Source organism: Mesocricetus auratus, unplaced genomic scaffold (genome assembly GCF_017639785.1).
Source record: "Mesocricetus auratus isolate SY011 unplaced genomic scaffold, BCM_Maur_2.0 Super-Scaffold_100015, whole genome shotgun sequence".
Lineage (NCBI taxonomy): Eukaryota > Metazoa > Chordata > Mammalia > Rodentia > Cricetidae > Mesocricetus > Mesocricetus auratus.
In genome coordinates this window covers 22,876,782-23,020,960 of record NW_024429198.1, presented here as the reverse complement: position 1 = coordinate 23,020,960, position 144,179 = coordinate 22,876,782, and positions in this window count along the sequence as shown.

Here is a 144,179-nt window from a genome sequence, read left to right as displayed (position 1 = left end):
TTGCCTAGCTATTGGCCATTCAGTACCTTAGGCAGTCAAGGTGAAATAAACACATCTTTACATATTTAAACAATTATTCTGCAACACAAACACAAGTCACCTTTCCACAGGTAAGCAAATATTCTATTCCACAACATACTCTATAATGTGTATGTGTATGAGAGAGACACACACACACAAACACACACAAACACACACACACACACACACACACACACAGAGAGAGACAGAGAGAGAGAAACAGAGAGAGAGACAGAGGGAGAGGTACTCAGAGGCAGAAGAAGAAAGAATAACAGAATCAGACGTGGAGATTGTCTTCTCCAAGGGCATTGTCATAATCACACCCTCAAGGATACCACCTCCATGCCTCAGTCACTTTCCAAATAGCATCATAACACCTTTTGGGAGATGACAATGTTGTTATATGTCTTCAGCATTTTTCTTTAAGTTTCCTCAATCCAACTAACTGTGATGTGAAATGATATAATTAAAATTGGGAAGTCTGTCCTTTAGAACTTTTTGAAGGACATCGAGATGCATCCCATCCCCTGCCACCACAAGCATTTTGGACTCATCGTAGTAGAGCAACTGTGCAGAGTGCAAATCACCGTTAAGCTGCACTGCAATATTCAAGCTTAACATTGATATACTTGGGGCACACACATAGACAATGAATTCATAGAATCTCACCTTAAAATCAATACACAACTTTGAAAAGTAGTTAGTTGAAATAAATTTTAATGCAGCATACCATAATTTTTCACCTCTATTCATCTTAATTATCAATGTTCTTTGGAGAAAGCAATATTTCCCTCAGCATTTCCATTTTACCTCACAAAATAACAAGAACTTTGTTATAATAGAAAGGACATATCTTTTTCCTTTTTATACTCTAGACAACAGCTCAACACACTGCATGAAAATTTCTAAGGCCACCCTTGAAATTCATTTGATTCATTTAGGTTCTGATTAAAATACAAAAGAAAAGGGAGCAAAATAAGGATGCAGTTTATACTCAGTAAGGAATTTTGGTGGGAATAAAGTCTATTGTTAGAAAAGATAAAGAATGACCTTGCCTAGGAAGCAAACAAATAAAAGAAAACTGCTCCGAGCTTGGTTCTTTTGTTATTAAGTGCCAAGCATTCTGTTTGATAAAATTGTTTTAAGAATTATTGGAGGCCCAGGATAACATTAACTTCTTCCAGAGGGGATTTTCATTTTCTTGTACCCCACATCTCTCAGTGCTTGCAAGCAGTGGTTTCCAAATCCAATTGCAGGCACTGAGATTTGAAGTGGGTTGTTCACCTTCATTTATGGGATTCTGTTTATTAGGGCTATGACTATATTTAGGTTGTTTAGGAAAGTCTTACATTTGATGAGCTCTATATTTTAACGTTTGTCCTCCTAAAGACTCTCAAAGATAATGGTTTGTTGTAACCAGTTTTGGAATTGAAATTATGTACCCCTAAGACCTCCTGGAGCTTCTTCTAATGATCTATGGCCTGGTGTGACTCAGAGCTACTAAAACTTACACCAAGTGTCCTTAGTCTTTGCTTTCTATCGCCGTTTACTGGAGACAAATGTTCCACATTTTCTATAATTGTAAATTATTGTCTGTTCTCAGGAAAGGATTCAAAAATGTTAAGAGTTTCAAAACTGAGTATGGAATACTCTCATCAAGCTTACTTAGTCCAACAAAGAAACTGACTCATGACTTTCCATTCTGTATTATTTACATGCAATACCTTATTAATGTCAAAAATTGTGTTCATTTTGGACTATAGGAGGAAGTCTGTCAGTGTGGAACCTTTCATAATAAATAAAATGAAAACAAAACCATTTATATGCTCAATCATTTAGAATTTGTGCAACACTATTATTTGAGTACTTTGTCCACTCTGAAGTGGCACTGGTAATTTGGATAATAGAAAGAATATCATGAACTTTCTTAATAGATGACTTAAAGTCTCTAAGAACTGAGAGTGTATGTTTTTATGAGCTGCTAATGACAGGAACATGTTCTGAGGCCAGTCAATTTTGTGCTGTGATAATCTTCCATTGATTGTATGTATGTAAACAAACACCTACTGCTAATCACACCATGATAGAACTTGAGGCTTGCAAGAGACACGATATACAACAGATGAGGCAACTTCTGCCAGGATATGTATAGTGTTCTTGTTTCAATTTATTTATTTATTTATTGTTTTGAGTTTTATTTTTCGTTTAAAATTACTATCCATTCATCCATTCATGAATACATACATACATATAATGTATGTTTTTTTTTGTTTTTTACGAAACAGGGTTTCTCTGTATTGTTTTGGAGGCTGTCGGTCCAGCCTGGCCTCGAACTCACAGAGATCCGCCTGCCTCACGAGTGCTGGGATTAAAGGCATGCGCCACCACCGCCCGGTATAATGTATCTTGATCAAATCAAATTCTTACTTTCTTCCTGCAGCTCCACTACATGTTCCCCAAATACATTTACTTCACAGCTTCATGTCCTCCATTTAGAGTTTTAATTCAATTAATTAAAATTATTTAAGCTGAATCTAGTCCATGGTGTCGTTAGGTATATGCATGTGGTAGCCTTGACTGAGGCATGGGGAAATTTCCATTTTTCATACCACAAAAGAAATGTTATCCACCCTCACCCCAGAAGCCACCACCCGAAGTAGTTCCATTGATGGGAACTTGGGTTCCCCTCCATCCTCAATATTGGAATCTTGGGATGGTCTTTTAAGTAAATATACCATGAGTTCAGGCATTCAACACCACTGTTATGTACAGATGACAACAATTTACAGCAATCTTCTTCACCATGTAATTCTTACATTTCTTCTTTTTCCCTCATATTGAAAGTAGATTATTTTCTCATATAACTTATTCTCATTAAAATTTCCCCCACTATTCCTTTCAGTTCCTCCCTGCTGCTCTTCCCATCTGGATTCACTCCCCATCTGCCAGTCTTTTTTTTTTTTTTTTTTTTTTTTTTTTTTTTTCTTTTTTAATCATTTTTTATTTTAATTTTAAATAGCTTGTTTCACATGTCAATCCCAGTTCCCTCTCCCTCCCCTCCTCCCGCACTCCCCTTCCACCCTCCCTCCCACCCTATTGCCAAATCCCTCCACATAGGGGATGTCTAGAGTCTATCATTTCACTCTTGGTAGGGTCAAGGCACTCCCCTAAGAGTCCAGGCTGAGAGAGCATCTCTCTTTGTGCCATAGGCACATGAAGACAGATTGTATACCAGGGATAGACACTGATCCACAGCTCAGAGCCCCATAGGTTGCCCAGGCCTTCTCACTGACACTCACATTTGGGGGTCCAGATCAGTCCCATTCTGGCCTCCCCACTGTCGGTCTGGGGTCCAAGAGCACTCCCCTGTTCAGATCAGCCGTCTCTGCTGGTTTTGCCAGCCCATTCCTTGCCAATTTGCTCATCACTCCTCTCTCTCTGTCACTGGGTTCCTTGGGTTCAGTTCAGTGCTTAGTTGTGTGTTTGCCTCTGCTTCCATCAGTCCCAGGATGAAGGCTCCCGGATAGTTATAGACATCAAGTTCATTATCAGGAATGGGCATTCGAGGTGGTCCTTCCACTATTGCTTAGCTTGCCAATTGATGTTATACCTTTAGATCACTCGAGGTCACTCTGGTGCCTGATCTGTCTTCGATCCTATGATTCCCTCTTCCCCCTATTTTACCCCCACCCCCTCAACTTCCTGTTCCCCCATGACCAACTCCCTTCCTCTTTACCCCCTCTACTCTTCCCAGGTCCCACTACCCCCCCTCGCCCTGTTCCCCATCCATTCAGAGGATCTTGTCTCCATCCTCTTCTCTTGGGTACTATGCATATATGCATATCTTTTAGGTTCTTTCCTGTTTCCCAGACTCTCTATCTGTGGAAGTGCAGACTGGCACTATCCTGATCCATATTTAAAATCCATATATGAGTGAGTACATACCATGTTTGTCTTTTTGCGACTGGGTTACCTCACTCAGGATGGTTTCTTCCAGTGCTATCCATTTCCCTGCGAATTTCAAGATTCCATTGTTTTTTTCTGCTGAGTAATACTCCATTGTGTAAATGTACCACATTTTCTCTATCCACTCTTCAGTTGAGGGGCATCTAGGTTGCTTCCAGGTTCTGGCTATTACAAACAATGCTGCTATGAACATAGTGGAGCAGATGCCCTTGTTGTATGAACCTGCCTCATTTGGATAAATGCCTAAGAGTGGAATTGCTGGGTCTAGTGGTAGATTAATTCCCATTTTCCTGAGGAATCTCCATACTGATTTCCAAAGAGGCTGTATGAGTCGGCATTCCCACCAGCAATGGAGGAGTGATCCTAGAAGAACTGCAAAAAGTCTAAATTTAACTGGCTTTTGTAACCAGGGCAATTGCTCTAAGGACACTTTAAACAGTGAGAGAAGTAAGTGGTTTTGTGCTGCATTCCCATATGAAATCTGCAAGAAGAAAGTGCCGTTTCCATTATAATAAATAAAAGGAAAGCAAAGCCTGAGCTTCACAGAATGCAACACTGGGGGACAAAATAAAATAACTAGGAACTGGGGTTGCAGCTCAGAACATATGATTTATGTGAGAGCCTAAAACAAATTATTTATGCTCTAACATTCAGCACATCAACAATAAGCAATCCTTTATCAGTTCATGACCAGTTTTTTTTGTTTGGAAATTTTCTCCAGTGATTTTATTATTGAAACAAATAGAGAAAATGCTGCTATGGACTCATGGTCGATGAAATGTAGTCAACGCAACATATTAGTGCAAATTCACCCTTTCCAAATCTTTCAAAAGCCACTTGAGACTCACAGTAGCTTCAACAATTTCTGTTTGTTCTCGGTCATTCCCTGAAATGTATGAAAATTCTTGGAGAAACTCTTTTTGGTGCACATATCAAAGAGGGAACTTTTTAATGATCTCTTAGCTGGAGGAAGGTAGAAAGACGGCTGCTTCTGACTTTCTGAAACCATAAAAAGGAAAGATTGGAGTATTTTACTTTTTTTTGAACTGTCACCACAAGTTCCCAAGGTAAGCAAAAGACATTACTTGACAAAAGAAATGAGGATTTTCAGAAGCTCTTTGCTAAGGTAAAGACATTATTCACTTTCTACTATGTGTTTATAAAAATATTATGGTACACATTGTTTATAGAAAAAACAAAATAGCAAGGGAAAAAGTTCCCAACATATAGTCATTCTGATTGCAATTCTCACAGAGTAAGAAAAACCTAAATCTTGGTATTTTGAAGGAGTGGTTCTGAACTTGGGTTGTGGTCTCCTTTAAAAATGAACATAGTATCGTAGGATAAACAAATCTGTGAAAAATCTAAGATTTAACTTGGGATTTCCTAAGGGGCTATGAAATTTTGATTGATTTTTCTTACTAAGTTTTTTATCCATTATTTTATTGTCACCGGTTCTTATCCTTGGTTGCAAAAATCATATGAGTAGAGAGGGCCTCACAAGTTCCACTTTTATTAAAAATTTACCTGGGCTTTAAATTGCTTGTGTGCTTCAAGGAGACATGTAGCAGTAACTAAAAGAAGGGGGTCTGGTACACTTTCTTCTGTAGGGCATTTAAGTATGTTGGTGCCTATGGTAGTCAAGGGAGACTTTCTAAAGTTCATATTATCACCTTTTATAAACAATTTACTTAACCCACCTGTTACATAGATTTGTCGTTGTTATTTTGTTTCAAGTAAAGAGTAACAAATAAGATAAATGAGAAAAGAGACAGTAATGAGTCAGCTTTCTCTTTAGTGTGTATGGAGTTTCCAGTACAACTCTTGATATTGCATATCTCCTTCCATATTTACATGGGTTCTAGGTTGAAGTTGGATTAGAGGGTTTACCCACTAAGTAATTTTATGGCCCTTATTTTACCATTTATTTATTATTAAATCAAGCTCATATGTTAATGAGATAATGTTACTAATTATTTTAATGTTTTTTATTTATTCCTTGTAGGTTTCACTTCATGTACCTCAATCCCATCCATCTCCCCATCCTTTCATATCTGTCCTCCACCCTCATAACCTCCCCCACAAAAAAATTCATAAAAACAAAATAAGTTGCTTTATTTTTCAGAGTTTTCTTTGCTATCCTGGGTTTTTTGAGTTGAGTATTGTTCTTTCAAGGTCTGTGAAGAATTTTTTGTTGGGACTTTGATGAGGATTGCATTGAATCTGTAGATTGTTTTTGGCAAGATTGCCATTTTTACTATGTTGAGCTTACCTATCCAAGAGCGTGGGAGATCTTTCCATTTTCTAGTTTCTCTTTTAATTTTTTTTCTTTAAAGACTCCAAGTTCTTACTATACAGGTCTTTCACTTGTTTACTTAGCATTGCCCCAACATATTTTACGTTGTTGTAAACGCTATTTTAAAGGCTGATTGAAGCAAAACAGGCACCCACAGCTAAACACTGATCCATACTTCTGGAATCTGGTTGCAGATAGAGGAGGAATGAGCAAAGCAGCCAAGACTGTGCTGGAGAATCCTGCAGAAACAGTTGACCTGACCTAGTGAGAGCATGGAGACCCTAGTCATAAATCTGGGGAGCCAACATTGGACAGAACCAAGCCCTTTGAACGTGAGTGCCAGCTAGGAGGCCAGGGCAGTGTATGGGACCTCTAACAGTGGATCCAGTGTTCATCCCTAGAGCACAAATGGACTTTGGGAGTCCATTCCCTATGGAGAGATACTATTGTAGCCCAGATACAATAAAGAGAGCCTAGGCTTTCATGATTCCCCATGGAGGGCCTCAAAAACCTGGGGGAGTCTGTGTTGGGTGGGTTGAGGGGGTGGGTAGGGAACATGGGAGAAAGGGAGGATGAGGGAATGGGATGATTGATATGTAAATAAGAGTGCTATTAACAGCTGCCCTTACTGGCAATGATATTTCATAATTATGGTGGCTATTATTAAAACACTAGTGTCAAACTGCAGTGTGTTAATAGCTTTGAACTTGAGTGCGTGATCTATAATCTTCTTTCCCTGAAGTTTCCATTTCATCCCAAATGTCTGCTTCATGCCCAAGAAGAAAAGGCCAGGCTTTCGTTTTGAATTTTAACCATGTATTGAGAGCACATGAAAGTGATTCTCCATCCCCTGTGTCCTACATGTCCATCTTGCATCATTTCAATCTCCAGCGTTGGTTAATACTGGAAGGAATCTGGAGTCACCCCCAGATGACAGCGAGCCTGCACATAAAGTGGAAGAACTGATGGTTGATAGTGGATACCTTGCTCTTTCATTGTTTCTGTATAGATTTCATCACCAAATCTTTACATCCTTTTCAACTTGTTACCCTGAAAAATAAATGTGAATAACTTTAAGTTACAAAAAAAGAGTGCTTTTAAAAGAAAAAAAGAAAAACAAAACAAAAATAAAAACCAAACAAAAACAAAAGCAGCCAGACTAACAGGCACACACACACAGTCTTGGCATGGAAGCTATAGTATGACACAGTCAGTCAAGCGGTAAACCCATTTATCTATATATCTTTACTTGCAAGTGTTCATTGCAATGTTTCATCGATCTGGTTCAAGGCCTCTGGTGTCTGCCACACCATAGATACTGGGCTTTCACCAGGACTTTTCTGGGATAGCCTGTCTTTGCCTTGTGTCATGGAGCTCCTACATCTTTGGATCTGCAGGTTCAGGCCCTTCACATGCTCCAGTACTACATAATGAGTTAGGTGTTGGTTGGTGTGGGCCAACTCATAGCCCTGGTTCTCAGCCTGGATGGTAACTGGGTTGGTCAGCTTACTAGCTTTCCCTCAGTGACACCAACAGGGAGAGCTCTCCAGTATTGCCCCAGGAGGGAGTAAGAATCAGGGCCACTTCTCCTGCTCTCAATTTGAGGGCCCGGTCACCTGCACACATGTAGCAGGGCCAGCTCTACTATTATGCCCAGGTGAGGTGTGTAGCCTGCTATCCTTCTCTCATGGCTGTGAGGCCAGCTCTCCCGCCTGCTGCTGGTGGCAAGGAGTGGGGAGACATCTTTCTCCTATGCCACTATGTGGGAGATGATGAATGTGGGGACAGCTCTCCTGCTCTTTTGCCCTCAGGGCTGGCTCATCTGTACCCCTTTCAGCAGGGTCAGTTCTACTGTATTTATCTGGGAGAGGTCCAAGTCCTGTTTTCACAAGTCCTGATATTAATGACGATCTGAGCAGGTCTCCTACTCTCATGATCTCAGCACCAGCTTTCCTAACCACCACAGGTGGTGGGGGGTGGGAAATAAGAGAGAATATCTTTCTCTCACCCACTCTACCATATGGCAAATGAGGGGTGTGGCCATATCTTTCATGCACTTGTGGGGCCAGAGCACCTGTGCCCCTGTCAATGGGGTCAACTCTGTTGTGTTGCCCAGATGAGGTGCAGAACTGCTCCCCCAAGTACTGCAGCCAGTGACTGACAGGGTCAACTCTTCCACTCTCATGGCCCCAGGACTGGATTTTTCTGCCCACAGAGAAGTGAGGGGGGATATCTCACCCTCACCGATGCCACCACATGATAGATAGATAGATAGATAGATAGATAGATAGATAGATAGATGATAGATAGATAGAGGGACCAGCTCTCCCACTCTCATGCCTTCAGGGCTAGCTCATCTAACCCCTGCCAATGGAGTCAGCTTCACTGTGCTGCCCAGGCAAGGTGCAGGTCTGCAATCCTAAGTGCTTGCATGTAATGGGGGGTGGCAATTGGCCAGTTCTCCCTAGTTCTGTAGTTATTGAGGGACGGGGCTAATGTTGTGTAGCCCTATCTTTACTGTCTTGGGAGGTAGCAGGAATCAGGGACATCAACACAGTCAAAGGCTGTGGCAGAGCCTTGCACTCAGACATTTCCCTTTGCAGCAGCCCAGGCCCAGATGACAGCATGATTTGTGTGACAGAGTAGGTTACTCTGATCTGTAGCACAGTCCCCGGGCACTAACATGGACCTACATGGCAGCCTAGATTCTGGTTGTCCCAGTGACTCTTATTGGCAACACGGGCCATGGATATAAACACAGACCCACAACTACAGTTTGACCATGGATCCAGACATGGTCCTTATTAGCAGCCCAGGCTGGAAAGTCACTATGGCCACAGTTGGCAGCGTAGGTCACATAGATTGGGGTGGACCCATTGATTGCATGGCCCTAGAACACTTATATGGCCTCAGGTGACAACCCTGATCCCAGACATCTGCACAGTCCTCAATGACAACAGGAGACTCAGATATCAACCTAGACCCTGTCTGTAGCTGGGTCATGGACCTAAATCCTGGACAGTGGCTGTTTATTTCTATATTAAGACAAATCTAGGTGAATACTTACAATATTTTTCAGACTTAATTGTTACTTTGCCATATCAAAACTATGTTACTACTTGAACGACAGAACCACAGTCCTTATGAATTGTTCAAAGCTATAATTTACCAATTTAGGAATCTATTTCGGTGATTAATCAGTATATCACATTGTGGATAATATGAAGTGTTATATTTTTCAATGAGTGCACTTGACATGCCTTCAGAAGCAATATGAAACAAACAAAATCTTGGCCCCAACTAGCACATATCTTGGTCTGCTAATTAACACAAAGATACCACCAGTAAGTCAGTTCTTCTGACTGCATAGAACTTATGTGTATAACAATAGAAAACATGCATTCTTTGACAAAGTAAGATCAAGTAATTTGAATGATTAAAATAATTCACCATTTTCATCATGAAATGAATTTAACAAGCATATAAAATACAACATTACAAAACATCGTTCATTTCAAGGACACCCGTGGGGAAAAGTAAACAGTAAAATTCATGAAATGAGTTTTCATTGCTTTGTATGATTAGTTTTCTTAAATCCACTACCTTCAAAAGTTTGAACCTTTCTGCTTAAAGTTGTTTTCTTGTAAATAGCATATAATGAGATATTTTAAATATCCACTCAGAATATCTGATTTTGAGTCGATAGATTTAAATGTTCCTTTACATTGTCTATGACTATTGTGAATTTATAGGTATATACCATTTTGTAAATGTTTATTCATGATATTTATATATTTGTTAGTTTTTTGGTTACTTCATTTCCTGCTTCTGAAAGGTTTTGAATGATTTAACTTTAGCTCCTTCCTTAGCATATTAGTTGCATTTTATTCATTTTTATTTTAGTAGTTGCTTCAGTGTTTCCAACATATATTTTTATTAAGTCATACCTGAATAGAGACTATGTTTCTGGGTATTGCTGTTAATTTTTATTAGAATTCTATGAATCGATCACCTTTTCTTTTTATATTATTTTTATTGAGAATTTTATTTATATAATGTTTTTGAACAAACCTGCCATTCATTTAGCCTGTTCATATAGTATGTTCATTCAATATTTTATCTTTAGTTTTATCACTTAAAACAAAAGATTTTTTGCAGATATATTTTAGTTTGCATGCATAAATGCTTTCTTGCATGTATGCATGTGTATCATGTTTTTACAGTGCTCTATGATAACAGAAGAAGGCATTAGATTCCCTGGAACTGGATTTACAATTGAAGTGAGCTACCCGGTGGGTGCTGTGGATTGATCTCAGGTCTTTGGCAACAGTAGCACATACACATGCTCTTAACCACTGAGTTTCATCCTTGCACCCAAATTATATTCTGATTAGGTATGAATAACAAAACTTTAGACTTTATTCTTTTATGTTTTTGTTGATTACTACTTTATATTAACTTTTGCTAATTATATACAATCTTTATATAAAATCTCCATTACTTTCAGTACATTTGACTTTCCTGAAAGTAAAATTTCACTAGACACTGTTAAAAACAGGAATGAATATTCATCTGATCTAGTAGAGACTTACCTTAGTTGAGGCAAAGTTAGGAGCTACCCGGATAGCTTTTGAAATATTTGATTAACCTCAGAATGGAGAGTAGTAAGGGTGTTTGACAGTGTGATTCTATCATTAATATTGGCTAATGGACACTTAGGAAAGTTAGGCTTCCATCTGCAGAGAGAGGGAAGTTTCAAACAAATTACATGCCCATGTCTCAGACAAAGCGTTACTGGATTACAGATTTATATCTTGAAATAGCAGAGAAAGAGTGCGTAAGAAGAAAGACACAAACATTGCCTTTGGGACTGTGCTCAAAGTACTTTCAGCTGTCCTCAGAAGTGTGTTTACTATTTAGTAAAATTAGGAACAACTAAGAACACCATTTTCCTTTTCCTTGAAACATTAAAACTTTTCTACCTGCCAGGTGTATTGGAGCTAACCTCTTACCTGTTTTGACAATCTGGTCAAGCACTTCTTCAATACTGAAACAAGATTCACTAGATATAGTTTCTATGTTAGTGAGATTTTTATTTGAATTTATTTTTGTTCATTTCCTACATCATTACTATATCTAAATTGTTATCCACCCTTTCCCCAACTCTACCCATGTCCTCTTACCATTTTCTAATTCATGACCTCTTCATTAAAAATTATTAGAATATATACACAAACACACACTCACAGAGAAAAGGGGCAGGGATTGAGTCCATTTAGTGTTCCTTGCATGCAAGTAGCTAAAGAACTGACCTCTTGCAATTTGTTACGTATCAAATGCCTCAGGTGTGTAGAAAATTGACTCTTCCTCTCTTAGCAATCATTTATTGTCCTTCATCTAGGAAAGGGGTATTGTAAAAATTCACTTATCCAGCTTGGTCTTATTTAGGCAAGTACATTGTTGAATTATCCTGATTACAATGACATTGTCATGCTTAGAACACACTATTATGCAGTCACTATCTAATGTCCTTACTCTTATAGTCTTTCTACTCCCTCCTTCATGATGTTCCCTGTAACTTACTAGAAGGAGTTCCTTTGTAGATGTTCTAATTAGGATTTGATATCCCATAGTCCATGTTGCTCCCTGTACCTTAGTGGAAGGGATGTTCTGTAGATGTTCTAATTAAGGCTGGACACCCCAAAGTCATGAAGCACAATCAGTTTTTCTCAATTAACATTTTAGAATTTTATTTCTTTTTTTAAACATGCTTGGTTTCTGAAATAAGACATTCTGGAAATTTCTGATTCATTCCACTATAAATATTATGATGCCACCTCTCATTTTTGGGGGGACGAATTCAGGAATTGTTGCTTTGTCTGTGGGTAAGTGTAGTTCCAAACTGACATGCTTGGGCACATGTTATCTTTATCTAGTGTTCTTTGAGCTTTCATAATACACAGTTTACCATTTGTCATTAGTTCTGGAAATGTCTCTATAATAATCCAAGTACTTTATTTTTGTGTGTCTGTGGATGCATATATACATCTGGAAGGCAGAGCTCCTCCTCCTCCTTCTTTGAATTATATTTACTGTTATAAGACCATCACTTTCTACTGGACAATTGATGGTTCATGAATTTGAGGGAGAAGTCCTGTGGCTAAATGCCTGTTCCTTTATTGACAATCTATCTATGAAGCAGAAGGTGGCAGTAAAAATGCAAACAAACAAACAAAAAACCAAACACACCACACAAACACACACACACACACACACATCCCAAAGTATGGTAGACATCAAAAGTTTATGTTTATCTGATATTTTGTGTTTTATGAGCTTTGTGGACTTCTTTATTTACTATAAAGAATCAGGCAACTAAGAGAACTGAAGAGTTTCAGAATTAAATTCATGCAACTTAATCCTGACCTATGTAGCAGTAAGACTGTCTAATTCTATAAGACTCATATTCTTTCAAAAGGAATTGATTCTCATATCCTATTTTACAATCAAGTACTCTGTGCTTAAAATTAAGTCTGTAGCTTAAATTATTCTCAGTTTACACATAGAATTAAAATTCTTGCAAATAAGTCATCACTAGAGTTGTTATCTAGTTTCTGTGAAAATATAACATTTCAGATAAAAGCATTCTGAACTGTTTTTGAAGGTAGAACTTCATATCCATTTTAATATATTCATAATAAAACTTATTGTTATAGCTCCAATATTTACTTTGTGACTGATAAAATCATTAACTATACACTGTGCTTCAAAAGCTCAGTTGCAAGATGAATGAATTCTAGTTTACTGACTCATCAACTAAAGCTAACAGTTAGTCAGGAGAAAAGGCTTCTAACAGCAAAATAAATCTGTTGTACAAAGGTCAGACACCTCTGATTGACTCTCCCTTTTTAACTCCTTTTCAAAACTTTTCACTACCTGCCCCAAACTAGGTAAGCAAATTTTATAGAATTAATCAGATATACCTTGGGGGTCTAAGGCATATAAAAATAATCATCATGTAGCATGAATAATAAAAGCCTAGAGACAGATATAGGGGTTTAAGCAGAAGACCAAAGAGCAAAGCATCTAAAACACCAGTGAACTGTTACTTCTACCAAGGCTGGAGCTATCCTGTCCTCAACATGACTTCAGAGTGAATGCCACATGAGACCCTATACTCTTGTCTCATATACCTCTCTAGTGATGGGATTAAAGGTGTGTACCACTACAGCCCAGCTTCTATGGCTAACTACTGTGGCTGCTGGGATTAAAGGTGTGTTCCACCACTGCCTGGTCTCTATGGCTGTGGCTAGTTTTGCATTCTGATCTTCAGGCAAGCTTTATTTGTTAGATCATAAATAATATATATCACTATATCATCACCTTAAAATTGGAAAGAGTATATCCAGATCTGCTGACATCCACGACAACTATTACATCCAAGCCTTCAAATTTTTGAACCTTTTAGAGATATATTAAGTCTATGAAGAGGAGTACTGTGTTGTATTTCAAATCATGGGTGAATCTCAAAAGAATTATGTTGAAAGGCAGCTCATATATAATTTGTTTATATTTTACAATTACATATGTACAAATAATAGGAAAAAGCAGTGTAGTAAGTATTGCCACCGGATCCCAAGATTTAAATGTTGATGATAAGTCACCAGAAATAGACTTTCTATATCATGGCTGTGGTGGTTCATTTACCATTATGTTTCTCCTTCTTCATTGAACAGTACAATGAAACAAATTAATTTTGTTGTTTGTATAACTAATAAGAGTAATCTGAACTTGGGAGAGTAAAAGCATAATCAGAATGTATTATACAAAATTTTTCTTTTAAATAAAGCAAAAACAAAAGATGAAAAATTGTCTAAAGAATACTTCAATGGTATGTAGCCTCAATAAAAAATGGCAATTGTCCAAAGGAGATTAATTCTGCTACAGTATTCAGAAATTTCCAACCATTCATGTATCATACAACATACACTAAAACTATCCTTACTTGCTTAAGATTCAGAGATACATTCACTCTATTCCAAAGAGATTACAATAATTTTTCATGCTGAAATATATAACATGAATAATTCTATATAGTATAAATATATTACTCATTCTAGTTGTAACATATTTCATGCTTTCAATGCTAGTCTTACAAGCTCTCCTAATCACACACATGAAACATGATTTAACAGAATATTTCTTCAAATCATGAAAGTCTTTTCATTAGTATCCACCATTTTCTAAAATGCAGCTACTGGGTGTTGGAAAATAGCTCAGCAGGTAGAATGGTAGCCATACAAGCATGAGGATGGGAGGGTGGATCCCTAGCGCTCATATAAAATCTAGGTGTGGTGGCATGTTCATATGATCCTGGCACAGGGCAGATGGACACAGGTAAATCCTATAGAATCCCAGTTGCAGTGAGAAACCCAGTGGAAAAATCTAAGGTGAAGAGAAATCAAGGACCTCTGGCCCCACAGTCCACATTTGCATGCACTACCACAGGGACATGTGCCTGCACTAACTACTCTGCACATAGACATAAGTGTGTACCGAGACTTAGACTACAAATAAGGGAAAAGAGGGAAAGTAGAGATCGCAGCTCTCATGACTCTTAACAACAGAATTTTACATATTTTCACTTTCCAAATTTAATAGCCATTCTGTGAACTTAAGTGTTTTCATCTAGTAAACTAAGGTTTCCTCAACTGAATGAAAATATCTACACAAGAACAAATATTAACATTATGTACTTCCCCCCTGTAAACCTGGAAGATTTTACATGAGACTCAAAATAAAATGTGTTTGTTGCCTTTTCTATGTCTACCCATATCATACTCAACTCCCTGGATAATTAAACAAAGAGAGAGGCAACAGGTGGATGGTTAATTTAAGTCAAGAAAAGCTGGCTAGCTACATGCCAAGCTAAGGCTGGAATTCATTTAGAATAAAACTCTTTGTGTGATCCATTGGGTGAAGTGTACTGTAGAATAGCACAGGCAAAACACCAATGCACAGTAAACTAATTAATTGATTAATTAATTAATGACTGAATGTAGAATGTCTGGCAATGCTGACAGGAGTTCTTGTAGCTAAATTCCACAGAAATTATGACCTGGAATAAGTCTCACAGGATCTTCAAGAAAGGAAAATAATATCAGTAAGTTTGACTTTACTGTTTAATAAATTTTTCTATCTGAAAAGTGTCAGAGTCTACAGTTCAAAACTTGCAATACATTGCCTGTCAGAAAAGGGCTGATAGCTCAGTCTGCGACTATAGTTATCTCCATAGGAAAGGCATTTTATTAACTCTGTGGGTGGTGCTGATATGTTTGTGACAAGAGCAAAGAAGGAAGCTTAATCATCTGCTAAAGTATATGTGTTGCATCTTCAAAATACCTAGTAGATGCACTCAGACTAGCCATAGGTCTGTCCATAATCTTAGGGATGAGTATTCTGCCTTTCTTGTTAGTTTTACTTGAACTTTCAGGTCTACACAGCAGGCTAATTGTGATGAGAAAGAATAGTACCTACCTTCTGCCACCTTCATAATAATGACATTGATTAAAAACAAAACATAAGTAATAAGCTAGTGAATAAATTACTCTAAACAAATGTTATTAAACCACATTATATTCAATGTTCCATATTTTATTTTAAATTAAACAAGTATTGGGATTTTTTAATTGGAGTTTAATTTTTGACAGGTTATAGTTATTTTTAAAGAATTAGGAAAATCATATAAACCTATGAGTATATAATTCATATTGTATTAATAGAAAATAAATTATGTACAGAAAACATTAGTCAATAAAATATACTAAATTATATATTTGAACAAAACTATATACAGAATCATTTGGAATTCACAAGTTACCTCCATGAAAATACTTACTATTAGAAGAACTGACTGCTTGATGTCATAAAACACTTGAAATAAATTTTATATCATTGAAAATATTGTTATAAAATAAAATTTAATATTCATTTAATTTCAAAAGTAAAGTATTAAATACAGTGTGAAATATCCTTTAGAGACATTGTGTCTGTACTGATAGTTTCAAAACATTGTTTCCTGGAAAACATAAAATTCGTATTAGTTTTGACTACAATTTTAATTGAAATCAATTTAAAGCCATCTAAAATCAAAGAGACATTACTTCCACATCACCAAGAAAATTTTAAATAGACTTTTGATTAATATATAGAGTATGTGACAAGGTACAAAGGATTTATATAGTAAAAACTAAAGCTTGTATTCATGTAACTTTCATTTTAATTGAATACTTATGTTTACTTGACTTTACTGTAGTGAGTAATGGGCTCCACAAAGACATTGTATCATGTGCTTCTTTAGGGGAGTCGCAACTAGGAAAGATGTGCCAGAGAACAGTGCCCAGAGGCTCTGTAAAGGTGTCTGAGGATATGGATTCACAGAAAAGTGACTCAGAGAACAAAGTATGGAAGGGGTGCTGCAGACCAGCCAGCTCTAGAAACCCTCATGACTTGGCACTGAAATGTTTCTGAGAAGTATGCGGTCAGTATGGGAATGTTAAGACAACTTAAGATTAGTATACCTTTAAGATTATACTTACGAATGAGTGTTGGATGCAGTTTTCTTCAGCACATGGTTTCCTGGTGCTTAATGCCTCACTGCGACTTGGCAGGGTGGGTATCCACCGCAATTTCTCTCTTACAAGTAGAGATGGATTCCAGAAGCAGCTTAATGCGACTGGAATGACTACCTCTGTAGCCTGCTTTCCCTATAGAGGCTCAAGGGAATCTTTCCATGAACACAGTCTTGGGGTGGCATCACACCTTTGGCTTTGTCCTCACAAGCCTCTGGGTGAAGGTGCCACTTCACTCCTGATCAGGACATCTCCAGGTCATTAATTTAATCACAGCAGTAAGGACTCCCTTGGGATTTAAGGTGGTATTTTCAGGTTCCTGGCCCTCAGACATGGTATCTGGTCCTATTATTCATCACGTGACATTTGTAAACAGTTTATATAAACACTATGCTAGATATAAAATCAGGCAGATTTAGGGTTTCAATGTGAAAACACCAACTTTGAATAACATAATTACTATTTTAAAGGAATGTTAAACCAAATGTAAAATAATATAGACACATCTAGGTTAAAAGTGTACGTATTTACATGCATAGGTATCTATGATGTGTGAGTTTGTACCAATATTTTAACCATGAAACTTGTATTTTATGCTTATTTAGTTTGACTTTCATATAGATATAATTAAACACTTGGATAATTTAATCCCTATATGAATAGTTTTGATTCTTCATGAATATATCTATTAAATATGTGCAATGTGGGGATAATATATCATTAAATTGTTGCTAAAGGTGGCTAGAACTCCAGCTCACAGTGGTGACAAGTGTATGTCTTAAAATGTAACAACACAAAAGTTTAACACGTAAGAGTTTGTCATTCTAGATTTAAATGCCATGCACTACTCACTACCTGTGAATTTGAACATCTATAATCAGAGGGTGATGGAGAAGAGTCAGCTCTTTCAAAGCTTGGCAATTTATGAATTTCCTAACTTCAATCTTCTTGCTCCAATCACTGTTGAAATAATTCTTGAGCTTTCTCTTGACCTCACCAAGGGATATCTGACTCAAGTCTCACTTGCCTTATGGTTTTCATATAAAAGGGTATTAGCGTAAAATACTAATAAACAACATAACTCTGGGTGGCCCCAACATGAAGGTGCTTGTTGGCATCAGAAACTGAGAAATAAGAATTTAAAACAAAAATGCATCAAACATTTTCATTTGACTAGTATTTTTGAAGGTTGATGAAAAGGAACTGATTTGAAATGATAATATTCAATTCTTGTTTTAAAATTCATGAAATTATGCAATGGCACACAGTGAGCAAAAAGATTAAAATGGTAATTTAGAGCAGTGTTGATCCAAAGGAAAAGAATGAATGAGAAAAATTCCATTCTTCTAGAGGACAATATAACTAAACTGATTTCCATGAAGACCCATAGCAAGAGGTGCTTAGTGGTGACTGCCCATAGCATACACAGAAAGATAACAGTGTAATTATTGAGTGCCTTCACCATTATCCTATCCATCTGTATAACAATCATGATGCAGATATATTTATTGGGTCATTTCTTTGGCTAAATACTAAAAAATATTTACAGAGGTGAATATTCTAGCTTTCCATGGTTGTGAGACAGTAGATAGAACAGAGTAAAGGTGCCAGTGCTTTCATTAGTTCATAGGTTATGACCACCTTTAAAGTGTCTCATTTGGTGCTCTATGAAATGCAAACTGGTGGTTTCCCCATTGTTTCCCATAAACTGAAGGGTATCCTCCGATTGCTCGCAGGCTCTTATTCCTGAATTTATTGACATTTTAAATTCAAATGTCAAAGCAAATAGTGATACAGCCACATGTTTCATAATGAATGGGACAGTTGAACTTTTGAAGGAAAGTTATGATCAGTGGATGAATTACACATAATAATGTGGAGGGTGATCTTCAGCATTCTCATTTTGTATAAAATAAGTAATTTTAAATAAAATCAATACTATTAACTATATTAATTTTTAACTTTAATTTAGGAAGCAACTTTTCTCTTACCCTCTGTCAGGTTTATTTTCTCTGAAATGAGGTGCAGGAATTCTCTGCAATTTGTTGACTGACAAGGTATAAACACACTAAGGCATCCAAGTACTTATAGAACAGAATATTAGACATGGTACATATTTATACCTAGGGCATTGTTTTCAGATTTTAATATGTACAGAAATATTCTAGAGATCCTGTCTGTGATGTGTAGCAGTTCCAAGATTCTGAATTTCCCCCTCACACAGATATGGCAGATCTTGATTATTACTGCATTTTAAATAGCCAGAGTATTGTAGCACAAACATAACTGCTTGGGGTAAAAATAATCAAGAGATGAATGCCTGTTGGTGGATACTTGTGTCTACAGGAGAAAACCAAGGATACATCTTGGAACTATTCTGGCTAATATAACTCATAAGACATTGGTGTGTCTTCTCTGGTTTTAGATATAATTTCTAAGGTTTTTTTTGTTTCTAATACTTCTTTTTTTATTTCCTCTTTGACCCAGGGATGGTGCAGTTGAGCATTATTCAATTTCCATGAGTTTGTAGGTTTTCTGCACTTTGTGTTGTTGTTGAATTCTAATTTTAAGGCATGGTGGTCTGATAAGATGCATGGAGTTATTCCAATTTTTTTGTAGCTGCTGAGGTTTGATATGTTGCCAAGTATGTGGTCGATTTTTGAGAAGGTTCCATGTGGTGGTGAGAAGAAGGTATATTCTTTTTTATGTGGATGAAATGTTCTATAGATATCTGTTAATCCCAGTTGGGTCATTACTTCTATTAGACCCTTTGCTTCTTTGTTGAGTTCCTGTCTGGTATTCTTGTCTAGTGGTGAGAGTGGTGTGTTGAAATCTCCCACTATAACTGTGTGGGGCTTTAGATGAGATTTAAGTTCTAATAATGTTTCTTTAACGAATGTGGATGCCTTTGTATTGGGGGCATAGATGTTCAGGATAGACACTTCGTCTTGGTGGGTTTCACCTGTGATGAGTATGTAATGACCTCCTTCATCTCTTTTGATTGATTTTATTTTAAAGTCTAGTTTGTTAGATATTAGGATTGCTACCCCTGCTTGTTTCTTGGGTCCATTTGATTGAAAAATTTTTTCCCAACCTTTAACTCTCAAGTAATGTCTGTCTTTGAGGGTGAGGTGTGTTTCTTGTATGCAGCAGAAGGAAGGGTTCTGTCTTCGAATCCATTCTGCTAGTCTGTGTCTTTTTATGGGTGAGTTAAGGCCATTAATATTGAGGGATATTAATGACCATTGATTGCTCATCCTTCTTCGATTTGCGATGGTTGTTGTTGGTGGAATTATGGGTGGAATTTCGCCCCTTTGTTCTTTTGGCTGTTGGTAGAGAGGGATTCTCTAATGCTTATGTTTTTCTGGTTGTAGTTAGCTTCCTTGGGTTGGAGTTTTCCTTCCAAAATTTTCTGTAGGGCTGGGTTAGTGGACACATATTGGTTGAATCTAGTTTTGTCATGGAATATCTTGTTTTCTCCGTCTATAGTGATTGAGAGCTTTGCCGGGTATAGTAGTCTGGGCTGGCATCCATGGTCTCTTAGTGTAGGTAGAATATCTATCCAGGACCTTCTGGCTTTCAGAGTTTCCATGGAGAAATCAGGTGTAATTCTGATAGGTCTGCCTTTATATGTTACTTGACCTTTTTCCTTAGCTGCTCTTAATATTCTTTCTTTATTCTGTATGTTTGGGGTCTTGATTATTATGTGGCGAGGGGATTTTTTTTTGTGGTCCACTCTATTTGGTGTTCTGTAGGCTTCTTTTACCTTCATTGGCATGGCATGTCAACAAGGCAACGTCCGGAGGCATCACTATCCCTGACCTCAAGCTCTATTATAGAGCTATAGTCCTGAAAACAGCTTGGTATTGGCACAAAAATAGACAGGCAGACCAATGGAATCGAATTGAAAATCCGGGTATTAACCCACACACGTACGAACATCTGATCTTCGACAAAGAAGCTAAAAATATACAATGGAATAAAGAAAGCACCTTCAACAAATGGTGCTGGCATAATTGGAGACTGGCATGTAGAAAAATGCGGATCGATCCATGTTTATCGCCATGCACAAAACTTAAGTCCAAATGGATCAAAGACCTCAACATAAATCCAGCCACACTGAACCTCTTAGAAGAGAAAGTGGGTGGTACCCTTGAAAGAATTGGTACAGGAGACAGCTTCCTGAACATAACACCAGTAGCACAGACAGTGAGATCAACAATTAATAAATGGGACCTACTGAAAATGAGAAGCTTCTGTAAGGCAAAGGACACAGTCAGCAAGACAAAAAGGCAGCCCACAGAATGGGAAAAAATATTCACTAATCCCACATCTGACAGAGGGTTGATCTCCAAAATTTACAAAGAACTCAAGAAGCAAGTCTCCAAAACAGCAAAGGACCCAATTAAGAAGTGGGCTGCAGAACTAAATAGAGAGTTTTCAATAGAGGAGTCTAAAATGGCTGAGAGGCACTTGAGAAAGTGCTCAACATCCTTAGCCATCCGGGAAATGCAAATCAAAGCAACTCTGAGATACCATCTCACTCCTGTCAGAATGGCTAAAATCAAAAACACCAATGACAATTTATGCTGGAGAGGATGTGGTGAAAGGGGGACACTCCTCCATTGCTGGTGGGAGTGCCAACTGGTTCAGCCACTTTGGAAAGCAGTATGGAGATTCCTCAGAAAAATGGGAATAAACCTACCACAAGACCCAGCAACTGCACTCTTAGGCATATATCCAAAAGATGCCCATTCATATAACAAAGATGTCTGTTCCACTATGTTCATAGCAGCTTTATTTGTAATAGCCAGAACTTGGAAGCAACCTAGATGTCCCTCACCCGAAGAATGGATAGAGAAAATGTGGTACATCTACACAATGGAGTACTATTCAGCAGAAAAAATAATGGAATCATGAGATTCGCAGGCAAATGGATGACACTAGAAGAAACCATCCTGAGTGAGGTAACCCAGTCACAAAAAGAGAAACATGGCATGTACTCTCTCATATATGGATTTTAGACATAGATCTGGGGAGTGCCAGCCTACAATCCTATTGCCAGAGAGTCTGGGAAACAGAAACTTCATTTACTGGCTGGTTAAGTACTGAGCTGAACTCAAGAAAGCCAGTATCAGAGAGGGAGGACTGATGATCAAAGGGATTAAGACTGGGCTGGTTGAACCCCCAGAAACAGCTGACCAGACAAAGGTTAACTCTTGAATCCCAGGCACCAGCCTGGGAATCCAGCATGGGACTGATCAAGACCCCCTGAATCTGGGTGTCAGTGAGGAGGCCTAGGTAATCTATTGAGCCTTGGACAGCAGATCAGTACCCATCCCAAGTATACACACGGTCTCTGGACTCCCATAGAACAATGTGAGGTGCACTCTCACCCTGAACTCTTGGGGAAGGGTCTAGGCCCTGCCCTATATGAAATGACAGACTATGGACACCCCCATGGAGGGCCTCACCCTCCCTGGGGGAATGAGGGGATAACGGGGGGGGGATGGGGGGTGGGCACAGGAGGAGGGGAGGGAAAGGGAGAGGGACCTCGTACTGACTTGTGAAGCAACCTTGTTTCTTATCTAAATTTAAAATGGAAAATAAAAAAATATTAATATAAAAAAAATAAAACAGAATAAATAATATTCAAAAGAAGACGACCTAGAACAGTTGTTAAAATATTACACAGTTGCATTGGTTTTAAATAAATTATTAGAAAATGTATACATTAGATATGCTATTCAAATTCTATGTGTCCTACTAACCACATCATTAAAATGTAGACTACTTTATTAATTTCAGAATGTTGTCTTAGTTATCTATATGTGCACAGAATTCACATTAATTTCTGGAAGGTATTAAGGCATTAGTAAATGCCAGTATGCCTGATAGGGAATGTTATTCTATATATATGCTTCTCTTAATGAATAAAACACAGATTGGCTGATTGGTCAGACACGAAGTGATGTAGCTGGGCAGAAGCTTGCCACTTGTTAACCACAGAGGTCTGAAGGTCTGTACAGACAAACAGAAAGTGACTAACTGGGCAAAATTAGGATATAAGCAGGGACAAACAGGAAATCCCTCTCTTTTCTGTGGAGATGCTTAGCAGTCACCATGTGAAGCCCAGGATGGTAAATTATACTGGATCCTTTTCTGGTAAGGCAAGATACTGTGGAAATGCTTAGATTAATAGAAATGGGTTAATAACTAAGACAGAACTAGCCAATAAGAAGCCAAACCAATGGCCAACAGTTTCATAATTAATATAGCATCTGTGTGTTTATTTGAGGGCTCAAGGGAAGTGGGACCCCACTGGGACAAAGCACCTTTCATAACATCTCCCAGTAGGGTGCATACAGTTATAGAATGCCACAAATCATGTTGCTTATAAAGAAACCTGTTTCTCACAGATATTCCAATTCCAAGAATAGTAATCAGTCAACTTGGTGTTAGCTGAAACCCTACTCTGCTTCCATGTTCAAGAGCACACTCTTCCTCTTTCTTGTTGTGGTGGGAAAGAGCTTAGAAACTCCTGGACATCTTTATCATTGCATCAATCTCATCAATGTGGGCACTGATTCTGACACTACCACCTTGTGGTTTAGAATTTCAACATATGAGTGAGGGCTATGAATATTCACACCATTATTACTGTCTACATTAATAATGCTAGCATTATTTTGTAATAGGCTATTCTTTTAATAAATTTAAGAGTACTAGAACATTATTATTATTATTGTTAGTATTATTATTATTTGTTTCTTTTATTTTTTATTTTATTTTAATTTTAAATAGCTTGTTTTACATGTCAATCCCAGTTCCCTCTCACTCCCCTCTTCCTGCACCCTCCCACCATCTCCCCCATCCTCCCACCCTATTGCCAATTCCTCCCGCATAGGGGATATCTAGAGTCTATAATTTTTAAAGATTTATTTATTTATTACATATACATTGTTCTGCCTACATACTAGAAGGGGGCACCAGATTGAATTGTAGATGGTTGTGAGCAACCATGTAGTTGCTGGGAATTGAACTCAGGACCTCTGGAAGAGCAGTCAGTGCTCTTAACCTCTGAGCCATCTCTCCAGCCTATTTGGATATTTTCAACACAGAGTTTCTTTGTGGCTTTGGAGGCTGTCCTGCAACTAGCTCTTGTAGACCAGGATGGTATCGAACTCACAGAGATTTGCCTGCCTCTGCCTCCTGAGTGCTGGGGCTAAAGGCTTGTGCAACCACCATCTGGCAAGAATATTATTTTTTAATTACATAAATTTTTCTTTGACAATTTCAATAATGAGTATAATTCATCTTTATTATTCTCTCTCCATCCTCTCCTATCATATCCTCCACCTTCTCATAGGTACTTTTACCTTGTTCATGTCTTTTTGCTTTGCTTTGTGACCTAGTGAATTTAATTTAGTCCGTCATTGTGAACATGACATTGGAACAATTAAATGAGGCATGGTGAACTCGCCACTATATTGACAACTGTATGTAACATCTCCTCCTTCCCTAAGATTCATAAGTAACTAATTTTCCAGCAGAATGAGGAAGGACCATGTCATGTATGACTGTCCTTTGAACCAAGCACCACCATTTTGAGACACTCAACTGCGATCCCTTGTAAAAGATTATCCCAGTTAGTTTTGACTGTGTACACCCCTCTTGGAGTAATGAATAGGATCACTAGATCCTTGATAGAGTAAACAGACACTCAATACCATCTGTTGTATCAAACTTTGCCTTAATTGTCCATGTCCTCAAAGAGGGGCAAAGTATATTGTAGTTGGTGTATTTTACTCTTTTCTTTTGTGAGGCCTACCACCCAACTCACAAATAAATCACATGGAGGCTTATTCTTTCTTATGAGTGCCTGACCTTAGCTTGGGTTACTTCATGCCAATTTTTCATAAATTATCCTAACTATCTTTGGTCTCTGGGATAGTACCTTTCTCTATTCTGTATTTCTTTTTTTCTTACTCCTTACTTCATGAATTACTGTGTAGTTGGGTGGCTAGTCCTCTCCTCTTGCTCCTCAATCTCCATTCTTTCTTTTTTCCCTCTATTTATTCACTCTGCCTGCCAGCCTTGCCTGTTATTTCTCCTGCCTTGCTAATGACTCTTCAGCTCTTTATTAGATCTATCAGGCAGGTTTTTTAGGCAGGCAAAATAACACAGCTTCACAGAGTTAAACAAATGCATCATAAAAGAATGAAACATATCTTTGCATCACTAAACAAATATTCCACAGCATAAAGGAATGTAATACATCTTAAAATAATATATATTTCACAACAATATAATGGCAGAGTGAACACTAAGTGATCAAAATATATTTACGAGGCCATAGCTACAAAGAAACACTCACCCATGCTAGTAAATACAACAACAAAACAAAAATCAAAAAGAAAACTTTCAAGTGGGGTTATTGGTGTACATCCACATGCCTATAAGTAAACACTAACCCATGTTCTGTAAAAAGACATAATAAACTTACTGGTTCTCCAGTATGAAGTTTGACAGAATTTGTCCTTGTGATCTTAGGAAAAGAGATAAATATTGTTTTACATTTGCTCCTGTGAAGGAATTTTTGCTGCAATCCCCAGAGGCATGTCTCTAATACATGCCTGACTGTTTACAGCTCAAGACTCAGGTTAAACATACATCATTTCTGACTGTCGATGGTGAACTCTCCTAAAGAACACATCATTAAGGGAAACTTTGACCACATAAGTCTAAGTAAATTAGACCTGATTCACAAACAGAGGCTTTCACTTTGACAGAATGCCAATATAATCTCAAAAATGGAGACTTCTGTGGCAGTGTATTGGTATTGATTGAAATATGGAAAACCAATTGAGATATGACAAAGTTAGTGACATGAGTGTGGAAAATTCATGGGTACAAATGGCAGGATAGTGGCAAAGGAGAATCCTTATGAGTAAAGAGCTTCTTCAAAGTGATACCTCTGCTACGGTGAGCTATCCATCACTCAAGCAAGACTGTCTTCTATTTCACAAGAAAAAGTACAACATCAAATTTTTCTAGGAATGTTATGAAGCAACAATTAATATGCTAGAACAAATATGTCTCTTACTAAGTGGTCAGGTAGGCATAAGCCATGCTAGTTTTTCTAGTATAGCAGCGGTATGTGAAAGTGATACAAATTCTCATGTCTAAATCTCCATGTTTTAATAACTAACACACTTGAAGTTCAAATGCCACTCCTAGGTAAGACATAAATGCCCTATGCTTTCAAGTTGCTTTTTATTTCTTCATTTTAATGCCACATTTATCTTTAGCTGCCTACTAGATGTTCTCAGAATATATGTTCATATGATGACAGTGCCTTTTTTTAGCATTTTCTCCAGTCAATCTCACTCAATTCAGATTAAATATTTCTCTTCAGTCATTAGACATAAATCTTTTAGTCTCACTCTATTGCTTAATGCCTCTTGCCAATATCAAATGTGCTTGTCACAGAATAAAGAGTCCCTCCAGCCAGTCTGGGGTACATGAGCTCCCCCTTGATTTAGTTATAGCTCATATATGGCTTAGTGTATATGATAAAAGTCTGATGCTATTTTAGCTCCAGGTATACATTATTAGAGTAATTATAAAAACAGTTGTAGAGTAAAATGTCCATCTCACACTTAACAATGAGCTAAGGTCACACTGGCAGAAAATGTATATGAGTAGTGTGGTGGGAATAGTCAATGATTAAAACATAGATATATTTGAGACAAATTCATGGATTTCAAGACGGTGCAGGTACCCAGACCCACTATGTCTTGAAGTCAGCCATGGTGTAAATAACTGTAAAAAGCCATGGAAAAAATTTTGCATGCCCAGATTCTAGCTTCCCTTCTGGAACTTCCTTCGACTCATCACCAATAACATGGAAAAAAATAAAAACTTTTCTTTCTGCAGTCAAACTGGTGGGGACTCTGTGACCTTGACATAGAATATGATTGTACATTGATGTCATCTATAAAACTTAAGGAAACAATTCAGAATAGATGATAATATCCATGATGAAATCCATTTATTGTAATATTAGCACACTGTCAAACAAGTGATCTGATGAGGGACAAGGGAAGGGAACGTTCTTTAGGAAAGGAAGAGGGAGTAAATGCAAAAAGAGGGAGGTGAGAAAAGTAAAAATAAATGTATCATAAAAAACAAGTCATACTATTAAATAGTTACCAAGGCTATAATATACATAAAAAGTTCTGTGTGTAAATATACAGTTTTAATGAACCTTTCTCATCTGGGCTGACTGTACTACTCTAAGAACCAAAGACCATCTAACAAAGATCCCAATATCAGACAAAGCAATCTTTCTTTTGAGTTGTTGCCCAGAGATGTCCAAGAGATTACAAAAACATACAGTCACTATTTCTACTTTGTGGAAGTTTTTTTTCCTTTTATCATTTTTTATTTTAATTTTAAATAGCTTATTTTACATGTCAATCCCAGATCCCTCTCCCTCCCCTCCTCCTGCACTCCCCTTCCCCCCCAGCCTCCCACCCTATTGCCAATTCCTTCCACATAGGGGATATCTAGAGTCTGTCATTTCACTCTGGGTAGGGTCCAGGCACTCCCATAAGTGGACATTAAGTTACCATGTATTTCAGACAGGGGCAAGAAACTTCTGACCAGACCATCCAAAAGGCACTATTCAAGCTCCCAAAGAAGAAGACAATCAACAGTCATACACAGCTATAAAGCATATGAACCACAACATTGTTCAGCATCATCGAAGTTCACCATGGCATGATAACCCTACAGGAACAGTAGTGGTGTGAATACCTTGCAGGTAACCAGCAGCTCCCTGGGTTTTCTTACAACCATCTCTTTATGACTGAGACCACACCTAGTACTTTATCCTAACTAGAGAATCAGTGCTTATGAATTCAAGGTTATGACACAATCAAATTTTTGATAGTTATTACAAATGTCCCCTGGGAAAACACATGGCTAGTTGAGGATTGCTAATGTAGTTATCCACATATCTCTGTATTTCCAACATAAATGTAAACAAATGCTTAGTAGCGCTTGTATTTATCACAGAACAGTTGTAACATATGCCTGTCAGTATGCTATTAAATTTTCTTTTCTTTTCTTAAAAAAAATCTGTTGTGTTTTGTATTTGTATTGGCTTGGGATAATGTTTGTTTGTTTATTGAGACATGGTTAATCTGTGTAACAGCGCCAGCTGTTCTGGAACTCCCTTTGTGGACCAGGCTGGCCTACAATTGACAGAAATTCACCTGCCTTTCTCTCCCAAGTACTGGAATTAAGGGTATGTACCACTATGCCCAGTTTCAATGTTCAGTAGTAAAAGCAAATATACATTTTGAAAACCATTTTTATTGATATTTTAGCAGTACATGCTGTACTTTTTCCTTGGACAATTTAACATTCAATGTTATATTAAAGCTTATCCTTCATATCAGAATGTTTAGGTGAAATCAGACATAAAATCATATTCATATTTTATAGTAAACTAATTTGGTTATGTGAAGATAAACGATTTTTAGAACTATTACATCTTTTCATCAAGTTTCCTTGTCATTAACTTTTGAGTTTGTGTAACATTGATCCTTTTATATGCAGTCCAGTAAGAAGTATTTGATTCCTACCTTACAAAGCGCACTCTAGACCAAGATAACACAACTTCCATTAATAAGTAAAGGGAGAATCATTTTCTGTAACAACAGCCTGATTATTTTTTTTCATGAAGCTCATAAACCAACTCTTAAAATTTGAGCAAAAATCAACATTTGGAATGTAAGGTGATTTTTATCTGTCTCAGGAAGGGCTGAAGAGAAACTTACTTGTTTTTCCCCCAAGTTTGCTTTTACTTTTATCTTTATTGAAACTTACTTTAATTTTTTTGCCTCCCAACTATCATCAGAATTACAAACTTGCTACTCTTGAGATCATTTGCAATATAAAGCATTAATCAATTCTATGTACATTCTGAGCTCCTTACTGAAGCCTAAAAATAAAAGTCTTATGCAGGAGAGACTAAGAAGAAATGTGCCATTGATATTCTCATATGGAATTCCCTTAGAGTCCCCAGGTGTGCTGTCCCACCTACAGGGTGACCTTATTTGTTGAGAAATGGAATTATTTGTCCTCCCCTGCTGAACTGTTGGTCAGAACTTCTAGAGGGCAGAGTCTTCTGTGTGGCCATGTACAAGACATATAGGTATCAACAGTTCCATTTTCACACTGTTATGGAGGAGGGAATCAATTTCCAGTATCACACTGATGTGTATATCTCCTTTGGAAGGTAGAGTTCAAGAAAACCTGTATTCCTGATGACAAGCCACAGGTGGTAATCTTATAAAGGGTGCAAAATTTTTCTTCCACCCTCTCATCTCCCTCTCATCTGTGTCTTTAGAGCGTCAGTGAGTCATAGGAGTTAACTAGGAAAAGCAAGAGAGGTGTGGTTATAGAATTTAGCATCTTATAAAAGAGTTTTCTTCCCCCACCTAGACATGTAAAAAAGATAAAAGAACCTATGGAGATAGCCACAAGAAGTGTGAAGAGGGGATACTGAGCCTCAGTGAGAGTAGGCTGGGGGCGGGGGTGAGCAGATAGCTTCTGGGAAATCCTAAGACAGTGATTTTAGAATAGTGTTTTCACAGCTTTTAGTAGGATGATCCTCATTATTTGTGGTGATATCTTTCTTGCACAAATAAAGCCCATCTAGGGGTCAGAGAATGGAGCCTTCTACTAGCTAACCATAGAGGTCTGGAGGTCTGTACAGACAGGCAGGAAGTGACATATCAGGGCAGTAATAGTATAAAAGCAGGGACAAGCAGGAAATTGCTCTCTTCTCTATGGAGATACTTAGGATGTACAGTATGCTGTGGCTTGTTCCTTCTCTCTCGTCTCTCAGCATTTCCCTCTATATATGACTCCAGCCTTTTATTAACTAGACCAGTTAAAGACTTATTTTGCATATTGGCACCCACATGACCAGAACATTAAAGGCAGGGCAGAGGCACATTGCCCCAAAAGGGTCCAATCCGGCCCTCAAATATCTGTCAGCTGCTTGCCATGAGCTTGGTCAGACAAGTATTCCACGCCTGACTCCCTGCTACTTCCCTCCATCACCAGTTGATTATAGAATCCATAAATCGTTTTCTTTGAATTTGATGGTTTCACCCAGCTTTTATTGAGACGAAGGGAAACACTCCCAGAATTTGAGACTTCGCAGTGCCAGCCCAGCCAATCCAGCTCACAACTGTGCACCTTCTGTGTACCTGCTGTTCACCCAGTGCATGCCTGCCTAGTACCCACAGCACACCGCTTCAACCTGCTGCATCCTGATCGGTGATTGGCAATTAGTGCGTATAGGTTGGTCCTTTCTTTCTTTTCCTTTCTCTTTAAAAAAAATCTGTTAGGTTTGTTTTGTTTGAGTTTTTGCTTAGTATTCAAAGTTTGGACAAGCCTGGAACAAGTCAGACAGGAGCTCCAGTACTTGCTTTGCTGGTACACCTACCTCACTGGATGATTTTCTGAGGACTTAATTTGAGGTAAATACTGGATATTTTTGAAATTTAACCTAGGAAATAAATTAAAGTACGTTTCCTTCAATTTTTTTAACTTTTCCTAAACAATGGTGAAAAATATTACCATCTAGGAATTTAAAAATATTTTTGTTTCTACTATGGATTGCATTTTAAATGAGGTACATGACTTACCTGGGATGTATACTCTTAGTCATATTTGGTATGAGCTTGGTAATTCATATCATACCCTTCAAGAAATGGTTTGATAATAGAGCTAATAATAAGGAACTTATGGAATTGATATAGAATTTACAGACTGACAATCATAATTTGACAAACAAAATTCACAAAATAGAACTTGGTAAAGAACTCTCAACAGAAAAAAAATTCATTCCATGTCTAAGACTATTGATAAGCTTGAAGATAGAACATTGTTTTTGAAAGGTAATCTGCATGCCATTCAAATAATCTCTAAGGATGAGAATTGGCATTGGTGGAAGCCAAATTACAGATGGCACATGTGGATCATGTAGATCCAAAGCATAAGTGCATTCTAGTCTCATTACCCTCTAAGCATCCCCCTACAGGAATTTTAATGTGGAGGGACGTTATTATCTTAGAATGGAACTTTTTACTATATAAACCAAGTAAGAATTTAAAAATTATGTGGGAAAGATCTCTGAGTTGATCATAAAAGGAAAAGTGAGACTTTGACAATTAGCAGGAGTAGATCCAGCAGAAATTGTAGTACCTATTACTAAGGATGAAATTGAAAATCTAGGGGTAGAAAGTGAACCCTGGAAAAGAGTTTGTAGTAATTTTTGGGAGAGGTCAACCCAACAATTATTCCAAAAGCAAAAAATTAATCTTACATAGAAGACTAACTGGATCCTTCTTCACATTATAAGGGAAATACTAATAACTAGATCATCTAAAATATATAATGATGCATATAGATCAGGAAAGGCAGGATACAAATCAGAAAATTTATATAAAGTGTATCTAAGTCCTTATAATTCTGTTCAAAAGCCAGAATTACTAGCCATTCTCATGGAGTTAATGCATCACACACATCATGAGTCTACCTGACCAAATAAAAACAGACAATGCTCTAGCATATGTATCTAACTAAATGAAAGTTCTTTACTTGTTTTAATATAAAGCATATTGCAGGTATACCACATAACCCTATAGTTATAGAAAGATCAAATAGAATTCTAAAGGATATGCTAAATAAACAGGAATGGATAACAAAAGGAACCCAAAATATATTGCAGAGTGCTTTATTAACTTTGAATTTTCTGAATGCAAATGAGAAAAGAACAACAGCTGCAGAGAGACATTGGATAATAGAGGAAACTACAGAATTATTTCAACCAGTGTATTTCAAAAGATGTGTTGACAACACTACTCTTAACTATAAGTGGTGATAGTTCTTCAAGCAGCATGGCTGCTTAAACTAACCTATAATACTAACAAATGATTTTCATTTTGAACAGATACAATTTGTAAAGGAGATCTTCTCCAAAATTTAGGGTTGGGGAGGGTTTTATTTTTTATCTTTCCAGGAAAATAAAAGGCATCCTGCTGATAAATCCAAAGACCACTTTACATATGAGACATCTAAAGAAAAGGGACAAAATATATAGAAAAATTATCACAAGGAAATGAATAGATTTCATAATTCTTCACAAATGTTGTTTCTTATTTCTGTATATTATATACAGACATAATGTATGATTGGTCTTTTTTGAGTCTTAGCCAAATTAAATTTTAAAAACTATCTTGGAGTTGGGTAATGGCTCTCTCCTTCTCCAAACCCAAATATGCTTGTTAAAGTAAAATATAAAATCTCTGTGTCATGTCAGAAGAGCCATCTGATATGGAATGAAGAAATAAATATTTAGAACTATATTAATGCTACTAATATCAAAAATTTTATCATGCTATTAATGGTCATATAGGTTCTATAAAGGTTTTTTGTCTACCTTCATGTACATGATTTCTTGTTTGAGTCTCTGTCAATTTTATACAGTGAACCATGATCATGCCCAAACAGTAAACTTTGAAGTCTCCAAAAGGAGGATGAGGCCCCACAATGACAATTTCACCAGGACTATCAAACACCATTATGCTGAACAACACCAACTAAGGATAAGTTTTGGAGTAAAAACTGCTCATAACAGTTTTGAAATAACTTGCTGAGATGATGCAGCCTTATAGACACTGCTTTGAAAATTTCTGAGGTGGCTAGATAAGGTTATCCAGTCTTATAGACTACTTTAGCCAGCATTTCAAACAAGCCTTGTACTTGCCCATTATACAGAGATGGGACAAAAAAAATGATGCAGCTTGACAATTAACCAAAATTTTCTTTTCAGGATCACATAAAGATATCATCGCCACAGACAGCAGGAAGTAACTTTAAGAACATGACACCCACATTCCCAGGAAGTGGGGTGGGTGGTTTTTGGTCACTTTTTGGGTTATGGATGTTTGTCATTGTTTAGGGGGTTGGTTACAAAATGTTGCTTATGGGTAGGAGGAAAGTTGAACAAAGGGAATATATTCAAGGTTTGTTTTGATTAAAAAAGAGGAATCCGGATATGATGGGATAAAAAAGGAACATTACTGAATATGCTCTGGAGAAAATAAGGGTGTTGAAATTAAATGGTAGATTATTGAATCTACTCTTCAAAAGCAACTACTTGCTTTAAACATTTTACATTGGGCTAGACCTCTGTATATTGTATACAAATGCTATATCGTATTACAAGCTTGGGATTGATTTTGGTATGTTTCTAATATTCTGGGTATTGTATCTATACAGCTTATTTAACTATGTAATACAAATTTCTAGTCCTTGAAGTTATTATTATCAACTATATAAGTAAATTAGGAAATGTAATTTAAAATTTAGTCAATTATAACCATCAAACTTGTAGTCACTTTAGGTATGTGTTCAACATCAAACAGATATATCAGAAAGACAGTCAATTTTGAAACACTTCAGAGATTCATAGAATATGGCATTTAACATCTTTTAAAAACATAGGTTTGCTCCTGGCAGCACCAATCTATGTCAGAGAAGATGATGGGCATCAAAGAAACTCCCCATGGAATTTGAGTTCTTTATGGTAAAGGTAAGCCAGTGGGCAAGAAAGTGCCCTTGCCTCAACTGGTGACAATTTTCTGTCCAAATTGGACATAAGAAACAAAAAGTAGTGTGTAAAGAGAAGGCTTTTCCTTGTTAGCAGCTTTGGCTTTCCCCCCTGCCCAAGCATCCAGCTGTTTCTGTAATTTCTCATATTCTTTGGAAGTCACTTGCTAACACTTCCTGTTTACTTAGTTAATAGTTTCTTCTTGGGTCTCTGAGGGACTTGAAGAATTAATTAACAGTATAATTATAGTTTTCCTTCTTTACCAGAATCAGTATAGAAACTCACTATAGAAACATTAAGTGTAATAGGATTAAAAGACATTAAAAGATAACTTGATATGCATATTAGAATAAATAGTAAATTAGGTACAAGACTTTGGACTCTTCAAGAAAGAGTAGATGATGGAGTATTTTCTCAGAATTTGTCATAAGCTTTTGGACAAGATATTGTACTTAATGTCATGTATATATTGTATATAGTTATTTTTCTTATTGCACATATTTTTCTCATATTGGTTGAACTTTTTTATTTTTTAGACAAAAACGGAGGATATGTGGTGATGTCTTTCTTGCACAAATAAAGCCTGTCTGGGGGTCAGAAAATAGACCATGCCACTAGCTAACCATAGAGGTCTCAAAGTATGTATGGACAGGTAGGAAGTGACATAGCTGGGCAGTAATAGTATATAAGCAGGGACAAACAGGAAATCACTGTCTTCTCTGTGGAGACACTTAGGAGGTAAGGCGTCTTGTGGCTTGCTCCTTCTCTCTGGACTCTCAGAAGTCTCCTCTCTATCTGACTCAGGTCTTTTATTATCTAGACCAACTAAGAACTCCTTTTACAAATATTTTATTAGTGTGAATTCAATTTTGATCAATACTGCTTTTATAATTTAAAGACTTTTAGACAATTTAATATAGATGAGTTTTGTTGAATTGTAGAAGAAAAATTTAAGCAGTGTATTAATGGTGTATAGTTCTGATTTTGGGTCATTTCATTTTAAAACTCTGTGTTTAATAATGTAGGTATTCTAAAGTTAGTCTATGGAAAATACAGCTCCCAGTATAATTATAAACTTGATGACACAGCACATACAGCAAAAGTGCATGATTTAGAAAGCCAACTATATAAATCGTTATCCAAGACGTTTTAATGGGAAATATAATTCTAAAGTTTGAGGCTTGTACACAAATTTCTAACCACAATGTTTTCTTTTTCCTCACATTGTTTTGAGATGAATTTTTTTCTGTATCTAATGAATGTTGTGTTGAAAACCAATGGGCTTTGATTTTTTTTGTCAGTATTGACATAAACAAGAATTGTTATTTAAGGGTTTTAATGATGTTTCAGATGCCAAAGAGACAGTAAAATCAGTGACGATACAAGATATGTTGTTCATAATGAATTTTTATAAAGTCATTTTATTTTATTGCTTTGTGGTAGAAATATATAATTTGATATTAATACTAGTTTTTTTGATGGAGAAGATATATATTTTGGTTCATTTTATCATTAGAGTTTGGCTATAAAATAGTGATAAGTCATTTTGAAGATCAAATAATGAGACATAAAGTGAATGTCACGGAGTTTGTGACTTGACACACTTGTGAGCCTCTGTGCACTGGGATGTATCCCTTTAACTATTTTTGCAACTGTGCTGTTGCAGTTTTCAGGGTCAGATTTACTCTGCTTTTCCTATTATAACCAATACTTAGAAACATTGTTAAAATCCCATTTGCTACTCTGGTTTCCATTGCTGTGGGAGACATTTGAGAAAACCCCTTAAGGGTAGAAAATTATTACCTTAAAACCTAAGTTCAATATTGAGCCTTGGGTAGTAGATCAGTATTTAGCCTGGGTATACAAATGGACTTTGGACTCCCATCCAACAATGAGAGAAACACTCTCACCCTGAACTCTCGGAGGGAGTTTACAGGCCCTGCCCGGGATGAAATGACTGACTATGGACACCCCCATGGAGGGCCTCACCCTCCCTGGGGAAATGAGGGAATATTGGGGGGCATGGGAGGAGGGGAGGGAAGCGGAGAGGGACCTGAAATTGACATGTGATGCAACCTTGTTTCTAATTTAAATTTAAAAATAAAAAATATATTTAAAAAAACCTAAGTTCAGAGGTTTCAGCTCATGATACATTTGCCCCATTGTTTCTGGGCTTGTGGGGAGACAGTAAAGCCATAGGAAATGGCAGAGTAAAACCTTTCACATTATGGTACCTGGAAAGCAGAGAGATGGCAAGAACCTGGATAAGATGGACAGCTTCGAAGGTAACTTCCCATGACATGATTCCTCCATCATAGTCCCTCCTGTTAAAAGCTGATTCAGTTAACATCATACCAGTAGACTAGCTCATTGATTTAAACCTGTAAATTCTACTACAACCTTCAAAAAGGATAGAACTAATTTACAGTAAAGAGAAAAAGACTCTGTAACTGTAACAGACCCTACAGAGAACAGCAGAAAAATATTTAAGATATTTTCAGGATGGAAGGATGATACACAATTAACGTTTGAAGAGATATGTTTATTTTTAATTATACTTCTATATTGTACTCTATAAATATAACTATTTTTATTTTTGTATCAGTTCGAATTGAGTAAGGATGAAGACAAAATAAAAATAGAAGATTGATTAGAATTAATATTTTTCTAACATAATATCCAATGTGTTCTATACACAACTAGATATCGTTGATCATCCTTAGAAGAAGGCAATTCTCTACTTACTAGAGGAAACAGTTATTACCCTATGCTGTGATGGCGAATAAGAGATCCATTCAGTATAAAGATAATGATGTAGCCATTTAAAATAACTGATAAAATTATTGAAAATATAATAAAAAATCAGACAATAGAAATCAAGATAATACGTGTGTATCTATCTTGGATGTCCAAAGGTATCCTTATATAAAAATATCAGCTATTGATTTGTCTTGGTTACCTTCTAGGAGTTGAAAGCATATCCTTATTGCTGAAGACACCACACTTTTAGAGGGAGGACTTGGAAGAATCAAGCTGGGAATGGCTTGGAAGCCTCTCTCCTAAGAGTTTTATTTCATGGTATGAATAGACTCTCTAGAAGCTTCCAAATGTGAAAAGTAACTAACAGTGCTATCCAGCCTTGACAACTGTGAACCACATGAATAAACAACATGCCAAGATAATCCTGACAGTGCAGTAGTGACACTCACAATTCAGCAGTACCAGCATCTCTCCAGTTGGACTTATGACCCTCTTAAAACAGGCGAAATCATGCCTGGTACTTGGAACCTACCTGGTATTTGGTAAATTCCAATAGGCAGTGTAATCATAAATCTTAGAAGAGGATCTACAACTACCACTTTACTAAACCAGAATTATCTTTAACTATAGTATAATATTTGTTCTTATACTGAAAGAAGAGTATAGGCCTTACCCCTCATCAAGAAGAGGCACCATTACAAAATCAATAAAAATGAAAAGTTTCAGTGTCCAATCTCAATAGATACATCTATAAAACAGCTATAAATAATGCTCATATTATAAGTATGATTATGCAATACTTTTAAAAGGAAAAGAAAAATTATCAATGTACTCTAAGGAAAGAGTGGGCAATGATTATATGAAAAGGACATATTCTTTGGTCATAATCAAGAAAATACAATTTAAAACCACAATGAGATATCATCTCAAATGCATTAGATTTGATATTAACAGAATAAGTGATGAGTGTGATGAAGACATGTAGAAAAGGGTCATTCATGTAGTGTTGTTCAGGATGCAAGTCAGAGTCAGCTCAATCTGCCGGGGGAAAGCCATCATTGTTATATGATCTAGCATTCCCAATTATAGATATTTACCATGATAAGAAAGATGCTTATCATGGTTTAATTGAGTGGTTACATAACTCTACATGTTATATTTCTGTTTTGGTCAATGTTTTATCGCAGTGAAGGACAGCATGGATTTTTTTATCAGAAACAATCTTGCTTCACATGTCAAACCCAACTCTCACACCTTCCCCTTATCATCCACCCCCCAGCTCCTAACCCCCCCCAATCCCCACTCTGCCTACTAGGGAGGGTGAGGCCCTCCATGGGGGATATCCAAGTCTGTCATATCATCCAGGGCAGGGCCTAGGCACTTACCCATATGTCCCTGTTGAGACAGCATCCCTCAATAAAGAAGGGGATCCCAAAGACTATTTGTTTGCCAAGGATAAATACTGTTCTACTACCCCAAGGCCCATAGATTGTTGAGGCCTCCTCACTGACACCCAAAATTACGGCCCCATGCTGGCCTCTCAGCCATCAATCTGGGGTACATGAGCTCTCCCTTGTTCATGTCATCAGTTTCTGTGGGTTACGCCAGTCCTATCTTGACCCCTTTTCTCATCACTCCTCCCTCTCTGCAACTGGGTTCCAGGAGTTCAGTTCACTGTTTAGCTGTGGGTGTCTGTCTCTGCATTCATCGGCTTCTGGATGAAGGCTCTAGGATGGCATGTAAGGTAGTATTCAATCTCATTATCCAGGAAGGGCATTTAAGGTAGCCTCTCCACTATTGCTTAGTTTGCCAGAGTTACCATCCTTGTAGATCACTGGAGATCTCACTAGTAGCAAATCTTTTCTCAAAACTATTAAGACTTCCTCTAATGTGGTATATCTTATCCTGCTCTACTCTAATCTTCCCCTGAATCAACCTTCCTGCTCTCACACATCCTCCTCGCTCTTCCTCTTCTCGCCCTCTCTATTTCCCATCTGCCTCTACACTCCAGCTAAGCTTCCAATGCTCTCAGGAGATCCTGCCCCATTCTCCTTCTCTGGGATACCATGCATACCTCTTTGGGGTCCTCCCTGCTCCCAGCCTCTCTGGCAGTAGGATTATGGGATGACACTCCCCTGCTCCATGTCTAAAATCCATACATGTGTGAGTGTATACCATGGTTATCTTTTTGTGACTCGGTTACTTCACACAGAATGGTTTCCTCTAGTACCATCCATTTGCCTGCAAATTTCTAGATTCCATTGCTTTTTTTTCTACTGATTAATACCCCATTGTGTAAATGCACCACACTTTCACACTTTCTCCATCCACTCTTCAGTTGAGGGGCATTTAGGTTTCTTCCAGGTACTGGGTATTACAATTAATGCTGCTATGAACATAGCTGAAAAACCATTCTATACTTAAGACTCGGGAAAAGATCTTCCAATCAAATGGACCCAAGAAACAAGTTGGGGTAGAAATCCTATATCTAACAAATGAAACTTTAAACTAAAATCATTCAAAAGCGATGAAGGAGTTCATTTAATACTCATCATTGAAAAAATCCACCACAGTGAAGTCTCAATTTTGAACATCTATGACCCAAATACAAAGGCATCCACATTCGTAAAAGAAATATTACAAAAACTGAAATCACACATATAAAGCCTCACACACTTATTGGGGAGACTTCAACACTCCACTCTCACCACTAGACGGGAATACCAGATAGAAACTTAACAAAGAAACAAAGGAACTGATAGAAGTTATGAAACAATTGAGTATAACAGACATCTATAGAACATTCCATCCAAACACAAAAGAATATACCTTCTTCTTAGTGCTGCATGGAAACTTGTTAAAAATCAGCTACATACTTGGCAACATAGCAAACCTCAACAGGTACAGCACATTGGAATAACTTCATGTATCTTACCAGACCACCATGCTTTAAAGTTAGAATTTAACAGTAGCACAAATTGCAGAAAACTTACAAACTCATGGAAATTGAATAATGGGCAATTGCACCTTTCCTGGGTCAAAGAATAAGTAAAAAAAAAGAAATAAAAGAATTCCTAGAATGAAAACACAACACAAACAAACTTATGGGGCATTTAGGATTCCATCGTTTTTTCTCCTGAGTAATACTCTATTGTGTAAATGTACCACATTTTCTCTATCCACTGTTCAGTTGAGGGGCATCTAGGTTGCTTCCAGGTTCTGGCTATTTCAAATAATGCTGCTATGAACATAGTGGAGCAGATGCCCTTGTTGTATGAATTTGCCTCTTTTGGATATATGCCTAAGAGTGGAATTGCTGGATCTTGTGGTAGATTGATTCCCATTTTCCTGGGGAATCTCCATACTGATTTCCAAAGTGGCTGTATGAGTTGGCACTCCCATCAGCAGTGGGGGAGTGTTCCCCTCTCTCTACATCCTCTCCAGCATAAATTGTCTTCGGTGTTTTTGTTTTTAGCCATTCTGACAGAAGTAAGATGGTATCTCAAAGTTGTTTTGATTTGCATTTCCCTGATGGCTAAGGATGTTGAACACTTTCTTAAGTATCTCTTGGCCATTTTAGCCTTCTCTATTGAGATTCTCTGTTTAGTTCTGTACCCCACCTTTTAATTGGATCCTTTGGTGTTTTGGAGACTTGCTTCTTGAGTTCTTTGATATTTTGGAGATTAGCCCTCTGTCAGATGTGGGGTTAGTGAATATCTTTTCCCATTCTGTGGACTGCCTTTTTGTCTTGCTGACTGTGTCCTTTGCCTTACAGACGCTTTTTAGTTTCATGAGGTCCCATTTGTTAATTGTCGATCTCAGTGTCTGTGCCACTGGTGTTATGTTCAGGAAGTGGTTTCTTGTACCAACTCATTGAAGAGTATCTCCCACTTTCTCTTCTAAAATTTCAGTGTGGCTGGATTTATGTTGAGATCTTTGATCCATGGTGACTTAAATTTTGTACAAGGCGATAAACACGCATCTATCTGCAGTCTTCTGCATACCAGTACCCAGGTATGCCAGCACCATTTGTTGAAGATGATTTCTTTTTCCATTGTATAGTTTTAGCTTCTTTGTCAAAAATCAAGTGTTCATAAGTGTGTGGGTTAAAATCAGGGTTTTCAGTTCGGTTCCATTGGTCAACCTGCCTATTTTTGTGCCAATACCAGCTGTTTTCAGGACTATAGCTCTATAATAGAGCTGTGTCATTTCTTTAGCTACATATAAATTTTACTTTTTTACCAAATAAAACACCTTCAAGAAGGCTTTGATCAAATCATATTATATTTATTGGTTGAAATTTTAATTACTAAAGTAATCAAATATTTTAATGCACAGTGTAAATTTCTATGCACTACCCAGTATAACAATATGTCTTCATGCACACTTCTATAATGGAGTCAGTTATTTCATCTTTTTGACCAGCCTTTGTATATGGAAACACACAAATTAGTAATGAATGATACCAATTTGTAGTTTCTTCAACTTTCTTTAAATAAAAACACTGAATAATGTATGTTCTTTGACCAATGTTGTCAAATATTTTACTTGGTATTTTCATACACTTATTTGTATGCTTTCACTTAAAGACTTGTAAATTAAATTGCAAATTTAGTTTTGATGAATTTTAAAATATTAAAAAGAATTTTATAACGCAACCTGTGTTTTATATACGGAGTAGTTAGTAATTGCTAAAGTACTAGCCACTCATCCCACCTGGTTACAACTGTCTATACTGTATGCCTTTGCGCCAGGAGGGTTCATTTAGAATGACATACACAATTGTAACTATGTGATTGCACTACACAGTGGATCACTGCCTCTTAATCCACATATTTATTATAAAGAGAAGACTGTTCACCTCTGGGGTGTCAGCATCTAACATGGAATTTCATTTCAAGCCATAGAGGCATAAAGCTCTGATTTCAGAATCAGCAAGTGTAGTCCCTAGGAGTGCTAAGTTTCCAGAATTTAATATTGTGGATGTTGAAGTTGGTAATATGAAGTCACAGATTTAATCATTCCCGGTGATCCTTGGATTTCTCAGGAGACCAACAGGCAAGAAATAGCTATTCATGCAAGTAAAGAAAGAGCTTTGGTGAAACACTCAGAATAGGTTCTTGAATGATTTTTATACCTTTATTTTTGCTTTTTTCATGACAAAACTGCTAAACAGAGATAATTGAAAGATCATTTACTTATTTATGATCTAGACACATTTTTAAGGTTTGAAGATTTATTCCAAGTCTGACTTTTCTTTCAACTTCAATAACAGTAGATGTTTTCACTTATTTATATATATTAAAATCCCTCTGTAGTTTATATTACCTCATCTATGGGTATTTATGAAACTTAAATAATTGCCAACTTTCAACAAAACCTGTGTACCTAATTTGTCTTTTAAATTGTACCTTTTGAACTTTTTATAAATCTGAAATTTGAGGTTAAGTATGAATATTTATTAGAACAAAATCAAAGTTCCCCTATAGAGGAAGTTTCTGAAAACCATATATCCAAATATCCATTATTAAAACAAATTAGATTCTTAAAACATGTTTATAAGTATATAAAGTGAACAGTAAAATAAAATATTAATTCTCTGTTGTAATAAAAACTATAAAATCCCCAATAATGTATTCAAATTCAACTTGATACTGTTGTTTGAGTTAAGGAAAATATTTTCCCTATTTCTTTTTCCTCATTTCTGTTGCCACTTATACTCACATTGCTAACTGTATAAACACAGTTATTTACACGGACACATTGTTCTTTCAGATAGACTCGTTGCTGTTTATTTCCTGTCTTCTTAGCTTACACTAAAATGTTTATGTGTTGATGTTTGTTCTAATGTCTTGTGAGAAACTGCGATAAATTGCTATATTACAAAGAAGAATGATTGAAAAAGGCACAAATTACCATGAAATTCCTGTGTGTTTTTCAATTTGTAAATATCGTGATAATGTTTCCCATTCATATGTGTCACGACCAGTCAGTTACTCTAGACTTCTTGATGTTTCTTAAGTGGAAATGCTTTCCCCTCAGCTATCCCTTGTTCCCTCTAAAACTGTACATTGGCTATTGCTGTGGCTCAAGCTTTACAGGTGACATTTTAGCTCTTCTTCCTTAGTGAACTGGAACAATATGAGTAAACCAATATAATTTGTACTTACAGAAAAACAAAATATTCCATGCAGAGATGCAGATATTTATTACTTTTCATTTATTTACTAATCAAAACTCTGTATACTATAAAACAAATTATCTAAGGAAATTACCTCAGATGTTCATTTGTTTTTTTAAAGTTTTGACCAATTTGCCAGCAACCAATTTGCAGAACAACCTTATTTTCAACATCAGCAAAAACTTTAATTGTTAATTATTATGTACAAATTTTTAAAAAAAATATTTGTAAAATATTTTTCAAAGGTTTTAAGACTGAATAATCATTTGATTAGCAATCATCTTTATTTCCCTTAGACTAAACAAGTTTCCCAAGGGATCCTCCAGGTTGACTCACTATACAGGTAATATGCACAGTTCTGTGACATTTCTCCTTCAAGATTCTTGCCATGCACAAGCTAAGTCCATATCTGAGAGACCATTATCTTGGAAAGATGTGTTCTATAGAAATAAACTTCTGAGCATAATTATGTTTAATAGTTTGACATCTGTACTAGAAGCAGTAGTGATTCACAAAGTACCCTGTATTCACAAATACTTGAGGGATCAGGATGCTCAAATGAGAGACAAGATTGGGTCACAGATGATGTAAATGTTTAAATATTCAATGTGAAGTTTGCTCTTGGCTGATTAAATCATTCTGACCAATAGCAAGAGGTTGAAAGGGGAAACTATGTTCACCTCTTCACATTTCTAAGGGATGAAGTATACAGACACACCCAATCTAAAACTCTGTGGCCATATTCAAATAATCTTAAAATAGTGCAGAATTCTGATTCATAAAAAACAAAACCAAAAGAACCATAAATTGGCCCCTAAAACATTTACAAATGTTTATTTAGCATCCAAAAGTGCTAGATATTATTTTATATTCAAAAAGAATACAATGGTAAACATTTACTTATATGTTAATAAGTTCAGAATTGATAAATAGTTAATTTTCTAGAAGATTTCCATATAATTGCTATATGCCCAAATGTCAGTACTTTTATGTGACATGAATACCAATCAAAATATTTTTTAAATTTCTACTTAAATTTATCATCACAGATAAATATGATTATTTCATCTGTAACAAATAGTCGAAGTAGTGATTAACTGAATAGATTTGCACAAAGTCATGGTATTTTTAATGTCCTAGTGACACCACCACACCTCACTGTGTTCCTCTCCATATTTTAGTTCCTAGCCTCACTCTCTTCTATGATGTTCCCTGACTTTGTGATTATGAACACACCTGGGGTCACATGGAGCTACATGGGGCCAAAAGAAAGATAAGAAGAGAAACGAGGCACAGGAAAAAGGTAGGATATGAGAGTGGTGGGCGACTAGCCAGTAGGAAGATTGATGGTTTGAGTAAAAGGGAGGAAATAAGACAGTGTGGAGTGTCAATCTAATCAAATCACTAATTAGGATATTGTAAAAATGAGTAAGTGAGAATAATTATGGTTTCCCACATCACTATTCATTAGACAAACTGCAGAGCCTGAAATTGAGGAGACACTTGAATTACTATAAAGAACTTAGAGTCATGATTTGGCTACATTAGACTTTGGGTGATAAATTCCTAGAATCTCTTTGTGCTGAAGTGGGAATTAATGGAATATTACATAGGTTGATATTTGATACAGTGTAAATTATCACTGGCGAGGTTGGGGAGTGTATGTGTTTGCAGGATACAGCATGCCCTGCCACTGTAATAAAGAGTTGACTAATGAATTTGTCTGCAATGATGATTGTGAGGAATCCACAAATCAATATTAAAAAGAAACAGAATTCCTATCTCAAGATTCAGTGCAAAGTGTACATGGCAAATATGCAATAAATACAGCTTCAGAAAATATTTGGCTGAAATCTGATCACTATAATTGAGTTGAAATAATTGCATATTTGCAAAAGTAAGGCAACAGCTGAGAAGACAGGAGAACTCTCTCCAGAGCAAAACACACAAGAAAAGAGGAAACAGAATAACAAAGTAAGGCACTGAATTTCGCTGCATAGCCATGATGAGGTCAGCTGATTTTATAGACAGCTGTGAAACTTCTAGCATGTTTTTAATTACGAAGTAGGAGCCAGCTTTTTGTCTTTGTATTATCCAGGCTCTGGAGGCAAGATAGTCCCAGGAAGGTGCTATTTCAGTCCAAAATAATATCATTATACTACAAGCTTTCTCCAAGCAGAAACTCAAATAAAAATGATTGTTTTTACAGTTCTGTATATTGACTAGTGAGTCTTCTTTTGGTCTCACTTAAAGTAGTTCACATTTGTGTTCTGATGCCTGATGGCCATTCTATTGTGTCTTACGCTCAGCAGCTTTTCCTTATGTCCAGGATGGGACACAAAGTACAACAGAAACAATGAAAATTAATGAAGTTTCTTTTTTAAAGCCACTTAAAATCTAGCCTTGGAGATCTCAGCACACGTCTTCCACCTTCCACCAGAAGTCAAAGCAAAGTTCAGAGAAAAAGGAAAAATAGGTTTCATTTACTTGACTTTAATGGCAAATTCTCATTGCAAAAGGCAGGGAGGATTTGTTTGTGGTACCCTTTAGCAGTTGAATGGGTTCAGGACCCTTCTCAGCAACAGACTCATAGCACACAGAGCTTCATGATGCTCAGAATTGGTGTCTTGATCTTGAGGGGATGGAGGTAGTGTTAGTATTGAGGCATCTCTACTGTTCTGTCCTTAGGGCTCTGACACGACATGCCCTCAAGATGCCCTGCAGCCACTAAGAGCACCACCTGTGCACATTCACTATGTTTCCTTTTAAAAGGGCCCTGCACACCTCGCATCCTCCTCTATTTTTCTTCATCTCTTTGTCTGTCTGCTGCCCATCACCGACCCCTTGCCAATCTCTGGCCCTCTTTCCACTCTCCTGCTGCTACTGGCTCCAGAAATCTGGCTCCCCCTTCCCTTTTCACTTTCTATAATCCCTTTTCCTAATAAAAATCCCTCTGCTTGAACTCTGTAGCATGGTGTCTTTCTCTGGCACGCTGCTTTTCTTAAATTACAACAGGTAGTACCTCAGAACATCACCATGGTGCTGTATCGCTGATTTAATCATTTTCCTCTTCAGATTACCCTTGACTATAGTTGGATTCCAGCAACTTCCAGATGGAGAATAATGTAAAGCATGCTCTCATTGGATAAAAGCTTACATACTTCTCTTTTGACACGTTTTTTGGCATTACTGTATAGGACATATGGGAACACATTCTTCGGGTGTGAGACCAAAGACAGAAGCTAAGATTGAACGTTCCTGATTTCATCATTTTGAACATGCACATAACGTTACACACTCTATATCTTAGGGAATTTTAAAATATCATTTGACTGTTTATATGAAGCAGATAGTCAGGGAATGTTTAACCATAGATATGCAACTACCACCCTCAGAATTTCTAATTAATACATCTTAAATCTAGGGCCTGAACACAGTTTATTGGATCCTTTCCCCATGGGCTTTACAGACCTATGATTTTAGATGTGACCTCATCTCGAGCATCATAATTTTAAGGCTACTAAGTTCTCAACAAAATTCAAATCTTTGAATAAATAGAGCTGAGCCCCTGGGCTACTAGGTCCCAACTCTCTTTGCATATTTTTCTGGAGACAGCTATTTCATTTTTTTCATTTAGGCTAAAAGTTAATGTTTGAACTTCTAAGTGCTCTTTTATTTAGGTCAGAGCTACCAATGGTCACCACATTTTTCACAACAGAAATAAAATGTTCACTAATAAAATGAAAGGAGCCATGCTGAATGCATGTGCCATGGGGCTGGGTCATGGGGACATTCTTATAACTCTGACAGTCAGTGGTGTGAATCACAGCTTTGAGTTTACACAAAGGCCCATTCAACCTTTGCTGTTGGTCAGAATTATTTCAACAACCAAGAGCAAACTGAATGCAATGATAACAGCATAATCATGCTTCATAGTTTAAATAAGTTATTCCACATACTCATGCTTGGATTCTAGAGTTAATAATCTTGTTAACAAACATTGTGGAAAATTTGGGACAAAGGACCTACCTGATATGTGTAGTCAAAAGAATGGGTTTTAATGGTGCGTCCATGAAGGTCTCTACCTTTTTTATTCACTAACAAGGGATTAGGTCTTATCAATGGGGCATCACATTTCCCAAGCAGGATGAGACAAAATAAGCACTTCTTCCTTTAAGCTTCTTGACAGGTTTTAGTTTGTTTATTTCATTTGGTGACAGAAAATAAATTATAATTAACACAGAGAACAGTTAACTCAGAGAACATCCTCAGTGTAATATAAAAGAAGGGTGTTGGGGAACAGACAGGTAAGAGTTGTGAAGTAAATTTATCTTAGGAAATCCAGAAAGATCAGAACTTCATTTTTAAGTCTAGCTCTAACTCTGCACCCTAAGTGGAAGTGGACTTGTACATTATTACTTAGAAAAAAACTGGTCTCAGAGTCACAACAATCTACCTGCTCTGCCTGCTAAGTACTAGAACTTCAGGTTAAGCCATTGTTTTGGGCCAGAGTATTATTGAACTTGAGAACACAGCCTGTCTCCAAAAGCAGGTTCAGCCACCACCCTCAGGAAGCCAATTAAAAGAGGCAAATTAAGAGTGGGAATCAGAAAATGGTTATTCAACGTAACCACATTAAAAAGAGGGCAAAAATTTCAGGAGGTCCCATTGGTTAATTGTCGATGTCAGTGTCTGTGCTACTGGTGTTATGTTCAAAAGTGGTCTCCTGTATCAATTCGTTGAAGGGTATCTCCCACTAGCTCTTCAAAGAGTTTCACTGTGGCTGGATTTATGTTGAGGTCTTTGATTCATTTGGACTGAAGTTTTGTGCATGGCAATGGAAATGGATCTATCTGCAGTTTTCTGCATGCCAATATCCAGTTATGCCAGCACCATTTGTTGAAGATGTTTTCTTTTTTTCATTGTATAATTTTAGCTTCTTTGTCAAAAATCAAGTGTTCATAGGTGTGTGGGTTAAAATCAGGGTGTTCAATTCGATTCCATTGGTGTATCTGTCTATTTCCATGCCAATACCAAGCTGTTTTCAGGACTATAGCTCTATAGTCGAGCTTGAAGTCTGGGACAGTGATGCCTCTGGAGGTTCCTTTATTGTACAGGGTTGTTTTGGTTATTCTGGGTCTTTTGTTTTTACATAGAAAGTTGATTATTGTTCTTTCAAGGTCTGTGAAGAAGCTTCTGTAAGGCAAGGGACACAGTCAACAAGACAAAAAGGCACCCCACAGAATGGGAAAAGATATTCACTAACCCCATATCTGAAATAGGGCTGATCTCCAAAATTTACAAAGAACTTATTAAGCAATTCTCCATGGCACCAAAGGATTCAATTAACAAGTAGCATACAGAACTAAAAAGAGAATTCCAAATAATGGAATCTAAAATGGCTGAGAGACACTTGAGAAAGTGTTCAACATCCCTAGCCACCAGGAAAATGAAAATCAAAACAACTCTGAGGGGAACTGTTGGGAGACATCATTCTGTAAATATGTGTCTGATTAGTTTGAATAAAGCCTTTAAATAGCAAATGATTATGGGTCAATAATTATTTCAGAGATAAACAATGAGAAACAATAGCAAATGGTCAACAACTTATAATAATATAGTGTCCTGTGTATTATTTGGGGGTTCAGACATCTTGGCAGGGCCCAGGCAGCTGATGGAGAAGATAACACGTTACAGAGAACACTTCTCCACTGCTTGTGGGAGTGCCAACTCATACAGCCACTTTGAAAATCAGTATGGAGATTCATCAGGAAAACAGGAATCAGTCTACCACAAGACCCAGTAATTCTACACTTAGGCATATATCCAAGAGTTGCAAATTCATACAACAAGGACGTCTTTTCTACTATGTTCATAACAGCATTATTTGTAGTAGCCAGAACCTAGATGCCACTCAACTGAAGAGTGGATAGAGAAAATGTGCTACATTTACAAAATGGAGTACTATTCAGAGGAAAAAAAACAGTGGAAACTTGAAATTTGTAGACAAATACAGGGCACTAGAAGAAACCATCCTGAGTGAGGTAACCCAGTCACAAAAGGAGAAACATGGTATGTACTCACTCATATATGGATTTTAGATATGGATTAGGGGAGTGCCAGTCTGCAATTCCACTGACAGAGATTCTGGGAAACAGGAAAGAACCTTAGATAGATATGCACAGTACCCTAGAGTAGAGGAGTGAGGCAATATCTCCTGAACAGATTGGGAGCACGGCATGGGGGTGTATGAGGGAAAGTGGGAGCTGGGTAAAAGAGAGTGAGAGAAGAGGAGGAGAGAGTAGATCATGGGGGAGCATGAAGATTGAGGGGGAGAATAGGATGAGAAATACCATAATAGGTTTGAAGAGAGATCTGGCATTAGTGAGACCTCTAGTGTTCTACAACGATGACACCAACTGGCAAACTAAGCAATAGTGGAAAGACTACCTTAAATGTCCATCCCTGATAATGAACTTGATGACTACCTTATATGCCATCCTAGAACCTGCATCCATTGACTGATGGAAGCAGAGGCAAAGGCCCACAGCTTAACAGTGAACTGAACCCCTGGAACCCAGTAACAGAGAGAGAGGAATGATGAGCAAATGGGTAAAGAATGGACTGGCAAAACCAGAAGAAACAGTTGACCTGAATAAGGGGGAGCTCTTTGACCCCCAGACTGCCAGCTGGGAGGCCAGCATGGGACTGATCCATACTTCCTGAATGTGAGAGTCAGTGAAGATACCTGGGAAATCAATGGGGCCCTGAGAAGTAGATCAGTATTTATCCCTGGCATACAAATGGACTTTGTGTGTTCATAACACAAAGAGGGATGCTCTCTCAGCTTGGACTCTTGGGGGAGTGCCTGGACCCTGCCCTCAACGAAATGACAGACTCTGGATATCCCCTATGTGGAAGGAAGTGGGGATAGGGTGGGAGGCTGGGGGATATGTTTGGGGAGTGCAGGAAGAGAGGGCTCAGATTGACATGTGAAGCAAGCTCTTTTCTAAAAAAGTGTAATAAAAAATAATTTTTAAAAAGAGGGTGAAAGAAATCCAGTAATCTTTATGTGAAATTTAATTTTAAATAGAGGGCCAAGGATATGTGTATTTATGAAGTACTGGTCAAATGTGGTTTGAACCCCCATGGGTTCACTGTTGTCTAGGCTTCAGATTAGCCCTGAAATGTGGTCTAACAAGTAATAAGTAATTAGTAATTAGTAACCTTGAACTGTCATCCTCTTTCTACAAACACAAATCAATATGCTGGCCGATGGCAGAAATGGATCCATTTGTTGTAAACACAGTTGAAAATATAAGCTAAATTTCTCCTTAAAATTTTACTGAGAGATATTTCAACACCCACCTCTCAAGGAAAAATGTGAAATGAAGAAGGAAAGGTAAGCATACCTTGCCAAATCTTATATCCGTGTAACAACACACTAAAGTTACCGCCCTTCAAAAGGTCAGAAAATATATATCAATTTTGCTCTGGATATCATGTTTATTTGTTGTTTGCAGCAAGTATGTGTATGTGTATGTATGTGTATGTGTATGTGTACGTGTATGTGTATGTGCATAAGGTGCTCCAGGCCAGAGGTTCACATTAGGCTTCTTCTTCCAAAATTTTTAATCTTTCTTTTGTGACATGGTGTCTCATCAAACCTAATGTTCAGCAATTCAGTTAGATTTCTGGAGATTCATCTCCCATGTGAGATCTGATAGTCTCTGCCCCAGAATTGAGGTTACACTATGCCATAGAAATTTTAGGTGTGTGCTTAGCACACTCATGTTTACAGAGCAAGTATTTTACTAACAATGTTGTCTCCCCAGACATGAATTGTGTATTTTCTTAACATGCTCAAAGTGCATAGGAAAATTTCATCATCTTCTGAGTCCATATGTGTAATGAAAGTAGGACCACATTGTTTGAATGAGTATTCTTCTCAGTTCTTGACTTAGATAAGTTAATGTTAAAGAATTTCTAAGACCTGGTAACTGGCTATCCATCTCTTTGCATGGAAAACTGTATTAAAAGCAGTATCTCATCCTGAAAGACTATAAAATTATGATAAACAACTTGAATATCTCAGGGGTGGTGATTTTTTTCTAATAACACCTAATTACTTTCTTGCTGACTATTTCAAGACCTGGTTCAAAAGGGGGAAATATTAATAGATTTCTATGTCAACTGTGGATTCCTTTCAGGATGTGGATGTAACTGAGGAAAATCAGTGCCAAATCTGGAAGTTGGTACCTGATCCTTGATGTAGAAAAAATTTCCTTCCTGTTTTTTACCTAAGAAATGTAGCACACATAATAAAAGTCCATGGATAGATATTGGGGTTCAAGTTGAAGAAAAGCAAAGCAGCCAACCACTAGAGAGTTCTCACCTCTATCAAGTCTGGGTCTATTCTTTCCTCAGTGTGACTGCAGACTGAATGACTCCTGTGTCCTCCCAACTTATTTTATTCTATAGTGATGGTCTTAAAAGCATGAACCACCACAGTCTGGCCTCTATGGCTAACTAGTCTGCCTGTTGAGGTTAAAGGTGTTTGCCCACACTGCCTGACCTGTATGACTGACAAGTGTGACTAGCTTTGCATACTGATCTTCAGGTAAACATTGCAACTTGACGACAGCCAGGCAGCAATTAAAACATGTTAGTACATGTTAGGTGTATTTTGTTCATCAGGACTCACCGGCTTTCTTGAATTTATACATTTTACTGGTCTGCCTTTGGAATTCTGACAAGATATGCTGTCAGCTGCTACCACTAAGAGTACCACCTGTACGTGTTAACTATGTGCCCTTATAAAAGTGACCTGCCTACCTCCATCTCCTTCTCTCTTTTTCTTTCTCTCCCACTTTCTATCTCTCTCCCTCTCCCTGCCTTCCTCCTTCCCTCTGGCTTCCATCTCCCTCCCTTGCCCTCTGTCCCTCTGTCTATCCCTCTCTTTGTCCCTGCCCCCTTCCTCCCTCCATCCCACCCTTATTCCCTCTCCTTCTCCTGCCTCTCTTTCCTCTCTCCCACTGCTCCTGTTCTTAGATGACAGTCTCCCCCTCCCCTTCCCATTTTGCTATTCTTTTGCCTTAATTAAAAGCCCCTCCACTTGAATTGTCTCTTGAGACACTTCCTTTTAAAATTACAATAGCTTGTATTTATGTTTGTGCACCGCACTGTATGTATGTCTGCTACCCATGAAGGTCTAACGAGCTGGTTGGAAGTGGAGTTTTAAATGGGTGTGAGCCACTATGCGGGTGCTGGGTACTGAACAAATGCATTTTACTGGTCAGATATCCATCAAGATAGCTTTAATAGTTCTTACAACAATACATCCCTCAAGTACTGAAGTCTGATTAATTACAGAATAATCGCGCCAGAGACTAAGACTTGGAAGCAGAAATGGAAGAATGAAAATCCTTAAAGCCCCAACAAAACTTTAGATCTTTGTTTCATGTTTTAACATCTTGCTTTGGTGTGTTTTATTAGGAGAGGATTGTAGAAAACATGGAAGGAAGAAGGTAAAACTACAAAATGGATCCAGGAAAGTCTTATTCATTACACACCCATATAAATAAGACTTAACTTTTCAATTCATTTCAAGACACTGCAGGACAAACTAGGCATTTTATAAAATGACAGCCTGAACCTAAATGGCATTTGGGTCAAATTGCTTTTCTCAAAGGCTAATATCAAAAAGTAAAGTGAACTTTACAACACTCACAATCCCTGCTAACTTCCAGGATGACTGAAGATTGCAGATATTTGAAATGAGTTCAGAATGTGTTTATAAGGTCACCTTTTAAATGTTATGTTTTATGTATTTAGTGTTTCATTTTATTTTTTTTCTTGTGCAAACTCTGCTCTGGCTATTTTGTGTGTTGACTGGTTTTATGTCCAACAAAAGAAAAAGTCACAATGTCTCTTTGTGCATGTTAAACTGCTCTCTTGGCACATCACACAACAAAAGTTAACCATCTACATAAAAAAACAAGGGTTTATTTCTTCATCTGAAGTCTCAAGGAACTTTGGCAATATGGCTTGCTCTGGGTAAAGACACCTGGTGGAACTGAGTCAATGTAGCTTCCAAGTGAGGGAAAGGGAATGGTAATGATGCATTCTTCTTGGTGGCCAATGGGCTAAGAAAGATACAAGTGATTAAATAAGAACAGAGATGTCTGTGTTGTTCAAGAAAACTTCCTCTGCATGGGCAAAATTAAGGGCATTCTTAGTCCCAATTAGGTTCTATGTATTTTGACTATTATGAAAATTACCACTGTGTTTCCTGGGTTGCCATTAAGAATAGTAAGTTGGCTTTCTGTGAGGCTGACTTATTACAATTGATCTCCTGTGTTTTGGATTTTGCACATGTGCTTTGCTGCAGACTGGATATCAGGCTTCAGTTTTTACCAGTTTCAGGTCATTGTTGTTTTTATCTTGTCTGCATAGCTATTTGGAAATACAGGGCAGACAGTAAATAACAACTTATATGAAGAATGTATTACAAACCTGAAATTTTAAAATGAAAATTATGTTTAAAACATGTAAAACAAATTCTGAATGCTTTTAAAGTCTTTGTTTCTAACCTTAAAACTATAGAAAAAATATCTGATTAAACTATATGAATAGCTGCAATACAATAATATATTCTGCAAAATAAATTAATAAAAAGTAAAAAAGCACCCTTAACTTAATATTTAAAACACACATATCAGGCAAAGTATTAATTGTTCTGTATACAGAACTCTTACAAATCCAGTGAAAGTGTCCTTAACCTACTTTTCAAAATAATCAAAGTTATGGACAGTTCGTTGCAAAGGAACAGCAGATTGCACTCAGTACACCTATCAAAATAAGAATACCTTATCTAAAAGCAAGGATCCAAAGGATTTAAGGCACCATATCTGCAAGTGTACGCATAACTAGGAGACATCACTAAATACCAGTGGGATTAAAAATTGGTAAAACTTCAAAGGACAAAGGAGTTCTATCAGTAATCCAGTGAGGTGACTAGTCTTAAGTCCCAGTTCTTGGAAGATACATACTAATACACTGTTGGTTCTTCTGAAAAATGATCCATATTTTACAAAGTTTCTTGGTGCTATTTTATCAGAAACTGAAATTATCTAAACATTACCAATATAGAAATACATATGGTATATATGCATAGATATTATCACAGTAAAACATTATAATACATATAAATATACATGAATTAATATTTATATATAATTTAGACTCATAATATTTAGATATAATTAATGAATAAATTCATATGTAAGAAGTACCATGTCAAAAGTCCTTAATGATTAATCCAGAAGAGAGAATTTAGAATATTTTTATTGCTTCAAGGTTTTGGGTAGTTCCTGGCACATGCTAATTACTGAATCATCATTTTGTTATCTTTGTGAATGATTAATAGACAAAGCAAATATGAATATAAGACAAATGAAATATTTTTTAGCCTTTTGGGTAAAAGAAACTACGACTTTCTACCAAACACATCGACTTTAAAGTGTAATATTTCAGGTACAGAGAGATAAAACAAGCTATCTCCTGTACATATGATGAAACTGTAAATACTTATGCTTATGGAAGAAGATATGAAAAGTTGCTGTGGGTAGAGAGAAGGGAAAAGAGAGAGGTGATATTCATTGAGCAGAATGTTACACTTACACAGGCAGAAAATTTGTAGAGATGGGCTGACATCAGAGAGACGGTGCTTGACTTTTTACTACTGAGAACTATTGATTATCAAAAATTTTAAATAATACTTTTGAAATTGAAAGCCATCAAAACAAGTTACACATACAGGAGAGCAGAAACGAGCCTGCAGAGGTGCTTGTTATGTTCACCACTTTAACTATAGTGATCACTTGATGAATGTGTTATTATGGTTAACCTAATACATTGCACAAGAGTGCTATGTGCATTTTATATCAATTATAAGTTAATACACAAATAGAGACATAATTACAAAGCATTTTCAGCTCAGATCCATCACTGAAGCTTTCAGCCTGTGGTGGCCAAACAAAAATTACTCAAATAATTTGTGAATGCCCAATATTTGTTCTCCCTGTGTCACACAGAGGAGACTGCTATCTCATGCTATCATGGGAGGTGTTAAGGGAAGCGTTTTCTTGTTAGCTGCTTTGGTTTATCACCCGCCAGCCACTTGGGCTCTGCCGTTTTGTAGTCCCCAAATAAACACACAGGAGGCTATATTAATTATGAAGCTGTTGGCCTTGCTCTTCCCTTACTGGCTAGCTCTGCCTTAAGTAATTACCCCATAATTGTTAATATAAGTATGTTTCTTACCGGAGAATAGTTCCAGGCTTCCTACCCCCATGGCGTTACATGTTGACTCTCTTGTGTTTCTCCTACTCAGAATCCTCCTGGACTCCTAGTCCCTCCTATCTAGATTTCCTATTGGCCAGACAGTACTTTATTGACAAATGCACAGGCAAATAACAGGACTTCCCCAACATCTCCTCTTTTCTGTTTAAACAAAAAGAAATGTCTTAACTTTAACACAGTCAAATTGTATATAACAGAGCCGGGCGTTGGTGGCGCACGCCTTTAATCCCAGCACTCGGGAGGCAGAGGCAGGCGGATCTCTGTGAGTTCGAGGCCAGGCTGGACCGACAGCCTCCAAAACAGAGAAACCCTGTCTCGTAAAACCAAAAAAAAATTGTATATAACAGAACAGTTATCAAATAAGAACATAGTTACAATATTTTAGCAAGATTTAAAGAAAATATCATCCATCCCATCCTTGTGAGTCCAAAGTCCTATATGTAGCTTATCTTTTATCATAACTAAGGAAAACTATAATTATAACTATCTGTCTTCAACTCCATCAAAGACCACAGAAGGATAATATATAAACACTAGGTTTGACAGAGACATCTTACTGCCTGGACAGTCACCCGAAGTTCCTCTGTAACATTGGGGCATCCATCTTCAGCCCATTGGCCACAATGTGTCTGGAACACTTCTCAGCAAAGCAGGAAATTTCAAACTGTCCATCTGCGTTGGGAGTCTGTCAGTCATTTTTCTTTGTCCTGCAGAAAGTCTCGTAGACTCTTCCATGAAGCAGGAACCCTGTAAGACTGAGTTCAGCATTCACTTTCCTGTGGGTCCTGCATGTCCAGTTTATACAGCAACAGTCAAACAGTCTAGGCAAGAGCAGTTTCTTGCCCAAATGGCTAATCTTGCCATGTTGAAAGCAAACTCCATAACAAGTTTCTTCGATGCCCATCTTCCTCTCAGACGTAATTAGTGCTGCCAGGAGCAGACATTTCTCATTGTCAAGAAAAGCCCTAAACCATTTTAAATGCCATTTTCTGAAGGTCTTTGAGAGGTTTGAAGACTGTTTATCTATCTCAAATATTTTTCTGTATATCTAGAAAACCTAACTAACCTAACTATAAGTTCTGACTATTAAAAGTAACTATCTATAGTCTGTATTCAATTATGCATTACGTTTTAAAAGATAAGTATAAGCACAATACTTAATCAAGAGGAGAAATATAAGCATCACAAAATTGACCTTGATTTTGTCTCAATAAATGAAAAGCAATACCCATACCATAATTCCCCTTTTTACCATTAAAAAGGATTGGCTGTGATCATTAGCCAATTATAAACAATCCCATTTAAATGAAAACAAAGATTTATAAACAAGATGGGAATTGGGACGTCGCTCATTCCAAACTGCTTCCTGCTGGAAGGGGGCGCTGTTCATACCATGGGGATCATGACAAAACTCAGAAACCTGTATCAGTCCGTATTTTCGGGGCCTGTAAAACTGCATCATCTTAGCTGTTTCGATTGTTGGAACACCTGGTCCACTGCTTCCGGGGGTCTTGGTTCGTCGAACCACAAAAGCCTGGAAGGAATCCTCAGCTTTTCATTTTCTGTAGAAACATAAGCTAAAACTCCTTTTCTGAGTAACATATCCTTATACTTAAATTTTGAAGTCAATGCATTTTCAAAAGATACAAGTTGAATTAATTCAGCAGCATTTATAATCAAGTGTACTTTAGCAGCTGTTCCTTCCTGAGCAATCAAAACACTGAAAAACGCAATAGCATACAATATCCAGACTCTCTGTATTTTCCATCTTTGCGTGGCTTATTTATTTATTATTACTTTATTTCTTTCACTTTTATTTCTGACACCATTATGTTAAGGGAAGCTTTTTCTTTTGCTAGCTGCTTTGGTTTATCCCCCGCCAGTCGCCTGGGCTCTGCCGCGCCAGCCTGGTTCTAGATCCGCATGAGTCCCAAATAAACACACAGGAGGCTATATTAATTATGAAGCTGTTGGCCTTGTTTGTCTCTTACTGGCTAGCTCTGCCTTAAGTAATTACCCCATAATTGTTAATCTAAGTATGTTTCTTACCGGAGAATATTTCCAGGCTTCCTACCCCCATGGCGTTACATGTTGACTCTCTTGTGTTTCCCCTTCCCAGAATCCTCCTCGACTCCTAGTCCCTCCTATCTAGGTTTTCTATTGGCCAGACAGTACTTTATTGACAAATGCACAGGACTTCCCCCAACAGGGAGGCACATAAATTCTTTTGTGTACAGACAAACACTAGGACAGTAGTTCTCAACCTGTGGGTCACAACTCCTTTGGGGGTTGTACAGCCCTTTCACAGAGATCACAAAAGACCATCAGAGGACACAGATATTTACATTATGATTCATGACAGTTACAAAATGTTAGGTTATAAACTACCAGCAAAAATAATTTTCCCATTGGGGTTACCACAACATGAGGAATTTTATTAAAGGGTTTCAGAATTATGAAGGTTGAGAATCCCTGCACTAGCAAGATAAGGAATGGGAAACACACAAGGTTGTTCCTTTAAAGGAAGGGATGTGTAACTTGTTTCCTCTTAGAAGGCAGGGAACCAGACTATTTACTACTAGAAGGCTTCCTGCCTTGCCAATCTATAGAATCTATCTTTTTGGAAGATGTTGCATGTACTTTATAAATATTTTTGATGTAGTCACATTTTTTTTTTTGGTTTTTCGAGACAGGGTTTTTCTGTGGCTTTGAAGGCTGTCCTGGAGCTAGCTCTTGTAGATCAGGCTGGTCTCGAACTTACAGAGATCAGCCTGCCTCTGCCTCCTGAGTGCTGGGATTAAAGGCTTGTGCCACCAATGCCCGGCGATGTAGTCACACCTTAAACTCTATTGTATACACAGCATTGAATTAATTATCACCAGAGAAGTTTCCCCCAAATGGTGCTGTGCTTAAATATTCCTCAAATAAACTACTTGGGCTCAGACTTCTGAAGTTTGCATCACCCCTGAGTACTCAGTTGTGTTGAATGGAACTACCTTCTTACCTGCCATTGTTTGTTACTTTGCTGGCTGTGATGGACATAGAGACTCTGAGTGTGAATTGAGTTGCTTCTGAAATTGGGCACTGAGCATAAGGAGATGAGCTATGTCCATTGTTTTTTCCTTTGGAATCACATCTGTGGTTATCTATCTGTCTATCTTTCTCTCTGTCTATCTATGCATCTATCTATTATTCTATCATTTATCTGTCTGTCTATCAATCTATCTGTCTGTCTATCTATCTATCTATCTATCTATCTATCTATCATCTACCTATCTTTCTGTCTTCCTCCCTTTCTTTCTTCTTTTCTAACTCAACAGAGGACTTTTAAGGGTTGGAGGATGTCTCAGTGGTTATAAGAAATTGTTGTTCTTCCAGACGGCCATATTATACTCCTACAGCCATGCTAAGCAGCTCATGAACACCGACCCTTCTTTTGACATCATGAAGTGATGGGCGTAGTCACATAGAAACAAATTCAGAGACACATGAGTAAGAAGTGTAAAGCTTTTAAGCAGAGAATATTGACAGTAATTGAGTATGAAGAAAGTGGTGGCACTGCTGTTTTCCAATGCATTATGTTTGCTTTTTAAAAAACTTAGCATAATGTTTGGCACATAATAGCCGTTTGTGTGTATGAAACATAGTGCTCTTGAATTTACTAATTTTTTTAAACAAATAACTGTTGGCTGTCATTGTTTTTAATAACTCATAGAAAATAGATATTGTGTTAAAATTTAAAAAAGAAAACTCAACAGTCTATGTTACTAACTAAAATATTTCTGATATCATGGCATACCAGTAGAAATACACTTGCCTATACATAAGCTTGTGAACATGCTTTCTTAGAGCTGTACCTCCAGATATGTAAAATATGGACTACAAAGCCCCTTTCAATACTGATTCACAGTTCTGTTTGTTGAGACTTATTTCCTCTTACTTGACAATTGTGATTAACTTTTGAAGTAGAATGGGGACACTTACACTTTGGCAACCATATGTAGCATTCCAGAAATTTCTTCTGTGCTGACAGAACAAGAACATATCACACACACCTACAGATTACAAGTTCTATGCCAAAAAATAAATGATGAAAAGAACATAGTCCTGTTTCCATGTCATAGATTGTTCTATAAGTTATGTCTCAGGAGAATAGTAGAATTTATGACCTTGCATTGCCTTGGAATTGTGGAACCTTGAGAATTCACTAAGCCTCAACCATCATTTTTTAAATTTCTTATGGAAGTAGTTCAATTTTTCAAATTTATCAAATTGCTTTATAAAAAGAAATAGGTCCAGCCATCATATCTATGTAACTAAAGCTGAAAGTGATACTTTAGTTCAGTGGGAAATAAAAAGGAAATAAAGAAAGTAAGGAGGAAAGAAAGAAAGGTAATAAAGCAAGTGAAAAGGGACTTTGGTGACAAAAAGACCTCTCAGCCTGTTTGGACATGTGGCTGAATGGAGAGAGACCTTGAAGAGATAAATTTTCCATTGTTATTTTAAAATAGATTTAGCATTTTATAATTCCAAATAAGTACTTTAAAAAGGGAGAATTCTTTCAAAGCCCAACTTAGTATGAAAAAGACACATTTAATAGATATGGTGAATTAAAATCTAATATGTCAGAAAGACGAATAACTTTTAAAAACAAGAATGTACCCACGTACAAACCCATAATAGAAGTGTATCCCTCAATGCATGATACAGGAAGTAATACATCTCATAGACCTTCCAATCTTGCTCTTTATGGGGCTTATCCTCAAGCTTAGGCAAGCACAATACAGAATCTTGGAAGCTCCTGCACAGCCAATGTTAAGAACACAAAGAGAGAAATCAGCAGCTAAAATACACAGCCTCTTCTGCTACAAAGGGAGAGGTCTCTGATGTTTCTGCTCCAAACACAGAGGATAAAAGGTGCTTTAATCTCCGCAGAAGACAGTCAGAGGCTGGAATTGTCAATTTCCAGCTCTCAGATCTCACACCATGCTTGTCAGCGTGGTTAGAAAGCTACAAAACTGAGTTTGGCCTATTGGAGAGTATACTAGGATTTAGGAAATACAAGTGAAGACAGCTGGTGACTTTGCACAAGTGTATCGCCATACACACCGAATGATCTATGTGAACAGAGCCTCCATTCGAGTCTTCTATGCTTACCCAAGTCTGATCCTCCCATGCACTGGCTTGCAGTCTGCATACATACTTCCCTCAAATGTCTTCAGCATTTTATAACCAGATAAATGACAATTCTACAGTAAAGCCAGGAGGCTGTGAAGAAATGGTGATTGTGTGGCTAAGTGACAGTACTGGGAGGTGTTAGTCTTGATTTCTGTTTATATTCTGTCGATTTGTCTTTAAGACATAGCATATTTCTCCTCAATATTGTGTGCCACTGGAACAAGGAATGAGAGCCTGTCTGACAGGAGTGAAATGAACTTATTCTAAAGGAACACGTGTGTATTATCCCTTCTGTGGCTAACAGACTGCTGAAAGAATAGCCCCAGAGATTGGAATTTCTCCAGAAATTCTAATGGAAGGGAAAGTGGCTGAAGCCAGGGGATTTCCAGAGGAGAAATATTTAGAATTTGCTCAGACCTCACAGGGGAGACTTGGAAATGGATTACTATTTAGTCTTGCATATCTCTGGCTTACTATTTAAACTCTGCTCTCATGGCAGCCCCCCTGAAGAAGTACCTTGGGAGAATGTGAAGAATCTGCCTTTCCTTTTCTCCTGTTTGACTCATTTGAACAAATTTCCTTTCATTCATTTTATTATTACAAGGACAAAATTGTGAGTTTCTTTTTACTGACATGTTATCCAGCTCTGCTACCATGAATGTTACTGGTTTTGATTCATAAAGTATACTCAAGTCTGGAAGACACTGCTCCTTCTAGGCAGGCCAGGGAGTTTTTGATTCATACAGGGTTCATCTATGGTTTTGCAAATGAAAGATTTAATGTGATGTGGAATGGTGGGTGCATGTGTGTGTACTGGTCTTCCCATATTCATTGCTATGTGTTGGAACATATGCATATGTGTATACATGCTTATTCAGCAAGAGAGAGACATGTCATATTATTCTCTAGACTACACATTTTTTTCATTTTCAGATAAAGTTGCTCTCTGACCTGGAGCTTGCCTCTCTGCTAAGGAGACTTAGGGATTTTCTTAAAGCTTTTTTCAGGATCTCCAACCTCTCAGTGTTGGTCCACCAGTGTGTGTTTGTTTGTGAGTGTGTGTGTGTGTGTGTGTGTGTATGAGAGAGAGAGAGAGAGAGAGAGAGAGAGAGAGAGAGAGAGAGAGAGAGAGAGAGAGAGAGAGAGAGAGAGAGAGAGAATGCAGGAGCACATTGCTATTCATTATGTGGATATTAAAGATTGATTTGGGTATCTTCTTCAGTTAGTGTTTTATGTTATGAGACAAGGCCACTCACCAAGCCTAGGGCTCAGGATTCAGCTAGACTGACTTTCAAGCAAACCAAGAGATTCGTTTATCTTACACCTAGATCTAGGATTACAAGGGAACACTTTATCTTCAATATGGGTTGTTTTGCTTCTATAAAAAGGAACATTCACATACGAAACATTAAGTATAAGTAGCAAACAATGTATCTCTGAGCAAACTTATTTGGAAGAAGGTAGAAATGCCTGCCTACATTAAGGATGTGGCTAACATATTGCAGAACCAACAACATTTAAACAAGTAGAGATTCTGCAAGCATGTGGCAGTCTAAATGCCATGGATATCCATTTAGATTTGGATGCTGTTGTTGGAATGAATGTCATTCTTTCATCTAACAATCACCAAATCAAAGTCACATCTTGCATAACTAGACAAGGAAGGTTGAGTCTGAGGCTCCCTTACTCCATTTCCAGCGAAGTGAAAGGTGCTAGATGTTTGAATACTTGAGAGAACCAAAAGAAAATTTCTGGGTAGCTGTGAATGGGAGGCAGAGGGATGGATATAACAGAAGTCTGAGTTACCTCTCATGTTGTGGCTACTGCTCTCCAGATTCTTCTGCCTTCACCAATGTGAAACTTGAAAAGCAAGTCCCAGCTTACTGAGACTGGACAGAGACTGACATCTTCATAGATTTCTGCATTGCAAAGTGATGGTTCTAAGATCCTTGCAAAAAGAGAAATCCTCTGAATTGTGAAAATAGCAATAAGCTTTTAGGGACATTTATATGCATCTGAATTTGACACATAGAATTTGCAATTATAAATTTTCATGTATGTGACTTGTAAGGAAAGAGAGGTCATTGGCTCTTCAGTGGGATAATAACATATCTAGAGTTGGTCAAGTCTGGGGAACTCTGAGGCCATCCTGGTCAAGTCTTTCAAAATACATATATTAATTCTCTTATATTTTTGGTTGTGAGCCTAGCCTTTAATGGCTGAGCTATCCTTCCAGCCCTAACACATATTAATTCTCAAAGGTTCCAAATGGTTTCATTCATTTCCAAGTGTTCCAATATCTCATTCAAAATTAAAAATTTCCCTATCTCTTTGGATATTCAGAGTAAATAAATAAAATCTGTAGCTATGTCACACCTTCATGTTTAAAACATGAGGCTTATTTTTCTGAACTATAGCACTAATTTTATTCTTCATTATTATTTTCAGATGTAATAATGTTTGTTCATCCTAAAACCAAGTTTCTAGTAACCAGACAAGCTAAAGATCATCACCATTTTAAAATTTAAATAAATAAATTGTTAAATTTTGTACTTATGTAATTAAATTTGAAAATATTTTATATCAATGAGGTAGTGAATTAGTTTACTGACATGGTACTTTTGGTATCTGTTGCAATGCTATACTTTGTTAGCTGGCTTTGTCATAAGTCTTAGTTTTTAGACCTTTGGTCTCTCATTCTCTTTTCCTGTTCCTATGAAAAAAACACCTTGACACACCAACTAAGGGTTGGTTTCACTCAGTTAGTCCTAGGTTAAACATCATAATGTCAGTGAGGTCCTGGTGTAAGAAGCTCGAAGTAGATAGTCATAATCCTTTCTGCTTTCTGAACTAGTGATTTATGAGCACATGCATACAAGTGATAGTTTGAATTCTCCCCTGTCATACAGTCCAGTATCTCTGTCTGTGGAATGCAGTGGGTAGGAGTTTCCACCTCCACAAAAATAATCATTGTAATCTCCACATTCATATTCTGAGCCCCATCTCTTGTGGAAACCTAGCTTTTCATCAAGTTAGCAATTAACACAAACTAACATATATGGAAACTGAAACAACCTTGATATACAAGAAGATATTTAATGAAAAGGTACAATAAATCAGTATAAATTAATCATTATTGAAACGTATTTGCACAGTTAAAATCTGTTTGCTCAATTTGATATTTTCATGCCTATTTAATTTTCTTCTCAAGATGTCTGTGTCTTTGCTTTTAAGTTTGCACTTATGCTGATTCCAGTGATATGCAAATAAGCTGTTCCTACAAATTCAGTTCAAGGCATTTCTTGTTATATATATTTATATAGCTAAATAAAATATTGTATGCATTTTTAAATATGGTATATAAGATAATAGTGTTTATTATGTCTTTTTCATGAAACCATTTTTACTGCTGTTCCTTCTCCAGCGACCCTCAATCTCTCTGCACCCTTTCAGTGAATCTTTCCCTTTCTACCATTAACTCCCTTTTAGTTTCACTTCACATATCTTATATTACCCTCTTGTCTGTGTCCCCTTTCCCCTTACATACACACCACATTTAAATGTGTGTGCCCATGAATGCATACATGATATCAGTCTTCCTGAATCTGTCTTATTTTTCTTTATAGCATAGGTAATATAGACAATGACATTTCAAGTAGGACACCAGATGCTGGTATTCACCAGGACGTTTGTGTTATTCCTTAGACTTTAGCACGAGCCAGCGTGTCCTTTTCTTTTCTTTCTGATTAATACCTAAATGGACAGTAAGAAAGCTAGTGTAGAAGTTGTGTCTCAGGTCATGTGAGAACCATTAACTTCTGAATTGGTGTTGAACTTTAAATCTACAGAATTTTGGATGCTCTGGGGAAAAATGAGTAGATGTGTACATACAAGGCACACACAGCACAGATCATCTATTCCACTTACAGACAGGCACTTGGTGCTTCAAATGGAGTGTTCCAGAAGAGACTACTCCTATTTTGTGTTTGATTTCTTAAACCTGAAATGCAATAAAATGAGCAAAGAAAATTGGTTGAAAATATCACTTTTTTCTAGATTATAGCTCAGTTCAATAAAGAGTATGCTGTGACTGCCCATCAATTTGAGTGTAATTTGGTTATAATTTCAGATTTACTTTGCTTTATGTACTTGCTTGAGATTTTCCAAAGAGATGAAACATCCCAATATGTAGCTCATATATTGAAGATGATGAACTTTATAAGAAGAGGAAGTTTTGGTGAGTGTACGGAAGTCCTAGATTTTCCAGTTTTGGGGAGGGCATTGGACACAATACACTAACCATTAAGACGCTTTTAAATGTACTTTTATTTTCATTGAATAATCAACAGAAGTATTGGTTAATTTTCCAGTAATAAAGGCAGCCATAATACAATTATTATTCATATAAAGAAAGCTATGTAATAATAACAATCAAATTAAACCAAGGTTTTTCCAACTAGTGGTGATACACCTTGCATTAATAACTTTGGTTGCCTTAGTAAAGTAAAACTGATTATTTTTGAAGATTTTATTTTTCCTTTTTAAATTATATGTGTATAGGGATACTTGTGTATGTGTATGAATGCAGTACTGATGGAGCTCAGATGAAAATATTGAAGCCACTGTAAATGGAGTTATATAAAATTGCTAGCTACCAGTTATTAATGCTAGAAACTTAACTCAGGTCCTCTGGAGAATGAAGAAGTCCTCATAACCAGTTGCTGAAACATCTGTACTGCCCCTAAAACGAGTTTCTAAAATCCTAACATTTCAAAACAAAACAAAACACAAAATAACAGTGCAATAGAAAGGAGTTTCCTAACTATTCTTCATGAAATATATAAACTTTTTAGAGTTCAAAGCAATTAATTTAAAAATCACAATCTAATATTCTAGGGAAAGCACCATTTTTGAATCATGATGCCAGGACCCTAGTATTTCCTGAGATAAGTGAAATAGCTGTGTGTATTATTCAAGGGAGAGTTTGCCTAACTTTTCTTTAGAAACTTGAACCCAACAATGTGAGTGATTTGGAGCAGTCAACATCACCACAGTCAATGCATTCAGTGAAATAAATACAACACTGTCTCAGCTGTGATTATGGCTCTGATTCTGGCTACACTCTACAGTACCCTGTGTATTGATTGTTATTGCAGTGTAGTGTCTGCCAACAATAATTTCTGATTCTTTGTCAGGCTAGTCATAGGACTTCAAGTAGTGCCATACCAAAATAAACCCACAAAAATTTAGAGTTAGCTGCAAAAATAATATCCAATAAGTGAACATCATTTTTGAATTCTCCAAACTGTTGGTAGTCACAAATAACCAAACAGCTTTCATTTAAAGTATCACCGGTCATTTCCATCCACTGCCAAGGAAAGCTCTGTTATGCTATTTTCCTATCATTTAAGAAAGTTCTCTTGGTCATACATACTCTCAAAAGTACTGAGAATCTGGTACATGAGCTAGCTTGTTGGTGCCCATTCACTATGGTGGGATACCATGCTCAGCATTAATGCATGAGAGATGGGCAGGGGCCTGTGTCAACCTATTGTGTCAGACTGTTGACTCCTCATGGGAGTTCTTACCCTTAAGGAGAAGTGGACTGGGGATGAGCTGGGAGGAGGTGAGGAGGCGTGGGAATGGAGAACTGTGGTTGGAATATAAGAAAAAATGTACTAAGAATCCCAGCATCTGTGGAAGGAGGGGTTGTGACACTCAAATTTGTAGGAACCAAGGAAGCTGGACTTGAAGTCCAAGGGACCTCAAAGGGACAGTTAGTTCTTAAGGCTTGGAACTATCATCTACCAGAGAGGCACAGACAATGGTTTACAAAAGAGGGACATTGATCACCAGTGCACTTTTGAGCACACTTAACAGCCATGTATACATAAAGCCCTGATAAGATTTGAAAGAAAAACAAAGGCAAGTGAAATATAGCTTTTTAAAAATACATTTAATCTGTGACAATATTTTTCCTGGTTTTATAACTGGTAAAAGTTTAATAAGCTGTTTAAACATTACATTAATATATAATAAGGCTAATTATCATGCATTATCTTTTTTCCTTTTTAAAAATATTTTTCTAGAATTTTTTCATTTAAATTAGAAACAAGCTTTCTTCACATGTCAATTCAAGCTCCCTCTCTCTCCCCTCCAACCCCAAGAAAGGCAGGGCCTAGGTACTTCCTACTTCATGTGTCCGGGCTGAGAGAGCATCCCTCCATGTGGAATGGACTCCCAAAGTCCATTTGAATGCCAGGGAAAAATACTGATCTAGTACCCCAAAAAGAATGCCAAGGCCTCCTCACTGACATCCACGTTCAAGGGGTCCGGATTGGTGTAATTCTAGCCTGTCAGCCATCAGTCAGGGGTCCATGAGCTCCCCATTTTTCAGGACACCTGAATCTGTGTGTTTCACCAGCCCTGTGTTGACCTCTTTGCTCATCACTCCTCCCTCTCTGTAACTTGTTTCCAGGAATTCAGTTCATTGTTTAACACTGGGTGTCTGACTCTGCTCCCATAAGTCACTTGATGAAGGCTCTAGGATGGCATACATGACTGTCATCAATCTCAATATCGGGGAAGGGCATTTAAGGTAGCCTCTCCACTTTTGCTTAGATTGCAAGTTGGTGTCATCCTTGCATATCTCTGGAAATCTCACTAGTGCCAGATCTGTCGTCAAATCTATAATGACTACCTCTATTATGGCATCTCTCATCCTGTTCTCCTCTATTTTTCCCCTGACACAACATTCCTGCTCCCCCATGTCCTCCTCTCCTCTCCTCTTCTTCCCCTCACCTTTCCCCATGTCCCTCTCCCTTCTCACCCAAGCTCTCATTCCACTCAGGAGATCCTGTCCCCTTCCCCTTCTCCGGGATACCATGCATACCTCTCTTAGAGTTCTCCTTGTTTTCCAGACTCTCTGGAAGTAAGATTGTAGGCTGGCAATCACCTGCCTCACGCCTAAAATCCTTATGAGTGAGTACATACCGTGTTTGTCTTTTTCTTTTTGTGATTGGGTAACCTCACTCAGGATGGTTTCTTCTATTGCCATCCATTTGCTTGCAAATTCAACATTCCATTTTTTTCCACTGAATGGTACTCCATTCTGTAAATGTACCACATTTTTTTCTACTCACTCTTCAGCTGAGGGACATCTAGTTGGTTTCCAGGTTCTGGCTACTACAAATGATACTGCTATAGACATAATGGAGCAGATGTCCTCGTATGAATGTGTAACTTTTGAGTATACACCTAAGAGTGGAATTGCTGGGTCTTCCTGTAGACTGATTCCCATTTTCCTGAGGAATCTCTATACTGATTTCCAAAGTGGCTGTATGAGTTGGCACTCCCACCAGTAGTGGAGGAGTGTTCCCTTCTCTCCACATCTCTAGCATAAATTGCCATAGGTGTTTTTGATTTTAGCCATTCTGACAGGAGTGAGATAGCATCTCAGAGCTGTTTTGATTTGCATTTCCCTAGTGGCTAAGGATGCTGAACTGAACACCCTCTTAAATGTCTCTTAGCCATTTTAGACTCCTCTATTGATAATTCTGTACCACACTTTTTAATTGGATCCTTTGGTGTTTTGGAAACTTGCTTTGGATTATTTCTTACAATTTTTAGTTTGTCTTTTCTTCCATTTCTTTAAAGAACTTTCTCATTTCCTCTTTTAAGTTTTCTATTATCTTCACAATGTTATCTTTAAGGCTGGTCTCTTCTGCTTCATCTCTGTTGGGATGTTCATGTCTTGCTGGTGTAGAGTCCCTAAATTCCATTGGCATCATATTGTTTTTTCTGATGTTGAATGTGTTCTTATATTTTTATCTTCCCATCCCTTATTCCATTGGGTACAGGTGGGGTCTCTTCCTTTCCTGGTGGATGTGGGAAAAAGCTTCTCTTCTGGTGGGTGCAAGGAGGTCCAACATTCTCATGGGTTTCATGGGTGCAGACAGGTCTGAGGCACTCCCTTTCCTGGTGGGTGGGAGCTGGATTAGTATAGTTTTATCAGCAGACTTGAGGTTGCTTGTTGAGCTGGGGGTGAGTCGACCTGTCTGCAGTTCCAAGACTAGGTGATCCCATAGAGGGCAAGCAGAAGGAAGTTAGGACTGAGGTGGGGGCTGGATCTCACCTCTTCCCTGAGTGGGAGTTGGAGTAGACTGGCAGTCTCAGTAGGCTCCTGGTTGCTTGGTCCTCAGGAGGCGAGTTCTTATTTTCATAAATGCTTATGGACTTTGAATGTAACCACTCTGTTTACCCACTTTTATACCTTTCTCCCTTTGTTTTGGATCCCTCCCCTTCCCAAAGATTACTTCTTTTGCTTTCATTTTATATTTTAGTTGTTGTTATTTTTTTCATTTTGCCTTGTCTGAAAATAGATCATGTTTTCAGAATATACATTCTGATTATGGTTTCTCATCTCCCTAATACACCTAATACTGCTCCACCTCCCCTCCCAACCAGATCTATATCCTTTCTGTCTCTCCTTCCAAAACAACCAAGCATCTGAATAATAATAAAGAATATACTAAAACAATGATTAACAAGTCAAAACAAAACAAATGGAAGAAAAAGAGCCAAAGAAAAAGACAATAAAGATGTACAGAAGCAGAGTCACTTATAATTGCATATATAGAAATCCCAATCAAAGCAAAACAAATAAAAAACAGGTATCATAATACACATGCAAAGGACATGTAAGGTCCTGGCAACCATTATGAGACAAAAACAGTCCAAAAATTGCATTGAGTTAATTTTGTGTTGGTCACCTAATTCTAGACATGGAGTGTGAAGAGAGGTGTTTATTTCAGTGAGACCCTGTTGGAGAAAAAAATACTATTTTTATAATTGGAGATAGTTTCTGGTTTAGCATGGTGGCATGTGTCCATTTCTCCTCTCAGCACTGGGAACCCATCTGGTTCAGACCCATGTAGACCCAGTGCATGCTGCCACAGTCTCACTGAGTCCTTAGCATTGGTGGGGCTTTGTTTGCAAGGCTTTGTTTCCTTGGTGTCCACCATTCCTTCTTTCCCTTAAACTCCTGCTTCCTCTCCTTTTCACTTTCTTGAGTCCTGAAGGTTGGGATTTGATAGATACATGCTGTTTAAAGTGGAGTGCTCCAAGGTCATTAAGTCTCCACACATTATCTGATTGTGGGTCTCGGCATTTGTTTCCATCTTCTGAAGAAGGAAGCTTCTCTGATGAGGACTTAGCAAAGTGCTGATCTATGCCTGTAACAGAATACTGTTAAGAGGCCTTTTATGAAGACTCTGCATTTCTGCCTTCCTAAATCTGGAAGAGAAATTGAGATTTCTCTCTAAATTAAAAATGCTTCAGAATAAGAAGTTTACACCATTTCAAGAAGACAAATTAAAAAAGGTGGTATGATTAATAATGGAAAGAAAGCATTATGTGAGCTCCAATCTATAACAAAGGATTCAGACCATCTTTTTACAGTCCACCATACAGTATGATGATATGGCATAGCAAGCCTACATCCTTCTTTTTACTCTCTGAAGATACTCAGTTTTCTCTCAGTTTAACAGAGTCTGATGAGGTCAGCTGTGATAGAGTGGCATGTCAAGCAGACACACGTGAAGGACCTATCTTACCACGTGTAGCTGGACCTCAGAAAAGGGGTCAGAGGTAGAGATGCAACTCCAGGTCTATACTGAATATATAACCATAACCTGGACCTAGACGAAGACACAGGGAGGGATGAAGAAAGTCACAAATCTTCAGGACTTAAAATATTTAACACTGTGAAGTATCAGGAGACCCCACCCAGAAGAATGCTGAGACAGGATGTTCATGAAGGAGAATGTGATGTAGACTCTGTATCTACTTTCAAACTTAAAGGGAAAATGACAAGAATCATGAATCATTTAACAGCTTTATTTGCTGGTAAGTGTTCAGATAAGAGAAATGAAGGACAGTGAATCCATATGCTTGATAAGGTAGAGGTTATTGTTCACCATGAAGGGTGAGTTATTGGATTCTAAGAAAAGAAAAGTAACTAAAATTCACACAGGAGAGCATGCACAGTGGAGAATTGAAAGGAGGTGACACTTTATCATGACTTTATGTCAAAAGGAAGTATAATGTCTACTAGGGGTTTTCCAAACACAGCATTACCTTCCTCTGCTATATGTGGTGAGTAACTAAGATGTTTTTAACGTTCCATAATCTCACCTACTTCTTAAGGAACACAAGCAGGATTTAACAGTAATTTTACTTATTAGAGATAAAACATACACTCTAAATAATTTTGGTTAAGTATTTTAGCACTTTCATTCCTCCTGTGACTTAGCTTATCCAAACTCATTTACAGAGCATGCATGCAGACTGCTAGGGTAGAAGGTAAGGGGGAAAGAATATCATTTTCACACAGCAAGTTGGGGTAGATGCAGAGCACTTAACTGGAATTACATGTCTGTCAATATGGCTAAAGTGGATGCAAACAATGGAAGAAAAACTGACAGTGAAGACCTGTTGGAAATAAAGGAAATCATAAAGATAATACCACATATATTGTTCTAAAATTGACAAAGAGGAAGTGGTGCTTATAAGTGAGCCTTTAAAACATTGTTAAGACTTGCAGTTTGACTCACAGTTTGCTGTGAGAACGAATGGTCTCAGGAAAACAAGCAGAACAGCAACAAATAAGGTGTTACTGCCAATGATGTGAGGGTGGAGAGTGGTCCCTATTAGATGATTTTACTTTCTCTGTCTTGGGCAAACTGTTTTTACATGCATTCTATCTTTTTTGGTTTGCAATAAGTGTTTACAGAAGATGACTCTACACGAGTTGCTGTTCTTCATCTTTTGCTGCGGATTTGATTTTGTTGAAATGCATGTTTTGTCCGAGTATTTTTCTTAACTTTCGATTTGATATGAATTCTTAACAAGCACTGCTTTGATTAGGAGGAAGAAGGTGGAGTTCAAGATGATTTTACCTTAGTGATTGAAATCTTCTAGAAACATACTTTTTGAAAGTTCACACCAGCTTGGGGTGACATAATAGAATATTTCCTTTTCATTTTTCCCCTACTGTATATTTTTATTGATTCTGTCATTGTTTTACAAAAATGTCTGTATTAGTTACGGTTTTATTGCTGTGAAGAGGTTCCATGACCACAGAAACTCTTTTTTTTCATGCTTTTATGATTACTTTTAGAAACACTTATTTACATATTCATCCCACCATTCCCTCACCTTCCCATCCTCCCATTCTTCCCACCAAACCCCCAACCCACCCACCACCCATTACTCAGGGACAGTGAGACCCCTGACAGGTTATGATCAAAGTCTATCACATTATTTGGGGGAGGGCCCAGTCCTTCCTTTTAGTATCTGGGCTGCAATAGTATCCCTCCATAGGGAATGGACTCCCAAAGTCCATTTGTGACCTAGCAATAAACCCTGACTCCACTGTTAGAGGTTCTATATACTGCCTTGGCCTCCTTGCTGGCACCAACATTCAGAGGAATTGGTTTAGTCCAATGCTATTTCTCCTGCTTTATGACTAGGGTCTGCATGCTCTCATTAGGTCAGGTCAACTATTTCTGTGGGTATCACCAATTCCAACTTTGTTCATTTGGTCTTCTCTCCTCCTTATCCACAACTAGATTCTGGGAGTATGGCTCAGTGAGAGTTGTGTGTGCCTGTCTTTGCATCGATCAGCTACTGCATCAAGGCTCTAGGAATGGTGACTAAGGTAGTCATCAATCTCATTATAGGGGAAGGGCATCAAAGGCAGCCTCTAAACAACTGCCTAGATTCTTAGTTGGGGTTATTCCTGTGGATTCCCTGTCATTTCCTCTATGCCAGACTTCTCTCCAAAAATATACTGGCTCCCTTTATCAGGACATCTCCTTTCTTGCACTCTTCTATTCCTCCCCTGTCTCAGTTCTCCTGTTCTCCTCCCCCTTCTCCCCTTTTCTTCTTTCCATCCTCCCACTCTCCTCACCCCCAGTCTAGAACAGTCAAATTCTGGCCTCAGCCATCATTCTGGAGTCCAAGAGCTCCCCCTTGTTCAGGTCAGCTGTCCCTGTGGGTTTCAGCAGCCCTGTTACCTCATTCAGGATGGTTTCTTCTAGTTATTTACAAAGAAAAGCATTTTACTATGGACACCCCCATGGAGGGCCTCACCCTCCCTGGGGGAATGAGGGGATAAAGTGGGGGGATTGGGGGAGGGCACGGGAGGAGGGGAGGGAAAGGGAGAGGGACCTGGAACTGACTTGTGAAGCAACCTTGTTTCTTATCTAAATTTAAACTGGAAAATAAAAAAAATAATAAAAAAAAGAAAAGCATTTTACTAGGGCTGGCTTACAGTTCAAAGGTTTAGTCCATGGTAGAAGCATGGCCAAACATAGGCAGGCATACTGCTGGAGAGTAGCTAGCTGATAGTTCCACTGGTATCAGGATTGTCAGGCAGCAAGGAAGAGAGAATGACACTTGGTCATTGTACTATGTTTAACAAGGGCACTCGGCTGTAATTTTTAAAAAATGAGCTCAAGAGAAAAGGATGCCATGTGATAGAGCTCATGTGGAGGACTTTATTTAATTAGTGGAAAGGGAATCGGGAGACTAGTTCCAGTGGGAGTTGGAGAGACAAAACAGGGACATCTGCCTCTGAGGACAGGAGCAGAAAAAAGTAGAGGTAAGGTAGTGGTGGGTTTGGAGACAGAGAGACAGGCAGAGAGACAGGTAGAGAAACAGAGAGAGAAACACACACACACACACAGAGAGAGAGAGAGACAGAGACAGAGACAGAGACAGAGACAGAGACAGAGACAGACAGAGAGGGCAGGTGGGAAGGACCCTTTTAAAAGGGAAAGTACTGAACTTGAACAGGTGGTGCTCTTAGCAACTGTAGCTGAGGGTATATCCTGTCAGAACCTCAAGGACAGGCCTGGTTACTAACATTCCCTCAATCAGATCTTTTTGGTGTTTTAAATTTCAATTCATGAACATTTAAAAGGCAGAATATCTTAATCTTCTATATAGCATTTCTTATGTTATTACAACATTAATGTCTTACCATTGCCTGACAATGGGTTTAGTTATTCTTTCACCCTTTGATGCCCAAGATCATTGAGAATGAAAAGATCCTCATCAGCTGTAACGAGTGCATTTTGTACCTGCAAAGTACTTCCCCACACTGGTGTCAACTTGTGCTGTTTCTAAATTTTAAGGATGAATTTTCCCTAATAGCAAAAGTAGATATAGTACACAATAATGCACAAAGAAGTCATTAAAATATTTCACTGAAAGAACAGATAAGAATACCACAGGTATGGAGAGAATTCTCAAAGAAATAAAAAAGCTAATAAAACTGAAAAAAATATTGACCATCCTTGGCCAGCAGGGGAATCCAAATTATAAGTACACCTAGTAAGAATCACTTACAGATAAATAACATTATACTAACTGAGCAGGGTGCAATTATACATTTAAATATGTACATATGATATACAAGTATGTCTAAGAACAATCTGTAGGAAAAGAAGCATGTGTTTGAAAGATAAGAATGTGAGATGTTTGGAAGGAGGGAATGGAAGGGGAGAGTAATGTAATCATATTATAAATCCCAGAAAAACAAGAAAAAATTTAAGAAAGCAATAATAAGATTTATTTGGAAAAATTCTTATTACCACGTATTCTACAAGTCTAACTTGGTGCTTTTTCAAAGCGTACTTGGTAATCCACGAATGTGACAGAGAAAGCCATTCTCTATTACAGACATTTTTAGAACTTTTATGTAAATTAGGGATAGATTGGGATAAAAATGTAAGGGAAATTATAATAAAATAACTACTAGAAAATGTATCATTTTTAATACATGAGATTTCTAGCAAATATAAGTAAAATTAATTTCCAAATAGTGCATAAATGATCTAAAATTCTCTTTCAAAATGCTTAAGATGCATTTTTGCAAAAGTGAAAATATTGCATCCTTGTTTTAGTACTAGATTCTATTTGGAACTCCTGTTCAGTCCTTGATGTCTAAATATCACACATACATACACACACACACACACACACACACACACACACACACACACTCACTCATAAAATATATACAGAGGAGCCAGCTAAGACACATAATTGATTGTTAATTTAGTCTCTGTGAGCCTCCATGAGACCTGCTTATTTGATTCTGTAGACTCTGTTTTCATAGTGTCCCTTCTAGCTCCTACAATTCTTCCTCCCCTTCTTCTGTGGGGTTCTCTAAGCTCTGCCTAATGTTTGGCAGTGGGTCTCTGCATCTGCTTCCATCAGTTGTTGGGTGCTGTCCCTCTGATGATAATTGGGCTTGGCACCAATCTATGATTATAGCAGAATATGTGATGTTTGTAGGTATGTGCCAGGCATTTTCAGTTCTGTCCTGGGTATCTGGGATGTCCTGCTTCTGGTTCCAGGCCAACCAGGAAGTGTCAGGCATTGGTAACAAGTTGGACCAGTCATGGGTTGGTCACTCCCACAAGTTATGTTATATCATTTCCCCAGAACAACTTGTAGGATGGACAGATTATAGGTTAAAGGTTCTGCAGCTATGTTGGTGTCCTAGTCTCACTTCTGGGAGCCTTCCCTGGTTCCAGTTCAAACTCCATGTCCCCAGTTACTGGGAATTTTCATGATAGTAATGTTGATAGATTCCAGGGACTTTCCACTACAATAGGTTTCTATATCACCTCCTAAATGACCCCCAATTCCACTCATCTCACCCAGTACTCTCTCTCTCTCCATTCCTCACACCCAACTTAATCCCTCCTGTTCTCATCCCCACCCACCCTCAGTCCACACAAAATCTATTCCTAGATAGAATCATGTGTCCATCTTGAGCCTTCCTTGTACTTAGTCTCTCTGAATCTGTGAATTGTAATATGATTAACCTTTATTATTTTACAGCTATTATACACTTATAAGTAAGTACACCATGTCTTTCTGGTCCTTATTCAGGATGATATTTTCTAGTTCTATCCATTAACTTGCAAATATCATGAAGTCATTGTTTTTATTTATTTATTTTGTTTTTTGAGAGAGTGTTTCTCTGTGGCTTTGGAGGCTGTCCTGGAATTAGCTCTTTTAGACCTGGCTGGTCTTCATCTCACAGAGATCCACCTGTCTCTGACTCCCAATTGCTGGAATTAAAGGCTTGAGTCACCACTACCCAGCAAAAAGTCATTGTTTTTAATAACTGCATAATACTCAACTGTGCCACATTTTCTTTATCTACTATTTGGTTGAGAGTTACATCCATTAAGATTGAATCTAAAGTTAGTTTTGCTTTGCATTTCCCTGGTGACTAAGGATGTTGAACATTTAAGATACCTTTCAGAATTTTCTGTTTAGATATGCACCTTACTGTCTCCTCTTCGACTGGGTTCCCTGAGTGCTGAGGAGAGTGATTTAATTGAGACATCCGGTTTAGAGCTGTGTGTTACATTGTGTGTGTGTGTGTGTGTGTGTGTGTGTGTGTGTGTGTAACATGTGGCTGTGCATCTGTGTATTTGTTCTAATCTCCTGTAGGAAGAAGTTTATCTGATGACAGATGAGTAAGGCACTACTTTATTAGTACATCAGAGTATCATGAAGATTCATTGTATCACTTGCTTTGGTAAGACCAGTAATATTTGCTTTTACCATAGGTCTCTGGGCCATCATCTAGTTTCTGGTTCATGGTCACTCAAGCAGTGTCAGCTAGAGTTCCTTTTCCTGGAGTGAACGTTAAGTGAAGTCAAACATCAGTTGGTTACTCCCACAAGCTTTGTGTCACACTGGCCTTAGCATATCATTTTTCTAAAAACATAGTTTTCAGATCATTTGTTCTTCAAGAAATTACACAATTTCAAAGAAATGAAACTTGCCCTGATTGTTACTTGGAATCAAGAAACAGACAAGGTGTCACAGATTAATTGATGGGTCAAAAACTAGGGGAGCATGTACTCATTGAGAGTAAAGCATGCAGACCTACTGAGGAGTTATTGCCAATTTGATGACAGGAGACAACTCCATCACTAAAGTTTCCCATACTAATGTTAAGACAGACTGGAGAACATTCATTTTCCACTTCCAGCTATGTCTGTATGCACTTTGTTCATTGTATTAGATTAGGTACAAATTTACAGGCATTCTCGTATATAACTAATTTATACAACTTATTAGGGTTCTGTACTATACTAAAATAATGCCTTCTAATGTACTTAAAATACAGTTTATAGCATTCTGTTGAATTCTAAATACTCTTATAACTTCTTTGACTACCCATTAACAATCTGGACATGAGAAAAAATGAAGCAGTAAAGAAAAATAGAATTAGAAAATCAAATTTCACGGAGTTCAATAAAGCTGTGCCCAACCAACATTTTGTCATTTTAGACAGGTTATATCTATACTCTTTGTGAAAAAATAGCATAGTAATTTTTATACTTTCAGAAGAAAAACAAGAGAGGTGTATTCTATAAGAGAAAATTCAAGTAATCATTAACTATTATATTAGTCCACCAATTATTCTACACAAAACTTTTGAAGATTTTAAACAAATTATGGTGTAATTATAGCTGCTTCGCTAAGAGGCAATATTTGAAATCATATAGAAACAAGACAAAAAGATGATGTCTCAGTGGAAAAGTGATTGCCTTTGTTGATGAATAGGAGGGGACATGGAGAAATATGCTGGGACTTCAGAAAAAAAATGGGGTAAACATGGCAGATTTATAGAAGGGTAAAATAATCTTATGGAAGTTCTCTGTGTTTTTCTTGTATTGTGTGTGTGTGTGTGTGTAAATAAAATGCAACCACTCATAATTGGCTTATGAAAGAATATGGGGACCTTAAGAGATATATCAATAGTTAAGGACTTTTGCTCTTACAGAGGTCCAAGTTTGAAATCTGATCACCTACATGGTGGTTCATAATGACTTTCTACTCCAGCTCCAGGGGATTTAGCTTTCTCATACTCCATGAACATTTTCATACTCAAATACATTCGTGTGTTTGTGCATGCAGATGTACTCACACACATGCATACATGTTTGAAATTGTAATAAATCTTAAAATATAGAAGTTGGAATACATAAGAAAAGGAAAGAAGGGGATGAAAAGAGGGAAGGAAGAAAATAGTAGCGAAAGAGGAAGGTAGGAGGAACATTCTAAAATAGAGTTAGACAGAGGTGATGAACCAGGGAGAGACATTGTAGAAGTGAAAAATATTGCTTTTACAACTTAAACTGTGTCTCCACAAAAGAGAATTATTTAGAAATTACCAACCACGGGTATAGATATCATTCAGTGATAAACACCAAAAGTTTTCATTTTGTTTATTTTTAATGTACTTAATCAAGCAAGGGATGGGATTGATGTAGCAGTTTCACACATGCTTGCAATATACTTGGATCCCTCCTATTCTCTATTGTTAACACTTCCCTGTTTCTCTTTCTCCATTCTCTCACTTATTAGTCTTCCGTGTCTGTCTTTTTTGCAAAGTCTGTATTTCTGAATATGATTTTTACATGATAAAGCTGTAATATTTTGATTTTAATGATAATAATCAGTATTACATACATACAAACAAAAGTAGAATTTTACTTAAGCTCTCACTGACAGAGTTCAGCCCACAGTTCTTAACAGTTTTCATTCTTGACACATGATACAGCAGAATATGGTGGTGGGAACTGGTAATTCAGGCTACTCACCTCAGGACCAATGTAATCAGAAAAATGAATCACAGAGGAAATTTTAGCCATTCGGGAAACACCCTATAAAATTTTTTTTACAGCAATCAGACTCCACTTCCTACACTTCACTGTCTTCCAAATAATATCTTCATTTTGTGAATCTATCAAGGGATTAACACATTGATCAAGCTTGAGCTCTTAGGATCTACTCATTTCCTAAAAGCCCATTACCTGGCAACAAGGGCTCCAGTGCATCAACCTATGGTAGCTCCATCACACTCACACCACAGCATTCTCTTTGTGCCTTCCACAATCTATGTCCATCTAATAATTAAAAATATGTTAATAAATATCAACAACCCTTACAATCATAATACTTCCAACATTTCTTTAAGATCTAATTTCAACATCTCTTTTGAAATTTAAGAAATTCCTGGGGAGGGGGAAGTGTTTCAGCCACACCATGAAAAAACATAAAGACTTTATTCTAAAAGTAAGAAATGAAGGTATGGAATTGCGACTGAGGAATGGGAGCCAAATAAAGAAAAAATTATCTTAGAAATCTTTAAATTCATTAACTACAAGATCATATTCAGGAACATTCAATGATGTGATATGAACATGAGTGAGTTTGGGCTTCCTTGCTGCCATAATATTAACATTTGTAGCCCACTTAATCTCTTTCTTAGGTTGGTTCCACTCATTGTCTGATAAGCCAAACTCCTATATTTTCCCACCTCCATAGAATCTGCCATGAACATTTATTAATTGATCAGTACATTGATCATGTCAGAGCCTTTAAGATTCCAGAATTTCCCCAAATCCCATCAACCTTCAAACAAGGCCCTGGAATATATAGCCCTAGGAGAGTGGTATCTCATTTTACACTGTAGTAATACCTCCAATGTCATAATTTTTAAGGTAAAACGACTCTATTCTTTTTACTAATGAGAATAGTTCCATAGTTCCCTTGTTTATTGATTTCCACCTTTTCATTCATCCTTTCTGAGCATCTACTTTATTTTTGTAATTTGTCTATAATGAATGAAAATAACATGATGAGCATGTGTACACCACAGATATTTAGGAGAATACTAAAAGTTTTACACACACACACACACACACACACACACACAGAGTCCATATAACTCTGTGTGTGTGTGTGTGTGTGTGTGTGTGTGTGTTGAGGATTATAAGTTAAAAGCTTTATTAAAACAACTCTACTAGGACCAGGCTCTTGAAAAACTCACAAGCCTGCCCAGTCCACCTCGACAAGATGAACTTTCTACAGCTCTTGCTCAGGCTCCCAAAGCCTGTGCATGTGGATAGCACTAAGGGGAACTGGAGTTTAACAATAACAATGGATTGGTAATGATAAGAGGCCATGAAGTAGAGATGAAGATTGTTTGTTGGGTCTTGGGACAGTTGTAGGATGCTAGTAGAGATATATGATATCAAAATATATTCTTTACATGTGTAAAATTTTCAATGAAAATGTGAAAAACTAATCCAGAAGACAAAGCACTGGCAATGGTTGATTGACTGGAACCCAAGGAAGAAATATTTCATTCCTCCACTGTTCTTTGCATCCTAACTGGCTGTCTTTCCTGTTCAATAGGAAGAAATATGAATGACTTCCAAAAATTCTCTTCCTATGTCCATGCACATTGAACATTAATGTTACTATTTCACATGGAAAATTAAAATATTATATTTCAACTGTATTCTTTTTGTAAACTGACAAACTACTTACTATATTGTCTGATTTTTTCATTTTTAATTTATTTTGAAATGCATGAACCAATACTCACATTTGTCTTCTTCCTTAATGAAATCCTAATTGTTAGGTAGTTTTATTACCTTAGAGCTGCATCTTTCCTAGACTGTTATTTCCTTTTTGCTTCAAGATTCACAAACACACACACAAACTATATATATATATATATATATATATATATATATATATATATGTGTGTGTGTGTATGTGTGTGTATATATGTATGTATATATATTCATTTGTGTGTACTGATGTGGTTACATTTTATGCTAATCTTTGTCAATTTACCTCACTCTAAACAGAGAAATCCTGTGTGATCTCTGAACACAGTTAAGTCTCTCAAATTTGGAAACTCTTCTTGTTGCACTGAATTATTCTATTTGTCCCCAATCATGGCATCAATGTGCTTTATACGAAGCTCTCTTCCATCCATTTCCCGCACAGTGTCTTATTTGTTCCCTTCACAATTGTATACATTGGGTTCCATCAGTTTAGTACTTTCTGAATCAAACTTGACCTCAAATTAAAATACATTTGTCTAGAATCATAATACTCTAGAGGGCAAGGGGAGGGGTTCACGGGAAGGCTTCTGATGCTTGGTTTGGTTTTCTTCCTCCTTTTTTCCACCCACAGGTTTGGAAGACTTAGAACAGTGAGCATTGAAATGTATTAGGGAATGAACATAACTACTGAAATACAATATTCAAATCTGTAGTTATCTAGATTTTTTCCCACTCCAAAATATAGGCATGGAGGCTGATACTGAAATATTAAAGGGACATAACTGCTAATTTTTAAAAACATTTTTGCCCATGGATTTATTTACTATCGATTTTGTGAATATATTACCTCTTTGGAAAATTTTTCTCTATGTTGTGCCTGTTTTAATTTCGTCTAATTCTTGAATAGGCTGTTAGGAGAAAGACTGTCAATCAGAGATTTGATACTCACTAATTTGTGCTATGTTCTGCAACTTTATTCTGTGAAAGAAAATGAAAATTCCCTATAAATGTTTAAGAATGTAAAAAGCGATCTTTATTTGCATACATACTTATATTCATTAACAAGCTAATTTAGAAAAAGTAAACAGAATATTTTATTTTATACATACACGAACCAGTTAAATAATAACATTGTCACAGGTGAATGAGACAAGTGGTTATTTAATGTGTTGTTTTCAGGAAAATCCAGACTCCGACACTACTTGGCCTGTTTGGTCTATAAAGTCCTGTTTTAAGTCTCTGAAGCTGGTAAGGAAGAATTCTATAAAGACTGCTGTTTGAATTGTGAAATTATGTAATAGAAATTTAAATTTTTTCCATATTAAACACATTTAAAACTAAAGCACGGGTGAGACAGATAAATGTCACGTGAACCTTTTGTGAAATGTTTTTTAAGCTAATGACAATGCCCAAGAGGGGCTAAATTCTCTATGGTGTGACAGGATTCTGCCAGCATGGAGTTCATTTGTTATCCTGAGACCCAGTGCCATTCTGACATACCACGGAAAGATTGTTGCATATGGATAGTGTGTTGAGGCTACGTCATCCTCATCTTCAACAGTTTAGCTGTTTGGTCCAAAATGAAATACAACATTGCCTTGAGCACTCAGAAGAAATGGCCTAAGCTGTATTTGCCTCATAGGCTGGAGGGCATTATGACTGTAATTTTCTCCATGTAGTCTCCACTTAATTAATTTGTCTTGGTTTCCATAGCCTGCGGTCAGTATCAACTGTGTGAAAAGCGTGTAAGGCATTTGTGTCATGTGAAGTAACAGACCCTTTTTGAAACTGTGATTGTAGGAACGTGTGAGTGGTGGACAGACAGCAGCCAGAGAATAAAGGGCTATGGACTACAGACACATTGCTAACTCCGTTTGCTTCAGTGTCCCTGTGACATCTGGGAAGTCTCAACAGTCTCTTCTGATTGTCTAGGTGGTTCCTCTTTCAGTTGTAAATGTGCCTTTATTTCAGTAAAGATTTCTCTTTTCTGATTTGCATCCCTTTAAGATTTTGCTCTAAGCAGCAAAAGAACATTGAAAAACTCAAGTGTTATAAAAAATATTTTAACATTTAAACGAAAATCTCATGTACAAATCATGTAACATTATAAAGATACAGAATAAATTACAGATTTTAAAAATGGGAAAATTGCCAGGCATTGGTAGTGCAAGCCTTTAATCCCAGCAACCGGGAGGTAGAGGCAGGCAGATCTCTGTGAGATGGAGGCCAGCCTGATTTACAGAGTGAGTGTCAGGACATGCTCAAAAACAATACAGAGAAACCCTGTCTGGAAAAAACAAAAATAGGAAAATTATTTTAAAATATACATTTTAAATTCTGAAACTAATAAGATGCTTCAACAAACACATACCACAAATTTGTTTATCAAAATTAATATCAAGATGAACTGTGGAGCAAGGAGGAAGAGCAAGGTGTTTTGACTCTGGAGATTATAAAACTACATTTGTCATCTCAAATAATACTTGAGGCCATATATTACAATACAATTTGCTTGCTTCCTTGACACTGAATATAATTAGTATTAAATAATATTAAGTAATTGTTATATTATTTCCTTGGACATAAGTGCCTGAAGTTTTTATTTTTATTTTATTTTCCAGTTTAAATTTAGATAAGAAACAAGGTTGCTTCACAAGTCAGTTCAAGGTCCCTCTCCCTTTCCCTCCCCTCCTCCCGTGCCCTCCCCCTACCCCCCCCCCGTTATCCCCTCATTCCCCCAGGGAGGGTGAGGCCCTCCATGGGGGTGTCCATAGTCTGTCATTTCATATAGGGCAGGGCCTAGACCCTTCCCCAAGAGTTCAGGGTGAGAGTGCACCTCACATTGTTCTATGGGAGTCCAAAGTCCATGTGTATACTTGGGATGGGTACTGATCTGCTGCCCAAGGCTCAATAGATTCCCTAGGCCTCCTCACTGACACCCAGATTCAGGGGGTCTTGATCAGTCCCATGCTGGATTCCCAGGCTGATGCCTGGGATTCAAGAGTTAACCTTTGTCTGGTCAGCTGTTTCTGGGGGTTAAACCAGCCCAGTCTTAATCCCTTTGATCATCAGTCCTCCCTCTCTGTTACTGGCTTTCTTGAGTTCAGCTCAGTACTTAACCAAGGCAGTCTGCCTCTTCTTCGATCAGCCACTAAATGAAGTTTCTGTTTCCCAGACTCTCTGGCCATAGGACTGTAGGCTGGCACTCCCCAGATCTATGTCTAAAATCCATATATGAGAGAGTACATGCCATGTTTCTCTTTTTGTGACTAGGTTACATCACTCAAGTTTTAACATGTAAATTATTTTAGGTAAGTGAAGCCACACTTTTTTCTTGATTAGCACCAACTCTGACTTTATGTTCAAATTTAGTTTGTGGCTGAGTTACGTCTGTATCAAGGCAAGGCCTAAGATGTTTCAGTGAGAGTCTCCTATTCTTTAAAGCAGAGGCTCATATGCAACTTAAGTCTTTCTCAAGAAATTGTGATTACAGATACCAGCTAAAACATTGTAAAACTGTGATGTGTAAGAAAACCCATCTTCAAAATGTAGTGTCACCCCTGACACTAGAAATGAAAATACCTAAAGAAGTTAAACCTCAATTGTTTTGCCTTTGTTTGTCACAATCTAAAAGATTGTAATTTAAATATTAATGATAATTCCTCCTCCAATGTATCTGACCTGATCTTAGGCAGGTTGTAATAGCATAATATACTTTTAGACAGCAGACAATGAATCAATTATTCATGTGAACTCTTATATTGCAAATGAATGTAAAGGGCACAATCAACTTTTAAAACACCTACATAAAATAAACTTACACATTTATTATCTTATATAAGTGCATAATATGCATTTCAACTTTTTGTAATTGGAATGTTGTTTGATTTTGAATTTAAAATAGATTTCCTTATTATGTCCTCGAAACAGATACTAGTGCCTTTTGAATGTATCAAAGAAAGTGTCAACATTTAAAATTAATATTCATTATTATGCTCATCTTTGCAAATCTCAAGGACAATGTAATATCCCTTGACATATGGGATAACACAATAGGTAATTTTATCAGTCATGATAACTTCCAGTCTTGTACCACTAAAATGCTTCAGCATTGAGACTTATGATATCTGAATTCTGAGTGAAGTAACCCAATCACAAAAAGACAAGCATGGTATGTACTAACTCATATGTGGATTTTAGACATAGAGCAGGAGATTATCACCCTACAATCCCACTGCCAGAGAACCTGGGAAACAGGGAGGACCCTAAGAAAGATATGCATGGTATCCTGGAGAAAAGGAATGGGACAGGATCTCCTGAGCAGATTGGGAGCATGGGGGAATGAAAGGAGAGGGAGCAGGGAGAAGGAGGGAAAGAGAATGGGAGGGGAGGATATAGGGGGGAGGGGCAGGAAAGTTGAGTCAGGGGAAGAATAGAGGATGAGAGATACCAAAAAAGAGGGAGCCATTAGGTTTAAGGAGAGATCTGGCACTAGTGAGATTTCCAGAGATCCACAAGGATGACATCAACTGGCAATCTAAGCAATAGTGGAGAGGCTACCTTAAATGCCCTTACCCAATAATGAGACTGATGACTACCTTGTATGCCATCCTAGAGCCTTCATACAGTGGCTGATGGAAGCAGAGACAGATATCTATAGGTAACCACTGAACTGAACTGGAACCCAGTTGCAGAAAGGGAGGAGTGATGAACAAAGGGGTCAAGGCCAGGTTGGTGAAACCCACAGAAAAAGCCAAACTGAGCAAGAGGGAGCTCATGGCCCCCTGAACTAGTGACAATGCCTGTTGCTTCCATCTTATTACTTGTGTGTGAACATAGGAAAGACATTCTACAAATTTCACATTCATTTGCTATCCATCTATTAATAATTTATTGGTTAAAATCACTTTAATGGTTTTGTGTTTAATGTTGCATTCTCAATTATAAGATCTAAATTACAAAGACATTTCTCATGCTTCTTTAAACCTTTTAATATTATTATCTTACTACTTTGTAATAACATAAAATCATTCCTAAAACTCCTCTGTGAGAATTAGAAACTAAAGAATGTTGAATAAAATGATGCCAAAACCATATGGCATTTCACATGAGCTCTGGGATTATGATCCACAGGTTGAGAAACACTGGACTAGATAATATTAAAATGTGTTAAATATATGTACGTTTTTTCTTGTTTCTAGATTAGATTATTCTTTTATTTTGACTTATTTTGCTTCTATTAAAGAAAATGAAAAACTGATAGTGACATGCATAAAAAATTAAATAAAAAATAAAAAAGACAATGGCAGCACAGGATTTTTAAAAATGTACTCAAGTTTCATTTCTTTTCAATGTACACTGAGTAGAGATTCTGTGTTTTATTATAACTATATTTAGCCACTTGAGGAATTGCTCAAAAATATTTAAAGGATGCTCTGATTAGTATTTCTATTATAATATATTGTTCAATTTCTGTCACCTGAATTTATGTTAAATGTTATAGAATATAATTTTCTTTTTTTCATTGTTATCACTTTTTATTTTAATTTTAAATAGCTTGTTTTACATGTCAATCCCAGTTCCCTCTGGCTCCCCTCCTCCCTCACTCCCCATCCTCCCCAGCCTCCCACCCTATTGCCAATTCCTTCCACAAAGGGGATATCTAGACTCTGTCATTTCACTCAGGGTAGGGGCCAGGCACTCCCCTAAGAGTCCAGGCTGAGAGAGCATCCCTCTTTGTGCTATGGGCACACAATGACTGTTTGTATTCCAGGGATAGACACTGATCCACTTCTCAGGGCCCCATTCTCATCGACACTCACCTTCGGGGGGTCCAGATCAGTCCCATGCTGGCCTCCCCACTGTCGGTCTGGGGTACAAGAGCTCTCCCCTGTTCAGATCAGCTGTCTCTGCTGGTTTTGCCAGCCCATTCTTTGCCAATTTGCTCATCACTCCTCTCTCTCTGTCACTGTGTTCCTTGGGTTCAGTTCAGTGATTAGTTGTGTGTGTTTGCCTCTGCTTCTATCAGTCACTATCTGAAGGCTGTCGGATGGTTATAGACATCAAGTTCATTATCAGTAATTGGCATTCGAGGTGGTCTTTCCACTATTGATTAGCTTGCCAATTGGTGTTATCCCTTTAGATCACTAGAGGTCACTCTGGAGCCTGATCTGTCTTCTAACCTATGATTCCCTCTTCCCCCAATTCTACCCCCACCCACTCAAACTTCCTGTTCCCCCGTGACCTACTCTCTCATCCTCTTCTCCCCCCTCTCTTCTTCCCAGCTCCCACTCCCCCCCCACCCCTTGCCGTGTTCCCCAACCATTCAGAGGATCTTGTCTCAATCCTCTTCTCTTGGGTAATATGCATATATGCATATATTTAAGGTTCTTTCCTGTGTCCCAAACTCTCTATCAGTGGAAGTGCAGACTGGCACTATCCTGATCCATGTCTAAAATCCATATATGAGTGAATATATAGCATGTTTGTCTTTTTGTCACTGGGTTACCTCACTCAGGATGGTTTCTTCCAGTGCTATCCATTTATCTGTGAATTTCAAGATTCCATTTTTTTCTGCTGAGAAATACTCCATTGTGTAAATGTACCACATGTTCTCTATCCACTCTTCAGTTGAGGCACATCTAGGTTGCTTCCAGGTTCTAGCTATTGCAAATAATGCTGCTATGAACATAGTGGAGCAGATGCCCTTATTGTAGGAATTTGCCTCATTTGGATATATGCCTAAGAGTGGAATTGCTGGGTCTTGTGGTAGATTAATTCCCATTTTCCTGAGGAATCTCCATACTGATTTCCAAAGAGGATGTACGAGTTGGCACTCCCACCAGCAGTGGAGGAGTGTTCCTCCTCTCTCCACATCCTCTCCAGCCAGCATAAATTGTCTTCAGTAGTTTTAATTTTAGCCATTCTGACAGGAGTAAGATGGTATCTCAGAGTTGTTTTGATTTGCATTTCCCTGATGGCTAAGGATGTTTAGCACTTTCTTAAGTGTCTCTTGGTCATTTTAGCCTCCTCTATTGAGAATTCTCTATTTAGTTGTGTACCCCACCTTTTAATTGGGTTCTTTGGTGTTTTGGAGACTTGCTTCTTGAGTTCTTTGCAAATTTTGGAGATTAGCCCTCTGAGAAATGAGGGGTTAGTGAATATCTTTTCCCATTCTGCGGACTGCCTTTTGGCCTTTGCCTTACAGAAGCTTTTAAGTTTCAGGAGGTCCCATTTGTTATTTGTCGATCTCAGTGTTTGTGCCACTGGTGTTATGTTTAGGAAGTGGTCTCCTGTACCAACTCATTGAAGAGTATCTCCCACTTCTCTTCTAAAAGTTTCAATGTGGCTTAATTTATGTTGAGATCTTTGAGTCATTTGGACTAAAGTTTTGTACAAGGCGATAAACATGAATCTATCAGCAGTCTTCTGCATAACAGTACCCAATTATGCCAGCACCATTTGTTGAAGATGCTTTCTTTTTTCCATTGTATAGTTTTAGCTTCTTTGTCAAAAATCAAGTGTTCATAGATGTGTGGGTTAAAATCAGGGTTTTCAATTTGGTTCCATTGGTCAACCTGCCTATTTTTGTGCCAAAACCAAGCTGTTTTCAGGACTACAGCTCTATAATAGAGCTTGAAGTCAGGTATGATGATGCCTCCTGAAGTTCCTTTATTGTATAGGGTTGTTTTGGCTACCCTGGGCCTTTTGTTTTTCCATACAAAGTTGATGAATGTTCTTTCCAGGTCTTTGAAGAATTATGATGGAATTTTGATAGGGATTACATTGGATCTGTATATTGCTTTTGGCAAGATTGCCATTTTTATTATGTTGATCCTACCAATCCAAGAGCATGGGAGATATTTCCTTTTTCTGGTATCCTCTTTGATTTCTTTCTTTAAAGACTCAAAGTTTTTGATATACAAGTCTTTCACTTTCTTGGTTTACATTATCCCCAGATATTTGATGCTGTTTATGGCTATTGTAAAGGGTGATGTTTCTCCGATTTCTTTCTCAGTCACTTCATCATCTGTATATAATAGGGCCACTGATTTCTTTGAGTTTACCTTGTATCCTGCCACATTGCTAAAGGTGTTTATCAGCTCTAGGTGTTCCCTTACAGAGTTTTTTGGGTCACTTACGTAAACTATTATATCATCTGCAAATAGTGAAAATTTGACTTCTTCTTTTCCTATTTGTATCCCCTTTATCTCCTTTTGTTGTCTTATTGCTGTAGCTAGAACTTCAAGTACAATATTGAAGAGATATGGAGAGAGTGGACAGCCTTGTCTTGTTCCTGATTTTAGAAGAATTGCTTTGAGTTTCTCTCCATTTAGTTTGATGTTAGCTGTTGGTTTACTGTATATTGCTTTTATTATATTCAGGTATGTTCCTGTTATCCCTGATCTCTCTAGGACCTTTATCATGAAGGGGTGCTGGATTTTGTCAAAGGCTTTTTCAGCATCTAGTGAGATGATCATGGGGATTTTCTTTCGCAGTTTGTTTATATGGTGGATTACATTGATAGATTTTCTAATGTTGAACCATCCCTGCATTCCTGGGATGAATCCTACTTGATCATGGTGGATGATTTTTCTGATGTGTTCTTGAATCCGGTTTGCAAGTATTTCATTGAGTATTTTTGCATCGAAGTTCATGAGGGAAGTTGGTCTATAGTTCTCTTTCTTAGTTGTGTCTTTGTGCGGCATGGGTATCAAGGTAATTGTAGCCTCATAAAAAGAGTTTACCAGTGAACCTCCTGCTTCTATTGTGTGCAATACTTTGAGGATTACTGGAATTAGCTCTTCTTTGAATTTCTGGTAGAATTCTGCACTGAAGCCATCTGGGCCTTGGCTTTTTTTGTTTGTGAGACTTTTGATGACTGCTTCTATTTCATTAGGGGTTATAGGTCTGTTTAGATTGTTTATCTGATCTTGACTTAGTTTTGGCAAGTGATATCTATCCAGGAAATTGTGCATTTCCTTTAAATTTTCAAGTTTTGTGGAGTACAGATTTTCAATGTATGCCCTGATGATTCTCTGGATTTCCTCAGAGTCTGTTGTTATGTCCCCTTTCTCATTCCTGATTTTGTTAATTAGCATGCTCTCTCTCTGTCTTTTGGTTAGTTTGAACAGAGGTTTGTCGATTTTCTTGATTTTCTCAAAGAACCAACTCTTTGTTTCATTGATTCTTCTCAGTGTTTTCCTTGTTTCTACTTGATTGATTTCAGCCCTCATTTTGATTATTTCCTGGCATCTGCTCCTTCTGGGTGAGTTTGCTTCTTTTTGTTCTAGAACATTCTGCTGTGCTATTGATTCTCTAATGTGACTGTTCTCCAGTTTCTTCATGTGGGCACTTAGTGCTATAAACTTTCCTCTCAACACTGCTTTCTAAGTGTCCCATAAGTTTGTGTATGTTGTGTCTTCATTCTCATTGAAATCAAGTAAGTCTTTAATTTCTTTTTTATTTCTTCCTATACCCAGGGATGGTGCTATTGTGCATTGTTCAATTTCCATGAGTTTGGAGGGTTTCTGCAATTTGTGTTATTGTTGAATTCTAATTTTAATGCATGGTGGTCTGATAAGATACAGGGGATTATTCCAAAATTTTTGTATCTGTGGAGATTTGCTATGTTTCCTATTATGGCGTCAATTTTAGAGAAGGTTCCATGTGGTACCGAGAAGTTATTTCCCTTTGTATTTGGGTGGAATGTTCTATAGATGTCTGTTAAACCCAGTTGGGTCATAACTTCTATTAGTTCTTTTGTTTCTTTGTTAAGTTTCTGTCTGGAGGTTCTGTCTAGCGGTGAGAGCGGAGTGTTAAAGTCTCCTAATATTAGTGTGTGAGATTTTATGTGCATTTTGAGCTTTAGTAATGTTTCTTTCACAAATATAGGTGCCTTTGTATTTGGGGTGTAGATGTTTAAAATTGAGACTTGATCTTGATGGACTTTTCCTTTGGTGAATATGAAGTGTCCTTCTTCATCTCTTTTGATTGATTTTAATTTGAAGTCTAGTTTGTTAGATATTAGGATTGCTACACCCGCTTGTTTCTTGGGACCGTTTGATTGGAAGATCTTTTCCCAACCCTTTACTCTGAGATAACATCTGTCTTTGATGTTGAGAGGTGTTTCTTGTATGCAGCAGAAGGAAGGGTTCTGTCTTCCTATCCATTCTGCTAGTCTGTGTCTTTTTATAGGCAAGTTGAGGCCGTTGACATTGAGGGATATTAATGACCATTGATTGATGATTCTTGGTTGTGCTTGATTTATTGTTAGTGAAGTTATTTTGTGTAGTTTCTCCTCCCTTTTTCTTTTGTTGTTTTGTAAAGTGGGATTATATATTGCCTGTGTCTTTGTGAGTGTAGTTATCTTCCTTGGATCTAGGTTTCCTTCTAGTACTTTCTGTAGAGCTGGATTCATGGACACGTATTGTTTAAATTTGGCTTTGTCATGGAATATTTTGTTTTCTCCATCTATGGTAATTGAGAGCTTTGCTGGATATAGTAGTCTGGGCTGGCATCCTTGTTCCCTTAGCATTTGTAGGACATCTATCCAGGATCTTCTGGCTTTCATCGTTTCCATTGAGAAGTCAGGTGTAATTCGGATAGGTCTGCCTTTGTATGTTACTTGGCCTTTTTCTTTAGCTGATCTTAATATTTTTTCTTTACTCTGTAGGTTTAATGTTTTGTTTATTATATGGTGAGGTGACTTCTTTTTCTGGTCCAGCCTATTTGGTGTTTTGTAAGATTCTTGTACTTTCATAGGCATATCTTTCTTTAGATTAGGGAAGTTTTCTTCTATGATTTTGCTGAATATGTTTTCTCTACCTTTGAGTTGTATTTCTTCACCTTCTTCTATACCTATTATTCTCGGGTTTGGCTTCTTCACGGTGTCCCATATTTCCTGGATATTTTGTGTTAAGGATTTGTTGGTTTTGAGATTTTTTTTGGTTGACGACTCTATATCCTCTAATGAGTCTTCAACACCTGAGATTCTCTCTTCTGGCTCTTGTATTCTATTGGTGATACTTTCATCTATAGTTCCTGATCGTTTAACCAGCATTTTTCTTTCCATTTTTATTTCAGCTTTCAATGCTTCAATTGTTTGAGTTGTTTCCTTCATTTTTTTGGTTGTTTTTTTTCTTGGTGCTCTTTAGATTCTTTGAGCGATTTGTTTATTTCTTGAAATTTTCCCCCATTTCATGGATTTTTTGTTTGTTTTTTTTCTTCTATTTCTTTAAGGGATTTCCTCGTTTCTTCTTTGAGGGTCTCTATCATCTTCATGAAATCATTTTTAAGGTCTGTCTCCTATGCTTCATCTATGTAGTGCTTTTCGGGTCTTGCTGGTGTTGGATCCCTAGATTCTGGTGGGGTCATGTTGGTCTTTCTATGTTATAGAATATAATTTTCTGATAATTATTATAACCTTCCCTTATGACCATTGTGCATATATACATACTGGGTACACATAGTGTATTATTGTGACTTATAGTTTTCTAGATTGATGATTGAAGACACCACTCATCTAAAATTTTGCTGAAAAGTTGTGCATCAAATCAGAGTTTCTCTAAATTTTTGTATATTCATATTTTTATTATTGAATCTTAAAGTTTCTATATATGTTAGTTGCTAATTAAATATATTATTTACAAGTATTTCTTTCCTTTCTTTTGATTCCCAGTTCCTTTTTATTTTCTTAATTTTTAATTAAAATATAATTGCATTAATTTCCCCTTCTTTTCCTTCCCTCAGCACCTCCTAGTCTTCTCCCTCCAATACTTCCCATTCCAACAGGCTCAAGCTGACAGCCCCTTTTGCTTGATTATTGTAGTTATATACATATGTATGTGTGTATGTATGTATGTATGTATATGCACAAATATATTGATAGATGCAGCTGATTCTATGTTTTGTTCTTTGCATATATATGATTTCAGGGCTGACCACTCTGCACCGTTCAATGTAGGGGTTATGCTTGTGAAGGCTAACTCTTCTTCTCTCAGCATTTACTCATTGCTCATAGTTCTTTACTTAGGGGTGGGGCCTCACAACACTTTCTCCTTCCATGTTAACATGTCCTTTTATTTTGCTGCTATTCTCTTATTTATGCAGCGATTTCTAGGAGTAACTGTTTCACAACAGATTTCCTGGTATTTTGGCTCTTAAAATTTTCCTGAAGTTCTTACACAATGCTCCCTGAGTCACAGATGTAGGAGCTATGATGTATATGCATTCACTGTGGATTACTTGATTGTCATCATTTACTGTAAATAGAGATGTCTTTGATGAGGGGTGGTGGCTACACTTATCTTTATATGTATCTTGACACACAACTAATTTTGTGGTTCCCAGGTGTTGTAGCTGGGTAGAACTGTTTAATTGCTTCCATCCTTTATAGCTTGCACAGTATTTTCTGGTACCAAGAAAATGAGACCACATTAAATAGGCCTTCAGCAAAAGTCACCTGGGTTCTTTGTCTTAAATGTGTAATGTCTTCAATAATGAGGGTCCACCTCCAATGCTAGAGGCAAGCAGGGGCTATATCAACTGTCTGTTTTGTTTTGGGGGTCACTTGCTTTACATTTACCAGCCCTTTGATATGGAATTATCTATCCTGCTACTGGGACTTTTGTTAGTCTATGATTCTTATATGGAGCATTTGTAAACCCAAGTGAATTAATTTTTTTAAATGTTAAGAAATAGGTATACATGCCTGTCAGAATGGCTAAAATCAAAAACACCAATGACAATTTATGCTGGAGAGGATGTGGTGAAAGGGGGACACTCCTCCATTGCTGGTGGGAGTGCCAACTGGTCCAGCCACGTTGGAAATCAGTGTGGGGATTCCTCAGAAAAATGGGAATAAACCTACCACAAGACCCAGCAACTCCACTCTTAGGCATATATCCAAAAGATGCCCATTCATACAACAAAGATGTCTGTTCCACTATGTTCATAGCAGCTTTATTTGTAATTGCCAGAACGTGGAAGCAACCTAGATGTCCCTCACCTGAAGAGTGGATAGAGAAAATGTGGTACATCTACACAATGGAGTACTATTCAGCAGAAAAAAATAATGGAATCATGAGATTCGCAGGCAAATGGACGACACTAGAAGAAACCATCCTGAGTGAGGTAACCCAGTCACAAAAAGAGAAACATGGCATGTACTCTCTCATATATGGATTTTAGACATAGATCTGGGGAGTGCCAGCCTACAATCCTATGGCCAGAGAGTCTGGGAAACAGAAACTTTATTTAGTGGCTGATCGAAGAAGAAGCAGACTCCCTTGGTTAAGTACTGAGCTGAACTCAAGAAAGCCAGTAACAGAGAGGGAGGACTGATGATCAAAGGGATTAAGACTGGGCTGGTCTAACCCCCAGAAACAGCTGACCAGACAAAAGTTAACTCTTGAATCCCAGGCATTAGCCTGGGAATCCAGCATGGGACTGATCAAGACCCCCCTGAATCTGGGTGTCAGTGAAGAGGCCTAGGGATTCTATTGATCCTTGGGCAGCAGATCAGTACCCATCCCAAGTATACACATGGACTTTGGACTCCAGTAGAACAATGTGAGGTGCACTCTCACCCTGAACTCTTGGGAAAGGGTCTAGGCCCTGCCCTATATGAAAAGACACACTATGGACACCCCCATGGAGGGCCTCACCCTCCCTGGAGATATGAGGGGATAACGGGGGGGGGGGGAGGGCACGGGAGGAAGGGAGGGAATGGGAGAGGGACCTGGAACTGACTTGTGAAGCAACCTTGATTCTTATCTAAATTTAAACTGGAAAATTAAAAAAAAAAGAAACGCAAAAAAAAAGAAATAGGTATACATGATGCTTAATTTTAGGAAAATATAAAATGATATAATTCCTTGACTTGTGAGAAGGGGAATGATAGGAAGTTTGTTCATAGTGTCCTTTTATAGAAGCTTTTAGAATCTCTTTTTGTATTTTGAGACTGGGTCAATGTAATCCTAGACTACCCTCTACCTCTATATATGGCCTATGCTGGCCTTTAGTATACCATCATGGCTGATCAACTTTGTAATGTAATGCTCACAGAGTATATGAATGACTTCTATTTTTTCTGAACTTTGGGAGTCAGAAGTAAGATCTGGTTACTCAGTAGAAAGTTATACAGATGTCCCTTTTGAGTTCTTACAGTTTATTTTATATTTGGCTTTTGCATCAGTTACAGATGTTATACTATGAGATGGCAGGGTCCACTTTCATTGTGTTGCATATGTCACCTTTGGTGTTAAGATTATTTGTTGAAAATGTATCTTGTTTCCTTTACCAATGATGACTAATAGATACCTTGACAAAAGGTAGCTGAATGAAACCATGTGTTTATTTCTTGCCCTACTGTTACTACATACACTTCAGCATTCTACTGTTTTTTTAATCTTATATTAAATTTTATTAATAGCATGACACATGACAAACATTTTATTGCTCTTTGGTTTCCTTCAATACACACTTATATAAATACTTGAAGTTCCAAGATTAATTTTCACTGAGGGATAGGAAACATTCCTCAGTAATGCTTAGTGCTTTCCATGTTAGTTTGTTTAATTGGAGAGCAATGGTTTTTGGTACAAGCCTATTTTAAACTCACAGACTGACAGCTGTAAATCTTTCACTGAGAAGAAAATAAAGACAGACTGTGCTGTAAACTGTATGTTTGCTGGAAATTATTTAAGTGGGTAGTTTTTTCAAGAAAGTATCAAATTTTATTTTACATATATTTCTAATTTAATATACAAAGCACTGTATATGGTTTGATTTTGGTTACATCTTTTCTATTACCCCTGAAGATTAAAACAGCAGATTACTGATGAGTTTTCTTTCTCAATTTTATTTGTAAACTGAAATAACAAGAAATTACAAATTAAGAAATCTCTGAGTTTTTCCTACATCTATTAAGATTTACCATGCAAATCATAGCACTGGAAGAAACCATCCTGAGTGAGGTAACCCAGTCGCAAAAAGACAAACATGGTATGTACTCAATCATATAAGGATTTTAGACATGGATCAGGATAGTGCCAGTCTGCACTTCCACAGATAGAGAGTCTGGGAAACAGGAAAGAACCTAAAAGATATGCATATATGCATAGTACCCAAGAGAAGAGGATGGAGACAAGATCCTCTGAATGGATGGGGATCACGGCGAGGGGTGGGGGGGGAGTGGGACCTGGGAAGAAGAGAGGGGGTGAAGAGGAAGGGAGAACAGGAAGTTGAGAGGGTGGGGGTAGAATAGGGGGAAGAGGGAATCATAGGTTCAAAGACAGATCAGGCACCAGAGTGACCTCGAGTGATCTAAAGGGATAACACCAATTGGCAAGCTAAGCAATAGTGGAGGGACCACCTCGAATGCCCATCCCTGATAATGAACTTGATGTCTATAACCATCCTGGAGACTTCATCCTGTGACTGATGGAAGCAGAGGCAAACACACAATTAATCACTGAACTGAACCCAAGGAACGCAGTGACAGAGAGAGAGGAGTGATGAGCAAATTGGCAAAGAATGGGTTGGCAAAACCAGCAGAGACAGCTGAACTGAACAGGGGAGAGCTCTTGGACCCCAGACCGACATTGGGGAGGCCAGCATGGGACTGATCTGGAGCCCCCCCCAAATGCGAGTGTCAGTGAGAAGGCCTGGGCAACCTATGGGGCCCTGAGCTGTGGATCAGTGTCTATCCCTGGAATACAAACAGCCATCATGTGCCTATAGCACAAAGAGGGATGCTCTCTCAGCCTGGACTCTTAGGGGAGTGCCTGGACCCTACCAAGAGTAAAATGACAGACTCTAGATATCCCCTATGGGGAAGGATTTGGCAATAGGGTGGGAGGGAGGGGGGGAAGGGGAGTGCGGGAGGAGGGGAGGGAGAGGGAACTGGGATTGACATGTAAAACAAGCTATTTAAAATTAAAATAAAAAATTAAGTATTGTAAAAAAAAAAAAGAGTGTATAGTCCAGGTGGTGCTAGATGCTGAAGACAAAATATGCCACAGACAATAAGAAATTTTGTCTCAAATGGTATACTCCTTTTTAACATAAATTTGAAAGAAAAAATTATCTCTAAAAAGTTTAAAACATTTCCCAAAATTGAAAACATTAACCATTTTGGGAAATAAGCTCTAGTTGTCACACAAAACCTGCTTGAAAGTTAGTTTTCTATGCCAAAAAGGCATTCAATCTTACAAAATAAAGCACAAAACTTAGCTTTTTACTTGGCATTCTACTGTTTTAATCACTCTGTCTTTAATTGAAGCTGAGTTTGGAAAGTATGAGGCTTATGATTTCATTCTCCTTTATTAAGAATAATTTGAATGTGCTGGGTACTTTGTACTTATATGTGAATTCATGTTGCTGATTTCTGGAAAGTATTTGAGATTTTGGCAGTAAGTGTTTTCAATGCATGGATCAAATATCTAAAGAGTATTGCTACCTTAGATACATTAGGCACTCCTGTCATTGAACATGGTGCATTTTTTTTAACCTGTTTTACATTTTCTGAGGTTACAATATATTTACATGTTTCTCTCTTCCATTTTCTCACTCTAAACATTCTTATACAGCACTGATTGTTCTTTCAAGTTCTTGGTATCTTTATTTATTCACTGTTGTTACAAGCATATATATATATATGTGTGTGTTTTTAAATTATGCTTTATACTATGTTATGAACTCTTGGTACATTTATTTTCTTTTATTGCTGTTGACATGTAGTTACAATTAATTTTGATGGCTTATTGAATGTTATTGGCTATTAAAATCTTATACAGCTCTCATTTGATGCAACTAGCTTTCCTGAAAGCAGACTTCGTAAGGAATGCAGGCTAGAATGACCAGACAATCCATACAGAGAAATAATTCACTTATTTCTGAATCTCTGTGTACTTTTAGTTTTTTTCTTGCTCAACTCTCAGAGTTAGAATGTTGCCTATGATGCTGAGTAGAAGTGTGGTTCTGATCTCCTTGCTACCAATTCATCTTAGAGTAAAGCACTCAGGAGTAACCATCAAGCTTGGAAGTAAGACCTTCTCTGTGTATTTTTTATCCTTGCTTTTAAAAAGAATGGTCACTGTCATTTGTAAATATGATATTCCTTTTCTCTAATTATATATATATATTACATATAAAATCACTGTTGATTTCCAGTTTTAACAAGTTAGTTTCCTTATTTCAATTCTGTTAGGTCTGCTCTTCAGAGTCAGAACCGTAAGAGGATTTCACAGTTCTCCTAGAAAAGTTATCTGAAATAATTGAGGTAAAGATGCCCAAGTAAATACTTCATAGTGTTTCTTATAAAGGCACACTTGCATTTTATTAGTTTAATTAGAATTTTGTTTCCATTTGGGTAGGCACTATGCCAGTGACAAAAATGTGTACAATCTCCATGCACAGAATAAGAGCAGATGATAATGGAACTCTACTGCCAGGTGGATCATTTCATGTCTGAAAACTGGCTGCTTGTGTGAAATGCAAATTTTATTACAAGAAATGACATTTCTCTCAGAATGAATATTTATTCTCCCCCTTTTCCATATTTTCTGCCTTTTGAAGAACATTTTAAGGTTGTATTTTCAACCTGGTGGAAAATATTTCCAAATCCATTCTTATTTCTAATTCTTCCTTTTAATATCACAGCCTGTTCTTGTTATTTATATAAATAGCAACAAAGAACTCTGAGAATTAAATATGCTTTTCACTCATTCAAATGCATCCATTTCAAACTCAATTTACAAGGTTTATTTTCCATAGTTGACCTGCCACACCATCATTCTTTACCTGTTTGTCCTCAGCATACTGATTAGTGACTCCCACTGGAGTTTGTCCATTGGGTATCAGCCAATGCCTGCTTGCTGAAGGCGTAATTCACCAGGTGACATTGGAAGGTAATGTAATGAAACCTCCAAAGGAAGATTTCTGATTACAGGACTTTGTCCTCAATGGTGATTTCTCTGTTCTTTTGGACGTGTGGTCAATTTCATTCTACACATGCTTCCACAGTTCAAGGACACTGTTTTCTGCCCATATAGGAATTGAAACAATGTATGTGACAATATGGTTCTCTAACACTGATCTAAATAAATATTTCTCTGTCTATGACTTGGCTCCTGAGGAGACTGACAAAGATTCTTCTAGGAAACAACTCAAATGATTATTTCCTATCATGATGCAGATGAAAAGAAACAGAGACCCACAAACAAAAAGCAAAAGTGAAAACTAAGGGAAGGGTTTTGTTGATGCATCTCACAGCCAAAAGTGCAGAATTCCCCACTGCTAACAGCAAAGCACAGGACATACAAGAAAAGCCCTTGACATTAGTCTCCAACAACAATTTCTGTTGTTTTAAAACCTAAGCGTTTGCCAATTTGTCTCAGCAACCCTAGGAAATAAAAGCGTGATTCTTCCACATACATGACATATGATAAAGTAAGGTGAAGATTCTAGTTTAGAGAAGCTGTTACTCAGCTCTCCACTCCGAAGCTGTCTTCTCACGGTTGCCGACTACATTGCGATGCTATTTCCCTCCAGAGAGAAGACTTTTGCTTCAGAAGAGGCTCTGATTCATACAAAGGAAGACAATTAATTGGACATGTAATATCTGAACACTTATTTTATCCACAAGAATACCATAAGATGGTTTTGTTGTTATAAACACTGTACACTTGAAAGAAGCAAGGACTTGGAAAATCCCTGTTTTCTGGATTTAAGCTACTGAAGTGCCTTTGGTAACTGACTAGTAACACAGACTCCCTTTACATTCATAGTTTTATAGATTTTTTTTTATCCATAGCAAAATGTTATTATGCCTTGCTTTCAGCTCATAGCCCTTTAGCATAATCTTCTATTAATTGGCAAACGATTTTGAGGCTTTGAAGATATTTTGAGTTGACAATTTGTTGGAGCTCTAATACTCACTGTACAGGGAGGACTAATTCTGGGCACATATGTAGTGTGTTTGATTTTTAAAGTGTTTAACAATTGCTTATATTTTTTTAACTGAAAGTGGTAGATTCAGTCAAATGATTCTTTTATGGATGATCAATGATTGAATTCTCTTTTCAGAATATTTAGTCTTTACTATGTCAGAGTGTACAATGGTAGACATTCCAGAACATTCTGAATGTGTGTAGCTAATAGATAAAAACCTACTGATTGCATATTTTTTTTAAATAAAGATAATACAGACTTAAAAGAGGAGCCAGGACTTGAGCCTCATAAAGTAATTCATGTTATGGCATTTTTAATGTTTTATGTATCCATATATATATACATATATATATATGTGTGTGTGTGTGTGTGTGTTATGAACATCAGAGCAAAGAGTTCATGATAATTGAAAGTAGTTTGAAATTATAAGTATAACATTTTTCAAGAATTTATATTAAATATTGGAAAACATTATGTTTTGGCTATTAAAAAAGGAAGAGGAACACTGGGATGAGAAGCAAGCCATCAGTTGTTCAAAAATCTTGACCAGTTCTTAAAAGCACTTATAGGCAATAAAATAGAAGAGAAAATTTGAAATAATACTTAGGTCCATATTTACTTACAGTGTCAAATACCAATAATGTGTAATAGATACAAATACATCACTAAATAATGTAGAAAGGAGTTACATACAATTTATATAGTGGCTAAATGTTCATACACAGCATGATGAAAAAACAAAATACCTTTAATTATTTTGGTTTGGTTTCTGAATAAGGCCCAGCTTTCTGAGTGAAATGAATTGACCAGAAGAGGTTCCTTGTACATGTATCACAAAACCACTAAGTGGCCTTTCTTCCCTGTAGAGGAGGATTCATTATGTTACAGGAAATCATGTGACCTATTACCTTTTCACACACAGATAACCAAAGGAAACCCATGGTAAGCATAGTTGGCAGGTAACTACAAAGACATACTTCTGAAGCAAATCCCTATGAACTCATTAGGAGGAGTCCTACCTACATAGACATATACTCTCACAGCAGTCTTATTTCACGGAAAAGAAATATGTTAAGGTATTGGTATTTTGTTCCTCTCTGTCTGTAACTTACCAGGTCCAAGGAAACAAACTACCAGATTTTTTTCTGCTGTGGTCTTCCTATAAATTTCTTTAAAAAATAGTATAGTGGTATTCTCACTTGTCATTTCAAATGTGAACACATTTTTGTCCTTCCTTGCCCATTATAATTGATCCAAAAGCAAACTAAAATTATTTGAAATTGTAATTGGCAATGACACATTATGTTCTGTAGAAAATCAATAACCCCAATAGAGAGGGAATGGATCTTAGAGATTCTAGCATGCTTGAAATACTACTTTACAAAGGTAGGATATTAAATTTGGTTATGAACACTATTTTTAAATATCTCATGATTTTCAATCCTGAATGAAATCAATGTCTTTGTACTCACATTTGTATTTTGGTGTGAACAAGGACCTTATGAGGTGTTTACTTAGCTGGCTAAATGCCTTCAGCAGTGGAAAAGTGTATCCTGGCTAGTGTATGAAAGAAATCTCCACTAGCCAAAATCAAGTGCCGCAAATCAAAGATGTGTTTTATTAGTGAGTATTTTTTTACCCAGCTCTATTGAACTTTCTCAGATCTTATCTATGTCACACAAAAATTATTTCAAGTATGAACTATTCAGGCATGCTTATTATTCTCATTCTTGGATTATTTGGTGTTTTGTGGATGATCCCCCAGAGAAGAGGAAAGGGTCATTATTCATTGTCTTATTGAGCATATCAATAACAATCTCTGATTACTTTTGATGTACAGAGAAATTGGAATATCCATCCATCCATCCATCCATCCATCTATCTATCTATTTGCTTGTTATGTGGTAGTGAGAAACCAACACAGAGCCTTAGTATATTTTATGAAAGTGTAGAGTAATGATAAATTTAGCACAGCATTATTTTTAATCTTGATCCTAATATTATATTCATAAGGTACTGGATAAACTGTTCTTGTTATGAGCAATTTAAAAAGATAATGTAATCTGTAGTCACCCTAGTCTGCTCAGTATACCAGGAAAGTAGAACGAAAAGTTAAAAGAAAAAAAATACCATTAACTGTCAATAATAAATCCAATAGTACAATCTTATTCATATGAATAAATGAATGTTATCCATAATCTGTTACAAAAATTTCTTCTTAAAACTAGTGATATATAGGAGTTGGTATGGTGAATCATCAAAAAAGTCATGGTCAACAAACCTTATGGTGATACTTTTCTCTATGTCTAAAATCCATATATGAGTGAGTACATACCATGTTGTTCTTTTTGTGATTGGCTTAAGTCACTGAGGATGGTTTCTTCTAGTTCCATCCATTTGCCTGGGAATTTCAAGATTACATTGATTTTTTTTCTGCCGAGTAAATGTACCACATTTTCTTTATCCATTTTTTGGTTGAGAGGCATCTAGGTTGCTTCCAGGTTGTGACTTCTACAAATAAGGCTGTTATGAACATAGTTGAACAGAAGTCCTTGTATTAATGCACATCTTTTGATTATGCACCTAAGAGTGGAATTGCTGGATCTTGTGGTAGACTGATTCCCATTTCCCTGAGGAATCTCAATACTGATTTCCAAAGTGGCTGTATGAGTTGGCACTCCCACCAGTAGTGGAGGAGTGTTCCCCTTTCTCCACATGCTCTCCAGCATAAACTGTTATTGGTGTTTTTTATTTTAGCCATTCTGAAAGGAAGCAGATGGCATCTGAGGGTTGTTTTAGTTTGCATTTTCCTGATAGCTAAGGATGTAAGCACTTTCTTAAGTGTCATTCAGCCATTTTGGATTCCTCTATTGAGAATTCTCTTTTTAGCTTTGTGTCCCACCTTTTAATTGGATTATTTGGTGTTTTGGGGATGATCCCCCAGAGAAGGGGAAAGGGTCAAGATCTCCTGAGCAAATTGGGAACACTGGGAGAGGGCAAAGGGATTTAGAACAAAGAGAAGGGGAGCAGAGGAGAGAGGAGGACATGAGAGACTAGGAAGATTGAGTCATGGAAGAATAGAGGAGAACAAGAAAAGAGATACCATAATAGAGGGAGCCATTATAGGTTTAAAGAGAAATCTGGGCCTAGGGAACTGTCCAGAAATCTACAAGGAAGACACCAGCTAACTCTCTAAGCATTAGTGGAAAAGATACATTAAATGCCCTTCCCTGATAATGAGATTTATGACTACCTTATATGCCATCCTATAGGTTTCATCCAGTAGCTGATGGAAGCAGAAGCAGACACCCATAGCTAAACACTGAGCCAAACTCCTGGAATACAGTTGCGGAGAGGGAGGAAAGATGAGCTAAGGTGTCAAAGACCAGGATGGAGAAACCCATAAAAACAGCTGACCTGAACAAGGGGGAGCTAATGGATTCTAGACTGATAGCGGGGAAACCAGCATATGACCAACTTGTACCCCCTGAACATGGGTGTCAGTTAGGAGGCCTGGGAAGTCAATGTGGCCTCTAGTAGTGGATCAGTATTCATCCCTCATTTACAAATGGACTTTGGGGGAACATCCCACATAGAGGGATACTCTCTCAGCACAGACACATAGGGAGGGCCTAGGCCCTGCTTCAAATGATGTGACAGACTTTGAAGATCTCCAATGGAAGACCTCACCCTCCCTGGGGAACAGAATGTGGATGGGATAGGGGTTCTATTTGAAAATCTTTTTTTTTTTTAATCATTTTTTATTTTAATTTTAAATAGCTTGTTTCACATGTCAATCCCAGTTCCCTCTCCCTCCCCTCCTCCCGCACTCCCCTTCCACCCTCCCTCCCACCCTATTGCCAAATCCCTCCACATAGGGGATGTCTAGAGTCTATCATTTCACTCTTGGTAGGGTCAAGGCACTCCCCTAAGAGTCCAGGCTGAGAGAGCATCTCTCTTTGTGCCATAGGCACATGAAGACAGATTGTATACCAGGGATAGACACTGATCCACAGCTCAGAGCCCCATAGGTTGCCCAGGCCTTCTCACTGACACTCACATTTGGGGGGTCCAGATCAGTCCCATTCTGGCCTCCCCACTGTCGGTCTGGGGTCCAAGAGCACTCCCCTGTTCAGATCAGCCGTCTCTGCTGGTTTTGCCAGCCCATTCCTTGCCAATTTGCTCATCACTCCTCTCTCTCTGTCACTGGGTTCCTTGGGTTCAGTTCAGTGCTTAGTTGTGTGTTTGCCTCTGCTTCCATCAGTCCCAGGATGAAGGCTCCCGGATAGTTATAGACATCAAGTTCATTATCAGGAATGGGCATTCGAGGTGGTCCTTCCACTATTGCTTAGCTTGCCAATTGATGTTATACCTTTAGATCACTCGAGGTCACTCTGGTGCCTGATCTGTCTTCGATCCTATGATTCCCTCTTCCCCCTATTTTACCCCCACCCCCTCAACTTCCTGTTCCCCCATGACCAACTCCCTTCCTCTTTACCCCCTCTACTCTTCCCAGGTCCCACTACCCCCCCCTCGCCCTGTTCCCCATCCATTCAGAGGATCTTGTCTCCATCCTCTTCTCTTGGGTACTATGCATATATGCATATCTTTTAGGTTCTTTCCTGTTTCCCAGACTCTCTATCTGTGGAAGTGCAGACTGGCACTATCCTGATCCATATTTAAAATCCATATATGAGTGAGTACATACCATGTTTGTCTTTTTGCGACTGGGTTACCTCACTCAGGATGGTTTCTTCCAGTGCTATCCATTTCCCTGCGAATTTCAAGATTCCATTGTTTTTTTCTGCTGAGTAATACTCCATTGTGTAAATGTACCACATTTTCTCTATCCACTCTTCAGTTGAGGGGCATCTAGGTTGCTTCCAGGTTCTGGCTATTACAAACAATGCTGCTATGAACATAGTGGAGCAGATGCCCTTGTTGTATGAACCTGCCTCATTTGGATAAATGCCTAAGAGTGGAATTGCTGGGTCTAGTGGTAGATTAATTCCCATTTTCCTGAGGAATCTCCATACTGATTTCCAAAGAGGCTGTATGAGTCGGCATTCCCACCAGCAATGGAGGAGTGATCCTCTCTCTCCACATCCTCTCCAGCATAAATTGTCTTCGGTGTTTTTGATTCTAGCCATTCTGACAGGAGTAAGATGGTATCTCAGAGTTGTTTTGATTTGCATTTCCCTGATGGCTAAGGATGTTGAGCACTTTCTTAAGTGTCTCTTGGCCATTTTAGCCTCCTCTACTGAGAATTCTCTATTTAGCTCTGTACCCCACCTTTCAAGTGGATCCTTTGGTGTTTTGGAGACTTGTTTCTTGAGTTCTTTGTAAATTTTGGAGATTAGCCCTCTGTCAGATGTAGGGTTAGTGAATATCTTTTCCCATTCTGTGGCCTGCCTTTTTGTCTTTTTGATTGTGTCCTTTGCCTTACAAAAGCTTTTTAGTTTCAGAAGGTCCCATTTGTTAATTGTTGATCTCAGTGCCTGTGCCACTGGTGTTATGTTTAGGAAGTGGTCTCCTGTACCAACTCGTTGAAGAGTATCTCCCACTTTCTCTTCTAAAAGTTTCAGTGTGGCTGGATGTATGTTGAGATCTTTGATCCATTTGGACTTAAGTTTTGTACAAGGCGATAAACATGGATCTATCTGCAGTCTTCTGCATACCATTACCCAGTTATGCCAGCACCATTTGTTGAAGATGCTTTCTTTTTTCCACTGTACAGTTTTAGCTTCTTTGTCAAAAATCAGGTGTTCATAGGTGTGTGGGTTAAAATTAGGGCTTTCGATTCGGTTCCATTGGTCTACCTGCCTATTTTTGTGCCAATACCAAGCTGTTTTCAGGACTATAGCTCTATAATAGAGCTTGAAATCAGGTATGGTGATGCCTCCTGAAGTTCCTTTATTGTATAGGGATGTTTTGGCTATCCTGGGCCTTTTGTTTTTCCATATAAAGTTGATTAATGATCTTTCCAGGTCCTTGAAGAATTGTGATGGAATTTTGATAGGGATTGCATTGAATCTATAGACTGCTTTTGGCAAGATTGCCATTTTTATTATGTTGATCCTACCAATCCAAGAGCATGGGAGATCTTTCCATTTTCTGGTATCTTCTTTGATTTCTTTCTTCAAAGACACAAAGTTTTTGATATACAGGTCTTTCACTTCCTTGGTTAACATTATCCCCAGATATTTGATGCTGTTTTTGGCTATTGTAAAAGGTGATGTTTCTCTGATTTCTTTCTCAGTCACTTCATCATCTGTATATAATAGGGCCACTGATTTTTTTGAGTTTACCTTGTATCCTGCCACTTTGCTGAAGCTGTTTATCAGCTCTAGGAGTAACCTTGCGGAGTTTTTTGGGTCACATATGTAAACTATCATATCATCTGCAAATAATGAAAGCTTGACTTCTTCTTTTCCTATTTGTATCCCCTTTATCTCCTTTTGTTGTCTTATTGCTGTAGCTAGAACTTCAAGTACAATATTGAAGAGATATGGAGAGAGTGGACAGCCTTGTCTTGTTCCTGATTTTAGAGGAATTGCTTTGAGTTTCTCTCCATTTAGTTTGATGTTAGCTGTTGGTTTACTGTATATTGCTTTTATTATGTTCAGGTACGTTCCTGTTATCCCTGATCTCTCTAGGACCTTTATCATGAAGGGGTGCTGGATTTTGTCAAAGGCTTTTTCAGCATCTAGTGAGATAATCATGTGGTTTTTCTTTCGCAGATTGTTAATATGGTGGATTACATTGATAGATTTTCTAATGTTGAACCATCCCTGCATTCCTGGAATGAAGCCTACTTGATCATGGTGGATGATTTTTCTGATGTGTTCTTGAATCCGGTTTGCAAGTATTTTATTGAGTATTTTTGCATCAATGTTCATGAGGGAAATTGGTCTATAGTTCTCTTTCTTAGTTGTGTCTTTGTGTGGCTTGGGTATCAAGGTAATTGTAGCCTCATAGAAAGAGTTTGGCAGTGAGCCTCCTGCTTCTATAGTGTGGAATACTTTGACGAGTATTGGAATGAGCTCTTCTTTGAATTTCTGGTAGAATTCTGCACTGAAGCCATCTGGGCCTGGGCTTTTTTTGTTTGGGAGACTTTTGATGACTGCTTCTATTTCATTAGGGGTTATAGGTCTGTTTAGATTATTTATCTGTTCTTGATTTAGTTTTGGCAAGTGATATCTATCCAGGAAATTGTCCATTTCCTTTAAATTTTCAAATTTTGTGGAGTACAGATTTTCAAAGTATGCCCTGATGATTCTCTTGATTTCCTCAGAGTCCGTTGTTATGTCCCCTTTCTCATCCCTGATTTTGTTAATTAGCATGTTCTCTCTCTGTCTTTTGGTTAGTTTGGACAGAGGTTTGTCTATTTTGTTGATTTTCTCAAAGAACCAACTCTTTGTTTCATTGATTCTTCTCAATGTTTTCCTGGTTTCTACTTGATTGATTTCAGCCCTCAATTTGATTATTTCCTGGCGTCTGCTCCTCCTGGGGGAGTTTGCTTCTTTTTGTTCTAGAACATTCAGCTGTGCTATTAATTCTCTAGTATGACTGTTCTCCAGTTTTTTCATGTGGGCACTTAGTGCTATAAACTTTCCTCTCAGCACTGCTTTCAAAGTGTCCCATAAGTTTGTGTATGTTGTGTCTTCATTCTCATTGAAATCGAGGAAGTCTTTAATTTCTTTTTTTATTTGTTCCTTTACCCAGGGATGGTGCAATTGTGCATTGTTCAATCTCCATGAGTTTGTAGGGTTTCTGCGATTTGTGTTATTGTTGAATTCTAATGTTAATGCATGGTGGTCTGATAAGATGCAGGGGTTATTCCAATTTTTTTGTATCTGTGGAGATTTGCTATGTTTCCTATTATGTGGTCAATTTTAGAGAAGGTTCCATGTGGTGCCGAGAAGAAGGTATATCCCTTTGTATTTGGGTGGAATGTTCTATAGATGTCTGTTAAACCCAGTTGGGTCATAACTTCTATTAATTCTTTTGTTTCTTTGTTAAGTTTCTGTCTGGAGGTCCTATCTAGCGGTGAGAGCGGAGTGTTGAAGTCTCCTACTATTAGTGTGTGAGATTTTATGTGCATTTTGAGCTTTAGTAATGTTTCTTTCACGAATGTAGGTGCCTTTGTATTTGGGGCGTAGATATTTAAAATCGAGACTTCGTCTTGATGTATTTTTCCTTTGATGAATATGAAGTGCCCTTCTTCATCTCTTTTGATTGATTTTAATTTGAAGTCTAATTTGTTAGATATTAGGATTGCTACGCCCGCTTGTTTCTTGGGGCCGTTTGATTGGAAGATCTTTTCCCAGCCCTTTACTCTGAGATAACGTCTGTCTTTGGTGTTGAGATGTGTTTCTTGTATGCAGCAGAAGGAAGGGTTCTGTCTTCGTATCCATTCTGCTAGTCTGTGTCTTTTTATAGGTAAGTTGAGGCCATTGACATTGAGGGATATTAATGACCATTGATTGAATAACTTTGTAAATGTCAAATGGCATAATTGTACAGCAAAACTTCTTTACTATTTCCAACTTAGATCATCAACATTATTTAGTACACATATATGCACATATTGAACACAGAACTGAACTCATAAAGCCGGGCATTGGTGGCACATGCCTTTAATCCCAGCACTCGGGAGGCAGAGGCAGGCAGATCTCTGTCAGTTCGAGGCCAGGCTGAACTGACAGTCTCCAAAACAATACAGAGGAACCCTGTCTTGTAAAACCAAAAAAAAAAAAAAAAAAAAAAAGAACTGAACTCATGAAATCCAGTTCCAGAGATGAAGGAGTGATGAACAAAGGGGTCAAGACAGGGCTGGTGAAACCCGCAGAACCTGAACAAGGGGATACTCATGGGTTCAGACTGATAGCTGAGAGGTCAGCACAGGACTGATTCAGACCCCCTGAACGTGGGTGTCAGTGAGGAGGCCCCTACAATCTTTGGGGCCTTGGGTATTCCTGGCATCTGAATGGATTTGGGAGCACATTCCACATGGAGGGATGCTCTCTCAGCCTGGACACATGGGGCAGGGCCTAGGCTCTGCCCTGGATGATATGACAGACTTTGGAGATCTCCCATGGAGGGCCTAACCCTCCCTGGGGAGAGGAAGGTGTTCGATGGGGGGTTGGGAATTTGGTAGGGGGGCAGGAGAGGAGGGGAGGGAGAGGGAGCTGGGATTGACATGTGAAGCAAGCTTGTTTCAAGTTTAAATAAATAAAAAAGAAGAGATGTATGTTCTTCAATATTACAGTTTACCAACTTTTATGTGTAATGCACTGATACATGAATCATTGGGCAACCATGAACTCTAGCTGTCAGACTTTTGAATGACAAATTTAGCCCACATTTTCTTGTAGTGTGATTGTTATCTTTTTAGACATCTATTCCTTTTGATTTTGATTGGTTGGAGTTAGGAGTGATACCAGACAGACTGTAATAAGTATATGAAAATGTGAAAGAATAAACAGTTTCTAACAAGATACCCAGGAAAATTGTTATACAGGAGGCAAGTGATCTGAGGTGTCACAAATCTTTAGAAAAAAATCTAGATAGGAACTTGACTGAAAACACAAAGGCATTGCCTTGAAAAGAATATGTCCCTGATGTTCAAAGCTTGCCCGTTTTTTTGAGGGATAGAGTGTGGATCATATTTTTTGAACCCTCTCCTTATGAGATTTTGAAATACCAAGATATGGAATAGCATAACTTTTAAATGTTTACTATTTTAATGATTTAAATGAAATACTAGAGATACATACCTTATTTTTTCTTGTTTCCTTATATTTATTTTGAGACAGGAACTTCTTGTGCAGTCTAAGCTAGCTTTGAACTTGCATTCTTCAGGCTTCAGCTCCCAGGTTCTGGGCTCACAGACAAATGTCCCCAATATCTGTTCTTTATATGCTTTGTAATTTGAATGCAGTAACAAAATAACGTACATATGAAGAGTAGATAAGAAGAGATCATGTTTTTATAATAGAATATTAATGTATGTATTTAATCCTCAATTTTTCTTTAACAGCTAAAAATGAAGTTTATTTCTATATAGAAACAGTGTTTCCTAACAGGAAAAAAAATCTATGTACTTATTCTCTGTCTCTCTAAGCAAAGTTCTCAGCAAGAAAAATAGTTTGAACAAATTGTCTTTGATCAGTAATAATAATATCAAGGAATTATATTATGTGTTCTCTTAAAGAACTTCCAGATATAACTAAATATCAAAATTTTAATTTCGTGTTATTTAATATTAATGTAAAATTTAAATTGAAGTCCAGACTAATCCAATTATCCAAATAAAAGATTATTTAAATGATATAGAAGTATAAAATACAACTGAAACATACTGCTCTTTGAAGCATTATTCTTTTAAAGACTTAATTTCTCTTTCTTATTTTTATTATCAGCTGATATTTAAGGGTTGCACTTTTTTACTTTATTGATTCTCTGTGGATTTCACATCATGCATTCCAATTCCATTTATCTCCCTCTCCCCCTTATATCCACCCTTTGCCCTTGCAGTTTCCCCCCAAAAGAGACACAACCAAATTAAAAAGAAAAACTGAAAAACAAACCAAAGACACAAAACACAGCAACAACAGAAACAAGCAAACAAAATAATCTCATGGGAGCTGTAGTGTGGACCACTGAGACATACAGTTTTCCCTCTAGTCTGTTCATCTTAGGTCTTTAGCTGCAAGTGTTTATTGCCACAAGTCATTGGTCTGGCTTGAGGCCTCTGGTTTCTGCTACACCAACAATAAGGGCTCTTACTGGGGACTCCTCTTAGCTATCCTGCTGTCCTATGTCATGGAGATCCTGCTGTTTTGAATCTGTAGGATCATCCCCTTCACATGCTCCATCAGTTCATAGATTCTGTGGATGGTACATATAGCTTGTTGGTAGCTTGGTTGGTCAGCTCCCGCACTTGCCTCATCCTCACTATCCAGATGAGCTCACCAGCACTGCCTAGGCTAGCTCACCCAATGTACCCTATAGCAAGGAGTAGGGCCCATGTAGAAGTCCAACATGTGGACCAGCATGTCCTGCACAGTAGTGTGGCCCTTGGACAAATAAATGTTTCCATGTGGCCACCTAGACACTTGGGACTGGCATGGTCTTCGATGGTCTCAGGAGTCATAGACATCAACACATTCCCTGAATGTGGCAGGGCCATGGACAAAGGTATGGTGCACAGGCATGGTCCAGACAATACCATGGCTCCAGTTGACAGCCCTGACCTCCCAAATCTGCATGGCCCCAGCAGAAGCACAGCTCTTGAACACCAGTATGGCAACAGATTGAGCTCCAGACCCTGGGCATTCACGTGGATCCTGACATCAACATGGGTTAGGTACATCAGCCTGTACCCTGAGGACAGAAAGACAACGGACCCAGACAGGGAACTTTCTAACAGCCAGGGCTAGATTGCCATCTTGCCTCTAGGTCACTGTGCAGGCCACCCAGATTGGCAATGTCCCCTGTGGCAGTGTGATTTTTGGACACCAACATGGTCCCACATAGCCACCCAGACAAGAGGACTCTGCATGATCTCCAGTAGTGACAGGAGCCACAGACATCAATACAGGTCCCATTGGCTGCTCCAAGTTCCAGATTAAGATTTTGGCCTGTGAGATGACTGAGAGTCAGCCCATTCTTCTCTACACTTACCTCTCCAGATCTGCCTATCTTCCCAGCCTACAAACCACTCCACTTCTCCCTCTCTTTTACCTACCCACCTTGTACTCTCTCACCATAATAGTACACAACTGCCCAGCACCAGGACTCTTGGTTGGATCACGGGTAGTGTTTACTTGAGTTCTGTCTGCCCCAACCACAAGGGATAGTGTGGAGCTGTTGCTTTTCTTTTTTCCTTGTCGAGGACTACAGACTTCAGGAGTACTAGGTATGATTATACATGGCAATCAGGTGCCAGAGGCACAAAGTGGTCTCCTGCTTGACTGAGGCCTCATAGACCCAAAATTTGGGGGCAAGGATACCATCTGGGCCCTTTGCTAATTTAGGCCTGGGTGGTGGCAGCGGCTCCTTAATTAACTAATAGTAGAAAAAAATTAGAGATGTACTAGATTTAATTACAATATGTGAAAAGGATGTGATTGAATGCTAAATGTCAAGCTACTGTATGAAGCACAGGGAAGGTTCTGAGGAAATAGTTATTGATACAATATTTTCTCTGGAAACCTGTAGATCTGCTTCGACCCTTAGACCCCTAGAATTCGCAGATGCAGATAAACAGAAACAGACACAGACACACATACACACGCACACACACACACACACACAGACACAGACACATAGACACACACACACACACACACACACACACCCAAGGAAAAGAGTGTGCACCTGACATCCAGTGAAATAATATTTTTGTATACTGTAAAGGTATGTCACTCAAATGGCTTAATATAAAGCTGACTGGCAGGTAGCCAAGCAAGAAGTATAGGTGGGACAACCAAACTTACAATTCTGGAATGAAGAAGGGCAGAGTCAGAAAAGTGGAGAGGAGACACAGAGAGAAACAAGATGGGCATGCTGTGCCTTAAAAAGGTACCAAGACACATGGCAAAGCGTAACTAAGAATTATGGGTTAACTTAAATGTAAGAGCTATCTAATAACAAGCCTGAGTTATTGAACAGCATTTACAATTAATATTTATTATCTCAGTGATTATTTGGGAGCAGCTGCTGGACACAATCTTCCACCTACAAATAGAGGGTCTATGGGATTGTTGGCCAGGAGGCTAGCCAGTGAGTGAGCTCCAGATTCATTGAGAATCCCTGCCTCAAAACTTAAACCAAAACAATGAAGAAACCATACCAAACCAAACCAAACCAAACCAAACTAAACCACAAAAAACCCAGCAGCAAAGACAACGAAAACTGCCAATGGGGTCAAATGTGGATATGTGACAGTAGCTTGTCTTCCATAAATTTGGAACATACATTTACATACACAACACATACATCTACTTCACACATGAACATATATAGTAGATTTTACTTTCTCGTAATACTCATGGTACAGACAGAACATAGTGGACATGATAACTGCTCCAGTGGCAAAGAGTAAGACCTCGTGCTGGAACATGAAGAGAAAAGCAGCAAGCTCAAGTTATTTAAACTGTGAAGTTCCAATGGCAGACGACGGGAAGTGTCATATACTGCAATGCAGTGTCCACATTAGGATGACAGTCTTGAAGACGAATTTAGCGTTGTGAGACGTTAGGAATGAACTAACCACTTTCAAGTGTGTGTCTAAACTTTTGCCAATTTCTACATCATTGTTTGTTTCTTCCAAGCACTTTAAAATATAGCATGGCATTCCTTTTGTAGCATAGCTTCTTAAGAGATAAAAGAATATTGAATGTGGCCTGTGTATGTGTGTAGGTTTTGCAACTTCTGGATTCCTCCAAGGATGTCTTCTCTACAGTAGTTTTGGATATATCCTGCTTGATTAAGCTACGAAGTTCTGATTCATGCTTTCTCTTAGCAGAAAATTCATTAAACCTTTCCCTACCTTGTTAACATTATCCTTCCTTCAAAAATCTAATTTTGTATGTGGCAGGTAGTATTGTCTAGCAGGTCCTTAATGTTCAGCTTGAATGTTATCAGTGGCCTACTTGTCTGTGGTGTTGTTTCCCAACAGCTCCTTTGTGCTCTGCTATGTTCTCTTCTACTTCTTTACCTTTGAAAGGCAATTCTTCATTTTTATTACATTTGCATAATTCTTGCAAACATATATTCAACCTTACACGTTCATTTTAGTTATGACCAGTCAACTGAAGGGCAGATGGGAAGTACTTTTCACTATTATTCTGTTTTCACTTCTAAAGTTACCTCCAGATAAATTGAGGACAATGTGATGGTTTCCATGTCTCTGCACTTTTACTCTCCTGACCTAATATTTCCCTGAACTCTTGTTTGAAGGCTATGTTACAAGAATGGATACCTATGTATGTAAAAGAAAGCTTTTCCTTGAGAGAAGCCTTCCTGCCAGCCTGGTTTTAGAGCCACATCAGTCCCAAATAACACACAGGAGGCTATATCAATTATGAAGCTGTTGGCCTTGCTTGTTTCTTACTAGCTAGCTCTGACTTAAGTAATTACCCCATAATTGTTAATCTAAGTATGTCTCTTACCGGAAAAGATTCCGGGCTTCCTACCCCATAGTGTTACATCTCGACTCTCCGTGTGTTCGTCCTTCCCAGAGTTCTCCTGGACTCCTAGTCCACCTATCTAGATTCCTATGGGCTCAACAGTGCTTTATTGACAAATGCACAGGACTTCCCCCAACACCTATGGACACAATTTTTTGAGCAAACAAACACCGACCATCTGCTTTGATTAAAACATGCTATGCAAAGTTATTGAAATGTCATTTCTCCCAACAAACGCATAGAACTATTATGTGGTAATCAGAAATCAGGTAAAATTTCTTAAAAAGATATGTGTGATTTTATCAGTATGGACTGTGTTTTTGTATTGACACAAGTATGAAAGTGTACCCTATAAGGTCTTCATGATTAGAGCAGTATTTTTAAAATTAAAATGTAGCGATTTGAGGTTGTTTGTATGTTAATCCCTTGGAGAGCAGCAGAGGTGTATTGGAAGACATATCCTTTGCTAGCCCCATCTGTTTGCTCTCCAAGGATCACAAAATCATTCTTTTTCTCTGATTCTGTGTTTATTTATCCATCGCTCTCTCTCTTTTTAAAAAGCTGTCACCCATAGTAAGATGATTTATATCTGTATTATAAAGATTAAACCTACAATATTTACCAAATCCATGAAAAAATTTAAAATTAATAAAAGGTATTTTCATTTCAAGAAATTATATGTAATTAATCAGTGAGCTATCTAATTATTTAATTATTTTAAACAGTACTCAACATGGCTATTTTTCTTTGAAGAATTGTGATTTTATCAGGGCCATTCACTGGCTGATGGTTGACAACCCTACCACTCTTAATTTAATGCGTTTGGTTTGGGCTCAGAATAATTGGTGTCATTTCTACTTTTCCGTAAGTAATTGATTAATTCAATTATGCCTAGTATAATTAATCAAAATAGAATTAAGTCATTTTCTCTGTCCCATTCCTCCTTCTAATTTTTCCCAGATACCTAGGTACTCTCCCTCCATCTTCATTGCTTCCCACTTTCAAATTGATATCCTCTTTTCCCTTGATTATTATTTTGGCATATCAGTGTGTGTGTGTGTGTGTGTAATATGACATTATCAATACACATAGTAATGTGAAGGAAGAAATTTCATGGACTCCCACACAAAGAGCTGCAAACCACTAGGGACTTCTAGGAGATGAGTACTTAGCCTCTCTCAGGGATAAGCTCTCTCATTTTCACCTTTGCTCTGACTACTGTCTGCCCTTTGCTTTTACTTTGGTTCAACTGATTTTGTAGAAAAGTGATCCAAGTAAGCACAATTATTTACAAAACAATTGAACATAACTAATGAAAATAAATACACTACTATTTCAAAACTCTGTGTTTAGTTTAAAAACCAGTAACATCATGTTTAATGCAATATATCTGAGAATATATGTGTTGTTATTATAAATGCATCATAAAACTCTTTTACATCTATACTTTTTTATTTATTAGTTTTCTTTATTTTTAGGTTTAAATTTAGATTAGAAATATGGTTGGTTCACAAGTCAGTTCCAGGTCCCTCTTCCTTTCCCTGCCCCCCTCCCATGCCCTCCACCCATCTCCCCCATTATCCCCTCATTTCCCCAGGGAGGGTGAGGCCCTCCATGGGGGTGTCCATAGACTGTCATTTCATCCAGGGCAGGGCCTAGACTCTCCCCCCAAGAGCTCAGGATGAGAGTTTCTCACATTGTTGGATGGGAGTCCAAAGTCCATGTGTATACTCGGGATATTTTGTCATATATTTAACTAGTGTATCTATGCTTTATACACATACTTATAGACATATAAATGAAAAATTTAATTCTCAAAATGACTTAATATTTAAAAATTCTGAGACAAAATATATATTGATAAATACTTGGGCTTAGTGGCTTTTATTTTTAAATCCTTGCTCTGGAAAGCTTTCAGATGTTTTAGGAAAATGAGAGATTATGTTCCTGTTTGGTATTCACTAAAAAATAATTCAGTTATCTGAACTTGAATAACTGATAATATCTGATGTGTAATTAATGAGAACACACTTTTGGTGGATCACAAAGATAAGCAATATATGTGAAATCCAGATACAAAGACATTTAGATTTTCCTATACCACATATTTTAGCCTTAATTGAAGCCTATCATTCTACATTATTCTTTTCTTCTTTTCTGCATAAAATATTTGCTCTGATTCTGATTTAATAGTTCTTGATAAATTTTATAGAAGTCTTCAAAGCTTTCTGTTGCCTGCACTATCTAAAATTTCCACTAGACACAATTTAGAATGATTAAATTATCACAAATAATAAGAAAAAGTGAAATGTAACTTCAAAAATTCCATGTAAATAAGTTTTATTAAAGAGAGATATTTTGTTGCATATGATACATATGCTTGTGGATGTAAGAGAATAGTTCAGATTTACAAACACTGTTGAGATTTTATATTAAGTTTGAAGATAATGAACCTATATTTATCATTCCTTATTCTAGGAGGTGTAGATGACACAAAATACAACATGAAATCTGTCACCATTGTACTAATGCTAAGGCAGAAATGTCATATTCATCCATAATGATTATTATATTAGTATTTGATGATACAGATAAATATCAAAACATCATGTGGTTTTTATTTACTATAAAATTCAAGAGACTGATGCAGGAGTATTGCCACATGTTTGAAGCTATAATAGGCTATATAGTTCCAGGCTGTCTTGGACTCCAGAGATAAAATCATGTCTTAAAATAAAAAATCCAGAGTGCACATCAAAGCCCAAACAAACAAATAGTCCCTGATTCATAGAACACAGTTATACATATGCCAGTCTGTGCTGTGAATGAGGAAAAAAATGACAATTAGGGTTCTCGTAACTTGCTTTACACGCCTCACAACACACAAAGCTATCATTCCATTTATCATGTAGACACTGTCAAAGCCAATAATTCAAAGCACAATTCTGTCCAAAGTGGGAATATCTATATTATTTGCAAAAGCTTCTTTATATGAAGTGAATTGATAAGGAAAATTGTTCATTTGTCAGTATTTTAGAAAACTGGTACAATATGGAAACTCTTCTGAGCAGGTCTCCGTGAAGATGCTTTCTCTGTAATACAATAGATTCTCCCTGGTTTAGGAAAACCAAATTTAAATATACATGTTCAAAAAATATTTTTCTAATATTAAAGTTAATATTCAATTTGACATGGCTAGTTAGTACAGGTCATATGTGTGAGGCATTGTTCTTCTTAAAAACAAGTTACATAGAAATAAAACTTGCCTCTTTGTGCACTTTGGAGGCATTCTGTCTTCCAAAATAATAAAGAATTGAAGATGCACAGGATTCTCACTAAAACTATTTTACCAAATGCATGGTCAGAATTTCGAGAGACCAGTATGAATTTGAAAACTAAAACCCTTACTAGAATGAGTGACTTGTTCATCATTAGTGGTTTCCCAAGTACCAGTAAAGCAAGTTTGTGATTATTTAGAGGAGAGGGAGAGATATTTCTCATAGGAATTCTTCAGAGGCAATGAAAACCAAGCCAAGAAATTTTCAATAGTAAAGAGTTGGCAAAACAAGAAATGTAATTCCTCAGGGCAATATATCATACACAGAAGAAGGTGACACAAAATCAATGAGCAGTAGATGAATGTAAATTTCCTGTGGGACTCAGGACATTATGTTAAAATTTCTGTATAGATCATCACACATATATTAAATAATAACTAGTACCCTCATTTATCTTTTAAAATCTCTTAATACGATTGAGTCAACATTTATTTTAGTAGATGCTTATAATAACATGAATACACAGTTAACTTTAAGACCTGTGGAAAAAGTTTCAGTTTTTACAAAATAGACAGTGGTAAACCACATGACAGTCGAATGATGGGTAATCATTACTATGAAGAAAAGAACTGATGTGCAATTGTCCTCAGAAAATTTCTCCATCTGACAGATTCATCTGATATAGTTGTCCTTGGTGATTGCTCTCTATCCTACTGACCCATATCCAGTGTAATGAAATGGCATTAAAGGATAAATTACCGGCAATGAATTAAAAGACAGTTTAACTTCATTATCTACAAAGCATGTAAGTACTACTGCAATTTAATAATCAAATTATTGGTTAAAATACATAACCTTCAAAGTAGACAAGGCAAGGATTGACAATGATAACCAAAATGCAAACATGCTGTACACTTAGGATTCAGCACTAAACATAATATGATATGTGCTTACAGCTTCGATTATATCTGCATTCATTGGTTTCAAGACACAATGTAACACATCTTAACTATACCATGGCTTTTAACAACAGCAAAACATAAAAAAGTTTAATGAGACAGAAAATTAAGTAATGAAAATAATGGTGATAAAGTTGAAAATGATTTAAGATTTTTTAACTGTGTTTGTAAAGGCTATAAAAACATATCAGTGGATGAGTTGCTTATGTATTTCTCCATATCCAAATATTTTTCCACTGAATAAATGTACTTCAACTATGGAGATGGTATCACCATTCAAATTTATGAATCATCTCAGCAATTATTTGACAGATTCTATGTGGTTTTGTGCATTTATTTACCCCTTTTGCAAGTTAGGTAGATTGTGAGATTGTGTGTGTGTGTGTGTGTGTGTGTGTGTGTGTGTGTGTGTGTGTGTGTGTGCGCGCGCGCACTAACAGCAAGGCTAAACCGCTAACAGCAAGGCTACAGTGACAGGTCTGCCATGGAAAAAAAATTATGAGCAAAATCAGAATACAAATAAACATGGAAGCAAAATATTATAATACTACACAAAATAAGAGAAAACACAAAGAAACAGTGTGAGGCACCACAGCTGCATTTTACACCATAGCATTTTTGTCAGTGACTGTCACAGTTACAGCTCAAGGTTTGTAAGAATTTGATCGAGCTGATAAGTTACTACCATATATGCCTTTCATAACGTCCTCTAAGACATTGATTCCTGTATTTGTGAAGATGGTGGTATGAATCTAACTGCAGTGTTGCCATTCATATAAAAGTTAAGCAATTAGCAAACTATATAGCATAGTAATTCACACTTATAATAAGGTGTTTGTCTTTTTCAGTTGCTGCTGACTTATTTCTTTTTATTCTCTTTTATATGAAAACAATCTTATTTTACATACCAAACTGAGTCCCTCTCCCTCCTGTCCTTCTACTCTCCCACCTTCTCCCCATGCCACCCTGCATCCACTCCTTAGACAGTGTGAGACTCCCATGGAGAATCAATAGTCTGTTACATCACTTGTAGCAGGACAAAGGCCCTTTCCCCTGTATCTAGCCAAGCAAAGTATCCCTCCACAGGGGATGGGCTCCAAAAAGTCAGTTCACACACTAGGGATAAATACTGGCTCCCCTGCTAGTGGTCCCACAAACTGCCCAAGCCATCAAATTGTCACCACATTCAGAGGGCCTAGTTGGTCTTATGAAGTTTCCCCTGCTGTCAGTGAGGAATCGGTGAGCTCCAGTTCCTCGGGTCAGCTGTTTCTGTGGGTTTCTCCATCAAGTTCTTGACCTTTTGCTCATATTATCACTCATTCCTCTCTTCAACCTGACTCTGGAAGTTTGGCCCCAGTGCTTAGCTGTGGATCTCTGCATCTGCTTCTGCATCTGCTTCCATCAGTTTTATGATGACAATTAAGGTAGTCATCAATCTAATTACAGGGGAAGGCCAGTTCAGGCACTTTCCACTATTTCTTAGATTCTTAGCTGGGGTCATTCTTTTGGATTACTAGGAATTTCACTAGTGCCAGGATTCTTGATAGCCCCATAATGACTCCATCTATGAAGGTATCTATTTTCTTGCTTTACCTCTCTGTTCTCCCCCCACCAACTTGATATTCCTGATCCCTCATGTTCTCCTCATCTCCTCCACTTTTCCTTTCCTCACTCAGATATGACTATCCTATTCATTAACTGCCACTCTTTCAGTACTAGCAATGGCTACACCACAAGACTCTTTCAAAACTTCTAAGGAAATGTATTTAAATTAAAGAACTCAAGATTCAAAGGTTAAGGTAGAATACTGCTTCAGAGAGATGTTGAGTAGCAAGCTGCCCACCTCGCTTATCTCCTCGAGTCTCCCAAGAGTCCTCCTTGTCTTGCTTGGCCTCCCCCCTCCTTATAAACCATTCTCCACCTGACTATTCCCTACAACTTCCTGTCATCTAGTTGCTGACCCAGCCTCCTAAGAGCAGATGAATTTTATTTAGTGGACACATATTTGCATCATTAAATAATTGTTCCAGAGCATAAACAAAAGTAACACACCTTAAAATAATATTCTACAACAACCAGGACTATGCAAATATGTATAGAAGGAAATGTAATGCAAAAATGTATAGAAGGAAATGTAATGAGAGGATGTGAGAGCTCCATGCTCCTCACAGCCTGGAGGGCTTCAATTAAGACATGATGTGAAAACAAGGACAGTGATGTGGGCACTCTGGTAAAGGTAGTTTAGTTCCTGTCTTTGTGTCTAGACATCTTCTAAAAACATTTCAAATTAAATATAATAATGCTTATAGAACAAAACAGAAAGTATATTTACAGAGAGATGTAATGTGCTAACACTTTAAGATAGTAAACAAGCTTTTAAAGCCAATAATGTCAAAATGTTTACATTAGGTTGTCAGTTTATTATCAAAGATTTAAAATAATTTTCTTATGAAATAATTTTGCCTGTTTAGAATTGTTTCTGTTGTATTTTTTAATTTCTAATGTTTAGAATAGTTTAATATTGAAAATAAACCCTTTGCATACAATAAACTCTGATCACAGTGTCCCCTTCCTGAATTCATCTCAGGTCCTCTACACCTCCTGAAACACCCAAATTCACATCCTTCCTTTCTCTTTAGAAAACAAACAAGCAGAAGAAACAGACAAAGATAAAACACAAGGCACACATACAGATGCAGATACATTCTTGTACACACAGAAATCCAAGAATAACAAAAGATTCCAAAACAAACAGCAATATATATGCAAAAGATTCTGGAACCATAGTATATATGCAAAAGAACTGTAAAGTATTAAAATGCCCAGACAAAGAACTATTGAGCCAAAAAATTCCAAAAATAGACCACTGAGTACATTTGGTGCTGGTCATCTACTGCTGGGCATGGTGGTCTGCCTTTTATTGGAGTTTATGTACCTGGGGCGACTCCTTTGGAGAATTTTCTTTTTCTTGGCCAGTGAATGTCAGTGAGAGGTTCTGTGGGGACAGGGACTTTTTTCCTCTTCCTCTCTTAGTTCTTGGACCTTATCTGGCTTGGAACTGTGCCATAGTCTCTGTGAGCTGATATATATGCCATCTCTGCTATGTCTAGGCCTTATATCAATGGTGTCCTACATACCTATGGACTCTTTTAATATGTCTGCATACTTTTCCAAATAGCTCTGTGAGCACTGATTTGGGTGGAGGATAGACGGATACTTTTCCAATTTAGGACTGAGTATTTCGAGGATTCACACTCTCAACATATGTTGCCGTACTGTGTCTCTGCATTTTTTCCCATATACTGCATGATAAATCTTCTCTAATAAGAGCTTAGCAAGACACAGAGCATAGTAAAATGCCTTAAGGAATCAGTTCATTGCTATATTCCTTTAGTAGAATAGTAGTATTTGGTTTTACCCAAGGTTCACAGCCTTCAGGTTCTTGGCTACTCAACCAGTGCCATGTGTTGGTTCCATCCCATGGAGTGGGCCTTCAATCAATTCAAGCAGGGAGCGTTGGTTACAGCCACAGGGTTTGTGCCACTATTGCTCCAGCGTATCTTGCAGGCTGCTCACTGTTGTAGATGGAAGGGTTTATAGGTGACTTGCTATTTACCTTTTCCTTTTTGTAATATTCACAGTACCTTCTAATAGCACAAACAAGTCAATAAGAGTGACAAAATAACATGCAATATTTATTTAAGGGAATATTTAGTTTATTCTTTTTAAATTACATTTATTTATTTTACACCCTGAGAACAGTTTCCACTCCCACTTCATCTCCTGTTACCTTGGATTAGTAGTTCCTAAAGATAAATAATTAAGATTTGAGAAATTATGTGACATTTTACATGACTGTATATATGTATATATATAATTTATTTACTCTTTGTGAAATGTATGTTATATAGAGAACATTACAAGTTATATCAAAATAATAGGTAGAAGAAAACCCATTCAAGAACCTTAAGTGACACTACTGTTTACCATTGCATAATGTTAACATTAAAAACAAATCACTAGATTTTCAAAGCAGATTTAACCAATAACAATAAATGTGTTTCTTGATTATTGTAAATGCTTACATAGATAAGCTCTACATTTTGAGACTGAGCAATGATTTGTTACGCACTACCGTTATGAGGAGTGTTGCAACATGCTAGGTAGTACACGTATTTAGTTAGAATACAAATACTTTAATTGCTCTGTAAATGATGAATATTCAGTTACATGAGGGGTGAGCAACTAAGAGAATAATAAATGCCACACAGTGTTTACTCCACGTAAATTATATAGCCATTTATTAACTCTAAATTTTATTTTTATAAAATCTTGTTTGTGTGTGTATTTTCACATTTCTGCATAGTGCTATTCATTCAGCAAATTACACTGAGACCCTCCTTTATTAAGAAAATACAGTACTATTATGTGTTGACGAAATGATATCATGTTGTAAAGGGCTGTGTTCTGGAAATAGAGTAAACACAGTTTTTCATTTTTATTTCTTTATAATCTATATTTGTAACATGTAATTATGGGTTTTATATAATGTGATTCAGTAATTCTAGGGATTAATGGAAGAAAGACTGAACTAGTCATCTCCCTAACGTGTGTTTGACAGGGCTTTGTATGATTCCCTGTGCATCTTTAAGATTACAACATCTTTGTTACATGCACATAATCTATTTGAATTCAGGCAGATTTCATATCTTCACAATTCAAACTCCAGTTCAAACTTCACACGCATCTGCAATAAACACATTAATGCCCACATGGTCTTTAAGGTGTTTTGTAATAGCATTTAAAAACTTGAAATGAGCTTTTAGCTAAAATATCATTTCTCATTATTTCAACAGAGGTAAAAGTAGGCCTAAGACATAATCCTAATATGAATCCTCTGATTCTCAAGTATTTTAAGGCAGAAGTTCTATATATTTTCCTATTTTAGCCTTAAAATGATTTATGTTCATCTCATTCATGTACAGTTTCTCAGTTTCATTAAATCTCTACTAAAGTTGAATCAAATATTTCATTTTTATGAGAAATGGGGGATTTAAGGGACTGTGAATAAAGCAAATTGTTAAAATAAAGGAGAGAATCAAATGGTAATTTTTGTCTTATAGAATGTGCTATGTAAATGATCCTGAGATACATTTGTCCTTCTATAACTTTCAGCTTTCAAATAAGCCATTTCAAGAAGTATATTTGTATTATTAAAAATTAAATAAGAAAATCAAGAACTATGTTTTTATTTTGATTGCTTTGTATATAAGCACTTTAATTGGAATGGGGTATCTAAATATGCCTAAGAATGTTGATAGAAAATTTTCCTCATTGTATAACATAAATTACCACCATATGAAATACAATATAGTTTGGGAAGTGATGTATACAATTTTAATTCCAGCACTTGGGAGGTAGAGGCAGGCAGACCTTAATGAGTTCAAGACCAACCTTATCTACAAAACAAGTTCCAGAATAGCCAGGACTGTTATAGAGATATCCTGTCTCAAAAAACCATATAGATGTGTATGTGTGTGTGTGTGTGTGTGTGTGTGAGAGAGAGAGAGAGAGAGAGAGAGAGAGAGTGTGTGTGTGTTTTGAGATAAAGTTACTTAGACTCTGAGCTTTATGCAGTGTACACTCTGTTTCTATTATTTTTTAAACAGCTAACATGCATTCACTTATATATTTTCTAAAATCCCTATCCGATAGAAACTTTAAAATTCAAAAATATTGAGACATTAGCCAAAGCCACATGGATAGGAGATTTTGCAACTTTTTTCTACATATGTTTAAATCATGTCTTAATATGTGATATTATGCAGTAGGCTTCTCTTGTGTTTTTCATAATTTTAAAATTTTTTGTTAAGCATCCTAAAGCATAAATTGAGAAAACATTGAGTTACTACCTTAACTTTAGGTCTGTGAATGTCTGAATATTTTAGCATAAAATTACAGGAGAAATGTTGGGAGCTTATGCACAGATATTATCACATCCAAGTAAAACAGAAACCCAGAACAAGTAAATAGAAGCTAATTGGTCATAATAATACTTATTCATTAATCTTTGAGCTTTGGGAGAATTGATATTGACGTTGAATATACTACCTAAGAGAGTATATAATGAGTTTATTTTCATCATTGGAATAGATTTGAAAATATATTTCAGAATGGGTTTTCATTCTTAATTATATGAGTATGAAGAACTATTCCTAGTTGGTTACAAAAACAATGCAAAAATAATAAAGTGTGTTCTTCCACAAAGACTACCTGGAGGCTGGGAAAGTAGGTTAGCCAGTAAATCCCATGCTATGTAAACATGAGGCCTTCAGTTCATTGAGACACACACATGCACACACACACACACACACACACAGAGAGAGAGAGAGAGAGAGAGAATGAGAGAGAGAGAGAGAGAGAGAGAGAGAGAGAGAGAGCGTGATAGCGTGATATAAACTGCTACATGTTTTGGCTTGTCCACTATGGAATAACATGGGTGAAAACATGATTTCCTAGCATTCTTGAAGCACTCAGTTGTTTGACCTCATTATCATGACTCGTTTGATAAATTAAACATATTATGAAGTCTGGGTATCTCCAGTAGAGACTACTAAGAAACGTTTGTTCTGGACAAATCTTTGGAGCCAGTGATCTTGAATAAAGGTGGTAGTAAATGAAGGATAATAAATCTACACATGATGGTAAAACACAGAAGGGATCCTATGCTGACCTTGAACATTAGATTATTACTGAAAGGTTCCTTCTATGCCATGAGTTTAGAATGAGATTTCATCTTTCCTTTTCAGGACTGAATGGACCTTGAAGGAAAACACATACCCACGAACTCACTCACACAGATGCACATGTACAGAGAGGCACACACAGGTTATATGTTATAAATTTTCTATGATGGTAACATGAATTTTATCTTGTTTTTATAATTTGTCTTTTTGAAATCCTTCCCTTAATTCTATATGTGTTTCAGGTCTGCATTTATAAATCAATTATGAAGTTTTCTTATACTTTTCCATCAGTACTTTGGACATATATATATATATATACATATATACATGTATATATATATATAGGTTTAGTGATGTCTTTGCAATTCAAATTGATTGCTGCACATATTTTCTGTTATATTTCAAAATGTAACATTAATATTCAAAGTAACTCAGAAAGATCACATAGTCATTTTTCCACTCTTTAAAATGTTCATACGTACACTCAATGAATTTTCAACATCAATGTTCCCACAAACCTTCCAACATCCTCTGTAATTAACACAACACATGTTCTTGCCAACTTTATGTCCTTATTTATGTATTTACCATTCAGTTAATATTTTCTGCCCACGAATGATATGAAGCTGTTAGAATTGAAATATTTATTTTGTTGATATATTATGGATAATAATACACCCACATACACACACACCAGAGAAAGAGGGGAAGAGGAGTAGGGAGGGAGGGAATGAGATTCACATACATACACACAACACAATACACATACATACACACAGAGAGAGGGGGTAATCAGCACATTAGAAAGATTACCTTTCTTTTCTCAGGTAGTCATGAAATCTGTCTGCAGAGCTGAAAAGTGGCCTTTTCACACATGGAAGTATCATATAACTTAACATTTACCTATCTAAACCTTCAGAGAAAATCATTTAAGTTCAGTGTTGTAGTCTCTGTTACCATTCATTGGAGAAATTATGGTGATTTTGGTATTGGAAATTATGAATTAGTAAACTACAAGCTAACAAAGATCTGGTGGGAAATCACATCTATCTCTCAAAATGTGTGGATATATGTGTATGTGGTTAAAAATGCTTACTTCTGATGTAAGCAAGAGACTGTTTTATAGTAAAATTTCTCTCTCCCTCTTATCCATTTTTGAGACAGGGTTACTAGGCATAACACTGGCTGTCTTGGTAAACTAAGCTGGCCTCAAATTCAGAGATCCATGTTCTAATTTAAGAAAAACAGCACAATAGAATGACACTGTGGGACAGGTTAAAGCAGAGAGTATTTTTTAATTATGTAAAGGGATCATAGAAAAGGGTAAAGTGGCAGGGGAGAATGGCCTCCTGAAACAGGAGCAGCAAAGAGAGGAAAGAGGAAAAAGGCAGAGAGGAGGAGAGAAAGGGCAAGGGACAGGGAGAGAGAGGTGGAAATTGAGAGAGGAGACAGAGGCTGGGAGGTAGGCAGGGCCCTTTAAAAGGGAAGATAGTGATTATGCACAGGTGGTGCACTTAGTGGATGAAGTTGAAGGTGTATCCTGTTAGAATTCCAAGGACAGGCCAGTCCAGATGCTTCAACTAACAATCCACCTGTCACTGCCTCTTAAGTGCTAAGATAAAAGGCATATGTCATTACCACCCATTATAATAAAAAATTTCAAAGGAAGAAATGGCTAATTTAAAATGATGAAGACTAGCAATATATAGTAAACCAACAGCTATATGGAGAGCACCTCAACACAATTCCTCTATAATCAGGAACAAGACAAGGCTGTCCACTCTCTCCATGTCTCGTCAATATTGTACTTGATGTTCTAGCTAGAGCAATAAGACAAGAAAAGGTGATCAAGGGGATATGAATTGGAAAGGAAGAACTCAAACTTTCACTATTTGCAGTTGATATGATAGTTTACATATGTGACAAGAAAAATTCTACTCGGGAACTCCTACAGCTGATAAACATCGTCAGCAAAGTGACAGGATACCAGACTAACACAAAAGAATCAGTATCCCTATTATATACAGACGATAAATGGACTGAGAAGGAAATCAGAGAAACAGCATCCTTTACAATAGCCCCAAACAACATAAAATATATAGACATAAAACTAACCAAAAAAATGAAAGGCCTGTATAACAAGAACTTTTACTATTTAAAGAAAGAAATTAAAGAAGATACCAGAAAATTGAAAGATCTTCCATGCTCTTAGATGGGTAAGAACAACAAAATAAAAATGGCAATCTTGCCAAAAGCAATCTACAGATTCAACACAATCCCCATCAAAATACCGGGACAATGCTTCACAGACCTTGAAAGAAAAATATTCAACTTTATATGGAAAAACAGAAGACCCATGGTAGCCAAAACAACCTTGTACAATAAAGAAACTTCCGGAGGAATCACCATTGCTGACTTCAAGCTCTATTATTGAGCTATAGTCCTGTAAAAACCTTGGTATGGGCACAATAAGAGACAGATAGACAACTAGAATAGAATTGAACACCCTGATTTTAACCCACACACCTATGAACACTTAATTTTTGACAAAGAAGCTAAAATTCTACAATGGAAAAAAAGATAGCATCTTTAACAAATGGTGCTTGCATAACTGGATATTGGCAAGTAGAATACTGCAGATAGATCCATGTCTATCAAACACCTCAACATAAATCCAGCCACACTGAACTCTTAGAAAAGAAAGTGGGAAATACTCTTTAATGAATTGGTACAGGAGCCTCCTTCCTGAACATAACACCAGTAGCACAGACACTGAGATCAACAAATAACAAATGGGATCTCCTGAAGCTGAGAAGTTTCTGTAAGGCAAAGGACACAGTCATCAAGACAAAAAGACAGCCCACAGAATGGGAAAAGATATTCACTAAGCCCACATCTGACAGAGGGTTGATCTCCAAAATTTACAAAGAACTCAAGAAGCAAGGCTCCAAACCACAAAAGGATCCAACTAAAAAGTGGGCTACAGAACTAAATAGAGAATTCTCATTAGAGGATTTTAAATTGACTGAGAGACACTTGAGAAAGGGCTCACCATCCTTAGCGATCAGGGAAATACAAATCAAAACAACTCTGAGATATCATCTTATTCCTGTCAGAATGGCTAAAATCAAAACACCAATGACAGTTTATGCTAGAGAGGATACGGAGAGAGGGGTCACACTCCTCCACTGCTGATGGGAGTGTCAACTCATAGAGTCACTTTGGAAATAGGTATGAAGATTCCTCAGGAAAATGGAATTCAGTCTACTACAAGGTCCAACAATTCCACTCTTAGGCATATACCCAAAAGATGCCCATTCATACACCAAGGACATCTGTTCCCCTGTGTTCATAGCGACATTATTTTTAATAGCCAGAACCTGGAAGCAACCTATGCCCCTCAACTGAAGAGTGGATAGAGAAAATGTGGTTCATTTACACAATGGAGTACTACTCAGCAGAAAAAAACAATGGAGTCTTGAAATGTGCAGACAAATGGATGGCACTCGAAGAAACCATCCTGAGTAATGTAACCCAGTCACAAAAATAGAAGCATGGTATGTACTCACTCATATATGAATGTTTGGTATGAAATAGGGGAATGCCAGCCTACAGTCCCACAGCCATAGAGTTTGGGAAACAGGGAGGACCCTAAGAGAGATATGCATGGTGCCCCAGAGAAGGGAACAGGACATAATCTTCTGAGGGCATTGGAAGCAAGGTGAGGGGGGGAGGGAGAGGAAGATGGGAAAAATAGAGCAGTGAGAACACAGGTAGAGAAGAGCATGGGGGAGCAGAAAGGTTGGGGGGGGAGAATAAAGGAGACCAGGATTAGAAATAGGATAATAGAAGGAGCCAATGTAGGTTCGAAGAGAGATCTGGTACTAGTGAAATGTTTAGATACCTACAAGGATGACATTAACTGACAATCTAATCAATAGTGGAGAGGCTCCCTAAAATGCCCTGCCCCAATAATGTGACTAATGTCTTCCTTGTATGCCATCCTAGAGCCTTCTTCCAGTGGCTGAAAGAAACAAAGGCAGACTCCCACAGCTAAACACTGAATTTAACTAGAACCTAGTTGCAGACAGGGAGGAGTGATGAGCAAAGTGGTCAAGAATTGGCTGGTGAAACCCACAGAAACAGCTGACCTGAACAATGGGGAGCTCATGGAACCCAGACTGATATTTGAAAAGCCAGCATGGTAAGGTTCCAGAAGCCTTGAATGTGGGTGTTAGTGAGGAGGCCTTGGCATTCTTTGGGGTCTCGGGCAAAAGTCCGCATTTATCCCTGGCATCCAGATGAACTTCGGGAGCCCATTCCACGTGGAGGGATGCTTTCTCAGCCTGGACACATGGGCAAGGGCCTAGGCCCTGCCCAAAATGATATGACAGACTATAGAGTTTCCCCCATGAAAGGCCTCACGTACCTTGGAAAGTGCAGTCAGGATTGGGTGGGCGGGTGTGGTAGGGTTGAAGGTGGGTGGGGGAGGAAACGAGGTAGAGGGAGCTGGGATTGACAGGTGAAGCAAGCTTGTTTCCAATGTAAATAAGAAACTTAATTTAAAAATATATTTGAGGTGATTTCTTTGTTCAAAAAGTATTAAGAATTTCTAGATAACATCCAAAAAACATTAAATCAATGTATATGGAGTATGTTGACATGTTCAAAAAATGATAAAGACTAAGTAATCCATATAATTGTTTTGATTTGAATGTCATGTCTTTTTCCCTTACTCAATTTATAAACCATTACATTACAACCACATAGCGAGAGCTGTTGAACCTCCTGACATGCCCACCAAATGTTTCATTGCTTTCCTTTTCACATTCTCAGATCTCTATTCTATTTTTGCCAGCTCTTATCTTATTCCTTTCTAAATGTTTAGTATATTTATAACATATAAGGAAAAGATATTTCCACACTTACGATCAAAAAGACTTTGTGATACTTACTACTTTTCAGATAAATACAAGCCATGAAATATGCCCCAAATAATCATTCAACACTGCTTCATTAAGTGATTATAAGAAGACATCATTATGAGGAAAACATGTATGGAGGACAGTGTCCTTGGCAGCAGATCAGCAGCAAATTTCCAAGATGAAGTTAAAGTCAAATTAGAACTCATATTTTGGGGTGCCATTTTAGAAATGACTAAATTATCTCCCTCACATCTCTCTATGAACCTCATCTTCTCTAATTCTCATGTTTCGTAACAAATGATTGAGGGTCCCTCAGACCCTACAATTGGACCCAAGTATGTGACTGGACTCAAAATTCATAGAATCAAATCATTCTAGATATCATTATCATCAGAACCTTGTAACCCAAGAATGATAATGCCCATGATTATTTAAAAAGTATTTGAAACAATGTCCTATCACTTCAAGAGGTCAGTGGCAATGGGGAAAATGTAGGATGGGGTGTGTAGAAAAATCTACTCAGGTTTGAAAACACCAGGGGTTTGTTTCATCATTATCAACAATCAACAATTTCCTTAGTATTTATGATATTTCTAGAGGCAACAAAAAACACAGATTCGAAAGAAAAAGAACCGAATCTTCATTCAGCTATTTGTTCAAAGACACATTTACATTTAATAATAACCTTTGATTGAAACACAGCAGAAATTCTCCTCTAAAAGAAATGACCTGATATAATCAAACTGTGTTACTAAATACACTGTACAAAGCTGATACAGATATCTACATTTATTTTAAGTCATAGATTTATTCTAACATATTAGATTTTTATAATTTTTCTTAAATCTCGAGATAAACTCCCTTTTAATTACTATTCCTCAGTGGTAGTGGATATCATTTGGAGGGTTAGCAAACCATCTTGTTTTTCTCTAAAATGCCTTTAATATATGACAAAATGATAGGAATTTAGTTCAGGGACAAATGCTTATTTTTATTACTTTACCTTACATACTGGAAATATAGATTACAAAAATAACAACTATATCTGCTATATAGTTCAGTCCTTATTTTTTGTTCTTGATGTGTAAGGATTTGACAAGTTTACTTAAACAGAAAAATATATAGAAACGTATTTTAAGAAATAAAAAACATATTTGATGAAAAACTGGATTGAATCATTTGTAGTGTGATTCTTATGACTCCCTGAGACAATCACAGCCTGTTATTGTGTTAACCTTCTCAATGAGATATGACAGGAGTTCAATAGAAATAAAATATCTTTTCTTAGGCAGGTCTTTGTAAGTGAGGTGAAATAATGGTCCCCAAGGTTCTTGAAGAAAAACAAATATCTATGATTGTGTAAGAACTATTTTCAAAACCTTCACAGAAAACCAATAAGAGCATCAGTCACATTGACGTCTGTCAGAGGCAGTTTATGACACCGCTGAACATACTAGGTTCTTTGTCAGTAGGCAGATGGTCCTTTCTTATGAGAGTGTGTCATCTTGTGTTATATAGTTATTTCTTTTTACACATTTTCTTATGAAAATATAGTCAGTTATTACTTTCTTTTTTACTGAAGTGGGGGTAATGCACTAAAAACCATAAAAAATCAACTAGGGACACAAACAGCCTCCATCAAGAATCAACAGGTACAACTAGAGACATAAACAGCCTGAATATTTTACAGACCACTAGAAATAGAAGTATTCAATATATGTGTTGATGATGAGGGAAGCTGGTGGAAGCAAAGCTCACCCACATTTCCAAACAGAGCACTTTATAGACTAATTAGTTGGAAACCAAATGAAGCTCCCAACATCATAGGATCTCAGATTGTGATGTGATGTGGGGACAACTGTAGGTGAATATAGTCAAATCAAAAGAATTACAATGTAACAAAATGGTAAAAAGCAACTACCAACTAATTGTTGATGTTGAACCAGTGAGAGAGTATATTGACATCCATGGGAAGTTATTATGCTTCATGTCACATGGAAAATGAACTGACTTTAAACTCTTACAATTTAATGCTTTCTTGGAAGAGTTTGCTTCAGTAGTACAGAAAAATAGCTGTGTATGCAGAATTGTAAGGGGGGTTTCATATTTTTATGGAAATTAGATTTTTATACAATATATTCTGATTAGATTTGCCTCCTCCCTTAAGACCTCGCAGATCTTCCTCTCTTTCACAACTACACATATTCATGAATTTTTCTTTTTCCCATTATTAGAACACAGACAGCCATCTAATAATGAGTATGATTATGCAACATGAAAAGGAAATTAGATAAGAACATGTAATAGATGCAGAAAATGAAGTGCAAATCTTTGATCACCATTAAGGTATTGATAGATTTATTTGAACCGTATGTAAGTTTTCCAAATGTGTAACTAGGGATGCAGAACAAAATTATGTCTACAATTATCAGTGTGATTCATGCTAACAGAAGGCTTTGGTAGGTAGGAAGGAATATACAACTAAGCTGGAAGACCAGAGATTTAGGAATGATACTCCAATATTAAATTAATATAGAAATAGGCATTCTAACCATCAAAGTTAGAAGAGATGTAAAGGAGATAACAAGGAATTATTTTAGAAGGAAAAAATGGTGAAAAGATCATTTTAAGAAGACAAATTATGTTATACAGTGATATAATGTAATGTAGAATATATTATATTCTATGAATAATATATAGAATACATATCACATGTCAACAGATCAGTTTTCATTCTCCACATTCTTTTTTTCTTACGCTTTTTAATTTTTTTCTCTTCCTATTTTATTTAAGTTAGAAACAAGTTTGTTTCACATGTCAATCCCAGTTCCCTCTCCCTGCCCTCCTCCCCAACCCTTCCCACCAGGCCTCCGAGTCCCCCACCCAATCTACACTCTGATCCCCAGGGAGGGTGAGGCCCACCATGGTGGATCTCCAGAGTTTGTTGAATTGTTGTTTGTTATTTTATAATAGCATTTGAATATACTGCTAAGCATAAAACATATTAATATACTATATATAGATATACATATTAATGTATAAAGAAGTAATTATATTAAGTTATTGTGATAATATAAAATTATTAAATATATAGGAATATTTTGTTCATGGTATTAAAATGCTGTAGAATTAGAATGTAACAGTAAATTGATTAAAACTGTATGCATAAAAATCAGAAGCTGAATGAGTTATTTCTCTGCTCCTATGATATATAGTATGACTAACAGAACTTATACAAGGAAAGATATATTTGGGCTTATGGTTCCTGTGCAGTAATAATCCATCATAGCAGTGAAGCAGTGGATAGAGTAGTTAACTGAGAGTGTGTATTTTGACCTACAATCAAGGAACCAAGAGAGATAACTGAGAATGTAACCAGATTGTAAAATTTCAAAGCCTGCCCAAGTGACACACCTCCTCTATCAAGAACACATCTCCTAAAACAACCCAATCAGTACCACCAACTGGGGACCAAGTATATAAATCACTTTGACTTTGAAAGACTTTATACAAACCAGTGTAGAGTCAGACAGACTGTTTATATTCAAAGTAAACAGAGTAACATTTCATATGGACATAACAGGTAAAATAGTTGTTATATCTATCAAGTTGACATGGTCATCCTCAGATTGTTAATCTCTGTATCTACATGTATGATAAGAACATGTGAAATGGACTTTACTTTTCAGATTTCCAGTGTACATTACTATCTATATAATTCACCAATGTGGTGATTTGGATGAAAACTGTTCCTCATAGGTTCATGTGTTTGAACACTCGTTCCTCAAATGACGGTGTTATTTAGAGGGAGGGGTATGGGACTTCAGGAAGATGAACCTTAATGGACAAAAGACCAGCAAGTAGATGAGAAAGAATTAAGTGTAGAGTTGGAAGAGGAAAACAATACTGGGCAGGTTAGGTGGCAATCATATCAAACTCAGAAAAAGAGGTAGTTATTAGAGAGGTTGATACCATTACAGAGTATCTTCCTGGTCCATATTGGAAGTATTTCCTCAGAACTAGATGCTACAGAAACTAAACATCTCCTTTGTAAAGGATAGTCTAAGGAATTCCTCCATTCTGTAATGTAATTGTTCCAGCACAAAATGTTGCTATATCTATGGTCCAAGAGTTTTGGGATCAACCCTAAGGTAGAAGACAAGCTGAGCAATGTTATAAACATACAGAAAGATGAAAGATTTAGGTTTGGATTGTTGATATTTTTTCTTGGTTTCAGGGAACCACTGGGGCATGGGTACTTGGAACAGAGTTGGAATATCTGTGAAGAAGCCCATGTGGATGATTCCATGAGGTTCTGAAGATGAAGTCTATGTTTCAGTGGAAACCCAAAGATTTTGGAAATGCCATTGGTATATCTGTTAAACAGAGCTGAACATAGGGGATCGAATCATCCTAAATGGTAGATTTATGTGTTGGGCAATGAAACAGAAATGGGTCCATTGAAATCAAAACAGTAGTTTTCAATTTAAAACTTAATATTTGGGGCTCATTTTAAATGACTTACATAATATCAGTGAAGCTTTTAGTTTTTTACAAATATTTCAGAGCTTACTTTATTTTTTTCTAACTTTAAATTCATTCTTTTAATCATAGTTATCCCCAATAACATTTTACTTCATCATGAGAGTTAGAACTCATTGCTGTTCTCTTATCAATTACACTGATCAATGTGGCAAGTTCAATCATACTATATGCTTTAAAAAATAAGCTTAGCTTGGTGTGATAGTACACTTTTTAACTCCATAATACTCTTGAAAGATCTATATCAATCTCTGTGAGTTTGAGGTCATTCTGGGTTACAAAGAGATTACCAGGTCATCCAGGAATACATTGTGAGATCCAGCAACTTCACTCTTAGGCATATATCCAAAAGATGCCCATTCATACAACAAAGATGTCTGTTCCACTATGTTCATAGCAGCATTATTTGTAATAGCCATAACTTGGAAGCAACCTAGATGTCCCTCACCCGAAGAGTGGATAGAGAAAATGTGGTACATTTACACAATGGAGTACTATTCAGCAGCAAAAAAACAATGGAATCCTGAGATTCGCAGGCAAATGGATGACACTAGAAGAAACCATCCTGAGAGAGGTAACCCAGTCACAAAAAGAGAAACATGGCATGTACTCTCTCATATATGGATTTTAGACATAGATCTGGGGAGTGCCAGCCTACAATCCCATGGCCAGAGAGTCTGGGAAACAGAAACTTCATTCAGTGGCTGATCAAAGAAGAGGCAGACTCCCTCGGTTAAGTACTGAGCTGAACTCAAGAAAGCCAGTAACAGAGAGGGAGGACTTATGACCAAAGGGATTAAGACTGGCCTGGCCCCAGAAACAGCTGACCTGACAAAGGTTAACTCTTGAATCCCAGCCATCAGCTTGGGAATCCAGCATGGGACTAATAAAGACCCCCTGAATGTGGGTGTCAGTGAGGAGGCCTAGGTAATCTATTGAGCCTTGGGAAGCAGATCAGTACCCATCCCGAGTATACTTTGGACTCCCATCCAACAATGTGAGGTGCACTCTCACCCTGAACTCTTGGGGAAGGGTCTAGGCCCTGCCCTATATGAAATGACAGACTATGGACACTATGGAGGGCCTCACCCTTCCTGGGGAAATGAGGGGATAATGGGGGGTTTGGGGGGAGGGCACGGGAGAAGGGGAGGGAAAGGGAGAGGGACCTGGAACTGACTTGTGAAGCAACCTTGTTTCTTATCTAAATTTAAACTGAAAAATAAATAAAAAAATATAGACCAAAAAAAGGTAAAATAAACACAATAACAAAGACCATTAAAACTTTAACTTGTGTATGCCTAATTAAAATACACTTAAAAGCATCTTCATTGCTTGATATATACTTTTAAAAAATTCTTTTAACTTTTATTGATTCTTTGTGTATTTTATATCATACATCCAACCCACATTTATCTTCCATCCTCTCAAATCTGTCTTCAGTCCCTGCATCCTCCCCAACAAAACAAAGCAAAATATAAAAGAAAGCAAAAAAAAAACAAATGAAAACAAACAGAGACAGAGACAGAGAGACAGAGAAAGACATAGAAGAATCATCATCGTGGAAGCTGTTGTGTGGCAACCTTAAGTCACACAGTTTACCCTTTGGCATCTTTTCTTGTAAGGGCTCATTGCTATTAGTCATTGGTCTGGCCAAGGCCCATGGCTTTTACTACGTTTTCAATAATGGGCTCTCACTGGGCCAACTCTTGCATATCCTTTTATTTCCTATATCATGGAGAGCCTGATGTTTAGAATATATGGTTTGTCCCCTTCACAAGCTCATACAGTTCATAGATTCGAGTCAGCTCATAGCCCTGGTTCTGGGTGTGGGTGCTAGCTCTATTGAGCAGCCGGCCAGCTTTCCCTCATTGTAACTATCTGGGAAAGCCCTCCAGCACTACCTAGGCAAACTCACCCAGTGCAGCCTGCATCAAGGAGCAGAGCCAGTTCTCCTGCTCTTGTCCTGTGTAGGGCTCACCCACATTGGTACCACCAGGATCAGCTCTACTCTTTTGCCCAGGCAAGGTGCAGAGCTGTAGGGAACACAAAAATGGGGCCGGGCTTGGCATATGTTTAATCAACCATTGTGTGTGCACTTGTTAAAATAGCTAGATTATTTTTCAAAAACTATTTTAGGATTTATTTTGCGTTTATATTTCCTTTTGCACTTAAATACATATACTTGTCATGATGTCAGATCCTGGTGAATAATTTTCAAGACAACTTAATAACAACTTGAATTAGGTTTGAAGCAACAATTAGCTTCTCTACCATGTGATTTTCACATCCTTATGTTGACATAAGACAATTACGATGTTAGTCTGAGTTTTCCTTAGTTCTATATATCATCAGTTTTAGTTCATCAAATAAAATATAAAATGTATAATCTCAATAACTTTTTCATTTTTCACAAAGTAGCAGCATCCATCAAAAGTAACAGCATCCTTTTAAGTGCTCAGACACAACTGTGAACAACAAACACAGGAAAAAATGTCAGGAAATGATTTGTAAGTGCACTTTATTAAAGTGCTCAAAGCTCTTGTGTAATAAGAACCCTTTTACTGTAATCAGTATCCCAAATCACTGAAGTCAATGTAATGTAATTTACATACCTTGTCTTTTTTTTATTAAGTATTATGCTTGTCTTGGTTGTGTTTTATCCTTAATATTGAGAGTGGTACAATCTCAGGTATCAAATATCAGTTTTAGTTACTTTCTCTCTCTCTCTCTCTCAATATATATATATATATATATATACACACATATATATATAGTGTGTATGTGTTAAGTATATATGTATATATATTTGTATAATTATTATAGACATCATATATACATACACATATGTACATATATACATACATATATAGTATGTGTTTATGTAATACAATATATTATATTTGTACAATTATCATATACACCGTATACACACACATATATATATTTATATATGCAGCTTTCGCATTGTGATTTAACTCAGAATCCATATACTCTTTATGTCCTCCTAAACTGGGGACCTGGAGTTTTTATAAAACAAAGTCATTTGCAAGTGTATTCTGTGAACAAAATCTTCAATACAAAGAAAGATAAGGAAGTAATAACAGGTAGAACTAAGTCATGTGTTTCAAGTAAAAAAAGTGAAGAAACAGTATCCTATGAAAACAGAGGAATATAGAAACATGCAAGTAAATGTTTAAATAAAATGTAGATAGAAGGATTAAAGAATACTATATAGATTAAGAGTTACATAAAATATTAAGAGTTGGGGGCCGGGCGTTGGTGGCGCATGCCTTTAATCCCAGCACTTGGGAGGCAGAGGCAGGCGGATCTCTATGAGTTCGAGGCCAGCCTGGTCTACAAGAGCTAGTTCCAGGACAGCCTCCAAAGCCACAGAGAAACCCTGTCTCGAAAAACCAAAAAAAAAAAAATATTAAGAGTTGGAAGCCCCTTGATATAGAAAACATGAGATTGAAAAAATATATAAATGTAGAGATGAATTATTCACAGAATTATGAAAGAATATTACTCAAATGTCATATTAACACATAAAATATTATAGGAAATGAGTGTCATTTTGGATATCTTGATGAAAACAACTAATAGGATCCTAAGAATAAAACAGTAAGTGAATAATGAAAAGCAAAATTGTAAAGACTATTAGTAGAAAAATATTGGGTCATGAAATTACAAATTCTCAGAAAAAATACTCAATAAAAAACTACATGTCTGGAAAAAGAAAGAACATTATATTACTTTAAAGTGAGGCTCACTGAATCCAAGAAATGTACTATGTAAGAAAGAAAACTACCAGGAATAAAGAAGTATGGAAGAAAGAAGCACAAAGAAAGACATTGAGAAATAATGGAGAAGGAACACAATGATAGAAGGTAGATTGTAAACTGCGAAATGAATTTATAATCAATAGAAAAAGGGAAATTCTGTATTTTACATCCATATTTAGCTAAGCCATCATTTGACAGTAATATCTAAACAGAGTGATGTCACTGTAAAAAAAACAATTATTTTACTTTCATTTAAAATACATATGTGACTTCATTTTTTCAAATAGATACAAACATTTTTAAGTAAATAGTGGTGTTCACTTATATGGATATAATTTTAATTTATTTAATTGTAATTTTAAAATTTGATATGTAATTTCTAAAAGCAAAATTTGCTTTGAGTTGACAATGTAATATAATAAAACATGTATCTATATAGATTCCCAGGTTTGCTATTATTTAAATGAATTAAATGTTCATTCTAAATATTTAAATAAATGCATCGACTTTAAGACAATTAATTAATATAGGATAATATCACAAAATTGGTAGCCAAAATGAAGAAGAAAAATGACCATAATTAAGGAATGGTGATTAAAGAATAGTAATAAAATTCTGGAAGATAGATTGTTTTTTTGTGACAAAACATAGCTATCAGAAAGCTAAAATTACATTTTCTCATTTTGTTTCTTGATACTAAGAATGAGGAAAATATTTATTCTTGAAATGCTTCAGTTTAGTACATATACTGAAGTAGCATCTGTGTCATCATCGAATAAGACACAGAAATGTTTGAGATGACAGAAAGTGTACTGTTTCTGTTCAGATTTGCAGACTGAATGAGAGTATGCTCCATTACAACATGAGTTAATACATCCTGCAAAAATTAGAAGCGTGTGAACGTATGATATATTCATATTAATATAGACCATCAGAGAACACCTGTAACACCTATAGAAATAAATAAAATGTTTTTAATACCAGAATTCTCAAGAGCTGAGAATCTACACAAAACTCAGAGATAGAAAATAAAATAGGAAATAGCACATTTTTTTTCTTAAATTACTTGTGAAGTTCACTCATACTTGCAGAATTTCACAGTTATTAACAGGCTAGTACTAAAAGATTCATAGTGTAGCGGCAACCACTAATACAATATTATAGGAAATACTTTATGAAATTTGTTATAAAATGATAACAAAACAATCTATAAACTTACACTGGAGAGAAATCTGTACTAGAGACTGGATGCCAGAGAAAGTAGTAAGTGTATACTAAACAAATTCTAAAGTGGATCATAGTAGTATCTACTTATTTGATCACATTGTGAAATAGAATTTCCAGAGAGGGACTTTTCAAATAATGATGCTGACTTAACTGTGTACTATACGGGAAATGACAAGATGAAATCTTAGTCTGTGTCCTTAAGATTCACTACAAAGGTTTTTTAATTTAATTTTTATGTTTCCCACTCATAAACTCAGTATTCTATGAGTAATCAAGACCTAGAGTCCATATTTAGTTTTATAGATATATTTTGAGTAGCAAGCGCGAAAAAATTGCTCGGTCAGGTGTGAGGATTTGCAGTTGTCAGTCAAGTGAGGCATTGCGTGGGATCAGCTGTGGGTTCTAGGACAATGAAAAGATACAGCTTCAGGAAGATGAATCCACTGAAATTCACTTACTAGAAATGGTCACCAAATCAGAGACACCGGAAGACATGGCATGACTTCTCTGACCTTGCTGATGTTTTATGGCAGATATCAGTCTTGTTGAGTATGGCCAAAATCAATTTTCTGCAAAGCAAAACAGAGTCAGTGAAAGGTGATGATGCCCTAACAGGAAGACAAAAAAGACGAAATGTCAAGGTTTAACTCATGTGCGTTTGTATGAACAATGCGGGGGGGTAAAAAGCCAAAAAATTCATCTTCATCAAATGAACTCAACACAGTAGTTAAAAATGCCAAGTTGGGTTAGTATCACTGGGAAACCTGCTCTTTTCTGGAGGGAAACTGAGGCACGGTGGATCCGGGGAAGAGACAAAGTGGCAGGGGTACTTGGAAGAGGAGAGGGAAATGAGGCTGCAGTTGGGATGTATTGTATGAGAGAATGTAGGCTCCAAATGACGCTGTAACGATAAGCGACACACAATTACTGAAAGTAAATCTAATTATTTATTGTAGGAATTATTCACAAGATACCAAACAAGTAACCCAGATGAGCCAAGCAGATTTCCGCTGCCGAACCGGAAGCCGAACTCCAGGAAAAGAGACCGAGACTTCCTGTGTGCTGTCTTTTATACCTTCCCCCGTAACGCCCCCTAGCCATGCCCAAAAGTGGGCCTGGCTAGTGACGTAGTTCCGCCTACGTACGTATACGTCTTTACGTCCAGCCGTATACATCTTTAGTCCTGCCTAAAGTGGGTGTGGTTAGTGGTGTGGTAAACCGCCCTTTTATTACCTCATCTGTATGTGCCTCTAATAAGTCACATGTTTAATGGCGGCATACAAACTTCCTCCTACAATTCCCCTTTTAGTCTAAAAAGGACAACTAACTTGTGTCCATGAACAAAATGTATCAAACATCTATTCTATCTAAACCTAAACTTATCTGAAAGAAACACCCAAATATGAACACCTCCTTCCAATCCCAACTCTAAAATAATTGAAAATTAACACTAACAGGTGTAAACTATCTTATAATATCAATAGTAGGGAGAGGGGGCGTGGAATTCTCAAAACTACTTCCTGCTGAGATGGGACGATGATAATCTCATGGGGACCTGTGAAAAGAAAAATGTTAGTATAACAAAATCTCAGTAGATCAGACAGTCTCTGTATGGCAGGAGATGCTTGATTGAAGTTCTGACTGGAGTTCTAGTGTTGATCGAAGCTCTCATCGGAAGCTCTGGCCAGATTGTAGAAGATGTGCTATTTCAGTTTCTTGGTCCAGAGTTGTGTAGAGTGATGTAGTTTCAAGCCAGTTTCAGGATGGTGCTTGTCAGGTGGAGTCAATGATGTGGGGCAGTTCAGATACCTCCAGTCGAATCAGTTGAAGTAAAGAAGTGGATTCTCATTCCCTTTCTGAAGCAGTTGAAGATTGCTGTCAGGAAATCCCTTGTTCTCTGGAAAACTCAAACATTAATGTTAACAAAGAAATATTTTAAATTTCATATGTATGCATACCGGAAGAGGTGACAATAGGGAAGATGGTAAACCTGAAGGAAATTAGACTTCACAGAAAAAGAAATCCACAGATAACAGTCCCTCATTTTATTTCTTCTGTCTTATATCAATGGCTCTTTGGTATAATACAGAAATTCTGAATCGTATTTAAATAATATGCTTGAGTTTAGAGTAGGAGAGCCAATCCAACTCCAAAGCCAGCTTCAGTTAAATGAATGGGGACTGAAGTATGTGAAGAAATAAAGATAAAAGGGTACAATGAAAACACAATATAGAGAGATTTAGACTTTGATACCACACAGTGAGTTACTGTTTGTTTGATGGTCCTCAGGGTAGCTATTCATTCTTCTTCAGGAATCCATATGTCCAGTATTCTTTGCTGAGTTTATCTGTGAAGACAGAAAACAAAACACTTCTCTTTCCTTTTAGGAGGTCACTTTACCCATGGTGGACTATGAATTTGTAGACGGGCTGTTATCTTCCTCCTCCTGAGATGTTTTCTGTTCTGATCGAATTTTAATTAATTTTGATGGAACCCAAACCTTTTCTTCTCCTATGGAAACAAAAGCATAACCCCTTCCCCAACGTAGCACATATCCTGGTTTCCAGACTGTGGTCATAACATCCTTAAAATACACCGGTTGGTTCAGTTCAGAAGTCTTCTCTGTAGTCCAGTGTCTTTCAGCTGCACTTTGTCCTTTTTCATCAGCATTAAGAAAATTCAACTTTAGTAAAGCATTGTGTAACCTGTGTTTAGGTGTCTTTGTTTTCCCCGGCTGTTTATGAAGCATCTCTTTTAAGGTTCAGTTAGATCTTTCAATTATTGCTTGTCCTGTGGGATTGTAAGGTATACCAGTTACATGTTTTATATTATAATATTTGAAGAATTGTTCCAATTTACTGGAGACATATGCTGGAGCATTGTCAGTTTTTATTGTTTTAGGTATAAGCATAACAGCCATCACCTCTAAGAGGTGTGTAATAACAGAATCAGCTTTTTCAGAGCTGAGGGCAGTAGCCCATTGGAAGCCTGAGAACGTGTCAATGGTATGGTGTACATATTTCAAACTGCCAAATTCTGGGAAGTGAAATACATCCATTTGCAAAAGTTTATTTCTGTGAACACCTTTAGGATTACAACCTGCTGGTAATGGAGTTTGATGGTAGAATGAGCAACCTGGCAGACCTGTATGGGATCTGATGTGTGTTATATATATAGGATGAGTCCTGTTTCTGATGATTTCCTGCAATTGTAAAAACAATGAGGTTAATTCTGTATTATCAGGAACAAATTCTGCAGTCTCAATGTGCAAGACAACTCTTTCTGCATACTGAGAATCCGTGACTATATTGAGAGGCTCTGTAAAGTCTTTAAGTACCATGAGAATTGCATATAACTCTGCCTTTTGTACGGAGTTGTAAGGGCTTTGAACTACTTTACTTATATTTCCTGATTTATACCCTGCTTTACCTGATTTGTTTGCATCTGTGTAGAAGGTAAGAACTCCAGGATTAGATGTTTGCCTCACGATACGTGGAAGAATCCAAATTGTTTTCTTTATGAATTTGATTCTCTCTGTTTTGGGATAGTTATTACTAATACTTCCCAAAAAGTCACTGCAAGCTATTTGCCAATACTCAATATCCTTCCATAAGGAGGGAATTTCCTCATTCGTTAAAGGCACAATAATTTCAGCTGGGTCTTTCCCAGTCAGTTGACAAAGCCTTAATTTACCTTTTAATATCAAATCAGAGATCTTTTCTATATATGTTTTCAATTTTTTATTCTGTTTATGTGGCAGAAATATCCATTCTAGAATGATGTCTTCCCTCTGCATTAATATTCCTGAGGGGTATTCTCTAGATGGTAAAATAACCAGAATACAGTCCAGATTTGGATCCACACGGTCCACATGTGCTTCTAATATTCTCTTTTCTACCCATTCTAATTCTTTTTCAGCATCAGCTGATAGTACTCGTGGGCTGTTTAGGTCTTTATCTCCTTTTAAAGCCATTTTCAGGTGTTTTAAATCATGCCCTTCTACACCGATAATTGTCTGTAATTGAGAGATTTCTCCTAATAGTTTTTGAAGATCATTAAGAGTCCAGTATTTCTGATTCTGAAGTATCAGATTGAGCGTCTTCTAAATCCTGCAGTCTATTCATCATTGTTTCTCTGAGCTCTTAAAGTTCTTGGGACAAATAATTTTCTAAGGACGTCATGGAATCTTTCATTTTTTTACATTCATCATTTACATGTGATTCCAAATTTCTAATATTCTCATCCTTAGAAAGTACCTCAATAGCATGTAAACTGCCTTCCACAAGTGATATTCTATCAGTTAGTTTATCATTGCTCTCAGACATGGAACAATTCTTTTCTGTTAGCATTTCAATTTTATGTTCCAGTCTTTGTAATTTGCTAGTGAAATCATCAAACATGGCACCGTGTTTTTTGTTAAATGTTTCAACATTATGTTCTAATTTTTCAATTCTATCTGTGGAACACATTTTTGCTGAAAGTAATTCAATTTTGTGTTCCGTCTCTTTAAACCTGTTCATCAGACCTACATTATCATTTTTAATATCCTGAATATTTTCTACCAACCCTTTCTTACTCTCCTGCAATGAATTTTGCATTTCCTGAATCCTTTGTATTAAGATTTCAAAACTATCCTGCAATGACTGTATGACCTGTATAAGTTTAGTCCTATTTTTGAGCCATTTCATTAACAAAATTATATTGATTATGAAACTAATAATCACCATCATGGGTAGGAAGTACATTTCAGGTAGGTCCTCAACCCTTTCTAACATCCCATCCATACAAAAAACAAGAAAATTCTTAACATCCTACATCATAATGTTAGCTGTTGACATTGTATAAAGCAGTTACGTTTGTTACCAGTGGAGTAATTCAGGCCAAAATCAACAGGCTGCCAGCGAAAGAGCACATGGCCGAAAGTCAGCAGGCTGCCAGTAAAACAGCACGTGGCCGCGAGAGAAATCTTGGAATACCGCCTAACCTTACCGGCAGGTAGAAGGTGCTGCTGGTTCCTGGTGACAGGAATTGTGCCTTGCCGAGCGAAGTGGTGAGGAACTTAGCAAAAGGAGAGTCCACGTGTGCCTGGTCGGGCCGAGAGAAGCCGCTTTTCTGGGTGCCTGGATCCGGATTCCAATCCCACTTCATACACCAAACTGTAGGCTCCAAATGACGCTGTAACGATAAGCGACAAACAATTACTGAAAGTAAATCTAGGTATTTATTGTAGGAATTACTCACAAGATACCAAACAAGTAACCCAGATGAGCCAAGCAGATTTCCGCTGCCAAACCGGAAGCCGAACTCCAGGAAAAGAGACCGAGACTTCCTGTGTGCTGTCTTTTATACCTTCCCCCGTAACACCCCCTAGCCATGCCCAAAAGTGGGCCTGGCTAGTGACATAGTTCTGCCTACGTACGTATACGTCTTTACGTCCAGCCGTATACGTCTTTAGTCCTGCCTAAAGTGGGTGTGGTTAGCGGTGTGGTAAACCGCCCTTTTATTACCTCATCTGTATGCGCCTCTAATAAGTCACATGTTTAATGGCGGCATACAAACTTACTCCTACAAGAGAATAATAAATAAAAATGATAAATAAATAATGTTTACTTTGGAGTAGTGATAGAGAATTAGGAAAAGAATCAAGGGCCTTTAAATTTTTAATCTATATTATTCTTCATTGGCATTTTAAATTATATGTATGTGCATTATGCTTACAACTAAAAAAGCAAGCAGTTGAGTGTCTGGTGATGTTTAACAAATGCTAATCCATTCTATGTGATAGTTTAAAGCTTAGGAGCTCAATCTAATGCATTGATGATTCCACAGAAGCAAACTCTATGTTCCAGTCTATGTAATTTAGCTAATAAAAATAATTAAACTTTAGTTCGGTTTAAACAAATGTTTTCATTAACATTTGAGAATCACTCACTGTTTTAGAAAAAAAATATCTCATTTGCTAAAATGGGGCAATTAAATAGTGCAATTTAAAATTCATAAAATTCAGAAC